The sequence below is a fragment of the Styela clava genome, chromosome 11 (genome assembly GCF_964204865.1).
Source record: "Styela clava chromosome 11, kaStyClav1.hap1.2, whole genome shotgun sequence".
Taxonomy (NCBI): domain Eukaryota; kingdom Metazoa; phylum Chordata; class Ascidiacea; order Stolidobranchia; family Styelidae; genus Styela; species Styela clava.
In genome coordinates this window covers 880080-993595 of record NC_135260.1, presented here as the reverse complement: position 1 = coordinate 993595, position 113516 = coordinate 880080, and the positions used below count along the sequence as shown (strand labels likewise).

The following is a 113516-nucleotide window of genomic DNA, read 5'->3' as shown; positions in this document are numbered from 1 at the left end:
TCTAATTTTAATAATAAAACTATTCGTAAATGCAAACTTTTTCCAATGGACAGGTACGATCGGTCAGTATAAATAATTATAAAGAAATTTGGACTTTGAAAACATTGAAAATCTACAATCCCGACAATCCATATCTCCGCGCAAAAGTACAGATTTGTTCTATATAAACATAATTTGCTAGATTTTTTTATTACTTTTCTTTATTATTTTTGTTTTTGCTCTTAAACCCCTTTAGCAACTTGAAACAAACCAGATGGTCATCTCTCGATTAAAAACAATATTGTAAGGGCTGGTTTGAGGATACCCGCTTTCACAGCTTTCCTTGACTGAAATATTATTATTATTGTAATATACATTTTTTTCATTAGCATTGCTCTGGTATTTTATATGTTAGGTGTGTTTGTGATTCTAATCATTTTTTAGGAAAAATTTAATGCTAGTAAAAGTTCAAATTATTTTTCAGGAACTGAAATGAAAAAATGAAGTTCATGATGAATAATTTAAAATTATAATGTTGAATATTATTTTTTATTTTGTGTGAATAAAAATGTCTTGCAAAACTTTATCGATGTATTTTGAAAATGATTGAGACAAAATTTATTTCTCAGACAACTAGGAAATTAATTTGATAGAAGAATTGGAATTTAAAAGTCGTTCTATTCAAATTGTCTAAATAAGACCGAATTTTTAGTAGTAAGACTCGAGCTTGGCGTATTGTGGAATAGAAATATAGGATAGGAACTCCGATCTGATAAAATTTTGACTCGAACACACAGACAATCAAATTTTGACTTGAAATACCAGATGCATTGTCCATTGTTTTACAGAAATAAAGAATTGATGCGGTATTACTCAGCGCCATAATGAGGTTGACCCTGGCAGGTTATATGCAGACATGAAATTCTTTGATTCAAATTCTACCATTCAGTGACCTGATTTTATTTTCACTTCCAATTTTCTCCCAGAGTTTTGCACAACAATCAAAAACATTTTGAAGTCATGAGCAGAAAGCAATGAAACGATACATCGAGTTTTCTATGAAGTGTGCTGGGATATATGGTGCATCTAAGACATAGACAGAAATGTATTGTTAACTTTATACCAGTTGAACATGTTTTATTATATTAGGAAATAAAATTCGTTTGAAAAGTGGGCTAAAACTAACAGCATTTGTGCATGTATCGCTAGAGAAAGTGATTTCCCCATCTAAAATCGGTGAATAACCCTTCCACTGAAATATATTTTAACAGTAAAGCTTTTGTCAAATATTGCAACATAAAAGTAGCAGCGCTGTGAAGGCTCGAATGACGATTTATCAATGACCTGAAATGACTCGAGTTGCCTGAATGAAATAACTGGGACGCGACTGATCACCAATAAGACCCGTTACAGTGATCGACTCGACTTGAACTTGAGGTCCGTGGTTTTCCGAAATAACTGGAAAGTGCTTCTTCCGAATATCATTCTTGCCTGGCTTCTACCCGTGTGGCAACTAATTCTGACGTCCAAAACAAATCAAATATCCAAATCGTCTCGAAATTCATTATATTCGATCATTTAAACCTATCACTTTTTTCATTCACTTGAACAAAATTCACGCACGGACAGAATAAATAAATCGCTAGAGCTCTGCTATATGTCAGGGAAAAAGCTTAATAATAATATAGCGCGGTATATTTTAATAAAACGTGAGACACCAGCAGAACTATTATTTAGCTGTGGGGTATATAATCGTTGCCCATCTGACTTTGGAGGAATTAAAATTACTTGGTCAAGTGATTACCGAGTTCAAAAAAGTAAAGTGTAGCGTGTTTTATCTCTGAATCACGTTCTAAGCATTTTAAGGTATTCCCAAAATATGCCAACTAAGATGTTCTACCCGCAAAACCACCCCCTGGCTACGCCACTGCCTGGTACACATACTTCGTTCCGAAGTCCGCCATCTTGGTTCACATATTTTGGGAGTACCATTTTTTATTGGTGTTTAGAGAAATATACAGAGAGAATTTCGATTGAAATTTCAAGCAGAGCTAAAATCCGGCGTGCCGTTCGGCCCCGAATCATGATCTTTTCATGAGTCTGTATGTGTATTATCTCAGCCTTTAGGAGAAATATGGAAAGTTCTCCGATCAATATCATAATCAGGTTCTTGACAAATATTATTAAATGTTATATTTGCTTTACCAAATGTTATGTAGACGTCAAACAAAATAGATATGCAGAAAACAGTCTCAGCGATTGGAAATGAGCAGAGGTCACGTTGCATAACACAACAAAAATCGAGTTCGAGTCATCAGCATTGATAGATACTTTCGTCGCCAGCGCTTCCAGAGACGATTTGAAATTGCTTCGGTTTGTCTCGATCTTCTTTGATGCGCTGTTGATTCAAAGATGTATTTGGGCATGAGGAGAGCTGGATCACGTACGTTGTGGCTAATAGAAGTTAAAGGACGACTGTTTATAACATCGAACGCTGCTAATAAAGCACTTTGCAGCTTAATTTGAGAACGGACATAGATTTCATCGGAGAAACAATTGATTTGGCCGTCAACAAACTATAATTCACACACTGACATTCCTTGGCACGCAGGTGAGCCTCTGCGACGTAAGCTTGTTCTGACGCATCGCAAATCTAATAAATGGCGTAAATATTGTGTAGGCACATGGAAATTAGTCAATTGTTTCAATGATTCGGTGCACTCTCCTCGAGCATTCTTTCTGAGGTCATCTAAGTTTTCCGTCCCATTTCAAGTCATCTTTCCAGCACTGACGAATAAAGAGTTTCGCAGTTAAAATAATAGGGGCTAAAATGTCGAAAGGATCAAAAACTGATGCGACCACGCTTAGCGCTCCTCTTTTTGTCACAGGTTTTGTCAACGAATTGTAAACCATGTAGAAATCGTCGTCATTAGTGTTCCAATGAAGTCCCAGCGCCCTAGAAATGGGAACGTAATCGAAATCTGATTCAACGTCAGGATTACGACAATCCCCTGAGTTAAATTTCGACAATAATGTTTTGAAATTTGAAAGCCATTTTGTCAATCGAAAACCCTTGCTTGCTAACATATTAGAAACTTCTTGAGCGTCAAAAAAAGCGGAGTCACCATTACGATGGAAGCAAATCGTCTACGTAACAATCCCTGAAAACCGTTTCTACTTTCTTACCGCTTTTATTGAAATGTTGCCGGTGTTATCAAGCGCGGTGTTTGCAACGTATAGCAGGTCAACCGCATCAAATATTCTCACTAAAGATTGATGATATACATCAGGCGGGGTTGTCGATCTCAGATTTTCTTGCGAGAAATATCTAACTGAATTCGTGTCAGACTGTGGTAGTCGCACCCTGTGATACATGACTTCAATATCAGCATCCAATGCAATCGTTTTTTTTTTTGGAGGTCCCGAATATATCTGATTATTGGAACTGATTTCACAATATGTAGCCTCGGCGTCAAAAATTATTCGTATCTTGCAAGGTTTATTTGGATTCTTAACTCCATGATGAGGAAGATACCAAGTTCGAGGACCCAAAGTATCACGTTCTTTATCAGTCTGTTTTCGCACCCAATCACGTCTGACATTTTCCCTCATAGGGGCACAGTACATGTCTCTCAGACCGTCATTTTCCAAACATTTTTTTTTCAGATTACTAAATCTAGTTCGGGCAATAAGACTGTTCTCCGACATAATTGAAGTATCGCGACGCCACAGAAAGCCGACTTTATATTGCCAAAATAGACGTTTCAAAAATAGACGTTTCAGCTCCATTCATATTCGCAGCCACGCGATCTTCCACATATTTGTCGCGCTTCGTGTTGTAGCCCATTTCCGTCGCTTCCGTAACCCAAAATTGCTCAACTTGGTCTTGCAAGATATTGTAATCATCGTGTAATAAATGACAATTAGCATGAATTAAATCGTCTTCACAAGCGCGTTTGTTTGCACCTAGCAAAGTCCATTCGAATGGCGTTCTTATTGCAATCGGCTCATTGTCTTCGCCTACAAGACTTTCAAGTTGAAAGTGGGCAAATGGATGATCCGCACCTATAAGCAACATAATTTCGTTTTCTTTAATGTCAGGAAGTGATATTCCGCATAAATGATGGAAGGTTTCAAAAACTGTATGACATCTTTCAGGGTGGGGAATTCTGGTGCCACATGCGAAAACTGACTTTAGGTTTAGTTTTTTGCCGTTGGGCTTCAATTTGTCACGTACAAAAAGTCCGACCGCTTCCGAGTCATGCAAGACCCCAGTTTCCCAGAGGGTGGTTAACATGAGCTTTTTACGACGTCCACGCAAATCCAATTTAGTTTTGAGTTTGAGATGAATGAGAGAGACCTGACTTGCCAAATCAAGGAAAGCAACTGTATATTCCGAGCGTCCATTAGCTCCTTTATTCAGAACGGGAAGCAACTGAAATTGAAATCTAGTTGTTACCGACACCGTATTGTTTATACCCTGTCGGTTTATTGGTCTTGGGACGCTTTCAAACATGCGAATTCCATGAATACATTTATGATGTTTTCCATTGCATATACTACACTCGACATCACATCTACACATAAATGCACGATGCAAAGCAAAGTCTGTATCTACAACAAAGTTACGTTTTACATAATCGGTCGCACCGAAAAACGTCTCACAACTTCTTAAAAAACGGCGAGCGTTGCAGAATTGACAACGTGATGCGTCACTATGTGACGTATTATCGGATTCCAAGTTTGATAACGTTGAAAATTGAGTCGGAAACCAACGACGAGCGCTCCTGGAAATCTCGTGGTCAGTTAAATCAGTTCTATTGATCACATTGCAAGTAATATCTGAAGAAAAATGATTGGTGATTTCCTCAGTTCTTTCCCACAACTATTGCCCAAAGTCAATTAATGTCGGATTAGAGTTTTTGTGAATTAAACCTACAACAAATTTATTCCAACTCGAATTCAGTTCTTGAGGAATCCTGCTTGAAACCCTCCTCACATTCTCGACGCTACTGATGTCGGCCAAATAACACATCTTTTTGAGATTCACCAAGCAGTCACGCACGTTTGAGTGAAAATTTAGTAATCTATCGGCCAAAAGTGGCAAAATACGTTTTCCATTCACATCAAGGTCGAGCACCGCCCACGCGATTAGTACCGGTTTTCCGTAGCGGCGTCTTAATTCCTTTAAAACCTGTATGTAATGACTACCGGCGGTACATAATCCCTCAACACGACGCTTGGCCGAACCCGACAAATACGTGGACAATCTCACCATGCGTTGACAATCATCGTCTAACCGTGAATGCACATTTTCATAAAACAATTCAATGAAATTAGGCGAGTTTATAGCACTACCATCAAACGGACTTATTACCAGCGGCAAATGATGCTCAGCCTTCATTTTAGAATTTAAACTCAATGAATAGCTCGCGGAGCCCCTGGGTTTCCGCCATCTATTCGATTACTTTTCAAAATACTGACTTGGCTAATTTAAAACTGTTCCTGGAAGCAATAACAGCTTTGATAAAATTTGACAACAATATAGCCTCGAAATATGGCAAAGTGGCGGAATTCAAAAAAGATATTATTTATAAGCAGAAGCGCAGCCAGGATTCTTAAGAGGGAGGAGGTAAAAATTGGAATTGGAAATTTACACGCAACATTCTTGGCGATTAAAAAAAAAACGGATAACGAGATTTCTCTTGCGTAAAATATTCAATTCATGAGTGATGCGAGCGTTTAAAGTGTCTTGTCGCAACTGGCATGCCTACAAACAGAGTTAAATCAAATTATATCGAACACATTACCTCAAATTCGTAACGCAGAGTCGAAGGCTGCTTTGGAAAAATGCGTTCGGAAAGTAAAATCTGAAGTTGAAGGTATGAACGATGAAATTGATAGTTACATCGACCGTGAACCTGGAATATCGTCAGTTTTTCGTTTGTTTTTAAATATGTATTTGTATGTACTGGTGGCAATTATGGGTTGTAGAGCCTTGTAGTGCAATAAGTTTGGACTATTTTCAGCGTTATTTATGTAGGCGCCAAATCGGAGTCGCTATCTAGCGCCAACACGCGTTAACGGACGGTTGCTCTCTGAATCGTTTCGAGACTCCACAATAAAAATACGCGTACAAATTGCCTTTTGAAATTTCTTGTTGACACGAAAAAGGTACGTTTAAAATGCAGTGTACGTACGATTGAAATTCAATTACAGTTGAAAGTACGAATCAGTATACAGTTGTCAATTTGTGTATGGGTGTACGATGTACGGAAGTACGATTGAATGTAGCACGATAGTACGAAGTACGGTTTTCTAAACAGAAATGAAAAACAGTCTCAAAATATGTCACACAATAACACTTACCAAACATCTAACTAATTAGCACTTAAAAAGCACAATATTTATCAATTTAGAATCACAAATTAATTGAAAAAGCCAAAAATAAAGCACAATTGTTTAACTTAAAATTGCAGTTTCATATCACTAAATAAAGCATAAAATACGATAAATCAAAGACTTACTTGACGATGTAGCCTTCAACTCAAAGAACAACCAATTATTTGACTGGAAGCTATTATTTTAACTAGCTCTATATTTGATCAGATCCAACAAATAAACACACAAAATATCATGAAATAACTACTTGCAACTGTTTTCCTAGCCTACTGAGAATAACGAACATCTAAACGCGAATAGAGCTGGGAAAGATTCAAAGGTAACTTTTACTAAATATATGACTTAAAAACACGGTTCCTTGAGACCTTAAACAACTAAAAATCTAACAAAACTGGAGAGCAGATAATCACTGCCAACATTTTCGCCTGGAAAGCAGCGAGCGAAAGAACGAGCGTTGCCAGAAATAAGCAACAACACAAAGAGAACTGGCCTAGCAACACAGGGCAAATTAGCATAATTCTATGTTCTAATTTGTTAACAGTCTGCAAATCGGGGTAGGTTGTCATCAGAAAAATATCATAAATTACACTATTACTAAACCCTACTTGAGCAGCATTAGATATGCCCAATACAAATCTAGAAATAACTACAAAACAATACTAGAAACATGGCAACATCAGTGTGTGAGGTTATGTTGCAATCGCAGAATACGAAATCACAAAATCAGTCAAGTGTGAAATAAACGAAAACAAATGCGAGGCGTTTTCAATTTATATATTACTATTGTTACTTATTTCAAGTTCGGTTATCATCATTTCAATAACTACAAAACAATACTAGAAACATGGCAACATCAATGTGTGAGGTTATGTTGCAATCGCAGAATACGAAAATCACAAAATCAGTCAAGTGTGAAATAAACGAAAACAAATGCGAGGCGTTTTCAATTTATATATTACTATTGTTACTTATTTCAAGTTCGGTTATCATCATTTTTTTATATGACTTATTTGAAGGTCGCAATCTACCAAACGCTATCGCCAAAATAGGTAGTACTTTTTTGCCTGTGTTAATTATACATTTAATTTAACAGTAACCACAATAATGATTGAAGTATCAACAAAAAGTATACAAGAAAACAATATTCTGCGCAATACTTCCCGTACAAGCAAAAGAGATCATAGTCAAATTCAAACATTCTGTTTCATTTGAAAGATCACGTAATAGGCTATCAATAATTGGTAAAAAGTTGTAGTTGAGTTCAAAATAAGCAGAATTGTTGCCCTACTTATACGGCGCCGCGACTATTAGCATGAGAGAGTAATTTCGATAACTTACGCCAGAAAGTCCAAAAGTAGAAGCATAGGTGAATTCAATCACCTACGATCGAAAACATACGACATCACTAGGTTCACCAATTCTCTGAGCATACAATAGATAAATACGAAAGAGAATAAATAAGAGAAAACTCTCTCGTTTTTATCGTGGCACGGAATGGTAAAAATTAAGAAACCGACATCGGCACGGATAGTGTTATATTGAAAAACTTACGCTAAACATACGGTAAAGTTAATGTTTTTTGAGATTTAGTCGAAAGTTTTGAGTCATTTCATCGTCATTGAAATTCTGAGATCCCGGACTATTGGATTTATCAATCACGTGGTAAAGCGTAAATTTTCCATATTTTCAAGGGGCAAAATCCAATATGTCTCGCGGTATTTAAATGAATTTATATTTATTTTGTCCTAATGTAAGACAAATTTCTACTCTATTGCATTCGCAAAGTACACCAGATATTACGTTATTTTTAATACTTGTATTTCAAAATAGGCAATGACGACCAAATATCAGGTAAGCTTATAGGTATTTCTATCTCTTTTGTCGCAATGGCACAGAATGACAATGAATCTCGAGTTCTGATTCTATACCCGCTTCCTAACCCAGGGTGTCATAAAATTGATAGGTAATGCTGAACCTGACGAATTCCACACTTTTGAAGAATATGAGAGTGAGGAATACCCTATCAATGTCAACCATACTCTATCACAGAGCTACTCAACTGGCGGACCGCGGTCCGAATCCGGACCTTTCGACCCCTCAATTTGGACCGCGTCTGCTTGTTTATTGTGGCAGCATAATCATCGTTTTATAGTTGTAAAAAATTTTGATAATATTTAAATGTTTCACTGAACCTTAGACGAAAGAATTGTGACATCATACCAATATGGTCCTCGAGTATTGGTGTACCTGTTTACTTCCGTAAAATTGGCCAATCAGCAATATAATAATGATCGTCAGGAACGGTGTCGTAACAACTGAATTTTCGGCCGACCAGACGCATGTTCACCCATGCTGACTGTCAGGAAAGGCATAGCCCGTATTCCACGTTTTGCATTCTGATTGTCAGCTTTTAGTTGCGGCTCAGATATAAATCAAATTACGTGATAGTCAGTTTGATTACCATGGGTTCTAGTTTGATTGCAGTAATAAACAATGAACTTTGAACCTAGCCTTTATCCCTATATTTTCACATTGCAACTCGGGTTCTTGAGGTATGATGCGCCATCTTTATCTTTCGCAGCTACTCTCCTAAACCTGGTGAAAGTCGGTAAAAGCGTTTCACATTGTATTTCGTTAGCTATTGACGAATCAACTGACATGAATGACAATGCTCAGGTTGTAGTATTTGTGAGGTACTATGATGAAAGTCAGGAATATTCATGCAAGATTTGTTGGGTATGGCCACCCTTGAAGGAAGGACACAAGGAGAAGATATATATGGAGCCATAAAAAGTATGCTAGAATCGAGAAGTATTGCATTTAAATCAATCATTGCACTGACAACTGATGGAGCCGCAGCAATGAATGGGAGAGGGAAAGGTCTGGTTGGGCGACTACTAAAAGATAATCCGGATTTAATTACTTATCATTGCATTATCCACCAAGCGGTACTATGTGCCAGTTTTGGAGATGAATATCGGGAAGTGATGGACACTATTATACGGCTAGTGAATTTTCTACGATTAACATCTGCACTACAACATCGCCTTCTTCGGTCTTTTCTTTTTGATACTAGTATAAATTACACAGATATGTTGTTACATAACAATGTCAGATAGCTGAGCAAAGGAAGAGTTTTGGAGAGATTATGGTCAATCAAAAATGAATTGAAGATTTTCAGTTCAAAGCAATATAAAAGCTAGGACATTTCTGACATTTTTAAAAGATTACAAAAAAATGGAAATAGTTGGATTTTTAGGTGACATAATGTCGCAATTAAACGACTTGAATTTAAAACTGCAGGGAGAAAAAAACACTATTTTTGATCTGATTAGTACAATTAACGCATTTCAGAAAAAATTGATAATTTTTAAACATGATATTCAAACACGACTTATTCATTTCCCAAGACTTCCGGAGCATTGCAAAGATAACAGTAATGGCGCTACATATGTTCAGTGCATTGAAAACTTGATAAGCAACTTCGAAAATCGATTTGGCGATTTTTCTTTAGGTAAACAATTGTTGCTCTTTGTTGAAAACTCTTTTCTAATAACAAACATTTCAGAATTCTCGATAGAAGCAAAGGCAACATGTAAATGGGGGGATGCTGCAAAAATTTAACTAGAGCTAATCGAATTCCAGGAAAACTTGGCGGCAAAAGAAGTATTCGGCAGCTGTTCTCGAGAAGAGTTTTGGGTCGATGGATGGCATGGGATATAAGTATCCTGTCCTGCGACAACTGACTCTGCAAATTCTCACTATATTCGGAGAAATTCATAATTTGACTTTATATAATATTTTTAATTTGCAAAGAGTCTTTATGGACACCCGACGTATTGAATTTGCGCTCAACTGTTGTGTTATTGGTAGGGCTGGGAATTTCAGGGAAAACACTGCGCACTTGTTGTATGACACTGAATATCCGATTTTGCAATGAAATCGCAAACAATATATTTCGAAATCGACCGAAAACTGATTCTGAATTCATCATTGTCAAATTTCCATAATCAGCAATCTTGGTACTTCCATTATTTTTCACATTTATTGAGTTCTTACCCACACAGTTAGTAATATTCTTTTGAATTAAATGCTACAAGAGATAAATTTGCGATGACGTAATCATATTTGAAGAAATTGTACGGTATGAAGATGATTTGTACCTGAGATGTCAGTTTACGGTTAAAATAAATCGTAACCGTTACCCATCTGAAAACGGTTAACCGGTTAACCATTCCCAGCCCTAGTTATTGGGCAACTAAATCATAACATCAGTTGTGTTACGTCATAAAGGAATAAAACAAACAGTCTGATGGAAGTAAAATATATGCTGTTTGCGTTTCACTGTACGCGCCTGTTGAAATCTGCTTTCGTGAATTTTTTTATTTAAAATATACGGTATGATCTACCTATTAACTTACTCGATATTCCTCTATTTTGAAATAAAAATATGCGAAAAGATGTTAATATCTGGTATACTTTGCAAATGCTGTGGACATCTGTCTAAAAATTACGATAAAATACATAGAAATTCTTTTTCTTAAATCTAACCTGCTGGCCTCACTCAACATCGCCAGCTAATGACTGAACACCGCCAACTATAGCAAGCAATGGTGAAATCCTGCATCCGCGGCAGGATGGATGTAGACTGGCAGCAAAAGACCGTGTTTCAATGGTCCAAAAGTGCCTGTGCCACAAGATGTTGGGCGGAGGAGGTCGACGTGGATCCAACGGCCAAGATTCAGACAGTTCAGTTAGGGAACTAACGCAACCCACTGTAGAAGTGGCGCACACAATGAACTATAAGCTGACGATAGACCAATATGACTATAAACCAAACCAAAAACCCAATCCGCATCGGTCGTCGCGCGGATCACCAAGGACCGCGTTCTGGAGTTTCTGCTCTGGCCCCAGATTTGGAAAAATATGCTACATAAAATGTAATATGCTAAATAAAAAACACCACTTCTACCAGAAACAACATCAAAAGGCATAATGATAATCAGAAAGATCTTGAAGCTACATACCTCAAGGAGCAGCAGAACTACCTTCAGTATCAAATAGACCAGATCATCAATGCCACAGAAAGCAACCAGTCATCACTTGCATGGACAACTGTCAATGAAATTACTGGCAGGAAAAGAGTTACTAAAGCTAAAATCAAAGCCAATAGCCAAGAAGACCGTTTAAAAAAATTGAAGTCTCATTTCGAAAATCTACTAGGTAAAGAGCCCCTAGTAGATGATAACCCTTTCCAAAACATCATCAGGAATGAATTAGCAGTAAAGACAGGCCCATTCAATGAAAACGACTTGAAACTCGTCCTGAGGAAACTGAGAAATAAAAAAGCAAGCGGTCTAGACGGAATCCCACCCGAAGTATGAAAAACGGGCGATTTTAACGATCTCCTGCTATATTACTGTAACGAAGTGTACAAGGGCAACATGATGCAGTCATGGGCTGAAAGCTGCATACTTCCATTTCCGAAAAAAAAGAGACCTAAATCAAACAAGTAACTATAGGGGTATCTCACTAACGCCGATTGCTGCAAAGCAAAGGTTTATAATGGGATTCTACTCAACAGAATACAGCCAGAAATTGAACAGATACTTAGAACTGTGGCGGGACTGGATTGTTCTATTTTTTATTGTTTTATATTTTATTTATATTTCTTGTCTAGTATTGCATATGCATTGGTGTGTGGAGTCTGATCCATAATTCGGCCTATAGTTAGATCCTGTTACTCGACTCCAACAACCACTGCATATGTAAACGGGCTGCAGTTCGCAGCGTTCGCTCTCTTTGCTTTTGCTGTCGCTGAGTAGTGACCGTATTTTGTCGCTCTACTATTCTATCTGCTTTAATCGTGGATTTTACACTATTTTAATAAAGTATTTCGTTTGCATCGTGAACTTCGAACCTATTTGTGTGTCTTTGCAGCACACGGGGTCTTCTGAACTAATTATTACTAGACTATATTTGTGGCGAGCACCTACCGGTATTCCGGTTAAGTCGTACTGTTGCAAATTGTCGAGCAAGCGCCAGGATTGAAAATTCTGACGATTTTTTGATTAAAAGTGTATGATAACACACCGAAGAAAGAATTGCGACCAGAAACGAGATGTAATATGGGTTCCTTTTGGTATGAATAGTAGTATGAGAATGGATATACAGCCTGATACTTTTAATGGTGATGGTATGTCTTTGGATGATTATTTGTGTCATTTTTCATCTAATACTACCTGTAATGGATGGACTGATCAAATTGCTGGTGTACATTTTGCCGCATGTATGCGTGGGAAGGCTTTGTCCTTGTTGAATGAATTATCTCTTCCCGATACAGTTTGAGTGTTGCAGTGAGTCACTTGAAAAAGCGTTATTATTCAGAGGGTAAGAAATCCTACTTTGCCACTCTGTTTAATAACAGGAAGAAGTTGGCCACTGAGACGCCAACGGAATATGCTACTTCTCTTCGTGCACTTTCAAGGAAGGCTTATCCTTCTTTGGATGTTATTGCTCGTGAGAATCTGATTAAGCAGCGTTTCATTTCAGGTTTTCCTGATTTTGAGATGTGTAAGACTTTAACCATCAGGCAGACTCAGAGTTTGGATGAATTAATTACTGTGGCTGATGTATGTCATTCTATTGATGCTACGCACACTGCACCTGGTTGTGATCGTGCCAGTAAGCCCATGGTAGCTGTTGTGAATAATTCTGACTGTGTTGATGGTGTGTGTGAATCTGACTTTAGTAAGCTGCGGAATGATATTAAAGAGATGCTTGACTGTTTCCGTGCCATGTTTGACAAAGGTCATCAACCCCGATTTCCCGTCAGAAGGGTGGGCGTAGGAATGAAGTTATTACTTGTTATGGCTGTGGTGCCAAGGGTCACATACGTAGGAATTGTCCGGAGAACCTGTGCCAGAGATGTCATGGCAGGGGTCATATAGCTTCTCAGTGTGATAGATATTATGTTCCACAGAATTCGCAGCCTTCCCAGCAAACGGCCAGTGGCCCTGTAGGAAATGTTTCTCAAGGGAATAGCTCCAATTCTGTCTGGGGTGGGAATGGTCAAACTCGGGATGGTGGGAATATTCCCCAATTTCACCCTGCTCCCAAGAATAATTATATGCCTTTAAACGAACATCAGTAGCACGGGGGTCCTCAGTTTCTACTGAAAAGATGACGAATTTATGCATGGACCATGACTTTGATAATTTGATTTGTTCTTTGAGATTACCCACTAGTTTGTATGCTATGGTTGATATGAATGGCATTACTGTACGTTTTCTTATTGATTCTGGTAGCGCTGCTACGCTTATAGATTATGCAGTTTTTTGTTCTATTGGTGGGAAGAAGTGTGATTTGTCTCCTTGTTTTCAAACTGCTAATGGTACTTCTCTGAAAGCTCGTGGTATGATTGACTTGAAAATTTGTATTGATTCTGTGTGTGCTGTTCAGAGAGTGATTATTGCTGATCTTGGTGTCCCCTATGGTTTGCTTGGTATGGATTATTTCCAAGAGCATGACTGTGTTTTGCATATGTCTGTAGGTCAAATGGAGGTTGATGGTAAAACTGTTTCTCTGACTGAGCCTATTTCGTCTTCCTAGTTGCAGAATTGTTGTAGATAAATGTGTGACTGTTCCCAGAGAGAGTGAGATGGTGATTTATGGTCGTTTGAATTGCCTATGGAAACCCAATAGTGACGTCATAGCTGTGGCAGAGGCTGCGTGTGTGTTTGAGAGCGAGTATGGTCATTAAGGTTCGTTTTTATTTCCCGGAGTGGTGGACGCCTCATGCTCTTTAGTGCCTCTCATGGTGGTCAGTGTTAGCAAGGAAGCGGTAGAAATACCTGCAGATTTGCTCATCGGTTTACTATGCTCAAGAGAAGACCTGACTGTCTCTTCTCTGGAACAAGTGGTGCCTGGTGATGTCATGGACACCAGGGAACTACCTGAACATTTAAAGAAGCTCGTCGGCGATCCAGAAGATTTAACGGTTGAACAACGCCAAAGTGTTCGTGAATTGCTCGTCGAATTTCAGGATGTTTTTGCTGGTCCTGATGGCAAACTGGGACAAACTTCTGTAGTCAAACATAAGATTAAAACGTCAACATCTCAAGCTTTTGAATTTGCTCGAGAACAGTTAAGTAAATCTGCTGTTCGACAGAAACGTAATTTTGATGCAACTGTTAAGCCTTTATCTTTTAATGTTGGTGATCTTGTGTGGTATTTTCATCCTCCTAAGAGTAGAAAACTTTCGACTGGTTGGATAGGTCCTTTTGAAGTGTTAGATTGTTTTTCTCATTTTGTTTATCGTATTAAGAATGTTAACACTGGTAATTGTAAAATAGCTCATGTTGATCATCTTCGTTTATACTTGGTTGAAGATTGCGATAGTGTGCCTGTTATTGATGCTGATTTCCCAGACAATATTGCTGTTTCTAATGATGATGATCAGGATGTTGTTATTTCTGTTGATGTTGAGCCAGAAGTTAATTTAGATTTGCCTGTAGGGGGGTCTGATGAAAATCAGGTTGTTATTCGTTCAGGTAGGACGAGGCGTACCCTGCCTACTTGGATGATTTTCATACTTGATTTATGCTCTGTAACATTTTGTTTTGAATTACATTGGGAATTGTGCTATAATGTATATATTTAGGTAGGACTAGTTAGTGTTTTTAGATAGGGTTCATTTGATTTTGTAGTTGGGAATTTTTTGTATTTTTATTGTGTATTTTGTAAATAGTATGCTTTATATTTGTCATACTTTCAGGAATGCTTTCTACTGTTTAATATTTCGTTCCGCTGTGTTTCATATTTTGCTAATACCTGCTGATTGACACATTGTGTTTTCCACGAGTTTTGTATTCTGACTGTGTTAATACCTTTCTTGGGGGATGTTTTTATTTTTTTTTGAGAGTAAATTTTTCTCAATTTTCTCTAATGAGAAGGGGGGTATTGTGGCGGGACTGGATTGTCCTATTTTTTATTGTTTTATATTTTATTTTTATTTCTTGTCTAGTATTGCATATGCATTGGTGTGTGCAGTCTGATCCATAATTCGGCCTATAGTTAGATCCTGTTACTCGACTCCAACCACCACTGCATATGTGAACTGGCTGCAGTTCGCAGCGTTCGCACTCTTTGCTTTTGCTGTCGCTGAGTAAGGACCGTATTTTGTCTCTCTTCTATTCTATCTGCTTTAATCGTGGATTTTACACTATTTTGATAAAGTCTTTCGTTTGCATCGTGAACTTCAAACCCATTTGTGTGTCTTTGCAGCACACGGGATCTTCTGAACTAATTATTACTAGACTATATTTGTGGCGAGCACCTACCGGTATTCCGGTTAAGTCGTACTGTTGCAGAACAAATCAAAATGGATTTAGAAAAAGCCGTTCGACAGAAAGTCAAAATCTAACAGTAAGAAGAATAATTGAAGGAGTGAAAGCAAAGCAGCTACCAGCAACATTATTGTTTGTCGACTTTGCTAAAGCTTTCGACTCAGTTCATAGAGAAAAGATGAAGCATATCTAATTGTCATATGGAATCCGGGAGGAAACCGTTTCGGCCATAATGATTCTATACAAGTATACTAGAGCCATTGTACGATCCCCGGACGGCGACACTGACTTCTTCGAAATGAAAGCTGGAGTGCTGCAAGGTGACACATTAGCTCCATATTTATTTGTGATTTGCCTAGATTACGTACTTAGACATTCTATCGATCGACATAGGAAAAGTGGTCTAATATTAACCCCAGCAAGATATCCAACAAAGACAATTACTGATGTCGATTACGCTGATGATATTGTCTTGTTAACTGATGAGAATGCTAACGCCCAAAAGTTGCTACATGTCTTGGAATGGTCTGCAGCTATTATCGGACTACATATAAAGGCTGCAAAAACTGAATATATGTCCTTTCAACAAGACGGTCAAGTAGAAACACTAAACAAAATATCACTAAAGCGAGTGGATGACCTCGAATACCTGGGTAGCTAAATGGCATCCACCGAAAAAGACGTCCGGATTAGAATAGGTAAGGCTTGGAGCGCATTGAATCGACTGAAAGCAATATGGAAATCTGCCCTTTCAGAACCGTTTAAGAAAAACTTTTTTAGAGCAGTGGAGGAGTCAGTATTATTATATGGCTCCCCAACTTGGTCACTCACCAAAAAACTGGAATCCAAATTGGACAGAACCTACACTAGAATACTAAGGGCGGTTTTGGACTTGAACTGGAAGGCACACCCGAGAATTACCAGACTGTACGGGAAGATGCCTAGAATCTCCTCAATAATCAGGGAAAGAAGAACACGTTTCGCAGGGCATTGCTACAGAAGAAAGGAGGAGCTAGTCGGCAATGTATTGCTTTGGGACCCTAAGCATGGAACGACAAAAGTTGGAAGACCTGTCAAGACATACACAAAGCTACTTACAGAAGACACTGGTTTACATCTTTCAGATCGATCTTCCTAATGCTATGGACAATAGAGAACTGTGGAAGGATGTAGTCAAATCGGTCCGAGTTACTCGCCCGATATGATGATGATGACATAGAAATGCATTGAAAAACAGTGATTCATGGACATTGAGTCAATACCTGATTTTCTTGGAGTTCAACTCAAAATTTGATTTTTCGTAAGTTGTATTTCCCATTCTATTATATCAAATTCGACATGAAATAGTAATTTGACGAGAGTCCGTGGTACGTCATATGATTGAGCCGTCTCATCAGCTCTCTCTTCCTAGGGATAAATACCTAAATCCTATCCTAGATTTATATTCTGCTATGCGCCATTTTAGTTAATTACTTCTGGAAATTTTGTCTTATTTGGACAATTTTCAAGTCCATATCATTTTTAAAAACGTCGACAACGAGACACATTTATTCCCACAAAGTAGCATAATATATCTGCACTGAGAGTTAAAATTACTTTTCATGAATTTCATTTTTTCAGTTCAGTTCGTGAAAAATAACTTGAACTTTTATGAAAATTATGAAAAAGGTAAATTCGGGCTCTGCTCGGCCGAGGAGCCGAAACAGAGAGATTTTCGGTTTTCCAAGTTTAAGTATCAATAATATATCACAGAAGTATAATTTATTATTTTTAGTCTCTATAATTTTAAAATATATCGATAACGTTATCCAACACAATTTTATTTATACAGAGTAGGCCATGCATGGTACTTACAATCTCCCTCTCCCCAAGGATAAATATCTAAATCCTATACTATCTCTATTCTGCAATGCGCCATTCTAGTGGATCACGTCTTGAAATTTTTGTCTTATTCAGATTGAACTGTTTTCAAACTCCAATTCTCCAATCAAGCTAATTTCTTATTTTTACTGAGAAATGAATTAAGTCTCTATCATTTTAAAATTCATCGATAACGTTTTGCATGACAATTTTATTCTGAGTACGATTCAACATTAAAATTTCATTTTTTCAGTTTAGTTCGTGAAAAATAATTTGAATTTTTACTGAGAATAAATGTTTCCGAAAGATGATGAAATTCAGAAACACATCTAACAAAAAAAATATATAAGTAAGCATAACAAAAAATTCACCAATTCTTATTATTCACACACAAGAAAAATAAAATGCAAACATGGGTGTGAGTAATAAAACTTGCTCATTGTAAAGCGAAGACAAGGCTGTAATTAATTTTAATTGTGATAACCTTCTGACAAACTTGAATACCCTTTATTTCCTTCAGGTTGCAACAAAACTTTAATTTATTGAAAATCGAAAAATATGCCAAACTTTAAACTAAAATTCAAATTGAAAACTCGGACCCAAGAGTTTGTGTAAATCAACCTTTGATTTGTAAAACATTTCTCAGCAAAAAATATTCCATCTAATGAGCTTATTTAATCTGAGAGTAATATATCCATCAAAATATATGAACATAGAAATAAATTGAATAGGCATCAGAATACTGACAAAACAGGCTATTGGACTCGAAATAATTGTAAAAACTATGTGTGAAATATTTTAGTCAAGAACGGCTCTAAAAAGAATTATCTTCGGCACAACTTTTACTGTAAGTGCTTTTAATCGAGAAACGACTTTCGGGAAAAGTCCTGGTCGATAAAAAATTCCAATTCGGGCTTTGCTCGGCCCAGCAGCCAAAACAGAAAAATTTTCGGTTTTCCAGGTATAAGTATTATTAATATATCACAGAAGTATAATTTCTCATTTTTATGAAAAATAAATTAAGTTTCTATCATTTTAAAATACATCGATAACGTTTTGCAAGACAATTTTATTCATACAGAGTAAGATTCAACAATAAATTTCAAATTATTTTTCGTGGATTTCATTTTTCCAGTTAAGTTCTTGAAAAATATTTCGAACTTTTACAGACAATAAATTTTGCCAAAAAATGATAAAATTCAGACACACATCTAACAAATAAAAATATCTGAGCAAAGTTAGTGAAACGTACACCACACATATTTACACACAAGAAAAACGAAAACAGAAAACAAAAATAAATATTTTGCCATGTTTTGCGAGCGAGGGAGGTGGTATACAAAATACAAGACTTGCTTATTTGAAAGAGAAGACAATGCTGCAATTGATTTTGATAAATTCCTAACATTTTCTTATATTTTGATCAGATCACGCTGACATTGTGAATTGTTTTTCAGTTTTTTTTAACGATCAAATAACCAGAAATAAAATGTTTTGGAAAATAACCAATTTAATGGCGTTTCAAAATAATTCAAACATACAAAATAAACAAATAAAATAGTAATAGGTATAATAAAAACCACCAATCCTTATAATTCAAACACAAAAAAAAATAAAATGCAAACAGGGGTGTGGGAAATAAAATTCGCTTATTGTAAAGCGAAGACAATGCGTCTAAAATTAATCTTTGGCACACCTTTTACTGGAAGTGCTTTTAATCGATAGACGCTTTTCTGGAAAGGTACTGGCCGATGAAAAACTTAAATTCGGGCTCTTCTCGGCCCTGGAGCCGAAATAAAAAGATTTTTGGTTTTCCAAGTATAAGTATTAATAATATATTTCACAGATTTATAATTTCCTATTTTTATGATAAATAAATTAAGTCTCTATAATTTAAAAAGGATACAAAATATACGCCTTGCTTAGTTCAAAAAGAAGACAATGCTTCAATTTATTTCAAGTTTGTTAAATTTCTAACATTTTCTTAAATTTTGTTCAGGTCACACTGAAATTTCAAGTTATTATCAGCTTTTTTAACTATTAAATAACCAGAAATAATTTTTATTGGAAAAATATCCTATGGCGTGATTCAGAACAATTCAAACATATAAAATATCAGAGCAAATATAATAAAAAAACTGTCAATTCTTATAATTCTCACAAATAAAAAACAAAATTTAAGCAGAGGTGTGAGTAACAAAACTGGCTTATTTTAAAGCAAAAATAATGCTGTAATTGATTTAAGTTTTGATAACTTTCTTCCAGGACACAGCGAAACTTTAATTTGATGAAAATAAAAAATTATGTCAGATTGTATTTTCGGTAAATCAACCTGATATTTGTTAAAGAATTTTCAGCAAAATATTCTAATTAATGTGGTTATTCTATCTGGAAGAAATATATCCATTGAAATATATAGACTTAGCAATGAAATTAAGAAGATAGGAAGCTTTAACATCGACAATGAGCTGTTTGACTTTAGTATTGAAAATAAATCCGAAAACTATGTGCAAAAAATTTTAGTCAAGAACCATTAACAACATTTACACGGCTTTTTCATAAAGTGCTTTTAATCGAGAGACGATCTTCTGAAAATTTACTCGTCGGTGAAAAAGTTGAAATAGCAAAAACAAACGAAATTCTGCAAAATAATGAAGAAAAGTGATATAAATTCATTCCAACCGATTATGTGTATATCAAAACTATTCTATACTATTTTTGTTTTATGGTTATTCGGGTTTCAAGTTTTCTCAACAAATCTAATTTTCATAAAACTATTGATCGCAAAATGACAAACTTTACAAAGTACAGGTCTGTGGAATAGAAATTGAGCACGTCACCACAAGAGCAGAATCTGAATTCGTCGGAATTGTAGATTTTCAATGGTTTCAAATTAAATTAAAACTGCCTCATAAACCCAAAAAGCAATATTTTACTGACCGTTCGTAACTGTTTATTAAAAAAGTTTGCATGGTTTCATTATCAAAATTAGATTTTTTCAGAGTCAATTGTGAATATTCTCCAATTTCACAGCCTTGATAAATAAAAGATTCATTGACAAATATCTGAAGACGATGTCTGTTTATAATTTTCGAAACTTCACTTTCAAATATTTAGAGGTTACAGATACGAAGCTGGTATTTAGAAAGTATCCAAATTTCTTGAACATGAAATATATATTTGCATAAATCAAATCGCAAACCTTTCAAGATTATTTACATTCATTCAGAAACAAATTGGGTTAAAACAATAAATTGAAAATTTCTTTGAATATATCTGAAAAAAATACTTTATTTTATTTGGTAGAAATCTAACAATGAATGCAGTTTTATTGAAATTCCCACCCAAGAAAAGCCCGGTTGACAATTTGAACAAGTGAGCTTCAAATCGCATCGTTTCAACATATAGGCCTCAGGTTTGAATTCAGTGGAATTGATTGTGTGGAGTGAATAAGAGAACATGGTCAACGGTTGATCGTCTCTTTCCAATATCATTTCAAATATTATTCAAAATATCACGCAAACATACAACCTTCCATAGACCGATTGTGATCTATGTATCTCAGGCTCATTCTGATCTATGTACCACAGTTAGAGCAAAGCCAAAACAAACGATTCTCAGTTTTTCAGATATGAGTGACTTCTGTGCAGAGCCATGTTCAGAGTGAGGATTTGAAACACCTCAGGTTTTTACGCAAACTCTATCATCGTGACGTTTTGAATGCATTCATCAAATAAAGGTATCGGTAAATAATACAAGAGATAAGTAGTTACCCTACACCCCAACTGTATCTATATGAGGGTTATACACCGCATGTAGGGTCTATTTGCTTCATATGCTCGTTCAACTGTGGGCCGTGAAAATAATAAGTTGGGATGTAAATTAAGCTGCATGTGTGGCTGACGAATATTCAGGAATATAAGAGCATATGCTTGTTCAACTGTGGGAATAGTAATTCAAAGTTTTAATTAAGCTACTAGGGTGAATCACACTTACTCTTATTTAAAGTCAAGTAATTCTACATTTTCTGTTTATCAATTCAATGGACACAGTTATAATTCATTCTCACAGATGGCTCCGTGAAATTTAGTGGAAGGAGAATCATTATAAATCCATTGATATTTCGGATTTCGATCGACCTCAACAACAACAGTTGTGTGCAATACACCGGAATTCGTAGTATCAGGAGACCAAACCGCAGTTGGCAGAGTCATAGCTTGGCCCGTCGTTGTATACAGCTGACCGTCCTGTTGAAATAAAAATATGTTTTGGGGAATATAACAAATGACAGTTATGACATGTAATAGTTGGGTAAAGTTGAAATAGTAATCCATGTCATATGATCTGACAAAGCAAAACAAACTTTTTTGGTCTCTAGTAAGAAACTAAATGAAGCGTGACACCATCACGCGATTTTTCGGCTCAGCCACACTTCAGTGATTACCGTTGGTGGATAAGAATTGAATGGAACAGACACATAAATCAAACTGTTTGGATTAGTCTCCTCTGATTCAGTTTTAGAGCTGTGAAGTTGACGCGTTTCACTGGCAGCCTGGAGTAGTCAGTGTTATAAATGGCTCGATTTTAACTTCTCTCCTATGCTAAAGCTATATGTGTTTAACCTCAACATAAAATTTATATGGTAATTCGGTAACAATAACCGCCACATGATTCAGAATCAATCTACCTTGTAAGTCATTCCGGTACGAACAGTAATCCATGACTTTCCATCAAGAATCAATGATCGTAAATAATCTCGAAGCATGTTGTAGTGTGTGACGTCATAAATGTTAGCCAGTTTGTTTCTACAAAGAGTTTCAGCGACGCTTGATGTGACGTTTCTCGTTTTATAAAATATCGCTCGAAAACTTTTTGCATCATAGATAACTCCACATTCTGAAAGAAAAAAGACATTTTGTAAAAGAGTTTATAGTAAGATAATTGTGAAACAACCATCAAGGAGAATATATAATTTCGAGTTTAAATTAATAACTTTTATTCGGGATAATTGTCTTTTGTCCCTTCAGTAATTTTGATCATACGTCATTTTATTTGTTTCAAGAAAGGACATGCAAACTCACTCACAATTAAATTAAACGTTTCTTAGAGCAAAGTCGCGCAGCCACTGAGGTATTGAAGCTAAAGAAATGTAACAGATTTAAGGAGAATAACACTAACGTAAAGGTGTTTTAAGGGCCTAACGGGGTTTAGACTCGTTTGTTAAATGATTTGTTTGTCGAGTATTAGCTTATTGCAATGTAAAGCGATGCTTGTTGCAACACATATCGTCTCAATTCCATACTTTTTATAACTGGAGAAATCGGTTAAATTCAATCCAAGTAAAACTATTACAATTACGAGGTTATTATCCAAGTGATTTTGCCGTCATTACGGGGCTGATTTTGGCCGATTAAGTGCAAGCCTAAGCCAATCCCCATTCAAATGAACAGGGATATTGAGCTACCATATAGACAGCAGGTTAGGGATGGATATATGACCCAGATTCCCATTTAAATGGCCTTCTCCATACAGGGCTATTGCACTGCCATATGGACAATAGGTTAGGGAAAGGACAGCAAATTAGAAATGAGGATGGTTGAATGATCTTTATCGATATGGGAAAGAAACTTACTTGTGCACACTGGTGTTGTAGACCATGAACCGTCAGATTTGCATGTTCCCGTCAGTCCCCCTTCCAAAATGGAATCATTGCTGCAAGAGTAACTGACCTCCTGATCCTCAGTGTACAAGTCCTGCTCAGGAGAAATTGTTCCGTTCTCAAGATTTTTCTTCGCACATGGCGTAGCTGCAAATAAAGGTTTAACTTGACTTGCAGAGTATTTGTTTGAGATTATTTTAAAGTTCTGAAATTTTTCTTCACTCTAAGTAAGGCTTTGTAAAATCAGCCACTGATACAGCAGCATTGTCTACCCCAATTTATCGACATGACTGAAATGGGGTTTAAACCCGAGACTATCCGAGAGATCATTCAACGCTCCAACAATTTTGCCGTTGACTAAATAAATCTTGATGTACTTACCTAGACTATAACATTCGGCGGAATTCAAAGTTGTTATGTTGTCTAACTCAACATTTCCGGATGCCTCGAGCTCAAGTTGGACCTGAATGAAAAAAGATTGAAGTTTGAGAAGGGCTGCGAGGTAGAGTCTAGAGTGGAAGTTAAGAATGCTTTCATTAAAAAGTTAAAATCGAACTTTCTAACTACGAAGTCAGCAACCTGGATTTCTAGGTTTGAGTAGGGTAATCAGAATCAAAAAAAAATTTTGAAATTCATACATGCGGTGAGGAAAGTTGATAACCCGGCTATATGTGTTCCCAGTTAGTAAAGGGATTCTAGAGAAAGTACAATAATGCAAAGAAATGATTAGAACCCTTTGCCTCCTGATGAAGCTAGACTATTCTCCACCAAAATCTTAGAAAACATTTGCATGTTAGATGGGATTCGCATCCAAAGCAATTTCGAGTCAAATAGATTTTCGCTATCAAGTGTGTTACAAACCTTGGTATCTGTAGGGTTCACTTTTTTTAAAATGAATTTCTCGGTTTTCCAGGAAGTCGAGGCAGAAAACGGCCATATTGCTTTCCTGAAAATCACAGACATATCATTGCTGTATTCACAAAGACTTCCAAAATAAATCAAAATTAGGTATATTCTGCTTTTTCCGGCATCCTCATTTATATGGAATCTATTATAATAGCTTTTTTCATGAGTGCATCAACTTTAACTGCTTCAAGTCTCATGCCAGAACTTGGCTCACAGATGATAATCGAAGCAAATTATTTTTTTCTGGAATAATCTAAAACAGGGGTATGCAACCTTTAATACAAAAGGCCAAATATAAATATCTGGGTAAAGCAGCTGGCCGCACCTTTATTTAACATAGGCTTTGCGTGACAACATGGTATGGGTTGTTCATAGGCATAGATATTAATTTGGACAGAGGTATACGTTTTGCGACGCAAAGGGATTGGAATTACTTGCAAGTATCAGATTGAGCGAAAATGAAAAATTTGTTTCCAGTGCCGCACATTAGTCAATACTGGCACTATTTCTCAGGTCGCACAAATTTTTTACTGGGAGGCATTTTACCCGCTGGCGACATGTTGCACAATCCTAAAACACTGACTTTCAAATTCCGTTTATTGTTTTTAAAAATAATAGTTGTGAATGTAGTAGTGAAAGCGACGAATATGTTAGCTACTTACGTTACAGTTCCATTGTAAGCCTTAGCCACCAGTTCTCCGTCAGATGTCCCTTTTATGTCGACACTCATGCATAGTTCCTCATTGCCAGCCAAAGTCTTGGGTAAAGATCTGATTGTACCATTACCAGCAAGTACGTAACCTAGGTTGAGGAAAAAAAATGCGAGGGTATCTGGTGTGAGAATCGGAATAATGCTCAAGTATTTTTCGACACAAGTTCTTTCGATTCTTTTTCAATTATCAGTTTAGCGCAACATGCTAAGCATTAGAAATGCGCGTGCCATCGCACGTCTAATTAGCCTGAGTTCGTTCGCAGTTTTGAATCCTGTGGGGAATATTTTTAACGACAGGATTCTCCTCACCGTTCATGCTATCAATGGTTGGTCAGATTTTCTCAACCATCATGTCCATGCATCTGATACAAGTAAATGGCTGACTAATCCCATACCCAACATGGACTGGTAACTGGACGAAAGGCTGTGGTTCGCCATGGGTTTAAGTAGAATAGGATTTGGTATTCCATATTTGAATGAAGTATTCTAGAATAGTAATTCTCACTCAGAAGTAAAGAAAGATCATCTCTGAGCAGAGTCACAGAGATTCACTCAGAATTTAAAAAAAAGACTAATCTCTGTAGCACAGTTACGAGCACTCACTCAGAAGTGAAGGAGGCTCATTGGTAAGCAAAGTTACAGGCTCTCACTCAGAAGTACAGGTGACTCATTTGTAAGCAACTTGACGGCACTCACTTAGAAGTAAAGGTGACTCATTTGTAAGCAAAGTTACTAAGAAGTAAAAGTGACTCATCTAAGCGTTTCAAATAGAAACAATACCTGTAACTTCATTATCTCTGTATTCTCTCTGAAATGTTCCATTAACTCTCGTGTAGCCGCATGTAGGGTTGGTTGAAGACTCAAAATCACATGTAAGATCGACTGAAAAACACAAAATAACTTTTTTAGAGTTCGAGCTTCGTATTCTGGCCTAAACCGAATAATATTTAATTTTGAACAGGTCTGTGAAATCGGATAAAATTTACAATCGACATCGGGTTGAAACAATTTTTATCTTCGACTCAGCTTTGAAGTCCAGAGATAATTAAATGTCGGAATGTCAGACTTTCAATGATCAAAGGCAAAATTATCAATAAAAACTCAAGAAGCAAGTTTGATAAACAGTCTACTTAGGAAGGCTTGTATGGATTGGACTTAAGAGTAAACTTCTTCAAAATAAGAGTCAGATTAGGAGTTAGCTCAATTTTTAGGATAGGATTTTCAATAGATGCACCTGAAGTACGTGAGCCAAGATGGTGAAAACCGGAGCGTATTATGTGTACCAGGTTAGGGTTAGGCACCGATGTTAGATACAAATACTACGGGAGTCCCTTGACTAGTCCCCGAAAATTGGAATAAAATTATGGCCTAACCCGGTTCCATTATCTTTGAACCCGCGTACATTTGCACCCGTACATCTGAACCCGTAATTTGAACCCAGGACAATTGCACCTGTATACTATTGCACCTATGGACATTTGCACCTACGGACATTTGAACCCATACATTTCCACCCATGGATTTTAGCACCCGCATATAGATTGAACCCGCGGACATTTGAACCCGTGTACGTTTGCACCCGCGTACATTTGAACCCATGTACATTTGCACCCGCGGACATTTGAACCCGTGTACGTTTGCACCCGCGTACATTTGAACCCATGTACATTTGCACCCGCGGACATTTGAACCCACGAACATTTGCACCCGCGGACATTTGAACCCATGTATATTTCCACCCACAGACATTTGAACCCACGTATATTTGAACCCGCGTACATTTGAACCCACGGACATTTGAACCCGCGTATATTTGAACCAACGTATATTATATTTGAACTCGCTTAATTTGAACCCGCGTACATTTGAACCCACGTACATTTTCACAAAAAATGTTTGCCCCAACGGCAATTTCCAGTCGCAAATAATTTTCATGTTACAGGCGCAAGCTCAATATTCTAAATTTCAACACTGTTTCACTTGTAGTTAGTTTTGGTGTATATGCATTTATCCGCTTCTACGAAGCAAGCATTTTTGAGTGTCATTGTAGTCCGAGGGATAAACGTCTCTTAACGATATAAACAACATTGTTCTGTCAAAGTCTTTTTTCTTTTGCTGTTTTTTTAAATTGACATTTGTAAAACCTTATTTCATTCGTTAGCCGCGATCTCCAAAACAGACGATGACCTAGAAAGCGGTATTTCGTTGAAATACCTGAAACCAGGGCTAATACGGAACAAATATCTCACAGACCAATGAAGTCTTAAATGAGGGTCTTACTAAAACTAGCTTTACAGTAATATTTTTAGTGGTCAACTCCTATAAATTTGTTCTGAAATTATTGCACCGAAAACGCCTACTATGATATCCCGCCCAGCATGAGATTTGGGAGCTTTGTGGCCACTTCATGTTTTCTTGCTAGCATGTTTACAAAATTGTTATATGTATGCATACACGACCACGCTTTACTGTTGAAAATGAGTGTTGTCCCAAATCAGGTTTTGACATTTTTCCTAAAATCAATCTATAAATTGAATACTATTGTCTGTATATAAATAAATAAACTCACAGATTCTTCGTTTCTAAGAAAATATGAAATTAAGATAATGAAACTATGCCATTTTTGTAACAACATGTTCATACATAGCCAAATGCCAGTTTTATTGAAGTATTGTTTCATTAGAATGTCAGAACAAAACTATACATAGAAATCGTAAGTCATGTAAATATGTTGAATATTCGAAAGTGAAGAAGTTTTAAAATCATTATCGTGGCCAAAAATGTTTTTTGCTGTTTACACTATTTAGAGTGAATCGAACATATTCAGCATATAGGGTCTGTTAAATATGATATTGCAATTTACAAACGACGTCATAGGTTACGGATTACATTTATTTTAATATCTCAATAAAGTTATCACTCACAAATTTGTGTCGAATGGGCGATCAATTTTGAGATAGAGTAGCTATGGACGTTTTACAAAATAGGAATTTATCAATTATGATACAATAGTTACAAAGTAACAACAAATCAAATGACGATAAACAAAATTTTACGATATCACGATCAAAATCAAAATCAAATAGACTGCATTTGAGCTATTGAGTGGAGATACCTCAGCTTGTCGGTTTCAGTTCCATATGAAAAAACTTAACTGTCAACCTAACGGCAAGTTGTACATACTTTGATCTTTGGTGGGCCGTAACTCCTACATGAGCATTTGCCGCAGTCAGTTTGTGGACCGCAATGTCTTTTCGTAGGCCATTCAGCAAACCCCATATATATACTCGGATGTTTGCATCGGAACATTCCTTGTAAGGCGTTGTGAAATCCTTGTACAGCGTTTGTTGTTCTTGGGGCCGAAGGCACCATTTCAATCTCTTTGGCATAGTTCCACAATCGAGGGGGAAATCTTGTTTCTCTTGGACGTGAACCCACTTGAGGTCCACGAATGTAGGTAGATTCAAAATATTGCAAAAGTTGATTGCATTCGGGCAAATCTTCAAAGGTGTCGCAAAGCAAGGGGAAGACTTCGGCAACCTCGTTAATGGGAACAAAAGCCAGAGCTGCCAAACTTCTAATTTTCAGATTGAAAGAAGGTAAACATTCAAACTTCTCTTTTAATCCGATAGAACCAACTTTTCGAAATAGCTTGTGACAGGTGAAAATAACATTCTTTAAAATCGGCCAGAGGAAAATGTGCATGGAATGCATTGATAGCTGCTATTTCAAAATCAACAATGATTTTGGTGGGGTTAGCATTTGGGAAAATGATTTTCAACGCTTCCAACATCTGAACGTATGTTTCTTGTCGCTTGTCTCGTAATAGGAAATATACGCATGGTGGATAGGATGCGCCCACTTTACAGTGAATTGTATACAACTGGAAGAAAATATCGGGCACCACATCAAATGTACCGTCGCCAAGATATGGGTCACTATCTAGATGTGCAAGTAGTGATCGATCTCCAATGGCCATTATCCGATGACGATCCTCCAAGCCAGTGTCATGCAAAATGATATCTAAATATTCGCTCGGAATATCAAAGCTTGCACTTGTAGGATTCGTACGTGAACAATTTTTCTGTCGCCTTACTCTGCGTATATTGGCCTCCAGAGTCGACTTGCCTGGCAAGCGCATTACTACATCTGTTGATCTATTATTCAATACTTCACCTAAAATATATCTTGTCGATGTATTTGATGGTGTTGATGCTGCTTCTTTTAATGTTGCACGGATGATCCCAACTTCAGTCTTAATGCTGTCGCCAGAATGACTGTGATATCCTAGTTCTTTTATTACATTTTCACCGATTGTAACAACAGTCGATTTACATCGAAATTTCCTAAACTGACGGCAGCGCCAATGAGTAGCATCTGAAACCCGATCATTTCGCTTACAATATTCGTGGCCTTTGTAAATCAGTAAGTCGTTTCCTCTTGTGGTCTTGGAAAATGTAGGCGCCATGTTTTCAACTTATTTTCGCAAAGGGACTTGTCATCTTCGCAGCTGCAACGTCCTAAAGAAACAGTTTGGAATTGTCTGCGAGGGGAAAAGGGCATTGATGCGAGGAAAAACTTTGCGCGGGATCGAACTAACACATCAATTAAAATCCTTGCTCGCGCTCTTCAAGAGTCGTCGACCGTTCAAAGCACAAATCATACTCACCAATTTTGGCTCGCATTCTACAGCGGAACATTTTGTCCATTGAGTCTTATGATATCGACAATTGCGATGACAATGACAGACGGAGTATAATATAAATATATAACATAATTTAAATATATAGAAAATAGTTGTAATAAAGCCTTCGAGTATATAATCGAGAATTCCATGGTGTTTTCGCAACGTATGCATTTGGACAAAAAATCCTAAGTGTACCTTCTAATCCTATATACTATAGTATATAGCATGGAAGGATAAGGGTGTATATGTAAAGACGCATATATCCGTAAATGCAAATGCCCATGGGTGTAGATGTTCATGGGTGCAAATGTCTGTGGGTACAATTGTACGCGGGTGTAAATGTATGTAGGTTCAAATGTACGCGGGTTCAAATGTACGTGGGTTCAAATGTCCGTGGGTGCAATTGTACATGGGTTCAAATGTCCGCGGGTGCAAATGTTCGTGGGTTCAAATGTACATAGGTTCAAATGTCCGCGGGTGCAAATGTACATGGGTTCAAATGTACGCGGGTGCAAACGTCCACGGGTTCAAATGTCCGCGGGTGCAAATGTACATGGGTTCAAATGTACGCGGGTGCAAACGTACACGGGTTCAAATGTCCGCGGGTTCAATCTATATGCGGGTGCTAAAATCCATGGGTGGAAATGTATGGGTTCAAATGTCCGTAGGTGCAAATGTCCATAGGTGCAATAGTATACAGGTGCAATTGTCCTGGGTTCAAATTACGGGTTCAGATGTACGGGTTCAAATGTACGTAGGTTCAAATGTGCTGTCACCGGCCTAACCCTAACCTGGCAATATTTATCACATGTGAGTAGAAAGCCAATAAGACAGTTTAATCATATAATGAACCACATCAGTGATCTCACTATCAGTTCATATTGGATTCAGAAATAGTTAGGTAGTTATTTGTTTCAGATACACAGACTAGATAGTGATTTTCCCGATGATTACGCCATCTTTTACTTCCCCGGAATTAATTTGTAAATCTTATCCTTCATTCCGCCAAAGTCATATGAGGGTCAGGAATACCACATGCCAAAATGGTTATGCTACGCTCACTAGAATTACATGCGGTACTATATTATATATATATAACAAATCAGACCCAGATTTTTCGAGTCTCGCAGCGAAACGGCAACGCCAAAGAGCATAAAGCCAGGCAAAGCCCAGACTATGGATGCCATCTTGTGGCGATTTTGCTATGTCATGTATTCGGACGTCTTGCGGAGAGTAAGAAAGTCATTTCTCAAATACATTCCGTGATTCGTATTTACATCCCACTCCAAACAAGACGCTAGAAAAGACAATTACTAATACATAAAGATCTACTTTTCTGTAAATGACTATTGTAATATCTATTCTAGTGCATACGATACTAAAAGACATAGATTTTGATACCCTGGGGAGTGGTCGTTCCCTTGACACCTACAGCAGAGGGCGTAGTCGTTTCCTTGACATCTACAACAGAGGGCGGCACTGAGTTTGTTCCTGATTTTTCCATCGTCTTTTTCATTTTAAAGAGCTTACTTTGTATTTCGTCTAACTTTTCCGTTAAAGCTGCGAAACATAAAACGAAAACAGAATTTAAATTGAATCCTCAGTTTTACAGTCCGTATTCAGTAAATATTCTGTAATAAGATATGTACCCCACTCTCTCTTTGGTTGAAAATAGCGCCATAAAAATATGAAAGGATTTATATTCTTATAATAAAACGATTGTTAGAAGACATGTACAAGACCGTTTGACAAATATAAAAAAAATTGCAAACGTATTTCAAAGGAAAATATATCGTGGACACAAACCTTCCAAAGCCTTCTCTTCTTCTTTTGTGCACGGTCCTTCCTGAAATGGAACAAAAGAGAAATGTTCGAATATATGGATATGAAGGCTGCACATCCGTGCAGTAATGCCTTAGCTGAGCAGGTTTTCCAATGAAAAACTGTTCCCACGGAATGAAGTGAAAACACAAAATCTGGGATAATAGTATGTTTTGAACCTTCAGTACTTATAGATGTAAGAAATTGCTAGAAAGTTCAATATATAATTTTTGTTTTCAGATTTCAAGCAAAACAGTTTGATTTCTAATTTCTATAAATAATACCAACAATATGAAACTACTACTGAAGCTCTCACCGTAACGTTTTTCCAAGTGGGTTTTCCGTCACAAACCATAGGAATCCAGCATTTCTCACCTGTCAATAAAAAATTAAAATTAGAAATCGAGCAAAATGATCATTTTAAAATAGGGTCATACCAGATAAACGAAAGGTATGTTACTGAACTTTTTTCACATCGAGACTAATTCAGTACCTATTTACTTATGGCGCGCATTCGCTCATTCCATATTTAATTTCATAATGCTGCGCCCGTCATGCGAACGCACTATTTTTCCTCGATGATGATTCATCGAATCAAATTTGAACTATTATACCCGCCATCGGGGAACCTAATAATGTTTAACGTTACTGCAAGCATGGTCTAAGATCTGTTCGATACCCGCGATTCAGTTTCGAGAATCTGAGAATCGTAACAATTCTTTCAGGCTAACAATGAACTCAGGAATAAACAATAAACTCAAATTCCCTCATAGTTTGCTGCTCTGGACCTTCTTCAGGATTCACATAGTTCCGAGTACTTCTGTAGTTTATTCAACATCTTTCGATGAGATTTATTTGACGTTTTGCACGTCTTTCCACCCGAACAAGACTCTGTGTTAACGGCCATGATACGTTATTAGCTGGTATATTTCAGACGGGCAACAATCTTGTTGATTCGGCATTACTTATTCAGTTTACAACACTTTGGGTGAAGTGGTGTATAGAAAACTGAACCCGACATTCTAACCCGCGATGCCAAAATATCCAAATTCAAAGATTCACCAATGGGCCACACGACCACTAATCTACGATCGAATTTTCTCTTCTGTACATAACGATTGCAATGTATATTACGATACCAAAATTTTAGGTTTAAAAACTGAAACATTCCGTATGAGGTAATCCTCTCATCGAAGATTTAAAACCAAAGCGTTGTATTGCATACTCCTATATATATTATGATGAAGGAACGGCCATTTGGCACAATCATCCTTTATTTTTATAGTGGCCCCAGCTTTTGGAGTGCAACAAAGGTCTAGTTAGAATTTCTTCGTAACTAATCCAACCTTTAACGAGTGATCGATGTTTGCCATATTATTACACCGTCATACTAGCTTCCTCTATGCTGGAATAAATAAGTATTCCGCCTGATAAAAATATGTAATCCGAGGAGCAAAAAACTAATATTTAATTTTCGCGAGAAAATCAAAACCCAGGCAAGCACAGCATGCACGGCTATACTGACCTTTAATCAATAAAAATGCCTCCATAAACATAAGAAGAATGTATTGAATCGAAATCTTCATTTTAAATCCGAAATGCTTCAAATTTGCTTCGATGAAAGTCGATACCCGAACAGGGTAGGTCAGAATGAAGCTTCAGTCTATTCGCGTCGGAATATATCCTATGCACGCTCACTCACTTTCCAGAGCGAGAAGAGAAATTGTTTTCTCTCTTTTAAATTGTAGGATACGTGTTGCGTCTCAAAAAAATGTGAGTTTGGTAAATGCTGCTCTTTCTATCTTTATGAAAAGATAACGAAGACGTCACTACCGCGCCCGTGAGAGTAATACTTGGTTGAAATTGTTGGCAATTGCCAGGGTTATGCTAGTTTAAAATGGCAGATATTTCAAACGTTCATTTCCTGAAATCAAACAGGTCCAAAAAGTTAAAAACAAGTTGAACAGGTTAAAATATTATTTATATCGATCACTCTCAGTCGAACAGAAAATATCAGTGGTTGATGTTATGTTATCCACGTGACCTTTCCTGCTCATGTCCAATTGCTGAGACTGTTTTCTGCATAGCTTTTATGTTCGCCGACCATATGCCATTGGGCAAATAAAATATAACTTTGAATATATATCAGTAAAAGACCTGATTCTGCAATTAATCGAAGTACTTTCCAGATTTTTCTGAAAACTGAGACAACACACATGATATTGCAAGTAAATACCGCGATTCGAAGACATGTAACACTTTGAGCCACGGCTTTGATGACAATTTTTATCATTAAAACTGAGTTAATACTCATACATTTTCATAAAAATATTGTGAATCGGATATAAAACATCAATCGGGATTTTAGCTTCGCTTGGAATTTTGATCAAAATTTTTTTTCTATATTTCTCAGAAAACTGGGACAACACAAATAAAAATGCGTGGAATTACCGTGATCCATGAAAAAAACACGCTGGACTTTCTTTCTTAGGGTCGTTGATCACTTGACCAAGTGACCTCAACTCCGAAGTCGGGACTTGAAGTCGGAATAACAGATTTTTTTCAGGGCCAGGTCTTGTACAGGTTAGACCAGCGTTTACCAACCTTTTTCGGTCGCGGACTATTTTCTCACAGGCGAAAACCTCTGCGGACTCAAAGTGCGTTTATTGCAACCGTACTCTGTGTGAAGAAGCAATAAAACCAAACACAACAGAAATTTAACAAATTTCAAAATCGGAAATTCGCCGCAATTACGCGTTCGTTAAAATACTTTTTTGGTGTATAATGGACTTTTCTGTCGCACAATATTCAATCCATGACAACGACGAGAATTTAAAATGTCTTTCTATTTTAATTTAATTGTGTTCATGGTAACTCGTGGTTGCGTCGGCTTACGACAAGATAAAAGCATTACTTCTTTAAAATTCCACGGCCCTCTGCGAACATAATAATGAGAGAATATATTGCCCGATTATATTCAGATTGGATATATATATTTTGCGATCTTGCGAATTTGGTATCGCTGTTAGAAAAATGCCTACTATCTGCGATAAATTTCCACAATGTACAACTTAATTTAGTATTCATAAAAAATATATTTGAAGTATATTAGTAAATCAAAAATACATATTCATCGCCTTTAATTCTCGCGAACACCTTCTGAAGTAATCGTCGCGTATACGTCACGCGCGTATACGACTTTTCAATGATTTCTTCTGTTGCATAAAATATTCAATCCATATGTGTGATCCTTTTAATGTGCGGTTGTGTTGACTAAATAAGGGCAATACTACTCAGAGAATACCATGACAATCCGTGGACACAAAAATGCGTAGTAAAGTGCCTGATTATATTTTGTTTTGATTCGTATTTTTGTGAAATCTCGTATTCGTATTTTTTGATTCGTTTTTTGTGAAATCTGAGCTGTTCGTACAACACTTACGGCGCTCCATTACTACTGTACGTGCCAATGTGAAAGCAGTAAAGCAAAGAATTTTAAAGGAAAATGTCCTGGTACGTATACGACAGTAGCACTCGAAATTTTGCGAATTGCAATGTCTAAAAAAGCGTCTTAATCGGTCGCGGACCGCTTTTCAATTTAGAATATTTGGGTTGCCACCATTTACACCTACCAGAAAAAAAAACTTATTCCTTGTTGTTCGAACTCGCGAGAAACACCAATTACTTATCTATCGAAGCGTGTACGTATAGACTCTTGTTTTCGTCAAAAATCCGCAAGAGTTGTGAAATCCAATCGTTTGATTGAGCGACTCGCAAATGACCTGTCGCGTCACGTGTTACCAAATTTTCGAATAGTGAATTGCTATTCTAATAGTCGAATATGTGATTATATGCCCAACCCTACTCAGTAACCGGTAATTGTTGACTCGATTATTAGTATGGGAATAAACTGGCTTTTTATATTTTATGTAAATTCTAACGTAAATCGTAACTTGGCTGATAGTTAATTAGGTTTCGCAAAAACGTTTGCGGCCCGCAGTGTATTTCAGGTTCGTTGCGGACTCATTCAGACGCTCTGCGGACTCATTTGAGACCGCGGACTCGGGTTGGGAAACACTGGGTTAGACACTTATGCGAATTTATATCATCTAAAGTTCTAGAACAGTAGTGGCCAATCTGCGGTTCGCGAGCCGCATGCGGCGCTAGCTCCGATTACATGCGGCTCTTTTCGCCATGGTTATTTGAAGAAAAATCGTTTCGTCGATTATTACGTCATAATCCAATTTTTTGTTGTAGAGCTGTTGTGTAAATCATATCGGAAACATGTTTGGCTGCAAACGCGCAGTTTACCATTTGAGTGAAGTAATTGAAGTGCAAATAAAACGTCACAGATTACGTCGTCGACGACTCGTATCATTTTAAGCCAGATTGTTTGAAATTTCATCCACTTACTCAGTCTCAGGCCCAAACTGAGTTTAAGATGATTGTTCTTTCCGAGGAATACCAACTGAAACGCACTTGAAGGGACGGAAAGGCAAATTTAGTTATGATGAGGTATACCAATGGAAAATACCCCATGTTAAACGAACTGTGCTTAGGATATTGGTAATGTTTGGGTCAACATAGGTCTTCGAATCCTCTAACCTAAAACACGTGAAATCAAAGCTTTGATCAGTTCTGACAAAGACAACCATGTGAAACAACTACATAGCTACCATAGCTACAACGACATACAGGCCAGATTTAAAGAAATATTTTTCAGCCTAAAGAATGCTAGAAGACACACTAAGCTAAGTAGCGTGCGTAACAATAAATGGTTTGTAAATTTCTGTTATAACCATGTTGTTTCATGACATTTACAATAAACAAGCATTCTAGCTGAGCTGATTGAAGGTAGATCTGATAATCATGTATATTCTTGTTCATAATGTGGCTTTTCGAGGTAATAAATAATCCCTGTTCCAAAAGAGTGATGTTCATTGTGATCAAACTTTTAATTAAGAGAACATTTTATACTTGAGAAATCAGCAATTACGATTTTAGCATCAAAATTGATTTAGTACCTAATAATTTGTCGGTCATTGCAGTTTTATGCCTCAAGGCAAAATAAAAGTTGAGCTGGCGACTTACTACTCAATAAAATATTGCGCGCTGTGTTATTCAGAATTTGCCCTAACAGGTAGCAGAGCTCTGGCAATTTATTTATTTTGTCCATGAGTGAGTTTTTGTAAATTGAATGAAATTCTTTTATATGACGCAATGCGAAATTCCAGATGATAAAGTGATAAGTTTAAAATATCAAGTGTAATGAATTCCCAGTTGATTTGAATATTTGATTCGGACGTCAGAATTAGTTGCCCGATAGGAAAAAGCCAGGCAGGAATGACACTTGGAAGATGCCCTTTCTAAGATAACTCGAGTCAATTGAAGTCATCGATAAATCGTCATTCAAGCCTTCATAGCGCTGCTACTCTCACGTTGCATATTTGATATAAGCTTCACTTTTAACATAAATTTAAAGGGGTGGTTTATTCACCACTTATAGAGGGGATGTAGAAAAATAACTGTCCCTGATGATACCTGCACAATTGCTGTAAGTTTTGGCCCACGTTCAAAACGAATTTTATTCCTTTTGAATAAAACATGTTCAACTGATAGAAAGATAACAAGACATTTCTCAAGCCTTTTTGTGGAGCGGTAATATTTGGAGAGAAGTAATAATAGGTTGAATTCATAGGCAATGGTTGGATGCCAGGGTTACGCTAGTTTAAAACGGCCAAAATTTCAAACGTTCATTTCCTGAAATCAAATAGGTCCAAAAAGTTTAAAACAAGTTGAACAGGGTAAAAATAATATTTATATCGATTACGCACAGTTGAATAAGAAATGTCAGTGAATATTGTTGTGCTATGCAGCGTAGCCCCATGCAGCTTATGTTCGATCGCTGCGCCTGTTTACTGAATAGGTATTTTGTTTTCCGTTCATATAACATTAAACACTGAATATATCAGTCAAGGACCTGATTATGATATTAACCAAAGCACCTTCCAGATGATTTTCTGTAAACAGAGACAACACACATGATATTGCAAAAAAATACCGCGATTCAAATAAATATAACACTATGAGCCCAGGATATGATGACAATTTTTATCAAAGTACTTCATAACGTTCTCTAAAAACTGATAAAATGCACATACAGACTCATGAAAATATCGTGATTCAGGAACAAACAACACGCTTGATTTTAGCCCTGCTTAAATTCAAATTATTCCCAATATTCTCTGAAAACTGTGATAAACACATGCTAATGAAACAAAATACTGCGATTCAAGGACATTTAAACATTCTGAAGATATTTAACATAAGCTTTACTGATGAAATAAATTTCACGGTGATGTTTCTTCATCATTTTTAGAGAAGGGTGTGGGGAAATCAATTTTCCTAGTGATACATGCACAATTGCTGTTATCTTGAGCCGATGTTTCCAGGGATTTTGTTTTCTATTATATTCAAACATGTTCAACTGGTAGAAAGTAAACCATACAAATCAGTTAATGTCTTTATTGTCAATGCCAGTGGTTTTCAAGCCTTTCGGTGGACCGGTTATATTTGAAAAGTAATATTTGGTTGAATTCATGGGCAATGGTTGGATGCCAGGGTTATGCTAGTTTAAAACGGCAAAAGTTTCAAACGTTCATTTTCTGAAATCGAACAGATCGAAAAAGTTAAAAACAAGTTGAACATATAACATTTTGAGCCCTGGCTACGATGACAATTTTAATTAAAGTACTTTCTACAGTTCTCTTAAAACAGAGATAATACACATACACCCTCGTAAAATTATTGTGATTCGGGGATAAAGAGCACGCTGAATTTCATCTCTGCTTGAAATTCCAATCGAAATTCTTTCCCCTATATTTCGTATTTAAAATATCGAATATGAATAATTTTGATTTGATTTGGATATTTTATTTGTTTTGGACATCAGAACTAGTTGGCAGATGGGACGAAGCCAGGTAGGATTGATATTCAGAAGAATCACTTTCCAGTCTTGGCGAAAACCCCCGAACCTCGAGTTCAATTCCAGTCAAAAACTGTGTTGGGTCCCATCGGTGGTTAGTTGCGTCCGAGGTATTTTATTCAGATAACTCGAGTAAATTCAGGTCATTGATAAATAGTCATTCGAGCTTTCATAGCACTTCTAATTTCACGCTGCGATATTTTACATAAGCTTTATTGTTGAAATAAATTGCTATTCTAATAGTTGAATATGTGATTATATGCCCAGACCTACTCAGTAACCGGTAATGGTGTTATAGCTCTTTTCATTAATATTAAAATCTATAAAAGTCATTTTATAGAAGGAAACCTACAATATGGCGCCATTGATCCAAAATAAAGAATTAGGTACGGTCCGAATCCAAGACTCGAAAGGTCCGGGTTTGAACCGTGGTCCGCCAGTTGAGTAGCCCTGCTTTATTATAAAACATGTTCAATTGATATAAAGTTACAATACATTTCAGTCAATGTCTTGGATGTCAATGCCAGTGATTACCAAGCCATTCGGGGGAGCGATAATATTTGGAGCGTAACATTTGGTTTACCCACCTTCAGGAATGCGTAACACGTATTCAACAACTTATTGCAAACCAGCCATGACCCACATTTTCTGCCGCAGAATGTTTTTTTCAACCCAACGTACTACTGAGGTACTTAGTTGGTTCGATGCAACTGCTATTTTTTATCGCCGTCGCCCGATGATGCTGCAAGCGTCTTTTGGAAGTTGCGGTCTCCGGTGCTCGTGTCAGGATGGTGAACCATGGTCATATTTCAAGCACCTATACAAATTAATATACACCAATCATATATGTGCATGGGACAAAAGAATAGTGTATACAGAAGCTGTGCAAACTGATTGCAACCTCGAACGGTTTATGTTGTTTCATGAGAGGTGGTTTAAAATTAGTTTTGCATAGGTGCAACATCTTCCCTCAGAAATGGATTTTGGTTGTTAAATTAGCTCAGGTTCGTCTGTTCAGTTTAGCCAATTATGTTGGTTTATTGATCCGATAATATAGTTCAGGAGTTTTCTACGTCATATAGAGGTACAGTTAGGTATATAAAGATGCAGTATATGAAAATTTGCCGAGTAAGGAAAAATTTGGCTTCCGATAATTTTGTTGTAAACAGCAGGTTATGGAGGCGTGACATAAAGTATGCAGAAGTGATATGATTCGAATTTATAATTAAATGCCACACTTTCAGATAAAGAGGCAATTGAGACTTGCAATTATGAATATGATGACCTGGTCTTGATAAAACAAGTGGCAAAACACATTTTGCACTATATCACTTAAAAAAATGTCTATATCCAAATTATGAAAAGTTACAATACAAATATTTTCTAACCATTCATCTGGGATACAACCTATAAGTTTATAGTATTCAGTATACTCAGATGCATTGTATTCAATGTCATTGTCATTAACTAAATGTTTGAACAATTCAACACCTTTATTATACCACGATGATATGAAAATGGCTTTCTTCTATAAACAATTTTTGATAATTAATTAATTAATGATAATTCAATATTTTATAAGCAAACAAAGTTTTTTTACAATATTACCAGTTTTTTAAAACATTTTCCAATGTACAAAATGGAATACTATTCATAAAATAGGAGTTCCAGTTCAAATCCCCTTTTAGCAAGGTTATCAATGTATCATCTAAAATCTAAACTAAATAGTTTAATTCTATCTTCTTCCATGGGGGATTTCTATAATCGGTTATTAAAACTATAAGCCAATTAATTTTTTGAGCTATACCAAAATTATGAACATCTATCATGTTCATTCCGCCCTGTTGTATTACTCCCACCATTGTCTTTCTTTTTATTCTCTCCCAATTGGAACCCCATATAAAATTTATGAATTACACGATGGACAGATTTCAAAAATGTATGTGGCAAGTCTACTGGCAATACACTACAAAAATACAAAAGTTGCGGAAGGACAAAACATTTACCTACACAAATTTCCCAAAGCAAAGTTAGGTTTCTCATCTTCCAAATTTTTAGAATGTTTTGGATTTATCAAATATCTGTGGGAAATTTTTCTCAAACAACAGTTAATTATTACAAGTAAGGACAGTTTCCAAGACTTTTATTCTTTGACTTGAAGTAAGTGTATAATTACAAAATAGAAGAGTTATAGAATTACGTACACTACCAATAGACATCAGCTGAGTCTTTAACATATTCGTTTCACAGCCAGATATTTTTTCAAATTTTGAAAGTGTTTCGAATATGGCATTTGAACTTCCTTGACTATCTAATATCACCGTTGCATCATCTGCTAACATTGTCAATTTTGAGAGAAAGGTTTTGTACAATATTCCTTTAATGTGGAGCTTTTCTCACCTCCTTCAGCCCATTCTAACCGACTTCTTATCAAATGGCCATGGTTGATTTTCAGTTAGATGTCATTATATTTTTCTTGAGCATCGTTGATAGGTTCAAATGTATTTTAAGTTGGTGTTTGGGTGTAGGATTTATGTAATTGTTTCAAAAGTTCTTCTATATCATTTAATTCTCTTTTTTCAATTCTTTTTTTTAAACTTGAATAAGCAATGGTTTTTTCCTCTTATTATTGCTTTTGAGGTATCCCAAAATATATTTGGATCTACATATTCATGTGAGTGAGAATAAATAGCATTGACTATGGTTGCTTCATTTGTTTAACATATTGTTGATCTTGCTGTAATAACCAATTAAACTTTCAATAACCTCGCCCTCTTGGTAGTGGGTTTAAATCAATCTGTAGGGTGTACGCTGAATGGTCGGTTCTAACACTTTCTGAAGGCATCAACTAAATTCAGCTCACTCATGACATAAAGTAGAGTATTTTTCGCATTGATATTAGAATTAGCAGGTCTTCCTTCTTTTTTATCCAATTGGTTATTAAGTACGAGATTGAAGTCTCCTCCAACTATATAATTATCAGAATACAAGGGTTCGAGCGTTTCCAATAATTGATTGTAAAATTCAGGACAGTCTTCATTTGGTCCATAAACCGTGACAAGATTAATTGTTTTATTTGCAATAAAATCTTAGCTATAATGTATCTTCTCTCCCTATCTTTGATTTCTTCTTGTATTGAATAAGAAACATATTTACTGAACAATATACAGACACCCCTTGAGTTTGTTTCATAGTTGTTGAAAATACCAGTTCCTCCCATTCTCTTAACCATTGTTGTTCTTCCACTGCACTACAGTGTGTTTCCTGCAACAGGACTACGTTAAAATGGTTTCGTTTTATCCACGAAAATATTTGCCTTCTTTTATCATAGTTTCTCAACCCAGCCACATTTAAAGAGCATATTTTTAATTTTGTATCAGCCATTTTCTTTATGACAGGATAGAGAAACCCGCATCTACTGGTTTTTGAAATGCCTGACCACATTTGCACTTAAATTCTTCAGAGCTATTTGATATTATGCCACAAGAGCAGTTTACAGTAACAAGGGTAATTTCTTGGTTTGCACACTTTATATAGTTCCCACTTGTTGGGATGATATTTATAGAGGACCAATCCCAAATCAGGTATTCTATCCCACATGTATTGCATTTTCTGATCTGCTCTGTGAGCGCTTCACTCACAACTTTACAACATGATAAAGAAGTCAAATCATAATTACAGCCCTGACACTTTACAGATCCTGCTTGTTTCACAGTGTTTTTGTTTACAATAAATAATTCCTGATTACCACAGCATTGTTTCAAGATAAGGTAATCAGAGTTGCAGTTAGGACAAATAGTACTTTTGTCAGTTTCTTTAATAAGAATAGAGGAGCTTCACATTTGTGACAATTTAACACAGTATGATTCAATCTTAGTTTTCTGGCTGGTTGTGATTCCACATTGTCATTATCCCTTTTTAATGTAGCTGTCTGTAATTCCATTTATTCTACATTGTCACAGTCATCAGATTTGATGAGTAAAATATCAGGTATAAAATAAAGTAGAGTACGCTTTGAAAATCCTGTTGTTTCAGCTATCTCCTCATTTTCTATATACTTCGTTCGAGCTTTTTTCTCGATTGGTGAAGCTGTGTCAGTTTCATTTGATTTTATACCATTGCTATTAAGTACCGGCACCACGTTTGTTTCAGTTCTTAATTGAGGACAGTTTATTTTGATATGCCCAGCCTCTCCACATTGCCTACGTCTTTTCTTTTGTCCAAATATTTTATAAGTTATGAATAACCAGCCACTGATATATAGCTAAGGGTTGGAGTTTCTTCTAGTTATTTTTTTGCAACTTTAGTAAACATACAGCCATTTGCAATGCCATCTTCATCTCTGTACGACTGTACATCTGTTTTCAAATTCACATACTTTTAAATCTTGTTCAACATTATTTTCTTTTATGCGTTCTGCAACCCATGCAATATCAACTTTAATAAATTCTCGTTGATGAAGAAAAAATTTCATCTGCGGTATTTTCTGTTCTTCTAGATATCGTTCTAATGTGAGCACATCTTGACGTGTTTTGCGTGTGACATCAACTGCATTGAATGGTCTTACAGCGATGTTATGGACACTCTTTTTATGGATCCCATCTAGTATTATTCTCTTAGCCTTTGTTCATACAATATTTAATCATTTAATAGACAGAATTATAACTCATTTTCACAGATGGCTCCGTTATAATATTGGGAAGGATAATTAATAAAAATCCCTTGATATTTGTCTTCATGGTTTCGTTTGACAAGAACAACAACAATTGTGGGCGTTGCATGGGAAGATAGATAATCAGGATACCAAACCTGAGTTGGCAGAAACATAGCTTTGCACTACGTTTGTTTCAGTTCTCAATTGAGGAAAATTTACTTTGATATGTCCAGACTCTCCACATTGCCTACGTGTTTTCTTTTGTCCAAATATTTTATAAGTTATGTAAAACCAGCCACTGATATATAGCCAAGGATTGGAGTTTATTCTAGTTCTTTGTTTGCAACTTTAGTAAACATACAGCCATTTGCAATGCAATCTTCATCTCTGTACGACTGTACATCTGTTTTCAAATTTACATACTTTTAACTCTTGTTCAACATTATTTTCTTTTATGTGTTCTGCAACCCATGCAATATCAACTTTATTAAATTCTCGTTGATGGAGAAAAAATTTCATCTGCGGTATTTTCTGTTCTTCTAGATATCGTTCTAATGTGAGCACATCTTGACGCGTTTTGTGTGTGACATCAACTGCATTGAATGGTCTTACAGCGATGTTATAAACCAGGAATGGCGAACCTTTTTCGATGAATGGGTCAAAAATTACATTTTTATCGCGGATCAGAAGAGAGTGTCACTGATATTTAATCAATGTTTGTATCTTAAGAAACGTCTGAAACAAATCTTATCTAAGATTCTGTTGGTGTTGGTGTAGGTTTGGGATTATGCATCACTTCTATTGGGGACTTTTAATGGCACTCGATTTTATGAAATTAGAGCACGAAAACACGCATATTAATTACCAAAAACGTTTAGGATGATGCGGAAAATTATTTTACGGTTCCAAATAGTTTGGAGGGAATTCCACTCAGATACTGTTATATTTTTCGAGTAGCTCTCAACCACATTAGTGCACTTTTACACTGCTCCATTGATATTTCAGATTTTGTTTTCTCAACGGCATTGTAGGTAGCAAACTAATAAAATGAAAAGTAGCATCTAGTTCTCGTATGACCCCTAAAACAGTCCGCAGATGCTCTTCCGAAAGAGACAAGACGTTGCGAGAAATGAACAGATCAATTGCATTGATATGTCATAAACGATGTCAGAGCCAATAGCTGAATTACGGTAAACAGCGGTGCAGACATGCGTCCAAGATTAGAGGTTTTGAAAAATTTGAATATGAGCGATCGCAGCCATGACAGCCCAACTGACGGTACATTATAATAGTCTAGTCTAGTTATTGCTAGATTTATTTGAAGCCGGTTTTATCAATTTTATCACTGATATGTTAGCATTTTATTTTATTTCATTCGTGCCTTGGTGAGTCACGAATAAAACGAGGTGTGTCACTTTGTGACCCGCGGGTAAGTGGTTCGTCATCCCCGTTATGAACACCCTTTTCAGGGATCCCATCTAGTATTATTCTCTTAGCCTTCACTCTTAGTCATTCTTCTATGTTCCTATTCATTTCAAATTTCATCTATAGACAGCATGGTCGCGGTATTTTCTAATCTGAAGGTATACCTATTCTCTCTTCAAAGCCTTTTTTCAACGCGGTCGAGTACGGATTCATGGAGATATTTGAATTTGCTTACGCTGCTTCAGTCAGTCCTTTAAAAAAAAACTAGTCTGAATCTGTTTAGCAATAGAATAAAGTGAATGTCTAGCGACTTCTCGTGGTCGCGAAAAATCTAAAAATTAATGCAAGATGCCATCGGGGTTCTTGCGAATACTACCAAATTTATGTTCACTTTTGTATTTTTCCAAGGTCAAGACTGTCAATTTCGCCCTTCCGTCCACTAATGGATTTGTTCTAGGCCAACAGGCATTCAAAGTAACCTCATGTTTACAAACTGAAAGGCCGTAATTTTGAAGTATCAGAGGAAATTATCTATTTTTTCACACAAGTTTAAATTTATACGAAAAACAAAAATTGTTTTTTTCATTTGACCTTTGTATCCGATCACTATTTTTTTTTTAAATTAAGCAATTAAATAGAGTATTCCAACAAGCCGTTAGTGGGCAACTGGGGTGGATCGGTTTGGTGTCGTGAATAAGTTTTATGTGTGGGCTTAAAGTTACGTAAAATTGTCTCAAAGAATAATAAAATTTTTGAAAAATAAAAAAGTCATATGGCAATAGTTAACAAAAACTACACAGCCTTAACTTAAAGCGCTTTTAATAGAAAAAAGGCGTCCTAAAAAGGTAGTTTTCGGTAAAAAAGTTAAAATAGCGAAAACAAAATAAATTCTGCAAAATAATAAGGAATATTAATATAAATCCATTCCGTTCTATTATATTTATATCAAAACTATTCTGTCTTTTGTTTTATGATAATTTTGATTCCGAGTTCTCTAAATGAATCTAATTTGCATTAAACGATTCATCGCAAAATGACAAACTTTACAAATTACAGGACTGTTGAGTGGGAACAAGTTCCCACAAGAACAGGAGTCTGATTTTGTCAGAATAGTAGATTTTCAATGGTTTCAAAATAAGTCGAAACTTCCTTATAGATTCAAGAAGCATTAATTCTACTGAGCGTTAGTGATAGTCGAATAAAGAAAGTTTGCTTTTATCAGAGGTTTCACAATTAAAATCGTTTTTTTTTTTCAGAGTCGAATGTGAAATTTTCCTATTTCACAGACTTATTTACGACGCTATTTATTATCTTGAAAGTATCAAACATTTTTGTAATTTAATGAGAATTCTTGAACATAAAATATATATTTGAATAAACCAAATCGTTAATATTTGAAGATTATTTACATTCACTCAGAACAAATTAGGTTATAATATTAAATTTAATAATTCCTCGACACATCTAAAAAATAAAAAATAGTTTGCTAGGTAGAAATTTAACAATTAATGCATTTTTATTGAAATTCCTACCCAAAAACGGCCGACAAACAATTTTAATGAGTGAGCATTAAATCACATCGGTTCAACATATAGGCCTCAGGTTTGAATTCAGTCAAATTGATTGTGTAGAGTGAATAAGAGAACATGGTCACCAAATACCATGCAAACATACAACCTTTCAATAGGCCGATTGTGACCTATGTATCACAGTTCGAGCGGAGCCAAAACAAACGATTCTTAGTTTTCCAGGTATGAGTGAGTTCTGTACAGAGCCATGTTCAGAGTGAGGATTTGAAACACCTCAGGATTTTACACAAACTCTATCATCATGACGTTCTATATGCATTCATCAAGTAAAAGTGTCAGTAAATTAACCGTCTTATACAAGTTATAAGTTGTTACCCTACACCTCAACTGTATCCCATATGTGGGTTATATACCGCATGCAGAATCTATTTACTTCATATGCTTGTTCAACTGTGGGCCGTGGAAATAGTAACTTGGGGTGTGAATTAAGCTGCATGTGTGGCTAACGAATATTAGGAATTAAAATGCGGGATTACAAGAGCATATGCTTGTTCAACTGTGAAAATAGTAAGTTGAAGTTTAATTACTAGCGTTAATAACAATTACTCTTAAATTCAAGTAATTTTACAGTTTTGTTCATTCAATATTCAATCATTCAATAGACAGAATTATAACTCATTTTCACAGATGGCTCCGTTATAATGTTGGGAAGGAGAATTATTAAAAATCCCTTGATATTTGTCTTCCTGGTTTCGTTTGACAAGAACAACAACAATTGTGTACGTTGCATGGGAAGACGGATGATCAGGATACCAAACCTCAGTTGGCAGAAACATAGCTTGGCCCATTGTGGAATACAGCTGACCGTTCTGTTGAAATAAAATATATATTTTGAGAAATATAACAAATGGCAGTTTGAGATTATAGCTGAGTATGATTGAACCGGTAATCCTTGTCATATGATCTGACAGAGCAAATCAAACTTATTTGATCTCCAGTAAGAAACCTAATGAAGCGTGAGACTATCACATGATTATTTTGCTCAGTCACACTTCAGTGATTACCGTTGGTAGATGAGAATTAAATGGAAAAGACGCATAAAATTAGTTTGGATAAGTCTTCTATGATTTAGTATCAGAGCTGTGATGTTAAAGCGTTCCACTGGTGTTTCAGTCAAATTTTCAAATACCTTGCTAACATCACATGGAGCCGAAGTTTGTGGTTGAACTTTTTGATAAAAACTAAAAAAGCTGGCAAACGAATTTTTCAAATCCGTTAGGGATGCCAAATTTGATGTCAGCCTGGAGTAGTCAGTGGTACAAATGAATCGATTTGAACTTTCCTTTTATGTTAAAGCTATGTGGATTCAGCATTAGGATAAAATATATTAATAGCACATGGTAATACGGTGAAAATGGCTTCATTTTATAATGAGCTCATGTATGGCCACATAAGCAACATGATTCAGATTCGAAGTACCTTGTAAGTCATTCCCGTACGAACAAACACTCCTGCAAGTCCATCAGGAATTATTGGTCGTAAATAATCTCGAAGCAAGTTGTAGTGTGTGACGTCATAAATGTTAGCTAGTTTGTTTTTGCAAAGAGATTCAGCGTCGCTTGATGAGACGTTCTTCACGTCATAAACGATCGCTTGAAAACAACTGGAATTATAGACAACACCACATTCTAAAAAAATGACAATTTGAAGTCAGATAGTTATGAAATTATCATTAACGATAATATTTATTTCTACGTTTTAAATAATAAGTTTTTTGATTTTATTCAGGATAATTGTTTTTTGTAGTTTTTTACAATAATATGATTGTGGGCCCTCAGAAATAAAGTGAACGTTTCTCTTGGCAAATTACCACTGAGCTATTGAAGCTTAAGATTCATAGCAGTAAATTAGGCGCCGGATAATACAGACAGATGGGACTTTGAGATATTGAACCTAATATATATCTCAAGTAAAGCTTTGTGAAAGCAGCCACGGATGTAGCAGCACTATTTACCTCAATTTATCAACCTGACTGAAATGAGATTTGACCCGAGAAGATCGGAAAGAACATTCAAATCTCCAACAACTTTGCCATTGACTAAAAAATTCTTGATGCACTTACTTAGACCATAACATTCGGAAGAGTTCAAAATTGTTATGTTGTCTAACTCTACATTCCCGGATGCCTCAAGCTCAAGTCGGACCTAAATGAAATAAAAAAGAGATTGAAGTTTGAGCAGTGCTGCAAGGTAGTGTCTAGAGTGGAAGCCGAGAGTGCTTTCATTGAAAAGTCGAAATCGAACTTTCTAACAACAAAGTCAGCAACCGGTATTCCAGATTACTAATTTTGATAATCGAAAACAATTTTTGAACAGATTGCGAAAACATTAGGTTTACTTAAAATTCTCAACATGCTTGCATGAATTTAGGTTTTTGTCACAAAATTTTGGTTTCTTGGTTTAACTCAGACTGCAGTGTTTCCCAAATTTTTTGAGCCGTGGACCCCTGTTTGTGAATCTTAATTTTGACGGACCCCCATCATATGTCCTATCAATTTCTGTACCTAGCCAACTACCGTCTCAAACATGTATGTGGGTCGTTGCAAAGGGCAATAAAAAAAAAAAAAAAGTGTTTTCTGGAAGCTATGAGTATTCGTCATCAACACTCAATGGCTTTTTAATTAAAATCAATCATAAAAAAATCGATTAGACTCATTTGATATCGTTGCGAACCCCCTGCGCAATCATCACGGACCACCAGGGGTCCGCAGACCCTATTTTTGAAATCCCCGACTTAGGGTGAGGTAAATAGATTCAGGAATTGTTGTTGATTTGGAGTCAGTCCTTGACTGAATCAGAATTGCGAGTGGAATCTCACAGAGTCAAAAAATCTACATATGAGGTTTATGCATGCGAAGGGGAAAGTTGATGAAACGGATAATTATGCAAAGACTGATTACAACCATCTGCAAGCTGATCAAACAAGACTACATTCTACCAATCTCAACCAAACGCCCATGTGAGTTGGGATTCCCGTAGTATTTGTACCAGGTTAGAATTAGGCAATATTTTTATTCCGGTATTTTTTTTATTTTAGTCCTAATACGAGTTTGGTGGCTTTCTGTGTTAACCAAATAAATATGCCCCCTGTCCATAGGGTTAGCTCTTTCACGCAACTTTGTGTAAATCAGGCGAACAAAATTGGTTACCTCCTTATTGGTACAGATATGTCTGGAACGCAAAACTTGCATAATGTGGGATGAGATTCATATTCAAGGCAATTCTGATTTAAAAAGATTTTCGCTAACAAATGTGTTGCAAACCTCGGTATCTGCAGAGTTCACTTTTTTTAAAATGAACTTCTCGGTCATCCAGGTAGTCGAGGCAGAAAACGGCCATATTGCTTTCCTAAAAAAAAATTACGAAACATATCATTGCTGCCTTCACAAAGACTTACAAAATAAATCAAAATTAGTTATATTATGCATTTTCCAGGAACCTCATTTATATGGAATCTAATATTTAGCTCTTTTCACGAACGCATCAACTTCAACTGCCTCAAGTTTCCCGTCAATAAGTATTTACTAATTCTAAATGCACCGCTATAGTTATAGCAGCTCTTCACATTACCGTGATTTCGTTCATGGATGATCCTCAGAACAAATTTTTTTGTTTGTTGGAGTAATTTTAAACTGGGGTTTGCAACGTTTAATACAAGAGGATTAGATACAAATAACTGGGTAAAACCGCGTGCCGCACTATTATTTAACAGAGGCTTTGCGTGAAAACATGACATGTTTTGCAAACCAAAAGGATTGGAATTACTCGCACGTATCAGATTAAACTAAAAAAAAAAATTGTTTCACGTACTGCATACCTCTCCGCGGGCCGTCAAATTTTTATTGTGGGCCGCATTTTGCCCGCTGGCGACAGGTTGGCACAACCCTGATCTAAAACAATGATTTTCAAATCTCCTCGTTAGTTTTTGAAAATATTATTGCTTTACCGTTCACTGACTGCCTATACACCGCCTGCTTTGGTGTGAAAGCGGCAAATAGTCGAGTAAAAAATAAATGCAGTTCAAGCTACTGACGTTACAGTTCCATTGTGAGCCTTGGCCACCAGTTCTCCATCAGATGTCCCTTTTATGTCAACACTCATGCATAGTTCCTCATTGCCTGCCAAAGCCTTGGGTAAGGATCTGATTGTACCATTACCAGCAAGAACATAACCTAGGATGAATTAAAATACAAAAATTGAGAGGATATCTGGTGGAAGAAACAGAGACACAACTAGTACCAATTTTTGTGAGAGAGTCAAGTTTGGAGGCAATGAATATGTATTTTTGATTTACTGATATACTTCATATGTTTTTTCATTGTATGAATCAAAATCGTACTCTACGAAATTTTATATCAGTAATTCACCAATCGCCGTAGTATTTTAGAGTAGTACTGACCGCGAATAACGTTGGACACAATTGAATTAATATATAAGGACATTTTGGAATCTCGTAGTTTTGATGGATTGAATATTTTACGCGACAGGAAAATCATTATACGCTGAAAGGCGACACTTCAACGAGTGCATAATTGCGGCGGCTGTTTCATAAGGGAATGGGAATTTAGAATTTAAACAGACCTCCCCCTCCCCCCGTGGGAAGGTTCACGTTATCCCAGATCGGTTACGACTCCCTCAACCATCAAGTCCATGCATCTGATACAAGTGACTGCATTTCTAATCCCAACATGGACTGGTAACTGGACGAGCGGCTGTGGTTCGACATGGGATTAGGTCTCCTTGTCGGACCTACCCCACCTTGGGAATAAAAATAGAATAAGATTTGGTATTACAGATTAATTGAAGTATTTTAATATAGTAATTGTATATTAGGTATTTAGTATAATATGTATTCTAAATTTTCTATTCCTAGTCAGATGTAACAAGCACTCACTCAGAAGTAAGAGAAACCCATGTTAAAAAACTTAACAACTTTCACCAAAGGTTACTCATTTGTAAGCAGAGTTACATGCACTTCCACAGAAAGAAAGGTGACTCATATGTAAGCAGAGTTACATGCACTCACTCAGAAGTAAAGGTGACTCAGTTGTATGTAAAGTTACAGGCACTCTCTCATAAGTTAAGGTGGCTCCTTTGTATGTAAAGTTACAGGCACTCTCTCATAAGTTAAGGTGGCTCATTTGTAAGCAAAAATACAGGCACTCACTCAGAAGTAAAGGTGACTCAGTTGTATGTAAAGTTACAGGCACTCTCTCATAAGTTAAGGTGGCTCATTTGTGAACAAAGTTACGGCACTCACTCAGAAGTAAAATTGACTCATTTGTAGGCAAAGTCACGGACACTCACTGAAAAAATTAAGGAGACTCATTCGTAAGCAAAGTTACAGGGACTCATCCAGAAGTAAAGCTGACTCATTTGTAAGCAAAGTTACGAGCACTCACCCAGAAAGAAAAGAGGCACAATTGTTAGCAAAGTTACAGGTACTCACTTTGAAACGAAGGTGGCTCATTTGTAAGCAAAGTTATAGGCACTCACTCAGAAGTAAAGATGACTCATTTGGGAGCAAAGTTACGGGCACTCACTCAGAAGTAAAGCTGACTCATTTGTGAGCAAAGTTACAGGTACTCACACTGGAATGAAAGAGACTCATTTGTAAGCAGAGTTGCAGGAACTCACTCAGAAGTGAAGGTAACTCATTTGTAAGCAAAGTTACAAGCACTAACTCAGAAGTAAAGCTGACTCATTTGCGAGCAAAGTTACAGGTACTCAATCAGGAATAAAAGAGACTCATTTGTAAGCAGAGTTGCAGGAACTCACTCAGAAGTGAAGGAAGCTCATTTGTAATCAAAGTTACAGGCACTCACTCAGAAGTAAAATTGACCCATTTGTAGGCAAAGTCACGGAAACTCACTGAAAAAAAAGAGACTCATTCTTAAGCAAAGTAACAGGCACTCATCCAGAGGTGAAGCTGACTCATTTGTAAGCAAAGTTACGGGCACTCACCCAGAAGTAAGAGAGACACATTTATAAGCAAAGTCACAGGTACTGACTTAGAAGCAAAGTGACTCATTTGTAAGCAAAGTTACAGGCACTCATTCAGAAGTAAAATTGACACATTTGTAAGCAAAATCATGGACAATCACTCAGACGTAACGGTGACTCATCTGTAAGCTTTTTATATAGAAAACATACCTGTAACTTCATTATCTCTGTATTCTCTCTGAAATGTTCCAATAACTCTCGTGTAGCCGCATGTAGGGTTGGTTGAGGTCTCAAAATCACATGTGAGATCGACTAAAAAACACAAATTAAATTCTTTAGAGTCAGAGCCTTGTAATGTTGGCTAAACTGAATATTATTTTGTTCTGAACAGGCCTGTAAAGTTGGATGAAATTCACAATCAACATCGGGTTGAAACAATTTTTATCTTCGACTCAGCGTCAAAGTCCAGATATAATCAAATGTTGGAATATCAGACTTTCAATGGTGAAAGTCAAAATCATCATTAAAAACTCAAAAAGCAAGTTTGCAAAACATCATACTTAGGAGGGCGTGAATGAATTCGACTTTGCCTGCAAATTTCTAGTAATTAGTGTCACGGTTCTTAGCTCAGCATGAAGAAAAGATTTTTGATAATATCACATGGAGCAGAAAGTCAATGAGACGGTTCAATCATAGCAAACCCCACCAGTGGTCTCATTACCAGTCCAGGTCAAAAATAGAAATAGTTTCAGGTTCTGAGTCGGTACGTACTGTAACATAATATTGATTATAGGATGCAGACTAGATTTTTCCGCAAATTACATTTTCAGCTTCATAACTACGAACAAAAATCAAGAGCGGGGTGTGCAAGGTTTTGGAGCAGGGGCCAAAAATTTTGCCCACCCAGTCTGACAGGCCATAAATGTGGGATGTAAAGAGTTATTTTTTGGGAACAACATTTACAGTGGTACAAAAGCAAAAATGGAAAACAATAAGTCTCGTGCCAAAACTAAATTAAATAGCAATCTCAACAATATCCTTGAATTTGGTTTTATTTTAGTTGTGGCAGCATTAGGCGGGCCAGATTAAATTACCCATCAGGCCGGATTCGACCGGCGGGCCTTAGGTCGCCCATGTCAGGTTAAAATCCTAGATCTTATCTTACCTAATCGGTGCCTCAGGGGCTTATCAATTTAGCCTCGAAATTCTTGACTAAATTGGAGCAAATGTTATTTTTGATCATTTCTGAACTTCTGACGCCACGGTGACGTCATAGAGCACCTAAAGTATATGGACGGTCGTTCAAAATGAGCAGACAATCAGCGGGAATTGAGCAAGCTGGGTCGTATACAAAGTAATTCTCATTGTTTGATAATTTTGTAAAGCTCAAAATCAATAGGAGTTTAAATTAGACTTTTTCTCGTTTACGAAATAATCGAAAAGCAAGAAAACGACAGAGAGAGAGGGTATGGCACGATACACGACATTACTTGCTCGATTCGGGTAATCGTATGCACGTTTTGGACGAACGTCTGTATATTCTAGAATGGTTTTACCATTTTAGCACCGAGAGGATAGTTGGACTCCTATCCGCCGCAGGGGGGTTAACGTCGGTTACAAATACCTGGCAAACTAATCCTACACGGACATGGACCGGTAAGCGAACGAGAGACCAAGATTTGCCCTAGGATTAAGCCATCTATCACTTCCCAGGAAATAATAGGTAAATCATATCCTATATTCGCAAAAAACAAATCTACCTACCGGTAATGAACAAAGCACAACGTGAGTAACGGATATTTCTGGGTCTTGTATAGTTTAATATCACATGTACTTCTAGTGGGCGTGTCCTAAACAGCTTTGCATATGGTATTCCTAATCTCCAAGCAAACATATACGGATGTTTTTAACATATTTTTTGTATGATGTAGTCATATGAGAGTCAGGAATGACACATGCCAGAGTTGTTATGCTACGCTCACTAGAAATACATGCGGTAGTATACTATATATATAACAAACCAGACCAAGATTTCTCGAGTCTCGCGTCGAAACGACAACGCCAAAAAGCGTAAAGCCAGGCAACGCCCAGACTATGAACGCCATCTTGAGGCAATTTTGCTCTGTCATGTAAAGCGTCTTGCGGAGAGTAAGAAAGTCATTTTGAAAAAACACTTTTCGTGATGCGTATTTGCATCCCACTCAAAACAAGACGTTAGACAAGACAATTACTAGTACATAAGAATCTACTACTAGTATCACAATTTTTCCTGTTCTGGACCTCAGGTGCTGAGGAATTACTAATTAAGATATAAATCTTTTCCAAGTACGAAACGAAAAAGAGAAGGCCACACCAACCTGTACTCTGTTCGACTGTTGTAGTTTGTGGGTATTTGCATAACGGCCATATCATCAGTTACTATGACTGAAAAAGAATATTGTAATATCTATTCTAGTGCATGAGATACCAAAAGTCATACCCTGGGTAGTGGTCGTTTCCTTGACACCCATGACAGAGGGCGTAGTCGTTTCTTTGACACCCACAACAGAGGGCGTGGTCGTTTCTTTGACACCTACAGCAGAGGGCGTAGTCGTTTTCTTGCCACCTACACCAGAAGACGTAGTCGTTTCCTCGAAACCTACAACAGAGGGCGTAGTCGTTTCTTTGACACCCACAACAGAGGGCGTGGTCGTTTCTTTGACACCCACAACAGAGGGCGTGGTGGTTTCTTTGACATCCACAACAGAGGACGTGGTCGTTTCTTTGACACCTACAACAGAGGGCGTGGTCGTTTCCTGGACACCCACAACAGAGGGCGTGGTCGTTTCTTTGACAACCACAACAGAGGGCGTGGTCGTTTCTTTGACACCCACAACAGAGGGCGTAGTCGTTTCCTTGACACCTACAACAGAGGGCGTGGTCGTTTCTTTGACACCTACAGCAGAGGGCGTGGTAGTTTCTTTGACACCCACAACAGAGGGCGTGGTAGTTTCTTTGACACCCACAACAGACGGCGTGGTCGTTTTTTTGACATCTACAACAGAGGGCGTAGTCGTTTCCTTGACACCTACAGCAGAGGGCGTGGTAGTTTCTTTGACACCCACAACAGAGGGCGTGGTAGTTTCTTTGACACCCACAACAGAGGGCGTAGTCGTTTCCTTGACACCTACAACAGAGGGCGTGGTCGTTTTTTTGACATCTACAACAGAGGGCGTAGTCGTTTCCTGGACACCCACAACAGAGGGCGTGGTCGTTTCTTTGACACCCACAACAGAGGGCGTAGTCGTTTCCTTGACACCTACAACAGAGGGCGGCACTGAGTTTGTTTCAGATTCTTCCATCGTCTTCTTCAATTGATAAATCTTACTTTCCATTCCGTCTAACTGTTTCGTTAAAGCTGCGAAACATAAACGAAAACAGAATTTAAATTGGGTCCTCAGTTTTACAGTTTGTATTCAATAAATTATCTGTAAGAATATATGTACCCCTCTTTCTCTGTGGTTAAAATGGGAATATGAGATGAATATTGCTAAACACGTTATAATGCTGTGATTGTTGAAAATAGCGCAATAAAAATATAAAATGATTTATATTTTTCTAATAAAACGATTGTTTAAGGGCATGTTGGTTACCACACCGTTTGACAAATATAAGAAAATTTCAAACGTATTTCGAAGGCAATTATATTGTGGACACGAACCTTCCAAAGCCTTTTTTTCTTCTATTGTGCATTGTCCTTCCTGAAATACAACAAGAGAGTAATTTTAAAATACATGGACATGAATGCTGCACATCCGTGCAGTAACGCCTTAGCTGAGCAGGTGTTCCAGATGAAAAGGTGTTCCCATGGATAAAAGTAAAAACACAAAATCTGGGATGAGGTATCGATTGGAGTTAATTTTAAAACTTCAGTACTTATAGATGGAAGAAACTGCTAGAAAGTTAAATTTTATCATTTTCATTTTCAGATTTTAAACAAAACAGTTTTATTTTTATAAATAATATCAACAATATCAAACTATTACTAAAGCTCTCACCGTAACGTTTTTCCAAGTAGGTTTTCCGTCACAAACCATAGGCATCCAGCATTTCTCACCTGTTAAGAAAAAATTGAAATTAGAAATCGAGCAAATTGATCCGTTTAAAATAAGTTTATACCAGATAAACAAACGTTATGTTACTGACCTTTTATCATATCGAGACTAATTCACTATCTATTTACTTATGGCGCGCATTCCCTCATTCCATATTTAATTTTATATTGCTGCGCACGTCATCTGAACACACAATTTTCCTCGATGTCAAATTTGAATTATTTTTTTTGACGTTTTATACATCTTTCCACCCGAACAAGACTATGTGTTAACGGCCAATGATACGTTATTAGCTGATGTATTTCAGACGGGAAGCAATATTGATGATTCGGCATTACTTATTCAGTTCACCCCGGGAGAGGTGGTGGATATGAAATTAAACTCGACATTCTACCCCGCCATGCCAAAATATTCAAATCCAAAGCTTCACCAATGGGCCACCACGCCCACTAATCTACAATCGAATTTATTTTTTCTGAACCTAATGATTTGAGTGTATATTACGATACCAAAAATTTAGGTTTAAAACTAAAACATTCCGTATGAGGTAATCCTCTCATCGACGATTCAAAACCAACGCGTTGTATTGCATACTCGCCTCCGCCTTTGGAGTGCAACAAAGGTCTAGTTAGATTTTCTCCGTAACTAATTCAACTTTCAAAGAGAGATCGAGGATTGCAATATTATTACACCGTCATACTGGCCTCCTCTATGCCCGAATAAATAAATATTTCACCTTATACAAATTGGTAATTCGAGGAGCGAAAAACGAACATCTAATTTCACGAAAAATCAAAACCCAGGCAAGCAAAGAAAGCGTGCTCGGTTATACTGACCTTCAATCAAGGGAAATTTCTCGATAAACATAAGAAGAATGTATTGAATCGGAATCTTCATTTTAAATCCAAAGTTTTTTTCAAATTTGCTTCGATGAAAGTCGATTCCCGAACAGGATAGGTTAGAATGAAGCTTCAGTCAATCCGCGTCGGAATATATCCTATGCAAGCTCACTCACTACTCCAGAGCTGAAAGTAAAGTTGTTTTCTTTCTTTTAAATTGTAGGATACGTGTTGCGTCACAAAAAAAGTGAGTTTGGTATATGCTGCTCTTTCTAGCTTTATGAAATGATGACGACGACGTCACTACCACGCCCAAAAGAGTGATACTTGATTGAATTATTTGGCAATTGCCAGGGTTATGCTAGTTTGAAACGGCAGAGATTATACACGTTCATTTCCTGAAATCAAACAGGTCCAACAAGTTGAGCAGGTTGAAAATATTATTTACATCGATCACACTCAGTTGTATAGAAAATATCAATGATTGATGTTATGTTATCCACGTGACCTTTCCCTGCTCATGACCGATTGCTGAGAATGTTTTCTGCACAGTTATTTTGTTCGCCGCCCATATACCATTGGGCAAAGAAAATATAACAATGAATATTTATCAGTCAAGGACCTGATTATGCAATTAATCGAAGTACTTTCCAGATTTCTCTGAAAACTGAGACAACACAAATGATATTGCAAGTAAATACCGCGATTTAAAGGCATGTAACACTTTGAGCCACGGCCTTGATGCCAATTTTAACTGAGTTGATACTGATACACCCTCATGGAAATATTGTGAATCGGAGATAAAACATCAAGCCTGATTTTACCTTCACTTGAAATTTCAATCAAATTTTTTTTTTCTATCTTTCTCCAAAAACTGAGACAACACAAATAAAAATGCGTTGAATTACCGTGAACCATGAAAAAAACACGCTGGACTTTATTTTTTTAGGGTCGGTGATCACTTGACCAAGTGACCTCAACTTCGAAGTCGGGACTTGAAGTCGGAATAACAGTTTTCTCTCTGGGCCATGTCTTGTACAGGTTAGACACTTATGCGAATTTATATTATCTAAAGTTCTAGAACAGTAGTGGCCAATCTGCGGTTCGCGAGCCGCATGCGGCGCTTGCTCCGATTACATGCGGCTCTTTTTGCCATGATTATTTGAAGAGGTATAGATTCGTCGATTATTACGTCATATTCAATTTTTTGTTGTAGAGCTGTCGTAAATCATATCGGAAACATGTTTGGCTGCAAACGCGGATTTTACCATCTGATTGAAGTAAATGAAGTGCAAATAAAACGTCACAGATTACGTCGTCGACGACTTGTATCATTTTAAGCCAGATTGTTTGAAATTTCCTCCACTTATTTAGTCTCAGGCCCCAACCTGAGTTTAAGATGATTGTTTTTTACGAGGAATACAAACTGGAACGCACTTGAAGGGACGGAAAGGCAAATTTAGTTATGGTGAGGTATACCAATGGAAAATACCCCAGGTTAAACGAACTGAGCTTAGGATATTGGTAATGTTTGGGTCAACATACGTCTCCGAATCTTCTAACCTAAAACACGCGAAATCAAAGCTTTGATCTGTTCTGACTGACACCCATGTGAAACAACTGCTTCGATTAGCCAGAACGACATACAGGCCAGATTGAAAAAAGATTGTTCATTCCAAAGAATGCCAGAAGACACACTAAGCTAAGTAGCATGCGTAACAATAAATGGTTTGTAAATTTCTGTCATACTCATGCTGTTTCATTACATTTACAATAAACTAGCATTCTAGCTGAGCTGTTTAAAGGTAGATCTGAAGTTAATGTGTGTTCTTGTTCATAATGTGGCTCTTCGCGTTAATAAATAATCCCTGTTCCAAAAGAGTGCTGTTCATTGTGATCACACTTTTAATTAAGAGAACATTTCATACTTGAAAAATTAGCAATTATGATTTCAGCATCAAAATTGTTTTAGTACCTAATAATTTGTCGGTCATTGCAGTTTTATGCCCCAGGGTTAAATAAAAGTTGAGCTGGTGTCTTACTACTCAATAAAATATTGCGCGATATATTATTCGGAATTTGCCCTAACAGGTAGCAGAGCTCTGGCGATTTATTTATTTTGTCCATGAGTGAGTTTTTGTAAATTGAATGACATCGCAATGCGAAATTTCAGGTGATAAAGTGATGAGTTTAAAATATCAAATGTAATGAATTACGAGTTGATTTGGATATTTGATTCGTTTCGGACGTCAAAATTAGTTTCCCGATAGGAAGAAGCCAGGTTGGATTGACACTTGGAAGATGCACTTTCTAGTCTTGGCGGAAATCGCCTAACCTCGGTGGTTAGTTGTTTCCGAGCTATTTCAATCAGTTAACTCGAGTTAATTTAAGTCATCGATAAATCATCATTCGTGACTTCACAGCGCTGCTGTTTTCACGTTGCATATTTGACATAAGCTTCACTTTTAACATGAATTTCAAAGGGTGGTTTATTCACCACTTATAGAAGAGATGTAGAAAAATCACTGTCTTTGATGATACATGCACAATTGCTGTTAGTTTTGGCACACGTTTCAAACAAATTTCATTTTTTGTTGAATAAAACATGTTCAACTGGTAGAAAGATAACGATACATTTTTCAAGCCTTTCGGTGGAGCGGTAATATTTGGAGAGTAGTAATATTAGGTTGCATTCATGGGCAATGGTTGGATGCCAGGGTTATGCTAGTTTAAAACGGCAAAAGTTTCAAACGTTCATTTCCTGAAATCAAACAGGTCAAAAAAGTTGAAAACAAGTTCAACAAGTTAAAATATTATTTACATCGAATACTCACAGTTGCATCAGAAATATCAGTGACTTTTGTTGTGTTTTGTGACGTGGCTTTTTCATTGCTATTTTGTTTGTCGTCTATATAACATTATGTAAAGCAAATTACCAGTGAATATATCAGTCACGGGACCGATTATGATATTAATCAAAGCACTTTGTAGTTCATTTTTTGTTGAATAAAACATGTTCAACTAGTATGTAGCTAACAATACATTTTTCAAGCCTTTCGGTGGAGCGGTAATATTTGGAGAGTAGTAATATTAGGTTGATTTCACGGGAAATGGTTGGATGCCAGGGTTATGCTAGGTTAAAACGGCAAAAGTTTCAAACGTTCATTTCCTGAAATCAAACAGGTCAAAAAAGTTGAAAACAAGTTCAACAAGTTAAAATATTATTTACATCGAATACTCACGGTTGCATCAGAAATATCAGTGATTTTTGTTGTGTTTTGTGACGTGGCTTTTTCATTGCTATTTTGTTTGCCGTCTATATAACATTATGTAAACCAAATTACCAGTGAATATATATATCAGTCACGGGACCGATTATGATATTAACCAAAGCACTTTGTAGTTTTTCCGGAAAACTGAGAAAACACACATGATAATACAACAAAATACCGCGTTTCAAGGAATTATAACATTTTGAGCCCTGGCTATGATGACAATTTTTCTCAAAGTACTTTTTACAGTTCTCTAAAACTGTGATAATACAGATACAGACTCGTAAAATTATTGTAATTCGGGAATAAAGAGCACGCTGGATTTCATCTCTGCTTGAAATTCCAATCATATTCTTACCCCTATATTCAGGATTCAAAGCATCGAATATAATCAGTTACGATTGGATTTGGATATTTGATTACTTTTGGACATCAGAACTAGTTGGCAGATGGGAAGAAGCTTTCCAGTCTTGGCAGAAATCCCCAAACCTCGTCGAGTCAATCAATGTGTTGAGTCTCATCGGTGGTTAGTTGCGTCCGAGTTATTTCATTCAGGTGACTCAACTCAGGTTATTGATGAATCGTCAGTCTAGCTTTCACAGTGGTGTTACTTTCACATTGCGATATTTCACATGAGCTTTACTGTTAGAAAATTTGTTAGGGAGAAGGTTATTCACCACTTATAGAGGGGAAATGACGACACATGAACAATTGCTGTCCACTTTAGCCGACATTCCGACGAATTTTATTTTATAATATGATAAAACATGGTCAACTTGTAGAAAGCTAACCGTAGAACATTTTCTAAAAGGAACCGAAGAACATTTTCAGGAAACACAGTTTTGGGTCGCGAACCAAAAATTGGGAAACACTGTCCTAGGGTGCCGCGGAATAATGCTTCAAACCCGCTTGTCTATGCAAACAAACTTAAAAATTATACATCGATACGTTGGCTAAGCAATATTGTTTGTTTCTCACCAGTTATGCATGTATTACTATAATTTCAAAACCAAATTATCTAACGATGCACAGTTATGGGGTCACAAATTAAGGCTGGTCATTACAAATCAAATGGTAAATAAGTCGAATCCCTTCTGACGATAATTTGGAATCGCCGCCATCTTGTTTTTGTCCGTCAAATGTCGGAGTGAATCATTGAAATTTTTTATTGAAGCAATTTTATTGCAATTTTTAAAATGCAATTCTGACTTATGACTTCTTAGTGAAATATTGATGAAACATATTTCTTATTGTCTGTGAACGCTCAGTAGACTGTCTGAGTGATTTATTCTATATTTTCAGCAATTTATGTGTCTAGAGTTCCCGTTGAAAAATAAAAAAAATAAAAAAGTCACATGCTATTACATATCTTCCGAGTATCCGAGATCGATTCGGAAATATATTCGATTCGGTTTCTAATCATCAGGCATTCCCAAATCCTCATTTCCAATTAGTTTAGTTGACAATGATGGATTAGATGAACGTATTGTTGTTTTATTAGGCTGTCACACTGGGAATTATCACACTTGAAGCGAAACATTGTTTGGTCTTTCGATTTATGTTTTTGCGCTAAAAGTCATTCTTGTAGTCGGTCAAATAGTAGTTTCAGTACCTTGTGCCAGTGGTCCAACCCTTTATTTAATTAATCTACCAAATTTTTTAAAATATAAACTTCGTAAATAGAAAATGACTTGTTTACGGCCACAAAATTAATTGCCCAATATAGACAATCATTTTTATATAACATTCAGTTCCCGAAAATTACCTCAAAGTGTAAAATCGTGTCGTCTTCTATCGCAATATAACTAGCTGAAATGATGGGCATAACCTGTGATGCCATCATAGTCGAGTCAAATGTGGGATAAGGCAGGTTTCTCATATAAATCCATCGAGCGGGTGTTTATAAAAAAAAATGATCCTTTGTACAAAGACCCCGCTCAAATTCAAAAAATTGGTCAGGGTCAGGACGATGGTTGGAAATGCCAGATTGCGATGGGAATTCAAATAATTCGTAACTCGAACCCGAACTGTATAATTAGCAATTTGTTATTTTAAATGTGGCGGGCTTTGTACAAAAAAACAAAAAGGTACATATTATTCTACAGTTGAATTTAAAAAAAAAAATTGTGATGACATGATTTACCTTATGTTTCTGCGTTTTTTCATTGGTTTTCTATCTAATTGACATTGCTTGTAAGAGTGTGTATTCGTAGACCTATGGTTTTTATATTTTGAACATTTATTCTAGTTGCTATCGTATGTATATATCGCTTTTCTCACTGGAACAATTGCTTTAAAATGTTTAGACTTTTATTATTTCAAAATTTCTGTAAGAAATTCGTTTTTTTTTGTATGCCATTGAGTTCTAATACGAGTTTGTTTTAGGTTGGCGATTTTGTTTTTGAACTCAAAAATTTCAACGAAGCGCGAGATGACAGCAACAAATTGTTCCACATGATTAATCTTAATGAGGATGACAAGGTTACTTAGAATGAATATGTTCTATTTATTCTGCCTGGCTTTGATACGGACAGGTGGGAATGTAGTTCTATTGTTGTTGTTTTGTGAAACTAATGTATTTGAAGCTCACTTTTTTTTCTGCAAATACAAGTTTGCTGAAAGCAAAGCGTAAGACCTCTGCTAAAAGTAGAAAATAAAATTGAAGTGGAAAGAGAACCGTATTTTACAGTCATAAAGTATGATTTAAATACTTTTTTTACACAAAAATCGTTCGTGCGCCTAATGTATGGATCAGTTAGTGCTTTATTCTCTACAATCAAAACCATTGCCCATAATCAGGCAAAAAGTTTTCAGACAATTAGAATCCGTTACAACTGTTAAAATGTATGAGCGCTCAGGAATTGTCGCGGACTAAAGTGTCCGTGTTTATATTGTGTATATATATATATATATATATATTATGTTCATAAACAGTTATGTTGACCCTTGTTTAATGCTGTTTTGTCGGATCTGGAATCCGACCACTAACTACATGTGAGGCAAAAACTTTATCTTTTTCCGGCCGTCGGGCTGGAGGTCGGTTGCGTTTTGTTGTGTCCTCTGCTTATGCTGTGTTAAAAGTTTAAGTGTGAAGTTGGCGTATAATAAACAACAAATCCGGAACCTGAGTCTTCTGATTCGTCTACAACCACAGTAGCATCTTGCAAAATTGCGACAGAATGAAATTGAGGGCAAGAATGAAAAATGAACGCAGGTCAGTCAGTCAGTTCCATGGCAAGTTTACTAAAAGTTTGAAAATGGGGTCGGTACTTTAGTTCAAGACAATTTCTTCCAAGCAAGATTACGTAGATTCACTATGAATTAGTGAAAACTCCTCTCTGAGAAACGCCACGCGCATTCACTCAGAAGTAGAGTAGACTTCAGAGAAAGAATTAAGATGATACATTTTGTGCAATCATCCAGAAGTACGGGAGACTCATCTCTGAGCATGGTTATGAGCGACTACTGAAATTCCAAGACCTGCAGCAACTACGTGAAATTATGGGGATCAGGAGTAAAGAAGACATACCTGGGAAATGTTACAGGCGACCACTGAACTGCCAAGAGCTTCTGAAAGCAAAAACAATATAGTATTAAAATAGTGCGTTATGCGCACTCACATGTAAGTAAAGGAGACTCATCTCAGAGTAAAGTTACAGGCACTCACTCAAAAGTGAAAGAGACTCATCATCTCAGAGTAAAGTCACGGGCACTCACTCAAAAGTAAAGAAGACTCATCTCTGAGCATAGTTACGAGCACTCACTCAGAAGTAAAGGAGACTCATCTCTGAGCAAAGTTACGGGCACCCACTCAAAAGTGAGGGAGATTCATTTTTGAGCAAAGTTACGGGAACCCACTCAGAAGTAAAAGAAACTCATTTCTGAGAAATGTTACAGGCACTCACTCAGACACTCAGAAGTGAAGGAGACTCATTGGTAGAGTTACGGGCACTCTGATGGCGTTTTGATAAAATTCCAACTGTGAAGCGCGGTCTCTGCCCACATATGGTCTTCGGATAGGGTACTTTCCTCTTTACTTTCTTCGGCCGGTACTTTTAACACCTGACGTGGATACAAATACAGACTGATGTATGGCTTAAAAACATAAAATTGTAAATATAAACTTACTTGAAGTTGTGCCCTCAAGGACCGTCAAGCAGTAACTTGAACTTTAAATCACAATAACTTGTCTGAATTATGCATAGTTATGCACATCATTGCCCATAGATTTCTTCTGAGAGAGAAACCTATTATTACAGAATTGAATAAAGATGACTTGAATGTAGAATGGAAGTTGGCCAACTGGATCCACACGAACACCCTCAAAGATTTCAACAAGGTGCGAGATGACAGCAAAAAAATGTTTCGCATGATTGACCTCATGGGAATGACAAAGGAATAAATACGTTTTATTTATTGTGCCAGCCGTTGCTACGGACAGGTGGGAATTTATTTTCAATATTGTTGTTTTGTGGAACTAATGTAGGCTATTTTATGCTCAGTTTTTTTTTTTTGTTTGCTTTTTTTTTTTCAATCTTATACGATCTCGTTCCATTAGCATTGATCGAGCTTTTCAAAAAATTGTGGCCGCGAGGTGGAGCTATGGATCAATATACTAATTACTTGCTGCTATGCTCATATGAAAATAAATCGATTTTCTCTTCAACTATTAGACCACTCCATTTCCAAAGGTGCGTGGCGGTCAGTTAATATTATTTTTATCTTCCCTGGGTCGCTAACTCATAACTTATGTTGTGTTTGAATGTAAAGTGCGCTTCTACGTGGATTTCCCGATGATATATTTTGTCGAAGTCGGACTCAACAAGCGGTTCACGGTCCTGTTAACACCTCCTAATCTCTCTGAACAAGGATTTAGACAAGCAGCGACACTGCTGATATTGAAAAAACCAGAATATTTTCTGCCAGACCTGGCCAACCGGATTCTTCTCGTATTGGCACTATGTGAATTTTATCCCGTAATTATATTCTACAATGGGCCCTTTCCCCCTACACCGGAACGTAGTATGTGTACCAGGTTTGGGTTGGGCCATAATTTGATTCCAATTTTTTCTTATTTCAGTTCTACTACAAGTTTAGGAACTAGCCAATTGACTCCCATAGGATCTATATCTAAAATGATGGCTTAACCTGGTACTTATACTACGTTCCGCCCTCCGCCATCTTGCTTCATATAACTACAGGACTTTCCTACAATGCGCCATGCTCGGGATTACTCCTAGAAAATTTTGTCGTATTTGGACAATTTGAATAGAACTGTTAAGCTAATTTCTTAGTTTTCTGAGAAATACATTTAACTCATCATATTCAAAATAAATCGATAACGTTTTGCAATACAATTTTATTCACACAAAGTAGCAAATAATATTTCTGCACTGAAAGTTCAAATTATTTTTCATAAATTTCATTTATTAAGTTCAGTTCGTGAAAAATAATTTGAACTTTCATTGACAAAATATTTTGCCGAAAAATGATAGGATTCAGAAACACATCTAAGAAATAAAATACCGGAGTGAAGTAAATAAAATAATAGTATATCACCCTAATTCACACACAAGAAAAATGAAATGCGAAAAAAGTTTTCGCCTTGTTTCGATAGCCATAGAGGGAAGGTGTTACGAAATATAAAACTTGCTTATTTTAAGAAAAGACAATGCTGTAATTTATTTCAACTTTGATAAATTTCTAACATTTTCTTATATTTCAAGTTACACTGAAATTTTGGCGTTTCAAAAGTATGTGCACCAAGATGACGCACAACCTGAAAACCCCAACCTGGTACACATACTATGTTCAGGTTGTGCGCAATCTTGAAAAAAACACCCAAATTTCAAGTTATTGTGAGTTTTTTTTAACTATTAGATAACCAGGAATAAATATGTTTGGAAAAAATAAGTTAACAGCGTGATTCAGAACAATTCAAAGATATCATATACCACAGCAAATATAATAAAAAATATCATCAATCCTTATAATTCACACTAGAGCTAAGATCTGGAGCCCGAGCCCCTGCCCGACCCGATATTTCGAGTCGGGTCGGGCCTGAAATATCAAGCATTGCGTTCGGGTCGGGCCTATATTGTTAATCATTACGTTCGGGTCGGGCCTGAAATGACAATCATTACGTTCGGGTCGGGCTTATATATCGCTGGATTTTTTATAAGTAAATATATGTTTATTAGAAACTATTTTTCAGAGTGGTTCCGATTTCATAAATATTAAATTTCAAAATTTAAAGTTTCGTAGTTCTTTAGATGATGATGCTTATCATTGCTTTTTAACGGCATACCTCGTTTAATTTAATGTGCCGCACAAGTGGAGTGCAGCGGGACATTTGACACACGTTTTTGAATGCCTCTTGATGATAATATGCGTGTCGCTAGGGAATTTCTTAGTTTGCCCAGTAAAACCTTCAGCTACCCTCTATCCATTAGCCCCGCATTGTCAAATGAATGTGCAGATTATAGAGCTCACAAAAGAAGAAATATGTCCCAGCATTCCCCTATACTGTACTAAACTCTTGCAATGACAATTCGAAGAACTCCTAAATAAAATATGAAATTTCGGGCCTGCGAATCCAGAATTTGTCGGGGCTGCAAAGCCAGTTAGTTAGTCGGGTCGGGCCTGCAAATCCATTTAATTAGTCGGGCTCGGGTCGGGCCTGCAAATCCAGTTAATTAGTCGGGCTCGGTTCGGGTTTAATACCCGCGGGCCGGAGTCGGGCTGGGATTTTTTAGCCCGATCTTACGTCTAATTCATTCTAAGTTAACAGCGTGATTCAGAACAATTCAAAGATATCATATACCAGAGCAAATATAATAAAAAATATCATCAATCCTTATAATTCACACACAAGAAAAATAAAATACAAAATTCATTGTAAAGAGGAGACAATGCTGTAATTGATTTTGATACCTTCTTGAATTTTTTATATTTCCTTTGGGTCACAATGAAACTTTAATTTGAGGAAAATCGAAAAATATGTCAAATTTAAATATAAAAGACAAGAAAAAACTCTGACTCAAGAGTTGGGGAAATCAACCTGATATTTGTGAAAGATTTCACAGAAAAATCTTCTAAGTAATGTGGTTTTTCTATCTGGATGGAATATGTGGACCTAGGAATTTATATAAAAAGATATGGGTCTTAAAATAACAATTATTATGTGCTCTTGAACTTATGTCAAAACTATGTGCAAAATCAACTTTGGAAAATTCGCCCCATAGGAAATTTTGCCGCGTACGAAAAATCGCAAAAGTATCAAGTATTTATGATTAAAACAGTCAGGTTTATAGGGTTAGAGTATGCTCTTAAATAACGAATCTTTTTTTAAATAAGTGGATTTTTCCTACGGTGAATTTCCTAGAACCGTCAAATATTTTAGTCAAGAAAAATTAACAACAATTACACAGCTTTTACTTAAAGTGCTTTTAATCATGCGACAGCCTTCTGAAAAGGTATTCGTCAATAAAAAGTTAAAATAGCAAAAACAAAAGAAATTCTGCAAAAGAATGAAGGAAAGTAATAAAAAATCTATTCCAGTCAATGATGTTCAAATCAAAATTATTCAGAATCTTTATTTTATGATAATTTTTTTTTTCAAGTTTGCTAAATTAATCTAGTTTGCTTAAAACGATTCATCGTAAAATAACAAATTTCACAAACTACAGGTCTGTCGAATAGGAGTTGAGCAATTCCCCAAGATGAATGGGAGTCTGAATTTGTTAGAATTGCAGATTTTCAAAGATTTCAAAATAAATCGAAACTTCCTTATAAATTCTAAAAGCATTATTTTACTGAGCATTCGTGACTGTCTATTAAAGAAAGTTTGCATTTACCAAAGGTTTCATTATCAAAAGTAAATTTTTTCAGAGTCGATTGTGTTTTTCTCTGATTCCACAGCTTTATCATAAAAAGGTTCAATAAAAATATCTGAAGACGATGCCTTTTCATTATTTTAGAAACTTTATTTTCAAAGATTTAGAAGTTACAGATACGAAGCCGTTATTTAGAAAGTATCAAACGTTTTTGTAATTTACTGAAATTTCTTGATCATGGAATATATATTTAAATAAACCAAATCGCCAACATTTCAAGAACATTTACATTCACCCAGATACAAATTGGGTTAAAACAATAAATTCAAACATTTCTTGAACACATTTAAGAAATAAAAAATAGTTTGTCTGGTGGAAATCTAACAATGTATGCATTTTTATTGGAATTCCTACCCAAGAAAAGCCCGGCAGACACATAATTTGAATAAGTGAGCAATTAATCGCATCGTTTAAATATACATACTTCCGGGGTCAAAACCCCCTATTTTAAAATTTTTTGAAAACTGAAAAAGTCGCATAAATAAAACCGAAAACAATATAGGTTTTGTTAAGGCCCGCGTCAGTCTCAAAAAGCTTTTCTAGGCATTGAAAAACCGCAAAATTTCTTTCTGTTTGCTCGGCGTTTACAAACATATCGTCACTAAAATCGGAACACGGTTATTTGGGATTTGCCTTTTTATCCATTACTTTAAAATTGCAGTCAAAATGGTTTGTGTTAAACTAGGTTGAGAACGCGCCTTTTTCCCGGTTTGTAATGATATATAAGCTAATTAATCTGGAGTATATTTGATCAATTTTTATTGTATGGAAATGAATTTCACTCTGTGACATTTTACATCAGATGAACGGATTTTTTGAAAGGATTTATCTTTAGAAATGTTCGTAGTGGCAGCATTGCGATTGAGCGGAGTCAGTGTTACAAGCACATCTCTAATTTGTCAAATTCGCAAAATAGAAAAAAATACGAATCAAAAAAATATTTAATCGGGCAGTTCACCAAAATTATTATGCGCTGAACGGACGGATGTTTTAATGAGCGCGTAATCGCGATGACTGTTACAGACGATAAGGGAAATTCCCGATTTTGAAACCCCCTCTTTTGAAAATCCTGGCTGCGCGCCTTAGTCGGGCGTAAATTAAGCTGTATGTGTGGCTAACGAATATTCGGGAATACAAGAGCATATGCTTGTTCAACTGTGGAAATAGTAATTAAGCTACTAGGGTGAATAACAATTACTCTCAAACTCAAGTAATTCTACAGTTTTTGTTTATCAATCATTCAATAAAGTTATAATTCATTTTCACAGATGGCTCCGTTATATTCAGAGGAAGGAGGAACATTAAAAATCCCTCGATATATTTCTTCCGGGTTACGAGCGACAAGAACAACAACAGATGTGGACGATGCATAGGGAATCGGATACCAAACCTCTTTTGGCAGAGACATAGCTTGACCTGTCGTTGAATACAGCTGACCGTTCTGTGAAATAAAAATATGTTTTGAGAAATATAACAAATGGCAGTTTGAGAATATACTGGTTGAAACAGTAATACTTGCAATATGATCTGACAAAGCAAAACAAAATTATTTGGTTGTCGGTAAGAAACTAAATGAAGCGTGACACCATCATGTGATTATTCTGCTCAGTCACACTTCAGTGATTACCGTTGTTGGATATGAATTGAATGAAATAGACACATAAATCAAATTAGTTTGGATTAGTTTTCTCTGATTCAGTATCAGAGCTGTAAAGTTGAAGCATTGGTGTCGGAGTCAAATTGTTGAATTACCCGGAAACATTACATAAAGAGGAAAGTTTGTGGTTGAATTTAAAATAAAAACTGGAAAAGGCTGGCAAACAATCTTTTTAAATTTGTATGAAGGTCAAATTTGATATCAGCTTGGATTAGTCAGTGTTATAAATGGCCCGATTCGAACTTCTCTCCTATGCTAAAGCTATATGGATTTAACCTCAAGATAAAATGTAATAGTAGTACATGGTAATGCAGAAGCAATATCGGCCACATATTTTATAATGATTTCATGTATGGCCGCACAAGCAACATGATTCAGACTCGACCTACCGTGTAATTCATTCCTGTATAAACTCTAATGTATGGCCATCCATCAGGAATCATTGGTCGTAAATAATCTCGAAGCAGGTTGTAGTGTGTGACGTCATAAATGTTAGCCAGTTTGTTTTCGCAAATAGATTCAGCAACGCTTAATGTGACGTTTCTCACGTCATAAACGATCGCTCGAAAACATCTGGAATTATAGACAACGCCACATTCTGAAACAAAAATGACATTCAAAATAGTTTGAAGTCAGATATTTAGGAAACAATTGGTAGAATATTTATTTGTACGTGTTACTTAATAACCTTCATACTTTTTATTTACAACAGTTTTCTACAATAATATGATTGTGAGCCTTCAGTAGTTTATCTTATTTGCTTCAAGAAAGGTCATGCGAACTCACTCAGAAATAAAGTACACGTTTCTCTGAGCAAAGTACGGGCAACCACTGAGGTATTGAAGCTAAAGAATTGTAACAGTGAGATATGCGCTGGATAATACAGACCGGTCGGACTTGAGGTTAAATATTATCAGGAAAAGCTATAACGTATTGACTCCGGTTTTAAAAAAACTTTTTGTCTCAACGACGCGAGTTCATAGAGAACCGACACCGACACTATCGCCAGTGGATGCCGCGATCAATCACCAGTATCAGTGGTTCCTTGCACAGTAGGGATGCGACAAGATTCATACTCGTGCCCAGATCTCTCGTGATTTGATACTCGAATTCGGCCAGGGCCTTTCATCTTGAAATGGGAATGATGGGAAATTCATCTTTTTCGTTCTGTTTTGCCACGGGAGTGCTCTCTTTTATCCAACGTTTACGATGAAATTAAAACAGTGTGTCAAATATGCAATTCACAACGACGTAGGGTGTTTAAAAAATATTTCTAAAATCTACTAATCGACCATTAATCCGTAATCAGTGTGCCCACATTTAGAAATAAAACAATAAAAATCGTGAATATTAATTTTAGAGGGAAGTGCAACTCGCAGATGTCAGTGGCGGTATAATAGTTTATGATTTTATGTACAAATACACGCTGGCATGCAGCAATCGAATGCATAAAATGTGAAATTATTACTTAATGTTAATCAAGTCGATTTTTATTGTCATTCAATGAGTATTTAAATGTGCCATGCTTAGTTTCCAATCGAATTATTCCAATATTTTAAACAAATACCGGATTGTGAAATATCGTCAAAACTATTTTCGAAATTTACTAGAAGACTGAAAACTCGGTAACAAAACTGCGTTTTTACTTTCATAATTTTGTCATAATTGATTATTTTTTGTCACCGCGGCATTCCAGATAATGCTGGTAATTTATATCGAAGCACTTTTTATTCACAAGTAAATATTGATTCTCACGCAACGGCGGACATCGTAGTTTAATTTTCATATTTCAGACAGAATTGTGAGTTCACATCGGTGAAGATGAGCTATCAATGAGTGAATTCACAACACAAATTAACTTTATTTTCATCTCCTTTGTAGGATTTGATCCTCCATATCACAATTTGTAAATTACGTTCTCAATTTTGGGCGAACAATCTTTGGGCGAATTACTGTCCCTGGGATGCTATATTTTTGAAGCTGATAGTTGGTTTTTCATGTTTTTTTTATTTTATATCGTGTCCGTGTTCAGGGATTCCCTGAGTAATCACCAATGAACTGGAAAGAGTCTGGCATTTGAATCTGCGAGCTGGCAGCAAGAATACGGTTGCGATAGGGATGGATCTATATCATAAAGACAGCAGATTCGGAATAGGGATGGGACAGCAGATTGTAAATAGGGAATGATTTTTATCGCTATGGGAAAACAACTTACTTGTGCACACTGGTGTTATGGACCATGAGCCGTCAGCTTTGCATGTTCCCGTCTGCCCCCCTTCCAAAGTGTAATTACTGTTGCAAGAGTAACTGACCTCCTGATCCTGACTGTACAGGTCTTGCTCGGGAGAAATTGTTCCGTTCTCAAGATTTTGCTTCACGCACGGTGTATCTGCAAGAAAATCAAATGATAAAAAAAGTTTAACTTGACTTTCAGATTATTTGTTTGTGATTATTTTAAATTTATGAAAGTTTTCTTCACTTCAAGGCTTCGAGGAAGCGACCACTGACACACTCCAAGCAAAGGTTTGTGGCATTGTACAGCAGCATTGTCCACCCCAATTTATCAACCTGACTGAAATAAGGTTTGAACCCTAGAATATCGGAGAGAACATTCAATGCTCCAACAACTTTGGCATTGACTAAATAAATCTTGATGTACCTACCTAGACCATAACATTCGGAAGAGTTCAAAGTTGTTATGTTGTCTAACTCTACATTCCCGGATGCCTCAAGCTCAAGTTGGACCTGAAATAAAAAAGATTCAAGTTTAAGCACCGCTGCGAGGTAAAGTCTAGAGTGCTTCCAGTGTGACTTAGACTGCAATGTTTCCCAAACTTTTTGAGCCGCGGACCCGTTTGTGAATCTTAATATTGACAGACCCCCATCCTATGCCTTATCGATTTCTGTGCCTAGTCAACTGCCGTCTCACACATGTATGTGGGTTGTTGCAAAAGGCAATAAAATGAAAAAGGCGTTTTCTGGAAGCTATGAATATTCGTCGGCAACACTCAACCAAAAAATACAATGGCTTATTCATTGAAATAAATCAATAAAATCGATTACTCATTTCATATCGTTGCGGACCCCCTGCGCAATCATCATGGACCACCAGGGGTCCGCGGACCTTAGTTTGGGAATCCCTGACTTAAAGTGAGGTGAATAGATTCAGGAATTGTTGTTGATTTGGAGTCAGTCCTTGAATGGATCAGAATTGCAAGTGGATTCTCCTAGAGTCAAAAAAATCTATATTCGAGGTTTATACATGCGAAGAGGAAAGTTGATGGAACGTCTAATATGTTTTCCCGGTTTGTAAAGGGATTCTAGAGAAACTCCAATTATGCGAAGAAATGATTATAACCCTCCGCACGCTGATCAAACAAGACTACACCCTACCAATCTCAACCAAACGCCTATAAGCGATGGGATTCCTGTAGTATATGTACCAGGTTGGAGACCATAATTTTATTCCGGTATTTCTTTTTTTAGTCCAATTACGAGTTCAGGGACTCCCTGTGTTAGCCAAGTGAATATATCCCTTGCCCATAAATTTTAATCCCTTTATACAACTTGATGCAAAGTAGGCGAACAAAATTAGTTACCTCCATATTGGTACACACACGTCTGGAACGCCAAAACTTTTGCATAATGTGGGATGGGATTCATATTCAAAGCAATTCTATATTTAAAAAGATTTTTGCTAACAAATGTGTTGCAAACCTCTGTATCTGTAGAGTTCACTTTCTTTAAAATGAATTTCTCGGTTTTCCAGGTAGTCGAGGCAGAAAACGGCCAGATTGCTTTCCTAAAAAAAAAAATAACAAAACATATCATTGCTGTCTTCACATAGACTTACAAAATAAATCACAATCAGCTATATTTTTCGTTTTCCTGTAACCTCATTTATATGGAATCCATTATTCAGCTTTTGTCTTGAGCGGATCAACTTTAAAGTACCTAAAGCCTCCCACCAATCAGTATTTTCTAATGTGTAATGCACAGATATAGTTTCGGCAGCTCTTCACATTACAGTGGTTGTCAGTAATACCGTTCACAAATGATTCTCAGAGCAGAGAAAATATTTTTAATAATCTAAAACAGGCGTGTGCCCCCTTTAATACTAAGGGCCAAATACAAATAACTGGGTGAAGCCACGGGCCGCATCTTTATTTAACATTGGCTTTGCGTGACAACATGACATGCGTTGTTCATAGCATAGATAATATATTGGACCGAGGTATAGGTTTTGCAAAGGGATTGGAATCCCTCCCACGTATCAGATTAAACTAAATTAAACATTTTGTTTTGCATGTCGCACATTAGTAAAATCTGGCACTATTTTGCAGGTCGCACAATTTTTTTTGTGGGCCGCATTTTGCATGCTGGCGACAGGTTGCACATCCCTAAAACACTGTTAACAAATTCCGTTATTGGTTTTTAAAAATAATAATTCTTTACTGCACAGTGACTGCCAATACAAACATGCTCTAGAGCAGGGGTTCCCAAGCTTTTTTCAGGATGACCCCAAAGACAACTTTCAAGTGTCCAGTGCGACCCCAAGTCAATATATATATTTTTCATAAAACTTTAGAGCTTTTCTCACTGGACTTTTGAGTTTGGTCATGTGATATTATTAAGTAAAATAAGCTAAAACCAAACAGTGATGTCACAATAAGCACCTACATTTTCTATAGCATAAGCATAGAGCGATGCCTATAGGCCTGTTTTACAATAAGCCATGGTACAAACTGCTAAATTTAACATGTTTTGTCAAATCTTAGATGTTTTGTACATCCATCCTCAACCATACATTAGCGATCCCACCGACCTGTTTGCGACTCTACCTACTTATGACTCGACTCAATTTGGGGTCCCGACGGTCCTGGGCCTTGGGAACTCCTGCTCAAAAGTAAAAGCGGAAAAAAGTCACGTAAAAAAAATGAATGCAGTGTTAGCTACTCACGTTACAGTTCCATTGTGAGCCTTGGCCACCAGTTCTCCGTCTGATGTATCTTTTATGTCGACACTCATGCATAGTTCCTCATTGCCAGCCAAAGCCTTGGGTAAGGATCTGATTGTACCGTTACCAGCAAGAACATAACCTAGGATGAATTAGAATAAAACAATTAGAGTGTATCTGGTGGGAGAGATGGAAACACAGCATCTTTCAATTCTTTGTGAGAGAGTCTAAAATCTGACCGCGCAATAACATGGCGTAGTTTGGCGCATCATGCTAAGCGGTAGAAATGCGCGTTCTATCGAGAGGCCGTGGTTCGCCGTATAATTGAGTCGTCTTGTCAGCTTTCTTCATCTCACTCACTCACTCATAAGTAAAGGAGACTCATTTGTAAGCAAAGTTATAGGCACTCACTCAGAAGTAAATGAGACTCAGTTGTAAGCGAAGTTATAGGTACTCACTCAGAAGTAAATGAGACTGACTCATCTCTGAGCAAAGTTATGGGCACTCACTCAGAAGTAAAGGAGACTCATTTGTAAGCGAAGTTATAGGGACTCACTCAGAAGTAAAGGAGACTCATTTGTAAGGGAAGTTACAAGGACTCGCTCATATGTAAAGGAGACTCATTTGTAAGCGAAGTTATAGGTACTCACTCAGAAGTAAATGAGACTGACTCATCTCTGAGCAAAGTTATGGGCACTCACTCAGAAGTAAATGAGACTCAGTTGTAAGCGAAGTTACAGGTACTCACTCAGAAGTAAAGGAGACTCATTTGTAAGGGAAGTTACAAGGACTCGCTCATATGTAAAGGAGACTCATTTGTAAGCGAAGTTACAGGTACTCACTAAGAAGTAGAGGAGACTCATCTCTGAGCAAAGTTACGGGCACTCACTCAGGAGTAAAGGAGACTCATTTGTAAGCAAAGTTACGGGCACTCACTCAGAAGTAAGAAGACTCATTTGTAAGCAAAGTTACGAGTACTCACTCAGAAATAAAATTGACTCATTTCTGTCATTTGTAAGCAAATTTACTCAGAAGTAAAGGTGACTCATCCAAGCGTTTAATATAGAAACAATACCTGTAACGCCATTATCTCTGTATTCTCTCTGAAATGTTCCATTAACTCTAGTGTAGCCGCATGTAGGGTTGGTTGAAGACTCAAAATCACATGTAAGGTCGACTGAAAAACACAAAAACCTTTTTTAGAGTCCGAGCCTCATATTCTGGCCTAAACCGACTATTATTTCATTCTGAACAGGTCTGTAAAATCGGATGAAATTCACAATTGACATCGGGTTGAAACAATTTCAATACCGACTCAGATTTGAATTCCAAAGATAATCAAATGTCAGACTTTCAATGGTGACAAGTCAAAATTAGCTATCAAAATTCCAAAACCAAGTTTGCTAAACAGTCTATTTAGGGAGGCTTGCATTGATTGGACTTAAAGAGCAAACTTCTTTTAAATAATAGTCAGATTAGGAGTTAGCTCCACCCCTGAAGTATGCGTACCAAGATGGCGGACACTGAAACGTAGTATGTGTACCAAGTCATAATTTTAGGTTAAAATAGCCTACTACGGGAGTCACTTGGTTAGTCCCCGAACTCATAATAGAACTGATATTAAATGAGGAAAATTGGAATAAAATTATCCTAAACCTAACCTGGTACACCGTTGTGTTGAATGATAGGGATCCCGTGCGAAGAGATATGAGCGAAAATATCGCCAGACTCCGCGCCGACGCTGGTAAGTTACGGCTCTGATTCAGTGCATTTTTTATCTAATAGTTTTAAGCAAAAACACTCTCAAAATTAACGTCAAAGTATAAAAATAAAGTCAAAGGTCAAACGTCCATTTTTGCTCTGATTCAACGTATTTTTTTTAACCAGCAATTTTACGCGGATGTACTAAACAGTACCGGTATTTAAAGTCGCACAAACACTCTTAAAATTAATAGCAAACGCATAACAAAAATGTTGGGGGTCAAAGGTCAAACGTCCATTTTTGCTCTGATTCAACTATTTTTGTAACCAGCAATTTTATGCGGATGAACTAAATAGTACCGATATTTAAAGTCGCACAAACACTCTTAAAATTAATAGCAAAAGCATAACAATAACGTTGGGGGTCAAAGGTCAAACGTCAATTTTTGCTCTGATTCAACAATTTTTTTATCCAATAATTTTACGAGGATGCATTGAACAGCATAGCATCTAAAGTCAAAGTCAGTTGCACGCGAGCGCAGTCGTTTTGCACGGCGTTAGCTATAATTGCACCCCTGGAATTCTGATTTGCACGCAGGATTTTCTGATTGCATGCCCGATTTCTCGTTCAAAAAGGCCATGAAATTCATGTTGGATTTAGAAATATTTACTAGTTAATTGTTTCAGATACACAGACTAGATGGCAAGAAAGCGGTGAACAACCAGCGGTTATGTGATAACGAGGGGTCCAGCAATACTCTCGCACATAATTATCCCTTGATGAAACCACCGAACACCTCGAAGTTTTGAAAATTATCCACGATTAAACAGCGCTATGTGAACACTTACCTATGCAAGTGGGCACCTCACCCCAGGTTCCATTTTCTCTGCATATTCCAATGTTTGATCCTTGAAGAACATACCCAGCATTGCATGAATATTCGATAGTCTGATTGACCTCGAAGGCAGTTGCGATGTTTACAGTCCCGTTGTCTGGAGCTTTAGGGGCTGGGCAGGTACGTACTGTAACAGAATATTGAAACAAGTATTGGAGAGAGTTGTGAAATTTATTATGACTACATACAAAAATTAAAATTGTTTTCAAACTTAATTAAATAATCTAAACAATGTCAGCAACCATTCAATTTGCAACAAAAAAATGTCACCCACCCCCTCTTCTATAGTTCGTACTTGAGGTACTAAACTACACGAAACCCTAATTTTTTGCAGGGGGGAGTGGGTTCGTACTTCAAGTATTCTAGTGGCGTAGCAAAACAATTTTTTCATTGGTGTGGTGACCAAACTTCACAACAGACATGGTTTTTGAAGCAAGGGCCAAAAATTTTGCCCGACTGGTCTGGCGGGCCATAAAAGTGTGACGTAAGAAGTTACATTTTATGAACAATATTTACAGTGTTACAAAAGCAAAAGTGGAAAACAATAGGCCTTGTGTCAAAACTAAATTAAATCGAAATCTCAACAATATCCTTGAGCTATTTTTACCTAAATCATCAAAATTAGGTTTCATTTTGGTTGTGGCATAATTAGGTAGGCCAGATTAAATTACCCAACAGGCAGACAGGCCGGATTTGGCCCGCAGGCCGTAGGTCGCCCATGTCAGATTAAAATCCTGGACGGGGGAAACTACAACCCCATAGCGTTTTGCTTTTTTGTTGCGTCAGTCAAGTCTTGGAGAAAGTCTGAAAGTTGTGAAAACTACATACAGAAATTAGATTTGTTTTGAAACTCAAAAATGTCCCGTCATTTTGTTCAATAAAACAAACACTCCCATGTGTCTCACAAACGAGGGGCATCTGGCACCACGTCAGATGCGTCCTGTCAAGCCATGCTTGTCTCAATAATAATCTAAACTGATCTCGGTTGTCACATGACCAAAATTGCCTGTTTTTTGTTAAAAGCTCTCGAATGCCACGGTAAAATTTTTTTTCCTTGGGCAAATCGGATCACTTTTTCCCCCTGAGGAATTCAATGATGACGTTTTTAGATTGCACTTTTTTTAGTATTTTGCGCAAATTCAACAATGTCCAGACGTCTCCCAAAGGAGGGGTGTCTGATCATCAGTAAAATGGGTTTTTCTGAAACGAGACAATGTCGCTCAATCTGTATAATGTGCTGTACGGTACTGCAAGGTAAAATATAGTACGGTAAGTATAGAAGTTATTGTGATGTCACATGCGGGTTTTACGAATGCAGGAATGAGCCTTTGCAAAAAAAACTTTGCCTCCCCCACTCCCCCCTTCTAGACAATGTGTTATCAATATATATGGAGCTACCATTCCAGCATTATGACTATTCCTGAATCTCAAGTTATCTTTCCTCTTTCTGCTGTTCTGTCTTTGGGGCCTTAGGTGCTTATCAATACTGTACCTTGAATAGATTGACTAAATTTCGGCATATGTTATTTCTGCCCTTTTTTGACCCATCTGACTGCGGCATCCAAAAATTACGTCACTACGACTCCACGGTGACTAACAAGCACCCAGAATATACAGACGGGCGCCCAAAATGCACAGAAAATTAGCCGAAATCGAGCAAGCTGCATTGGGGTCTCATGTAGTTTCTTACCTATTTAACCTATTTCTTACCTAACACAGGTAACATACTTCTAGTGGGCGTAGCATGAAAATTTCACGTATCAATCCTAACCCCCATCTGACTACACCATCCGAAAATTACGTCATTACGACGTCACAGTGACGTAATAGAGCCCTTCAAACTATACGAACTGCCATCCAAGACGCACAAATGAGCACCCGAAATCGAACAGTTAGTTCTCTCGTTTTCTCGTCGCAACGATTCCAATAGGAGAGAGACCGATAACGTCAGTCAGTTTTTTATCGTCGGCGCCAATCCCGTTTCGGCCGATCGTGCGTATATTTGGCAAGCTCTATGCCGTGATTGTGATGTCGTAGTGATTTAATTTTTGGATGGCGTAATCAGATGGGGGTTAGGATTGACATATCAAAAAATTGTTATGCTACGCCCACTAGAAGTACGTTAGGTACGAAACTACACGAGACAAATGCATTGTATACAAGTCATTCTCATAGTTGGATCATTTTGTAGAGCTCAAATGAACAGAAGTTTAAATTAAACATTTTGAGGTTTGCGAAGTGATCGAACGACAACGACCGTCCACATTAAATCACTGTGATTTTTGGATGGCGTAGTCAGATTATCGGTAGTCATATGGGGGTTCGGATAGACATATGAAAAAATGCTTATACCACGACCACTAGAAGTACTAAACTAAAGTTCAAGCTGGACTTGCTATGGAAAAGCTTAACTTTTTATTTGTAAGAAAACAACTCACCTACCAAAAATGAACAAAAAAAAAACGTGAGTAACAGCGATTTCTGGGTCTAGTACCGGTACAGTTCAGTTTAGTCCCTCAAGATGGCGTACATAGTCTGAGCGTTGCCTCGCTTTATGACCTTCTGACCTTTGGTGCTGTCGTTTTGCTGTGAGACTCGAGAAATCGCGACCTGGTATAGTTGAGTACCAAAAGTACTTCTAGTGGGCGTAGCATAACCATTTTAGCATGTGGTATTCCTCCCCCCGACATCCAACTTTAAACCATTTAATACGTCATCCAGAAAAGACCCGCCAAAATATACGAACGTTTTCACAAGAATTTATTTTTTTTGGATGACGTAGTCAGATGATGGTCGGGAATGACGAATGCCAAAATGATATGCTACGCCCGAAGTACTTGTTGTACTAAACTACTTTACACGCCGATTTCTCGAATCGCAGAGCGAACGACAGCACCAAAGGTCAGAAGGTCATGAAGCGAGGCAACGCTCAGACTATGTACGCCATCTTGTGGGAATAAATAAAATCATTTTTCAAGAATAATCTTTTAGGCGAATGTTAATAACTTATAATCAAGTAAATACATTTAGTGTTTTTGGGATTCGTTTTCACATCTCACTCCAAGCAAGTCGCTAGAGAAGACAATTACTAGTACATAAGGATCTACTTTTCTTGGAAGTGTCACAATTTACCTTTACTGGACCTCAGGTATTGAGGAATTCCTACTTAATATATTTGACGCGTACTAAAAAGCGCTTAGAGGAGAAATATTTTCCGAGTGAAAAACGAGAAAGAGGAGGCCACACCAACCTGTACTCTGTTCGACTTTTGTAGTTTGTGGGCGAAAAGTAGAAAAAAAGGCTTCCTTAGTTGACCACGGGGATGTAGCAGGGGCGGTAGTTTTCTTGTCTTTGTATCCTGTGTGAAAAAGTGAGTTGATATTACAATTTTAAAGCAAGATTCATAGTTTTAGGTGCTTTAAGGAAAGAATGAGATACTGATTGGCAGTGCAAACTTTTTGTTTTTCAACGTTTTCGCATAATCGCCGTATTACTAATTACTATGACTGAAGAGGACTTTTTGTTCTAGTGTATGCTTGAAAGACTTAGATTTTCTCACCCTGGGGAGTGGTCGTTTCTTTGACATCTACAACCGAGGGCTGCACTGAGTTCGTACTTAAATCTTCCAACCTCTTTTGTAATTGATCGAGCATACTTTCCGTCTCGTGTACTTGTTCCGTTAAAGCTGGGAAACATAAATATAAACAAATATTCAATTGAGCCATCAGTTTCACAGTCCATTATCAGTGAGTTTTTTGTTGGAAGATATGTACCCTCACTCTCTGGGTAAAAATAAGAATATGAGACGGGTATTGCTAAACTACACGTCATGATTCAATTCTTCAAAATGGCGCAATAAAAATATAAAATATTTGAATTTTTCAATAGAACGATTGTTTGACAAATATGAAAACATGGCAAACGTATTTCGAAGAAAACTATATTGTGGACACGAACCTTCCAGAGCATTCTCTTGTTCTTTTGTGCACTGTCTCTCCTGAAATAGAACAAGAGAGAAATATTTAAATATATGGATATGAAGGCTGCACATCCGTGCAGTAAGGGCTCAGCAGAGCAAGTGTTATCATATGCCGTGAAAAAGTGTCTCCATGAATTAAATGAAAAACGTAAAATCTGGGATGAGGTATCGATTAAGATGAGTTTCGGTACTTATAGAATGATGGAAGAAATTTCTAGAAAATTCAATTTTCTCATTTTATTTTCAGATTGCAAACAAAACAGTTCAATTCCTGCAATAATACCACCAATATGAAACTACTACTACAGCTCTCACCGTATTAACGTCTCTCCAAGTAGGTTGATCGTCGCAAATCATAGGCATCCAGCATTGCTCACCTGTTAAGAGAAAATTAGAATTAGAGTCGAGCGAAATAACAGTTTAAAAATAAGTTTATGATAGATAAACGAAAGTTATGTTACTGAACTTTTTTCATAACGAGACTAGTTCAGTACCTATTTCCTTATGGCGCGCATTCGCTCATTCCATATTTAATTTCATACTGCTACCCACGTCATGCGAACGCACTATTTTCCTCGATGATGATTGGTCGAATCAAATTTGTAAAATTACGCCCGCCATTGGGAAACCTAACAATGTTTAGCGGTCTTGCGGGCGTGGGCGAAAATCCAACCGATCACCGCGATTCGATTTCTGGTTTCTGGGAATCGTTTCAATTTTTCTGGCAAGCAATAAACTCGGGAAAGTTGAATTCCCCCCTAGTTTGCTGCTACCTCTATACGCCTTTCTACCCGAACAAGACTCTCTGTGAACGAACGGCCACTGATACGTAACTATCTGCTATATTTTGGATCGGCAGCGATGTTGTTGATTCGGCATTGCTTAATCAGTTAACAACACCCTGGGTGAGGTGGTGGGTATGAAGTTGAACCCAACATTCTAACTCGCGATGCCAGAATATCTGAGTCAAACGCTTTACCAATGGGCCACCACACCCGCTAATCTATAAGCGATTTTTCACTTCTAAACATTTGAGTGTACGTGACGATATTTAAAATTTAAGTTTAAAAACAAAAAAATCCTTTCATAGGAGATTTCGAAGCCAAAAAAAGTTTTACAATGAAGGAGGGATCATTTAGTAAGATCTACGGTCAGGACGGAATTTCGACGATAAGAGGCCCTAGGCTGCGCTGTTTGTGAAGCTCCTCTTAAATAATGACGTCATAAAAACCCATTATGGCGTCACAAATGAATTGTGTGGCATTTTAGCTGATGACAAAATACGTAGCAAATCGTCCAAGTAGATTGGGTAGTTGATTTAGAAACTCTGGTCGTAACAAAATACCACGAAACCGGAGCACCGTTATTCAAATTTATACAAATTCATTATTTCACAGTTTGCAATTTTCAAAACGGTAAATATTCGGGACGAGAATTTATTTGATTAATATCTGCTTTATAAAATTCTAACCCTGTTTTACTCTGGAACAATCTTTTACAATTTAAAAACGACTTGAAACTAATAATAGTTTTAAAATGGAATGCCGAGGCCCCTAAGATTTGAGGCCCATAATCTTTAGCTTACGTTGCCTGGTAAATCCGGCCTTTTTACGGTACAGCAACGCATTCAATACGTGGCAAAATAAACGAGGTGTTCGAGGGAAAAATCTATCAGATAAAATATCATTATTTTAAATATAAATGTCGGTTTAACCGTCATCGAAAGACCGAGGTTTGTCATAGCATTACACCGCCATACCGGCTTCCTGTACGTCGTAATAAATAAATATTCCCCCAGATACAAATATGCCAGCCGTGACGCTAGAAACAGATAAGAAATTTGTCAATAGAACTATGTCAATTCACAGTGTCGCCATGCCGCATATATTAGCTAAAGCGCTGATCAACGGGTGTTCCCTGAAGTATTCGTACCAAGATGGCGCACAACCTGAACATAGTATGTGTACCAAATCAAGGTTGTTCAGGTTGTGCGTCATCTTGGTACGAATACTCCCGGAGCGCCAAAAATTGCGCAAAAAGGCGATGAAAAAACACTTTATTTCTCGAATTTAACAAATTTTAACATCTTATAAATGTACTCGTTAATCTGGATTCGATAGTTAGAAGAGAATAAAGCGTTCATGCCGTTTAAATATTAATGGCCTGATTTTTAGAGTCTTCATATAATTTTTAGATAACTAACCCTCTGTACAAAGCAATAATTTTCATGTTTGAAAATCGCTGAGGAGGTTTTCAATGTTTATTTTACTTTTTGCTTTAGTATAATCAGCAATTAATACTACCCGATTAAAAAAACAGCGCTCCAGAAGTATGTGCACCAAGATGGCGGACACCGGAACGTCGTATGTGTGCCAGGTTAGGCCATAATTTTTAACCTAACCTGGTACACATACGGCGTTTCGGTGCCCACCATCTTGCTGCACATACTTCTGGAGTGCCAAAAACAGCGTTAACACTATGGAATAAAGTAAGGAGTACCTCACCACCTGGTATTAAATATTCGAAGAAAATACTACAGTGCGCCCCAAAAAACAAAACAAAGGCAAGCAAGCAAACCAACAAAGCACGCACGGTTATACTGACCTTTAATCAATAAATACGCCTCCACCAACAGTATTAGTCCGATGAAACTGGCTCGAATCGGAATCTTCATTTCGAATGCAAAAATTTCGTCTTTTTTTTTCTTCAATGAGAGTCGATGTTCGAACAACGTAGGTTAAAATGAAGCTTCAGTCTATTTGCATCGGAATATATCTCATGCAAGCTCACTCACTACTCTAAAGCGGAAAGATAAATTGTTTTCTCTCTTTTAAATTTTAGGATACGTGTTGCGTCACAAAAAAGAGAGTTTGTTAAATGCTGCTCTTTTTATCTTTATGAAACGATGACGACGACGTCACAACCACGCCCGTCAGAGCAGTATTTTGTGGAATTCTGCGCGATATGGCATATTACCCGCCACCATGTTTCCTAATTTATGAGAATACAGGCCAAACATGTCTTGCCCGCTCCCAATATTGCGGGGCCCTTGGCGAAACGGATTTTGCTGGCGCATTCTGGGTAGATATAAGTATATTAATTAAAAATTATAAGTTTAGGCTTAGTAATGATTCTGAATCTGAATTCCTAGCCTTCACCCTAACTGGAAATTTACTGATTATTTTATTTTGAGTGGTGGCGGATAATTTTTTTTTTTTTGACCAAAATTTCCTTCTCTAATGTTTTCAATGCACGGCCCTATTTTCTTAGCGTAATGCACGAATCGTCACCAAGATCGTGGTGTTTGGTAACTATCGGTGTCAAAAGTCTGATGCTTCTGGTCTTGGAATTTCCTCTCGAATAACAGTTTAGCGGTGTTCACCAGTCGAATATAAGATTTTGGAGGTCGAATATAGAATTTTGAACGTCGAATATAGGATGTTGGACGTCGAATATAAGATTTTGGACGTCGAATATAGGATTTCAAACGTCAAATATAGAATTTTGGACGTCGAATACTCGGTTCACCTGCTTCGGAAGAGCAGAACAATAAATCGCCACATTAATTAAACGCCGCGTCGCCAACTTCCAGTCGTTATGAAATAGAGATTTGAACAACCTTGGATTCGCTACACGCAAAGCTTGTAAAGTCACTTTAATCATGATTTTGTACCAAGTTAAAAAGCTAGTAAAAGGATAAAACGACATCTTGGTTGTGAAAAGTTATTATTATATTTTTTTTTATTCCTCCGCGCAATTTTTGAAGCGACTTCTGGCTGATTCGAGCAAGTCAGTATGCCGTATTTTACGGACCACAAGGCGCACACAAAGTCCTTTTATGAATCAGTTACACAAATGTATGGAGCAGCTAAAGCTACACTCAACACCAGTGCTGGTACCGGCTGCGCCTTTTAACTTAGTGCGAATTATGTACAGAGAAATCCTCAGCCCATGCATTTAATGACGGTGCCCCATAACCCCGTTACCCACCCCCGGTTCGCCATATATCAATGTAGAGTAATCAGTAATCAGTAGTTTATTTTCTCACCATACTAAATGCACACTTGATATACAAATTGCAATAAATAAATAAAAGGCATTTCAGAGTAGCAGATGTCACATGAACTTGTTCGGCGTTACGTGAGTTGATTTCATAGATGGGCAAGCGATTTGAGTCGCATATGTCTGTTCCGTTGATCACAATATTCCATGGCCATGTGTTAGTGCGATGAACTTATGTTTGTGCCACAGTTGAACTAGGATAAATAAGTTAGATTGGCTTCCAAATGGATGTATAGACCTTTGGTCCAAGCCTGGCACTAGATAACATTTATCAAATATGTAGGTATGGTATAGCATATGACGCTGAGAACCTGATCATCAAAACTTCCTGTGCAATTCCAGCTACAGATCGTTCAACTTAATTTTCTTTGTATTGTTCATAGGTGACGCCATGATTTCAAAGTATCGCATTTCCAAAACACAATCGTGATTATACGATATCATTATCGTTTAAAAAATCGCGAAAGTTCACATCAATCCTTTACTTTCTGTGCAAACAGCCCATTACCACTAAATATATCACTGATATTCTGATTATAATTTTAATCAAAGCCTTCATTATATTTTCAAAAATTGACATATCACACGTAGTCGAAATGCATTGAAATACCGCGATTCAGGGACTAAAACGAGTTGGATTTTGCTACTATGAAAATTTGCAAGGTTTACGCTTTATCATGTGATTTGTCAAGAGTCGGAATTTCACTGACGATAAAATTACTTAAAAATTTTAATAAATTGAAAAAAACATTAATTTTACCTTCCATACATGGCACTTATTTACGGCGATTGCTCTGAATAAGGCCTTACATCAACTACCGCTGATAGGTAACGGCTACTAGTATTCGGGACTTATTCCCAAGTATGTGAACCAAGATGGCGGACACCGGAACGTAGTATGTGTACCAGGCTACGGTTTGGCCATGATTTTATTCCAATTTTCCTTGTTTCAGTTCTATTACAAGTTTGTGGACTAGACAAGTGACTCTCTTGTAGAATTTGTACTTAAAATTATGGCCTAACCTTAACCTGGTATACATACTAGGTTTCAATGTCCGCCATCTTGGTTCACATACTTCGGGAATAACTTATTGGGTGCATTGGGGGTAAACCTAGTAATATAAGTAGAGCTAAAGAGGTAATAAGCGCTAGTATAGAGTGATATAGTGGCACTCGAGTAAGATTCCCCCTTGTAATTCCCACACATGGTAGATTTCCCACAAAAATATTGTTCGCGTGTGTTTCATCCGGGCTACTTGAGTCTGTTATATAGTTTTTATGGATATGAATTTCCGTTAAAAATATCGTTAAAATTACGTCATAATAATCCAGATTGTTACATTGTGCTTAAATAAACGTTAGCTTATATATATTATAAACTTAATATATATTATACTAAGCTTGTCCGGGTCTTTCGCGTCTAACAAAGCCCTGTGCAAGCAGCCATTGATATCTACTAATAATGTTTTAGAGAAGGGGGGTGTTCCCAAATTTAGGGGGTGGTTGAAGTTTCGTTATTAGTGTTAAAACTATTTGTAACTTTTAAATATGGATTATGTATTTGACTGATGATTTAAACCGTCATATGAGACACTTTCAGAATATTCAAATACATTTTTATTTACCTTAAGAATTATAGTATGGCGTCACACCTATAAATTAGGGTAAGTTTGAAATTTTAGGAGGGGAATGTTCGCCACTTATATGGGAATTTTAGAGAAATCCCTGCACTCCATCAGACATTGAACAGCTGGTTGCCAATAAGTAAAGACAGACGTCACATTGAATATATATAATAAATAATTTTTATTTCCTTTTTCCAATAAATGAGCATTATTGGTGGTACTATCTTGGTTCACATTCGGGAATAACTTATTGGGTGCATTGGGGGTAAACCTAGTAATCTAAGTAAAGTGCTGGAAAGTTACGAACCGCTGCTATAAAGTGATATAGTGGGACTCGAGATATATTCTCCCGTGTAATTCCTTCACAAAGTAGATTTCACAAAAAAAATATTGTTCGTGTGTGTACAATACGTCATTCAATCGAATTTCAAATCGGGGTACCAAATGACGCTGCAATATATCTGACATTATAACATATTTTTAGGTTTAGGCTGTTGATGGGCGCCAGATGCTTCCATGCAGTCACTTCTTTGCTCCTTTTTTTATTGGCCTTAGCTGCTGCTTTGGTTTCTTTCACATTCCCGGTCGTGTCTGTCTAAATTACGACTATAGTTTTTATAGATATAAATTTCCGTCGAAAATATCAATAAAAACTACGTCATATTAATCCCATTGGTCACATTGTGCTCATTAAATAAACGTTAGCCTAGCTCAGTGGTTCCCAAGCATCGTTATGGGGCACATCAGTGTGCCGCGGAATGATTATTGGTGTGTGGCGAAGAGATTTGATTTTTGAATTTATTTCTAGTGATTCCAATGGAAAGTTAGCATATGGACATGCAGACGCGCATTTTCATTTAAAACTTAGATGAGAAAGTAGATGAGAGTGAATCAAGTGTGTGTGCGCGCGCAAGACAATCCACACCGAACCGTGGGGTGGAGACTTTTCATAATTTTTGGATGGGGGGTGGGGCGAACTTGAAATAATAACCGAGAAACACCGCGCCGTGTATCGTTGCGTAGAATTGACGATTATTCCATATTTCGAACACAAAAACGGTCATCTTTATTACATGTGATAATAAGAAGGGTATAACGTGGAACGGGGAAAATAAAACAAAACCGAAGCACGTGATCAACATTGCGTTGGAAGACCGCGTATTACCCGTGCGCCGCGCATCTTTTACAATAACGTGAGATGCTCCGAAGGCGCTCTTGTGTATATTATTGTGAGGAATTACAAAGCCGAAACAACACGTGTTTAAATATTGACGAAATTATTGTAAAGCGACCCTTATCTGATCTTCTTTTTTTATTAGTATTTTATATCAAAATGGCTTCAGATTAGAAAATGTTCATGTTTCGTGATAGGTGTGCCGCGAATATTTAAAGTGCTGATTAGTGTATCGCGATATACAAAAGGTTGGGAACCGCTGGGCCGTAGCCGTTGTAATTGAACTTTATTTTATAATATTGAGTTTAAAGGCTCCGGCCCAGTAACCAAGTCTATTATCTGCAGTTGGCCCACTTGGAAAAATTATTGCCCATCTCTGGACGTTAGCCAATCAAATTTAAAATCGGAGTACCGAATCACGTGGCAATATTTGTGACATACCGAATATTTAAAAGTATGGAAAAAAGTTTGTGTGAGAATGAACAAAAAGGTTGCACAATCACCTATATTTCTAGCTCCCGTGTGTGTGATCATTGCCTGATTCATTATTGAGTAATTACCATAAACACTAATTAAACTTTATTCCCACTTTTAGAATCCATGCTCTCAACGCATGATAGCTGTTAACAAAAAAAGTAAAAGCCACAGCTATTTCCGGGTGATTGACGTCGGCACAATGTTTTAGAAGGAACAATGGCCAAGCTGTTGAAGCGTTCGACTTAATATATATTATACTAAGCTTGTTAGGGTCTTTCGCTCCCAACAAGGCCCTGTGCAAGCAGCCATTGATATCTAACGATATTTAACGGGCTATTGTCATTTGGAAGGACTGGGATTATCCAGGGTTGACATTGCCCCCCCCCCCCCCCCAATATATTTCACCATGGTGAAGTGGGGCAAGGAAATTGAATCTGAAAAAGTAATCTGGGATACATTTAAGTCCAAGCTCTAGGTTATCGCACTGCCCATCAGCGTTTGCTTGTAAATTGCCTTGCTTGGAGCGACAAAAATTATTCATTGGCGCATATGGCCCGTGGGTCACAGTTTGCCCACCCTGTTCTATTGCATGAACGTACAAAATACCACTCAGCAGAAGAATCAAGACGAGCGTAATAATACTGGGAATATATCCCGAATTTGCCTCATCAAAACACGCATTGTAGAAACTTTGAAAAAACACGCAACTTTGTTTTTTAAAATTAATTTGTGCGAAATATACGACGCGTTGCACTAAAGAGTTTCATTTGGAATATCTCGCATTGAAATTACTTTTGGTTTTGTCTATCACATTGTCTCATTTATTGACGATTGGTGCATCGTACTGAGCGGAAACGCTTACCATCACATCTCTGATTACCCTTCGTGGGTGCGAGGGGATTGTTGGGTGGTTCACTTAACTGCTGGTTGGTTACAGCTTTCTCCATCATTAAGTCCATGCATATGAAAACAAATAATTGCTGACTAACTAATCTCATATTTTATGTAGACTGGTAACTGGACGATAGGCCGTGGATCGCCATATGCTTAGGCCGTCTTATCGACTTTCTTCTCCTCCGAATTTAATATGAAAATCCCATCTTATGATTTAGCCATCGATGAAATCATGAAAATCGACAACAATGCATTAGGCGTTACCCGAAATCTATTGCCAACATAGTCTGGTTCAGAGCAATCGAGCCGGAATCGGTTCGAAGTTTGACATGAATAATGGAAATATATCCCAAACTTGTGTTATCAAAACAGGTATTGAAGAACTTTAAACAATAAACGTAACATTATTTGCTTAAATTATTTTGTGTAAAATATGGTGCGAAAATAAGATAAAAATCTCCGTGGCAACTCAAAAATAAATCATTTTAAAAGCGTTTTAAAATATGGCTTCAATAAAAAAAATTGAGGAATTCATCTCAAACTTTGGCTGCCCAAAAAAATGACGACATTTTGAATTTTTTTCCTGACAAGATTCGAATAATTTACTATTCGATTCCAAGTGCCCAGCCCTCGTTAGAACCAGACCTGAGGAGTGGGAATTTACTGTAGTCAGTGCCGGAGTCGTATTTTCAATTTTCCGGAGTCGTGAGATGGATTTGAAATTCTGAATTCTTCGTGGTCAAAAATGGAAGTTCCAGAATTTCAGTGGTTATTGTACAAGTCAAATTTCCATTAAGAAGCCAGAAAGCTTTAAGTTTTCCAAGCGCTTCTAACTATCTATTAAAGGAGGCTTGCACACTCTATGTTTTAATGTTAAAATATGAATTTTCGGTGTTCGGGTCTCCCATCCTAAAATCGGGTATTGTGAAGGAGATTTATATTGTTTCTAAATCCAAGTTAATACCAGAAATGCTTGCTTATTAGTTATTATTTGAAAAATTCGTTTATGACAGTAGAAAATGTCTCACGAAAATATGACGCCATAATAGATTCCCGTTTCCCCCGCGCTCAAGCGCTCTGAGAAAACTTTGAAAAATAGGCACCAAAATAGGCTCTAAGCTTGATTTTAGATACACCTAGCATCGCAGTTTGTTATGTAATAAAATCAATAATTTAATTAGGTGTTAGAATTCCCGAGAAATAAATACCAAGCACGTCTTTCAACAAGTAATTTGCAACTGATAGTGACTAATGAAGTTACTTGTTCATCTAGCATATGGCATTGTATGAATGGCTACTTATGTCCTGTTACACAAAAAACATGGGGAAATCACTCGATGTGCCGCGAATATTTAAAGTGCTCATTAGTGTGCCGCTATATATAAAGGGGTAGGAACCGCTGGGCCGTAGCTGTTGTAATTAAACTTTTTTTTTTATAATATTGAGTTCAAAGAGTCCGGCCCAGTAACCAAGTCTATTATCTGCAGGTCGCCCACTCGCCCACTATGATTTAGCCATCAATGAAAACATGAAAATCGACAATAATGCATTAAACGTTACCCGAAATCTATTGCCAACATAGTCTGGTTCAGAGCAATCGAGCCGGAATCGGTTCAAAGTTTAAACATGAATAATGGAAATGTATCCCGAACTTGCGTTATTAAAACAGATGTCGCAGAGATTTAAATAATAATCGTAACCTTATTTGCTTAAATTATTTTGTGTAAAATATGTTGCGAAAATAAGATAAAAATCTCCGTGTAAACTGAAAAAGAAATAATTTGAGAAACGTTTTTAAAATATGGTTTCAATAAAAAAATTGAGGAATTCATGTCGACATTTGGCTGCCCAAAAAGATGACAATTTGAAATTTTTGACTGAATAGATTCGAATAATTTCCTATTCGATTCGGTTTGAATATTTGATTCCAAGAGCCCCGCCCTCGTTAGAACCAGACCTGTGGAGTGGGAATTTACTGTAGTCAGTGCCGGAGTCGTATTTTCAATTTTCCGGAGTCGTGAGATAGATGGATTTGAAATTCTGAATTCTTCGTGGTCAAAAATAGCAGTTCCAGAATTTAAGTGGTTATTGTACAAGTCAAATTTTCATTAAGAAGCCAGGAAGTTTTAAGTTTTCCAAGCGCTTCTAACTATCTATTAAAGGAGGCTTGCACACGCTATGTTTTTATGTTAAAATATGAACTTTCGATGTTCGGGTCTCCCCATCCTAAAATCGGGTATTATGAAGGAGATTTATATTGTTTCTAAATCCAAGTTAATACCAGAAATGCTTGCTTATTAGTTATTATTTGAAAAATTCATTTATGACAGTAGAATATGTCTCACGAAAATATGCTGAACTCCTATATGACGCCATAGTAGATTTCCCGTTACGTATAATACAAGATATGACATTGTATCATGACAACGCACTTTTTAAATTTTTTAAATGGCAGCCCTTCGCGGAGTCGGAGGCCAATAGTGCCAACTAGCGGTGATAGATATCAGTGGCTGACTGTAATCGAAAGATGTTTATAGCCGTAATAAAAATCGATATCAATGATTTTTTTATCTTCGGGGAGAGAAAAGCCGACAAGTTGGTCATAATCAACCATTTCTTTTGTAATGTCGTTTACGCCGTAAACAAAGATGACAATTTTCAATTGTGTACATACGTATTGTGACGCATCATAGGATTTCTACAAATGTATTATGATGTAACATGAGACGTCTTGTTTCACAGTATACGAACGATACAATGATATGCGAGTATTAGAAGCCAGAGATCATGCTTGGGTCGGGCCCTATTATATTATATATACGCTTTGGGTCGGGCATGTCTAAGTTGTATGTATAACGTATAAGTAGCCTATCTTTGTTAGATTGCAACATAGTTAACTCAGCTTTCCTAGAAGTAAAATCAGGAGAATAATTCAGTATAGAGAAGTTCCAGGACAGTGGTAAGAAGTCGGGTGTAGTGTGCTAACATCATAACAGGACTCGGGACCTTGCTTTGAGCAAACTTACAACTCTTCTATCAGTACGGTACTCTTTTCCACCCCTTGTTAAGGGCTCTAGTCCTTGCTTTGAGCAAATTTGAGGTGGTGGGCATGGAACTTGAACCAGACATTTGTAACCTGAGACGCCAACAGGAACAGGTCTGAAATTTCTGATTGCCAAGTTAGAACGCAACAGTCAGCGGGTACTAGAGCTAAGATCTCTGGTCTGAAATATTAATCATTAAGTTCGGGTCAGGCCTGAAATGACAATCATTACGTTTGGGTCGGGCTTCTCTATCGCTGACTTTTTTGTAATAAATATGTTTTTAAAAAAATCTATGTGTGGATACTAAACAGAGGAATGAATAATAGGAATAAAACAGAGAAGAAGCTTTAATGGAATTTTCCTCTACTTTTGAATCCCAAAAATATTCTTCCAATACTTTACCATAACCGGCTCGGGTCGGGCCTGCAAATCCAGTTAATCAGGCGGGCTCAGGTCCGGTTTAATACCCACGGGCCCGATCTTACCTCTAGCGGGTACTACCGAAAGCCGGAAAAAGGGGGTTTTCATGCGCTTGGAGTGTCTAAAAAGCGTTTCAAGCTACGAAAAATTGCTACGTATGATACAGAAATATATACCGGTATTCAAAATTCTACTTTCGAAACCCTTATATCATAGTTTGAGTCCTGCTACCACGAAGCTGCATTTGAGCAGGCATTTCGTGGTACAGGTCTTACCTAAAAACCTGAATGTGTATGGAGCCTGAGCCCAGCTCAGTTGTACAAAAACGAAGCGACGGAGCTGGAGCCACTGTGATTTCGAACCATATACCTAGCCCTTGCTCTAACCCAGGGGTGGGCAAGGTTTTTTGTACCAGGGGCTTAAAAATTTTGCCCATCTATACTGGCGGGCCATGTAAGTGTGACGTGGAAAGTTACATTTTATAAACAATATTTATAATGTTACAAAGCAAACGTGAAAAACAATGAATCTCGTATATAAACTAAATTTAATCGCAATCTCACAAATTCATTGAGTTATTTTTCAGCCAAAACATCAAAATTCGGCTTTAGTTTGGTTCTGGCAGCATCAGGTGGGCCAGATTGAATTACCCGACGGGCCAGATTTGGCCCGCGGGCCATAGTTCGCCCATGTCAGATCTTTCCACTGAGACAGCGCACCCACCTATCCAGTTTTAACCATTCGTCCTCATGCGAGTTGTACCGGTATATGTTTTCAGTTCACTCATGTTTCAAACGAGTCACCAAATTTTCCCCTTCATAACAAAACATTCTAAACTAACTGGACATTGAAACTGTACTTGTAATACTGATACAAAATGGAAACATGACGGAAAGAAAATAAAGAAGGTTTTTAAATTTACAATTAGGGGGATGAAGTGGTAAGATTTTGTGGTCCCGCAAAGCGGTATAGCAGCCCTTTATATATCAGCGGCTTCGTGCATATACAGTAGGTACATGCTCATGCCTATGTTCCATGTGGCTTTTCCACTAGTAGGAAATTACCAACAGTTTATAAAAGCGAAATAAATATAAGAAATACGATACTCCCGAAGTATGTGAACCAAGATGGCGGACACCGGAACATAGTATGTGTACCATATTAGGGTCAGGACATAATTTTAGTTCTATTACGAGTTCGACGACTAGCCAAGTGGCTCCTGTAGTATTTGTACCTAAAATTATGGCCCAACCTGGTACACATGCTATGTTCCGGTGTCCGCCATCTTGGTTCACATACTTCGGGAGCACCAAAAATACTGCAGAAAGGGAACAAGAGAAAAAAACGGTAATACATGTTTAGGTAGCAAACAATTTTATAAATATCTAGGGGGAGAGGAAAGCCTAATAGACAGCTAACCCAGAATGCTTTTCAGAATAAATTGTGTACGGTCTAACATTATTTCCAAGAAATCAATTTAAATAAACATTCTTGAATTCCTTTTCTAAAAGATCTAATGCCAGATAAGTTTTTTGCAGCAAATTGGCTAAATTTGACAAAAATTAAGATTTTATTTCAATAATAGAATTTTTAAATATGGGAATATCAATAAAATTTATGTCTTATGAGTTTTATGAAAATCTCGCGACCCAAACATCGGGAAAATGTGTTTTCCGATTTGGTTTGTGTGAAATAGACAAGACACAATAAACCAATTATTTTGAGGTCAAGCCAAATGAAATGCCGCAATAATTAAGTTGCGATTGATTTTCGAAAATAAATTTCAACAGATTTGAATAACTTCGGCATGGTTCATGATTGAGTCAAGGCCCCATACTTTAAGAACCCCTGGTCGAGGAGTTAGAAAATTTTTTAATGAAATTAATGCGAATAATAGATTTCAAATGCAAAAATAATTTACTGAATTTTTTGAACGGTAAAATCATAGTAAAAGTATTACGCAGTATATTTGATATAACACATAATTTCAATATGAAAGTAAAAAATTTACAGAAAAAAAAAATTCCATTTCTCTTGAACAAAAAAAAAAAGGAATTTTAAATTCCTGCTCTTTTAAAACACACTATTTAAATTATCCAAAATACTTTTCATCCCAATTCCAATAACACCCAATAAATTCACCCATCACACTACCCAACTTTTTATGGGTCGTGGCCCCCTTCTGGAAGGTTTTAGCAATCATGCCCCCCCCCCCCAACTTTTAAACCACTAAACTACTGTAGAGAGTTTATAAACGTCTTTGAACATGGAAGAAGTCATCGTTTACCATGAACCTTGAGACATCTCTATGAAATGACTGTCACTCAAATAATGCGTAACTCAGTGAATGACTTGATTCTGCGCTCCCGAAGTATGTGAACCAAGATGGCGGACACTGGAATGTAGTATATGTACCAGGTTAGGGTTAGGTCATAATTTTATTCCAATTTTCCCTATTTTAGTTCTATCATGAGTTCGGGGACTAGCCAATCCTCTCCAAGTATTTGTACCTGAAATTATGACCTAACCTGGTACACATAGTACGTTCCTGTGTCCGCCATCTTGGTGCACATACTTCTGTAGTACCTTAGATCTTGCTACAGCATCCTTGCATTATATGTATGTGAATCACCCAGCAAAAGCAAGAAAGCAGAGATAAGCAGGAAGTCCCATAGAAAAAACAATCGATAGAACAAATTGAAACTGCAATGCAAAATTGACAAATTTGTACCAACTAATTCGAAAATGGACATAATTTTAGGATAGTGATAATGCTGATGGCCATATAAAAAGTGTGGCACCATGTTACGGATAATATTATCAATAATAGAAACACAAAGTAATGACTCATTTTTTTTAATAAAAAAGGTTTTGTGGTAACTAACTACAAAATGGGTTCATTAAGGTATAGATACATATAGTGGAGGCTGTGGAGCACAATACCATACAAGGCCCCACAGATAATAGTGCGAAAAACTTATAAATACGAAGAACTAAATCACAGATCGTTGCACCATTTTTTTTTTCAAATAAAATCTCATTTTCTAAAGCCTTGGGAAAAGCATTCAAGAGGTTATAGGTGAAGTGAGGCACCTTAGCACAACATGAATCATAGTGTCATATCATAGAAACGCTATGTACCATAGCACAACTTGTTTTGCACCATCTTCTACAAGCTTGTAGCAGCTGTAAATAGATTGCCGTGGCCATATAAGAGTTTGAGGCGGTTTGAGTGACGGAATTCGGCCATGCGTATTATGCATGGACCCTTGTATCTTCATACAATCCACACCCTAAATGAGCCCTGCGTAATATACACGGGTGCGTGTTACACGGAGAAATACAGTACCTAAAATAGTAACTTGCAGAAGCTGCAGTAAGAGTCCACTATTATCTATTAATTCAGAATTTTGAACGGAACTTGTGCAGTGCCTCAGTAAGAGCAATCAGTAATGCAAAATCCTCTTGGTAACCAGTGCAGGTCTCCAGTATGAGACATGCTAGGCCTAAGTACCGTGTTTCCCCCAAAATAAAACCTAGCCTGAATTTAAAAAATGATTTCAATATAAGCAAGGAATCTCTTCTACATGTTTTGAATGATTAATCTAAAACATGTGAGAGAGAAAGAGGTTCAGTAACCTGAGGTAAATGAAAATAAGAGACACCCCCCAAAAGTAAGCCCTAGTGTTATCTTTTGAAAGAAAATTGGAACAAGACACTATCTCATTTTCGAGGAAATGCGGCGTGAGCATTATTAATAAATACCGTATTTTTCGGCTAATAAGTCGCTTTTCTGGACCCAATTTTTTAGCATTATTTTATTTGGAGGGGGGTCTTATTGGGTGGCTATGTTTGTTTTACTTTTCATGGGGTCGCTTATTTTTGGTCTCCCAAAACATGACCAACAGAGAAGCAATTTATCTTCCCGTCTCATTGGAGGGTTATATGAAAAAACCCTCTTATTCAGTGCTAAAAATAGGCTTCGTCTTATTTGCCGGGTAGACTTATTCGTCGGGAAAACAGCTTTCATTGAGCCTGGACTTGTTTTGGTTTCCAATATGAAAGTTTGTGCAAAGACCCAGTGTGAGTCGCTAAACTTGGTTTTGTTGAATCTCCACAATCACTGCATCATTATCTCGATGCTGAGGTGAGGTTACTTCGTTTGAACTTTGGACTGAGACGTCATCATCTAATGGGGTATCCGCTGAAAAACATGAAAGTTTAATTAAAACAAATCCCAGGAGAAAGGATACTCATGAAGTATGTGAACCAAGATGGCAGACACCGGAACGTCGTATGTGTACCAGGTTAGGGATTCCAATTTTCCTTATTTTAGTTCTATTACAAGTTCGCAGACTAGTCAAGTGACTCCTGTAGTATTTGTACCAGAAATGATGGCCTAACCCTAACCTGGAACGCATACTACTAGGTTCCGGTGTCCGTCATCTTGGTTCACATACTTCGGGGGTACCGGAGAAAGTGTTTCTGTTGAAAACTTGCAAACTAATAAAATGATTTTCAGCCAGTGTTCTGAGGAACACCGGTGTTCTGTGAATGACATTCAAGGGTTTCGCATCAAATTGTTGTTTCTAATTATTTCTGACTGACATAATATGTATGATAGAAAATTTAACTCCAAAATCTATGAATCTAGTTTTAGGGTTTTATGACATCATTCTGGGGTTTTATGACATCATAACACAAAATTATTTAGCTATAAGAGATGCGAATAACCACAGATTCTCTCGATTGATATATATTGTTTATAAACAAAGATCCGTAAAAAGCTGAAATACGCACCATTCGCCTCATCAGGAGAATTACTCTTTACAAATATAACTCTGTTGTGAGCTTTGAGACGTTTCCACAGTTGAACATACACCTGGAAAAGAGGAGAGAAAGTATAAAGCAGTGGTTCCCAACCTTGACATGGGCCCCTTCCGGAGGTTTTTAGCCCTCATGTCCCCCTGTTTATCTTTATAGTGAGATTTTGATTGTTAGAATCCAAATCTCATTATGGTCAAACAATCTATGCTTAATTAACAAAGTGAAAACACCCTGTGAAATATCAGCAATGAGACTACGATTCTAGGAAGAAAGGGGAGTTTTCATGTAAAGTGAATTTAAAATTAGTTCTGCGGCTAGCATTGTGTCCCCTTCCAACTGCTCTGTGGCGCCGTTGGTTAAGAACAAGGGAGCAATCCTTTAAAATATATAGAGATGCGATGGAAGCACGTCGCGCTGGTAAGCCTTTAGCTGAGCACCGAGTTTGCTGAAAAGATCGACGAACAAACAACACAAAAAATGGTTTTCTAATCAATTGAAATTAAACACAACCACTCACTATGGCATAGACCAAAGCTGCCCAACTATTTTAACTGAAGGTCCGCATACAAAACTTCAAAAATATTTGGGTCCGGACTTTCCAGAAATTAGATTTCGGCATCAATAAACACGCAATTCCTAGGCCGACTACTGATTATTTGCTAATCAAGATTGTTTATTATGGCGTTATAGTTCTTTTCATATATATTTTTAAATCTATAGATGTGATTTTATAAAAGGAAACTTCAAAAGTGGGGCTAATGATTCAAAATAAAGAATTATGCACGGTCGGAATCGAATACCCGAAAGGTCCAGATTCGGACCGCAGTCCGCCAGTTGAGTAGCCCTGGTATAGACTAGTGGTTTTCAACCTTTCTGGTGTAAAGCAGGGATGGGCAATTACTTTTCTGAGTTGGCCAGTTACAGTTAGTAGACTTGGTTACTGGGCCGGCGACTCAAAACATTTTATTTACAACATCTGGTCCAACAGCTAGGCTAACGTTTTTATAATAAAAAGAAGCACAATGTAACACAATAGGGGTCATTACGATACCACAAGCGGTAATTTACCCACCCCTGGGTTATGTGTACCCCCAGCTAGCTGTATTATACATACCTTGCATTGTACGTACATGAACACAAGACCTCCGGTGAAGCCAATGGCGACAACGACTAGTTTGGTCCAGAATGGCCATTGAAGTTTTCCTGAAATATATTGAAGATAGATTATTATTAAGTAAACCGGCCAGATTGTAACAAAAAGTAGATGTGAGTTTGAGAATCCCTATTATAGGGGACGATTATGTGGATGGTTTGCAGGATGGTTCACGTTAACCACTAGTTGGTTATTATTAAAGCTTCGTCTTAAGTCCAAGTGAGCACGATAACCTAGTGCAGTGATTACCAACCTTATTTGTTGAATACCTTACTTCGTCTATATCAGAAGTCTTTATTTCCTCCGTACTATTCATAGAATCTATTTTAGTTTCATCTTTAATAGATCCTTAGATAGTGTTATGCCAAGTCGTAATCCCGTTCATGTATATTTCTAAAGCCTAGCTGGGAGTAAAATTTGAAAAACACCTCATAAAAAAGCAATAAGCAAAGATTCTAATTTGTCTAAAAATGGCCGCTACCTACATGTCACTTATTAGATGCTCAGAGTAAAACAATATGAAAACACTCACCAACTTTAATCTCATTGGCCGTCCTTTCAATCAATACATAGAGAGACCAAATCACACAGGTTATGGCAATGACATGGAACATAACGCTGAACATGATCTTCCTTCTCTCTGTTGTTGACATTGTTAGTTTCTTCCACTAGAAAAAAATAAAGATTTTTAGATTTTGGAGGAGTTAAAAAATGATTAGAGGGCTTGATCGTATGATGAGTCGCAGCATGTCAGTTAGTGATAAAACAGAATTGTTGAAGAGGATAAGATATTTAGTTTTCGTCTGGGGAGAGGCTTTCAGCACTCATGGCCTCCTGTTTATCGTTTCAGTGGCATTTATAGTGTTATTCTGATTGTCATATTCCAAATCCCATTATGTTCAAACAATTCATTCTCAACAAAACGAAAACACCCTGTGAAATAACCTTATCAAGCTATGAAACTGGGAAGAACAATGAGTAATCTTGTAGAGGAAAAAGTAAAATTAGTTTTGGGACCTCCTGAAGTATGTGCACCAGGATGGCGCACAACCTGAACTCAGGTTGTGTACCAGGTTATGCGACATCTTGGTGCACATACTTCAGGATTTTCCAATCTTGTGCCTAGCATTGTGGTTCCCCCCCAACCGCCTGGTGACCCCCATGGCAGGCCACGAGCCCCGGTTGAGAACTGCTTGCTTAGTGCTATATCTGCGTAATGGGGCACTTTCTGTACTTATTAGATATTACAAGACGTGGATTGCAACAAGATATCATATCGGCTTTCCCTTCACCGAGACGCATACAAAATATTTAAACCCTATGAAATAGTCAGAAAAAAAAATGTAGCAAAACACGGCTTACTGCTATACATTCATAAAGGAGTGACATTTGCTTCTGTAATTAAATGTTATTACAGGGCGTTTCTCCTTATTAAAATCAATTTTACTAAAATGGTTTGCCTGAGTAAGGTTATTAAATTAATAACCGTATTATTAAAAAATAAGTATGTGCGTGGAAAGGTGAAATATCTTATAAATAAAAAAAACTGACGTTATTACACCACATTGACAATTCACCAAAAAATTGATCGTGACTCTATGAATTGGGTTTGTCAAATAGAATAGGATTTACATATTTATCCCAGGGGAGAGGAAAGCCGATAAGACGGCTTATCCATACGACGAACCACGGCCTCTCGTCCAGTTACCATTCCAAGTCGGGTATGGGATTAGTTATATTGTTTGTTTTCGGAAGCCTGGACTTGGTGATGGAGGAAGCCGTAACCGACCAGCGGTTATGTGAACCACCATACGGCAGCGAGGAGTCCAGCAATCCTCTTGCACATAACCATCCCTGCATGGGATTCGAACCTGCGAACCCACGCAGAGTAATTAGAGGTGCGGTGTCAAGCGTATTCCTAACGCTTAGCCCGTTGAGCCACACCGACATTTGTGACCTTGTGAATTCATGCGTGAAAAGCCACCTCAGGAGTTTGAGCATTACCTACTTTTGTACTAGTGAATATTGACAAACGAACAATGAACATACTTTCCGAAAAGGCATCAACTTTAAATCCATTATAAACTGGTAACCACACAGCTCGCAGTGTCTGGAGTCTGAAATGCAAAGTATATCTGAATGACATTGGCTAAAACGAATAATATAATATTGGGTGTCCATAAAGTCCTTTTTTTTTTAAATTGCATAGGGAATTTATCGATACCATAAACTGTTTTGGCCCTCACAGATGTATTAAATGAAGTGAAAATACTTAAACAATATCTGTCTGAAATACAACAAACCTAATTGAGATATATTGAGAACTGACTTCATAACAAAATTGAAACTGTAAAGGGAATTTATGGCGGCAAGGGGCGAATACTGGTACATATAATTAAGCTGGTGGTATAATTGAATTGTTACGAATATACATGCGTTTAAACTGTGATAATGAGGTAACAATTGGCGGTAACTAAAACGCTAGGATATAAAACAAAAAGTGTTAAACATTTCACTCGAGTTCGGGGGACCATATTAAATCATGATTGCCGTGATTGTGTGAACCACTCTACATTGATAAGCCTATAATAATCGCCACAATATTCGACCCTGCAAATCAGCTACCAGTCCATGTGAAGTATAGGAATAGCAAACCAGTTTTACCTGAGCTCTTGATCCACTGTTGTAAACAAGCCTGATGAACGTAGCGTAGACTCCCACGACAATAACAAGGGGCGATCAACGGACCAATCTCTGCGTCTCCTTCACAGTGACATATTCTACAGAAATCCATCTGAAAAATGGAAAGTTGAACAAAAGTTATACTCAAATTCAATGAAAGGCTTAGTGCAACGGTGCACAACCTGCGGCCCTCGTGAAAAAATAGTGTGGCCGTCCACATACGAAATCCTATGAACAAAAAGTCAAAATATAGGATTTGGCAGCTATGCTGGCGTAGCAAAGCAAAACAGCAAAACAGAAGCGCTGCAAAAAAGTCAAACGACACGATGCCGGACAATCTGGATGGTGTATTTGCTATTGGGGATTTCCTTTCACGTTTCAGGTTGATCACACGTTTCGGCAGCCCACATGCAAGACCAAGGGAGTCATTAAATTGCTACAATGCTTTGCAAACTTTTATAGAATGAATTCATTAAAATATTTGACATTTCATTATACTTCCAGGGACAAGTAAATGGGGGTGACCGCCCCTCCCCCTCCCCAACTTTCGATTTTTTTCCAAATTGTACAACCATTATGCAACTTGCTGCAATATATCTGCTCAAGAACAGGTCCACCGAAAAGAAAAATCCGTTTAAAATGCGAATATTATACTTCCAAGTAGTCCTACATACTTCATAATTGGGCAGACTGCACCTCGCATGGGTCAAATACACGCTTATGATGTCATAAAAGTCAAAAAATTCGCCCGCCTTCAACCCCTGGAGGCCGTATTGAATACAAATAAATGCAATGTGGACGCCAAAAGCAAAAAGGTTGTGCACCCCTGGCTTAGTGGATGTCCAAAATGAATCAAATATATTCAAAATTCGGTACTCCCGAAGTATGGGAACCAAGATGGCGGCCACCGGAGCGCAGTATGTGTACCAGGTTAGGATTAGGCCATAATTTCAGGTACAAATACTAGGGGAGTCACTTGGCTAGTCGTCGAACTCGTAATGGAACTAAAATAAAGAAAAAGGGAAATAAAATTATGGCCTAACCCTGACTGGTACACACACTACATTCCGGTGTCCGCCATCTTAGTTCACATACTTCGGGAGCACTCAAAATTCATTATATTGGATTCGATAAAGTAAATATTTGAATTTAGCAATAATTTAGAACATTTTTATTCAATAATCGAGGATTTTGAATCGTTAGACAACCAGATCAAAATGTTTGATATCTCAACTGGTAAAAAACAACACTGAGAAATCAATGACCTTTTATATTTGTGTCGTTTAAGATGTAAGCAAAATATTAATATATGTATCCAAAATAGTAAAATATACAGTTTTGGCCATCTTTGCTTAGTGGTTAATTAAAGCGTAAACTTTTGACCCAACTGTGTCAGCATCACAGATTCAAAATCTCAGCATTAAATTCCTGTGCTCACCACATTAACCAGGGTGTAATGCAGCTGCCACAGAGCAGTTGAAGGAGGGCCACAATGCCAGGTGCAAAACTGATTTTACTTTTTCCTCGACACGAAAACTCCCCGTTATTCCTAGTTTAATTGCTAAATAAAGTGATTTCACAGGGTGTTTTCACTTTGTTGAGCATGAATTGTTTGAACATAATGGGATTTGGAATGTATCAATCAAAATAACCCTATAAAAATGGAATGATAAACAGGGGGCCAAGGCCTCCAAGATGGCAGCCAAGCCAAGATGGCTCAGGCCATAAAAGATTGGGATCCACTGGTGTAATGAATTTGATATGTAATGCTGAACAAAAAGACTTTCGCTAGAGGTCATTACTTATCGATTTTAATCGGTAAGTATGTTGATAGGTATTTGTCTGTCTGTCTGTTAGATGCACGCGATATCTCACGAAAGCGAGATTGAATCTGCTCCAGATTTTGCATGTGCATTCATCATATGTCGAACCAAAAGCCTATTGATTTTGGACGAATTGTGTCGTATAATTAGCGAGTTATCAATCAATTAGTGATCAAGTGATCTAGATTTTTGTAAAGCGAGAGAATTTTGAGATCCGCCGAGTGTGTGTGCGATGCGCAGTGCGCAAGTTACAAGATCGGATGAATCAAAACCGCAGTTTCTGTTTTGGGGGATCCCCTAACTCTCGATCGATAAGTCTTCGGTTTCCAACCGATATTCTCGTTTACATCTCAGTCCCTTTACACAACTTGATGTTAAGTAGGCGAACAAAATTAGTTAACTCCATATTGGTACGCGTACTTCTGAAGCGCCCAGAAAAACATCAATAAACACTAAAGTGTATCACAGGAATAGGTATTATTGATTCCACCTACACAACCTATGACCATAACATGCAGCTGTCATTCATAAAATCAATGAGAATAATCAATATAATAAGAAGCAAATGCTATTTTCAAATCTAATTTCCGCTTATGCATTATACTTATTGAATAAAAATTATGAGTTTTGTTGCTATTTATGGGTTTCTAGTTGATGTTGAGTGCTTATGGTACTTGAATATTATAATAGGTTTTGCTATTTATGGGATGTATAATATGGGGGTTGTAATGAACAGGTACTGTCGTAGTGTGTGTACCAGGTTAGGGTTAGGCCATACTTTTATTTCGATTTTCCATATTTTAGTTCTATTACGAGTTCGGGACTGTCTGTGTTAGCCAAGTGAATTGATGTAAAGTAGGCAACTTGATGTAAAGTAGGCAAACAAAATTGGTTACCTTCATATTGGTACACATACTTCTGGAGGGCCCAAAATCCACTAATTCACTATTCTGAATACATCTTAAAACAAAAGAGAGATGCCCAAATATATGAACATGAAGGCCAAAACAACGTAGTACGGCATGTAATCTTTTATAGAAGAATACCAGTCACTATTTTTGACGGCGTCATGGCAAGGTATATTTTGATTAGTAGACCTGAAATCTCATTTTGATCAAACAATTCAAGCATAAGAGGTGAAAACACCCTGTAAAATAAATTTATCGGGTAATGGAACTAGGAAGAATGAGGAATTTTCTTACACAGGGAAAAGTATGCAAACAAAATTGCATTATTAAAATCAGTTTTGCATCTAGTATTGGGGTCTCCTTCAATTGGTCTGTGCTTCTTTTAGGTGGCCAAGAGCTCTAACTAGAGTTCAAATTTCACAAAATGTGCTTCATACAAGTTATTCGACATTCAGTCAAATATTAATTAATGTTTGTCTCCTCAAATCCCATGAGATTTGCTTTAACTCGACTGATAAACGCATGCCAATGTTATTAAATCTTATTCTTCAACATCATCATTGCGGATCTCGAAGGTCACAATTTTTGCATTATCAGTTTTTCACATTTTCACTCGCATAATCTAGCAACAAAAAGCATTTGTTTCCCCTGTTGCCGACACCATTGTGACACAACAATGTCTATCTCCACAGGAGATATTGGTATCTTAGGCTACACCAAAGCCCCTACTGAAAATTCATTAGGCAACTCTTTTCTCGCACAAATGATCTGATTCAAGACAACATAAGTATGGCACCAGATATTTTGTTTGTGGCATTATTGTTATTAACGGTGGCATTATTAAATATAATTTGTGAGATCACCATAACAAAGTGTGGCAAAGTGACTCGTTGTTAACAGTGGCATCTGTATTATTATTTGTGGCATTATGATAATAAAGCGACAAATTTGCCACGATTTATGGCAGCGGCATTACCACTAAAAACCCATTACTAATTCCACTAGACGTCCCCACAAGGCATTAATAATTCAAAGAATTCCAACGTGGCATATGCTCAGTGACATCTACGGCATGAGAGAAAGCTAAGATATACATCCTTGCATTATTCATGAATTGCTAACATGAAGAATTGAAAAATTTAAAATTCAATTTGGATGAGAACCCAAGGTCAAAGATGATTGAATTTGTTTTAGACATTTCTGCCCGTGCCTTGAGCAAATTTAACGATTCATGTTACGTTAAAAATCGAAATTTCACTCGCTCGTTGCAGCAATAACTCTGGATGCCATGTTACGTTGTCAATATATGATTACATCCTAGTTTTTAGGCATTTCCACGCCTTTTCCTCCTAACAGGGGCCCAATTTAGAACAAATATGATATTTCTCATTCTCAGACTATAGGGAATAGCAAAAATATTTGAATTTAGCTAGCCTTGCCATCACACATACAGCTCAATATCTTAATCACTATCTTGATCAATCCTAATTTTATACCCAGAGGAATCCATTAATTGAAGATGGGAACCACATCAATCATAGTATGGGACTTCAATTAATATGTTCTTGGAACATCATGGGAGAAATGAACTCAGTTTAAACAAAATTTAAAATCATCTAAAAAAGGTCCAAAACAAACAAGTATTCAATTTGAATGAGAAAATCTGTTTACGGTGCAAAATAAAATTAAAGTCTGACTTATAGTGCGTAAAATACTGTTCCTGAAAACCTTATTTTGTTGCTGTATTTGCAACTAAAGTTAGAAAATGATAAGGTTTCAGAGCGCAGCCAGGATGGGTCTCAAAACCGAGTTGGAAATTGTCATCTAACGAATTCTCAAATTAATTAATTAGGCCGCGGGTTGGCTGCAAGTACAGAGCTCTGTTCAGAGTAAAAACATAAAATCCTGATTGAATTTCAACTTACCAGAGTGCTTTGAGTAGGGTATGTGCAAATTGAAGCCGAGTCTGATACACTTTTTGTGAGTTTTTTCGAATTTATTTCCTCCCCGTTTGTAGTTCCCCCTTTTTCGTTGTCTTTTAAAGACCTTTGTGATGACATAATACTTTTGCAATCACAAAACATCTCATCTGAGCTTGTGATACTATTCTCATTATCAGTGACGTCACTAGAGTTTTCTTCGGCATCGTGTTCACATTCTGTGACACCGATACCATTTTTCGTGACACAGTCACATTTATCTGTGGTATCTTTTATGGTAGAAGCGCAAATACATTCTGTGCATTTTTGTGCAGAAATATGTCCATCACAGGTATTATCGTGATTTTTTTTTTCAATGGCGTTGCCATGGCCACTCGTTACACTTAGGTCAGTTGAAATATTTGAGCTACTGTTCGTTTGGGTTTGGTCTACTGGGCAAGTTCTTTGGCCATTACAATTAGAGACCTGAGGTGAAGAATTTTCTTGGGGTGTATTTCCTCTCTTAATATTATGTTTACATGAGTGACAAGTAACAGTCTTAACCGTGGCACCATCTGTACTATCCATGGCCTCACCATGGTCATAGTCACTTCGATTTGTGGCACCACGAGAAAACTTTATTGTGTAGTCATTTCTATTTGTGACATCACTATTACCATCTGTGGCATATTCATTTTTACTTGAGGCATTGTTGTCGACAATGACATCACTTTTCCGATCTGTGACACCATTGGGATGGCTCAAGACTTGTTCGGTGACAGTTTTCACTTGATTTGGTGCATCCTCCCTGGCATTTCCTGGTGAATCCATTATTTATTCCTTGTTTGCAATCAATTGAGGAAAAATTCTGTCAAACAAACAAAAAGAGTCAGGATACCCATGCTTGTCCAATACAGTACAGTGCAACACACACTTCCAGTGGACATGGCATGAACCATTTATGCGCGCTTTATTCCTATCTGACAATGTCACAAAGCTTGCCAAAATATCGTTACAGTTGCCCCAAATAGCGTCTCCCAGATCGGGATAGTTTCAACGAGGAAATGAGTGAGATTATGACTTTATTATATACAACATAGCTTGCTTAATTTTGGGTGACTGTCTGAGATTTGCACAGGCGTCCTTATATTTTGGCAGGCATCATTACGTCACTGTGACATTGTGGTGTTGCTATTTTTGGATGACCTAGTCAGATGGACGTCAGGAATGACATATCCAAAAATTTTAAACCAAGACAACTAGAAGGACCTATGGTAATACCTTATCTCGGGAGTAATTATCCCCAGTTTGGGAACCACTGCCTAGACAAAGTCAAACTGAAATATTCCACTCCGTCCAAACTGCAGCGGCTCTTAAACATAAGAGCATCTGCTTGTACAGAGCCTTGTTCAGAGTAACCAGTGTATAAAGCATAAAAAATTAAATTCTACCTTATGTATTGAAGATTCCTATCTTGTTAGGACTGGACCCAATTCAATAGGGACACGCCGGTTGTAGATAACTAGTTTAAATATTTAATAATTAAGCCATATTATCTGTAAAAATTGGTAAGTTTTTATAATCATAGATGGTACGACTGCTTTATTATGTGCTGAACCCCCAGTCACCAGTAACTGTCCAGAATGGGGGTCAGGGCAGTAGCATTACGGGGGTCCTTTTTTGAAATGTAAAAACAAGCACTTTTTTTGTATCATACATAGTATTTTTTTTTCCATTTCAGCCCCCCCCCCCATTGAAAACTCCTGGCTACACCCCTGATGGGGTTATTTAAGAGATTAATCGGTTCAGATGCATGAACTTGATGGTGAAGAATGCCGTAACTGACTGGTGATATTGAAACAAACATACGATTTCTACGAGTTATGCAAACTTTTTTCGCATAAGACATGACCTCCATATTTACCCTGATTAGAAATAATGATGAAAAAGATATGGCCATATAGCAAATCATATTCTATTGCCATCTCAAGTAAGGGATGGCGGTTTATGGGAATCGCTATTTGTTACACATGCGTTGACTTTAATATGGAGGAAGCCGTAACTGATAAGCAGTTATGTAAATCAAAGTGTATTGTGTAGATAGTTATTTTTGGATATACAGTAAATATCTTCCACAGTATTCAAACCTGCAAACCGATGCAGAGTATATAGACATGCAGTAAGCAAAGGCGTTACTAATGCTTACCACAAAAACCTAAACCTCAAAACCAGTATTTCCTGTGTGATATTAACACCAATTGCGTCATAAGTCGTTTTCCGGAGAAATAAAAACAACATATTACCGTATACACGATTTGCATATGTTGAATATTGAGAATGATTTGATAATTCTCCATTTGTATTTTCAGAAGATAAAAATGAAAGTTGGTTTGCTATACAATAATTTTTTAATTGGTCAAACCGTGGCAGAGCTCAAATAAAATTATCTTGAAAAATGAAAAAATTTCAACTTGATATAATTCCTGAAGTTCACAAATTTAGTTCCTTATTAGGAATTCAGTAATTCAGTTAACAAATCATTTGATAAGGTAATGAGAAAAAGTCTTTAACAGTTTCTCTATTTTTACAGTTTTTTTTACAAAAAGGCCATTTAGTGTAATAACGAAATTCCAATCGCCATCGAATATGACCAGTTTTGCATATATTTGAATATAAATTGATTTGAAACACACTAATCCTTGTGGGATCTATTTTTTCTAGTTTTAATAGTTATCATAATTTTAAAAAAAGTGTCTATTCAGATCAACCGTAAACTTTAATAAGCTTCCTGAATGATATGAACAAAGTATACATCTTGAGTCTTTTTCCGGTGACTGCAAACAAAACATTGCACTGTGGTTCGCCTTGTTTCTGGAGAAATGATCACAACGCCCAAAGCAATGACTGTGCCGGTCTGGCTATTTCAATAAGGGTGGGGGGTACGGTTTCTTCTCTTTATTAACCCCACTGGTTTAAATCCTAAGAGATAGAAGGTACGCGCATGATGCTAATAATTAGGATTACGATTGCCATCAGCCCATCACACTTTGGTAATCATGATATTATAGCAACCGTACTTCTGACGCTGATGCCAAGGTCTTCCTTTGGGCCAATGACTTCATGATGACGACACGTCTCATGTTTCATTTTGTTGAACAGTTCAGAAAGCGTGTGTTTATGGAAGGATGCCTTAGTTTAGCAGAAATGAAATCATAGTTGATTGCTTGAAATGAATATAATCCAAAGTGGATGAAGCAGTGGTTTTCAACCGATGTTCCGCGACACCCTAGGATTCTGCCAGTACAGTCCAGGGGCTCCACTAGACATCATACAAATTCAAGAGCCCATAATAGTGGTTTGAACCTTTTTTGCGTCGCAACCCCCTTCGGATATTTTCTAACATGCCCCGACCCCTTCCACAATATATGCTGTATTTAAATTAAAACTGATAGGTCCTAGAAAAAAGAATATTAAGCTTCAATGCGTTTTCTGCAAAATAGTTCAAATACTATCAATTATTTTAATATCAGAGTATCCTAAAAATTAATTTGTTCTATAACTGCCTTTGAGTGCACTATCATTCCTATTCAATGAGTATTTTTAGCGTATTTTCTGTCTATCAGGCCAATTTTCAAGACCTTTGGTTTTTGGCCAGAAAATACCGGAGCTGCCACATCTACAAACATTTCCTGCCGCAACCACAAATTCAATGAGGGAATTCAATAAAAAAATGGTAGCCACAGAATCATAGTCAAATTAATGCGTGCTGTCAATAATTAAGATGTCATGGAGGTGGTAAGAGTGTTCTGAAGTGGGAGACCTTGATTGGGATTGTTCAACCCAAAACCTTAAAAATTGGTTTCTATTGTTTCTCAATTTTCTACCCAAGAATAAATAAATTTATTTCACATCTACCGGTAATTAGGATAAATTTATAGAATAAAGTCATACATAAAATTATTTTGTTCTGCGACCTCCCGAAAAGTCGCGGCCCCCAGGTTGGGAACCACTAAGTCTATATTGTTGCATGTATAATGTTCAACCATAATTAAATACTTATAAATTTGCAATTTTACTTTCTACACTTTAAAGATCATTTTGTTTTGTCGGTATTAGATTTCCTTTTATATATGTTTGAAGTTAACAATCAGGGCAATTAAAATATTTCACAGGGGGTTCCTTAAGCCTCTGCATTGTTTCATTGGGGGGTGTTCTGCCCCACCAAAAAGGTTGGAAACCAACGAGTTTACTACGCTATCGTCGCAAATTAAATATTCCTGGCCAAATCCCATGCCAACCTTATTTTCACATCCATCTTTACGAAATATAGCGTCTTAAAAACAAGTGCCTGCCTGTATAAGGCTTCCGTAAAGCGAAGTAGATAAAGCAAATAACCCACCCTTCTCTATCTATGCCCCCTTATGACAACCACAGGTCCTAAGTTTCGCTAATGAAAATGTTTTCATTTGGTCATTCCTGACTTGTTTTGCCTGTATTATCATTCACATATTACATCCATATTTCAACTCATAAATCATGTAGTAAACAGTATCGATTAAATATTAAGTAATGGTGAACGGCAGATAGTGTAAACACTGTAGTGAAGATTAACAAAAGTGTCCCAGAAGTCTTAAATTATCAATATCCATGGAAAGATAGCAAAAACCAATTTACTATTCCGACCGAATGTATATAAATGTGAATTTTAAATATGAAATTTAATTTTCAAAAAAGGACGTCAATTTATCGCATGAGTTTGAAATAGGAAAAGCTTGAATACTCGATATAGGCATAATTAGGACAGATAGCCTATTTTTCTAATTCTAAAATTTTAACGAAAACACAGTGCAGCAAATATTATTATTGGAAAAATAAGGAAACAGCAAACCGAAAAAACCTTTAATTTCACCCCAGTAATTGACAATCTCCCCAGGATTTGACAGCACAGGTACATTCATACTAGCATAAGAATATTCTGGCCAGGCCAAATCTTCTATATGTAAGAGAAGCTTCACAAAGTACACTGAACCAAAAAATCTATATTTTGCAAGATAACATTTCACTCCAGTAATTGACAACCTCCCCCGGCTTTGACAGCATAGATACATTCATTTAAGCATAAGAATATTCTGGCCAGTAACAGTTCAATAACACTCCTGAAGGTTCCCTAACCACACCATGGCAAAAAATCTATACCTTGCTACCTTCAATCCAGTAATTGACAATCCTCGCGGCTACTCATTTATTATTGATTAGAAGTATTGATTACCTGATGTCTACCTTGAACTAATGCTTTTGGTTAGATTGCCTTTCGAACAGTATGGGGGGCCAATATTGAATGATTCGGCGCAGCGATGTGGCTCATCGTGCTAAGCGTTTAGGAATACGCACGCCACCGTACCTCTGATAACTCTACGTGGGTTCGCAGGTTCAAATCCCACGCAGGGATGGTTAGGTGCGAGAGTATTGCTGGACTCTTCGCTGCCGTAGGGTGGTTCACGTAACCGCTGGTGCTCCATGCTTCCGAAAACAAATAACTAACTAATCCCATACTAGAAATAGACTGGTAACCGGACGAGAGGCCGTGGTTCGCCATATGGTTAAGCCGTCTTATCGTCATTCCTCTCCCCCGGGATAAATATGTAAATCCTATCCTATCCAATGCTGATCAGGAATTTTGATATTTAGTCGGTGAGAGGTGAGCCATCTTATGGTGAACTACCGGTAATCCCTCCCATGTATTGGAGGCCAATATTAAACAAGAGAGAGAATGAGAGATGCTTAAATATATGGACATGGAGTCCAAAACAAAGTACCGGACAAGAGGTCGTGATTTGCCATGTGTTCAATAAGCTGTCTTATCGCCTTCACACTTCCTCGGGTCACTCTTGGCAGAATAAAAACCATATTCCAGCAAAAAATAAAAATATAGCGAAGTTTGGTTGAAATATCAGATCTCATAAATTTGATTCATAGAAAATTTTGGAATAAATATAAAATTAATAGCCTTCTAGAGAAAAATACAATCTTCAACCATTGAAAATTAAAAAGCAATTGGTTCATTAGTGAATGAAAAAAAGACTATTTTTCCATAACAACAACAACATGAAACGATCCATATGTACGCTTCGTTTCCAATAATTTACTATTGAGACCTCAACGTTAAATTTGAAAAAGCTGTCCTGAACTCAGCTGAGGTTTCAAACCAGATACTGGTTAGTCTTATGGTGAACCACGATCAAGGATTTGCTCGTGTATAATATAGTATCTCAATAGATTGCTATTCAAAAATTTTATCTTGTCTGATTTCGATTTTGAATGCAGTACTCTAAATAAATTTAGTTGAACTCATATTGAATTTAATCTTAGAAAAGCTTTCAAACGTCTCAATAATTATAATAGTTTTGATTCTTGCTACAGTATCCTGACACTCAATGCCACTACACAAAGGCACAATGAAGGTGTGAAAATAATTTAAAATTAAGTATCTGATGGCTTGGCCTCAATTGAACTCCCATAAATGACAAGGTGACAAAAAGCAGTTTGTTAGAGCTGGACTCGATTAAAGGAGATTCCTTTGACCAGTCAACGAGAGATCTCACTAACAGATGTTTCGGCCCATGTAAGATGGAGTGTGGAGTCACGATTATAAACAATATGCAACACGATAGAAGATGATCACTTCGTTAATAAAAGTGATGTACTTCGTTATTTATTATTTCCATTTAGTTAAGGATTTTCATCATTACAACCAAAATTTAAAGTCAGAAAGTTCCCGAGCAAACACCATATGTACATACAGACATATGGTTCGACTTACAACTTACAACTAGGAGTTTTTTTATTCATTCCTTATTTGCATACAGTACATACGTTTAACTGTGAATCTTAACAGTGAACTTGGGGGGAGCTGACTCTGATGACCTTATGGTCGTATCGCTTCCTCCAGTCTATACCGAATTGACTTTGTGTATATTGTATATATTTTTTCGTTTGTTTTCTGGTTGACAAAACAATGAATCTCTCTCTCTCTCTCTCTATGGTACAATCAGTATAAAACCTGTGTCTACTGTAGTTTAGCACCACAAGTACTTCTAGTAGTGGGCTTGGCATAACCATTTTTGCATATGTTATTCCTAACCAGTACAGCACACTATACAAATCGGCACACTATACAAATCGGGTGACATTGTCCCGTTTCAGAGAAACCCATTTTACAGATGATCAGACACACCTCCTTTGGGAGACGT

At 37.0% G+C, this 113516-nt stretch overlaps 3 protein-coding genes and 1 long non-coding RNA gene across 6 annotated transcripts; all 4 read right to left on the bottom strand.

Moving 5' to 3' along the window:
• Positions 1 to 23226: 23226 nt before the first annotated feature.
• Positions 23227 to 24191, bottom strand: LOC120346973 (uncharacterized). The gene is made up of 3 exons (XR_013478917.1): positions 24109 to 24191; positions 23629 to 23710; positions 23227 to 23394 (listed from the first exon to the last, which is right to left on the bottom strand). It is a non-coding gene; the product is annotated as an uncharacterized LOC120346973 (long non-coding RNA).
• Positions 24192 to 45889: 21698 nt separating this feature from the next.
• LOC120348037 (uncharacterized) lies at positions 45890 to 57149 on the bottom strand. Its single transcript, XM_078117964.1, has 11 exons — positions 56899 to 57149; positions 56006 to 56064; positions 55669 to 55708; positions 54838 to 55365; positions 54448 to 54606; positions 52179 to 52280; positions 50059 to 50197; positions 49289 to 49373; positions 48089 to 48170; positions 47446 to 47654; positions 45890 to 46835 (listed from the first exon to the last, which is right to left on the bottom strand). Exons 1-11 carry the CDS (start codon positions 56957 to 56959, stop codon positions 46635 to 46637), a joined length of 1665 nt encoding a protein of 554 aa, XP_077974090.1. The 5' UTR covers positions 56960 to 57149; the 3' UTR covers positions 45890 to 46634.
• An 8368-nt stretch (positions 57150 to 65517) lies between these two features.
• Positions 65518 to 84018, bottom strand: LOC120346972 (uncharacterized). Of its 2 annotated transcripts, XM_078117729.1 has the most exons (13): positions 83863 to 84018; positions 81574 to 81635; positions 81237 to 81276; positions 80839 to 80964; positions 80530 to 80637; positions 77233 to 77406; positions 75758 to 75859; positions 74686 to 74824; positions 73443 to 73527; positions 72389 to 72470; positions 71941 to 72114; positions 70115 to 70323; positions 65518 to 69509 (listed from the first exon to the last, which is right to left on the bottom strand). In XM_078117729.1, exons 1-13 carry the CDS (start codon positions 83930 to 83932, stop codon positions 69318 to 69320), a joined length of 1563 nt encoding a protein of 520 aa, XP_077973855.1. In that variant the 5' UTR covers positions 83933 to 84018; the 3' UTR covers positions 65518 to 69317. The 2 variants fall into 2 exon arrangements, with proteins under 2 accessions (XP_077973855.1, XP_077973856.1); XM_078117730.1 differs by lacking the exon at positions 71941 to 72114.
• Positions 84019 to 93742: 9724 nt separating this feature from the next.
• LOC120347588 (uncharacterized) lies at positions 93743 to 107853 on the bottom strand. Of its 2 annotated transcripts, XR_013478931.1 has the most exons (9): positions 107718 to 107853; positions 106273 to 107134; positions 101599 to 101728; positions 100984 to 101051; positions 99467 to 99602; positions 98896 to 98984; positions 97755 to 97836; positions 96567 to 97158; positions 93743 to 96495 (listed from the first exon to the last, which is right to left on the bottom strand). XR_013478931.1 is itself a non-coding variant. In XM_039417627.2 (8 exons), exons 2-8 carry the CDS (start codon positions 107095 to 107097, stop codon positions 97046 to 97048), a joined length of 1443 nt encoding a protein of 480 aa, XP_039273561.2. In that variant the 5' UTR covers positions 107098 to 107134; positions 107718 to 107853; the 3' UTR covers positions 93743 to 97045. The 2 variants fall into 2 exon arrangements, 1 of the variants encoding a protein (XP_039273561.2); XM_039417627.2 differs by having other exon boundaries at positions 93743 to 97158.
• Between the last annotated feature and the right edge of the window lie 5663 nt (positions 107854 to 113516).

Coding starts and splice junctions, on each gene's coding strand:
- LOC120346972 (XM_078117729.1), bottom strand. CDS start 83,932: ATGAAGATTCCGATTCGAGCCAGTTTCATCGGACTAATACTGTTGGTG. Junction 77,407..80,529: donor AAAAGTCGAACAGAGTACAG/GTTGGTGTGGCC, acceptor ATTCTGTTACAG/TACGTACCTGCCCAGCCCCT. Junction 69,510..70,114: donor ATACAGGAATGAATTACACG/GTAGGTCGAGTC, acceptor TTTATTTCACAG/AACGGTCAGCTGTATTCAAC.
- LOC120348037 (XM_078117964.1), bottom strand. CDS start 56,959: ATGAAGATTCCGATTCAATACATTCTTCTTATGTTTATCGAGAAATTT. Junction 55,366..55,668: donor AGAAAAAAAGGCTTTGGAAG/GTTCGTGTCCAC, acceptor TATGTTTCGCAG/CTTTAACGAAACAGTTAGAC. Junction 54,607..54,837: donor GACTACGCCCTCTGTTGTGG/GTGTCAAAGAAA, acceptor CCTCTGTTGTAG/GTTTCGAGGAAACGACTACG.
- LOC120347588 (XM_039417627.2), bottom strand. CDS start 107,097: ATGGATTCACCAGGAAATGCCAGGGAGGATGCACCAAATCAAGTGAAA. Junction 99,603..100,983: donor AGTTGATGCCTTTTCGGAAA/GTATGTTCATTG, acceptor ATTTTTTTCTAG/TGGAAGAAACTAACAATGTC. Junction 98,985..99,466: donor GGCCAATGAGATTAAAGTTG/GTGAGTGTTTTC, acceptor AATATATTTCAG/GAAAACTTCAATGGCCATTC.